We start from the raw sequence: 144179 nt of genomic DNA, 5'->3' as shown, positions 1-144179 counted from the left end.
GAATGAGGAAGGAAATAATACAAGAGTGTTTGTAACTACAGATAGAATTTAAGTTGTGAAATAAGTTGCATGGGTGGAAAATTTAAAGTGCTCTGAAAATTAGTCCTTTTCACTTTAATATTTTTGTCAAGGGTCAGCTTGGATTCTCTATGGGTTATGTGCATACTAATGGGGTACTTTGAATAAACAGAAAGTTTTTCAAGTCTCCAAACAAATAAGAGTATTGAGGATAAAATCACATATTTTACATCTGTAATTTGGGCTAATGGGTTGGGTTAAATAAGAATACAAAGGAAACCAACTCTTCACTAACTTTTAGGCTTACTCTAGACAAACAGCAATGTCTCAGCATTTTGAACTATCTTTTTTGACTATGCCTTGATCCTAAATAGGTCTTTACCCAAGAAATTCAATTTGACCCTCACCCAAAATGCACAAAAACTATTAACCATTTCATACAAGATTTAAGCTTTTCAAAATAACACTGGAAAATCTTAAAATGCCAGTGATAAACTTCTAAATAGGATAAAAAAACTGACATAATTTTCATCTAATTAGTGATATTAAAAACTACAAAACAATTATCTGATAAAAACGCATTTGGCATAATCTATAAATCTACCCTTAAAAGAGTAAAAATTACCATTGACTACTATAAATGAAAACGAAAAAATATTCACACCATTTTAATCTGCTCAATCTAGCCAGAGATCTGACTTCAAATAAATAATGATAAATGTAATAGAAGTAAAAATTGTTGAAATTTTCATATAGACATAAATCCATGTATTCTTTTCAAAAGTATTCTTTGTCACAGAAAGTAATCTCTGAATAAAATAATTTGACTCACAAAGAATGAGAATAGAAAATACTCAAGGGGTGCCTGAGTGGCTTAATCAGTTGAGTGACCAACTCTTGATTTTGGCTCAGGTCATGATCTAACAATTGTGAGATTGAGCCACATGTTGGGCTCCATGCTGAGTGTGGAGCCTATTTAAGATTCTCTCTCTCTCTCTCTCTCTCTCTCTCTCTCTCTCTCTCTCCCCCTCTGCCTTTCCTCAGCTCATGTGAGCACACATTCTCTCTCTCTCTCTCTCTCTCTCTCTCTCTCTATATATATATATATATATATATATATAATTAAAAATAAATAAATAATAAAAAAGAAAATACTGAAAGTGTATTAAATATTTATTCTCTAGTGAATTTCATTTATTTGGCTTTTTTCCTCCTTTCTTTCTTTCTTCTTCTCTCCCTTCCTTCCTTCCTCTCTCTCTTTTTCTTTCTTTCTTTCTTTCTTTCTTTCTTTCTTTCTTTCTTTCTTTCTTTCTTTCTTTCTTTTGTCAGGGGGTGGTTCCACATATAAGTGAGATCATATGAGATTTGATTTTCTCTGTCTGACTTATTTCACTTGATATATTGTTATCAAGGTCCATCCATGTTGTCAAAATGACAAATTTTCATTTTTTATGGCTGAATAATATTCCACTGCATACATATACTACACTTTCTTTATCCATTCATCTATTGATGGACTCTTAGGTTGTTTCCATATCTTAGCTATGTAGGTAATGTTGCAATGAATGGGGGGGGGATACATATTTCTTTTGAAGTTAGTGTTTTCACTTTCTTTGGATAAATACCCAGAAGTGGACTGCTGGATCATGTGGTAGTTCTATTTTTTAGTTTCTTGAGAAAACTTCATAATGTTTTCCACAGTGGCTGCACCAATTTAAACCCCCACCAGTAATGCATGTGGGCTCCCTTTATTCCACATCCTCACCAACTCTTGTTATTTCCAGGCTTTTTGATAATGGACATTCTAACAGCTGTGAGGTAATATCTCATTATGGTTTTATTTTTTCATTTCCTTGATGATGAGTGATGTTGAAGATCTTTTCATGTACCTGTTATCCATCTGTATGTCTTCATGGAAAAATGTCCATCCAGATTATCTGTTCACTTTTTAAAATCAGATTGGTTTTTTTGTTTGTTTTTGCTATTGAGTTGTATGAGTTTTTTTTAAATATATTTTGGATATTCACCTCCTATCAGATATGTGATTTGCAAATATTTTCTCCAATGTAGTAGGTTGCTTTTTCATATTGTTGATGATTTCTTTGCTGTGCAAAAGGTTTTTAGTTTCATGTGGTCTCACTAATTGATTTTTGCTTTTGTTGCTTTTGGTTTTGGTGTCAAATCCAAGTAATCGGAGCCAAGACCAGTGTCACAGAGCTTACTGCCTGCGTTTTCTTTTAGGACTTTATGGTTTCAAGTGAAATATTTAAGCCTTTATTCTGTTTTTTAATTTATTTATTTATTTATTTATTTATTTATTTTTGAGAGACTGGGGGAAGGGCAGATAGTTGGAGAGAGAGAATCCCAAGCAGGCTCTGTGCTGTTAGTGCAGAGCCAGATGCAGGGCATTCCACACCTTTAATCCATTTTAAGTTAATTTTTGTATATGATGTAAGATACTAGTCCAGTTTCATTCTTTTGCATGTGTTCGTTCAGTTTTCCCAGCACCATTTATTGAAGAGACTGTCTTTGTCCCCACTGTATATTCTTGGTTCCTTTGTTGTAACTTAATTGACCATATATTTCTGGGCCCTCTGTTCAGTTCCATTGACCGATATGTCTGTTTTCTATCTCTCAGTTTCACATGGTTTTGATTACTATACTTTTGTAATATAGTTTGAAATCAGGGAGTGTGATACCTCCATATTTGTTCTTCTTTCTCAAGATCGCTTTGATTTTTCTGGGTTTTTTGTGGTTCCATATAAATTTTAGGATTGTGTGTTCTATTTCTGTGAAAAATGCTGCTGGGATTTTGATAGGAATTTCACTGAATCTATAGATTGCTTTGGGTAGCATAGACATTTTAATAATATTGATTTTTCCAATCTATGAGAATGGAATATCTTTTTATTTATGTGTGTTTCTCTATTTCATCACTGACATAATTTTAAGTGTATAACTCTTTCATCCCCTTGGTTAAATTTATTCCTAGGTATTTCAGTCTCTTATATGCAGTTGTAAATGAGATTATTTTCTTATTCTCTTCCTTATATTTTATTATTAATGTATGTAGACAAGATTTTTGTGCATTGAAGTTTCATCCTGTGACTTTGGCGAGTGTAATCAGTGAAGAATAATAAATGAACTTGTTCCTTACTAAATTGGATGCCTTTCATTTCTTTTACTTGCCTAATAACCCTGGGTAGAACTTCCAATACTATGTTGAATAAAAGTGGCAAGTGTGGGGCATGCTTGTCTTGTACCTGATCTTAGAGGAAAGGTTTTCAACTTTTCACTATTGAGTACGGTGTTAGCTATGGGTTATCCTATATGGTCTTTATTATGTGGAAATGCATTTCCTATATACGCATCTTGTTGAGAGTTTTTATCATAAATGGATGTTGAATTCTGTCAAAAGCTCTTTCAGAATTTATTGAGATGATCATGTGATTTTTATCCATCATTTTATTACTATAGTGTGTCACATAGTTTGATTTGTGGGGGTTGAACCATTATTACATCCCTGGAATCAACACCACTTGATCATGGTATATGATTCTTTTTATGTATTGTCAAATTTAGTTTACTAATATTTTGTTGAAGGTTTTCTCATCTATGTTTATCAGGGATATTTGCCTATAATTTTTTCTTTTGGTGTTCTTATCTGGTTTTGTTATCGGGATCATGCTGGCCTTGTAAAATATATTCCTTCCCCTTTTGTTTTTGGGAGAATTTGAGAATTGGTGCTAATTCTTCTTTGAATGCTTGGTAGAATTCACCAATGAAGCTACCTGGTCCTAGACTGTGTGTTTTGCTTATTGAACCAATCTCCTTACTAGTAATCAGTCTGTCTAGATTTTCTATCTCTTCATAATTCAGTCTTGAAAACTTGAATGTTTCTAGAAATTTATTCATTTCTTGTAGGTTGTCCTATTTGTTGGCATGTAATTTTTCATAGTAGTCTTTTGATCTGTTGTATTTCTTTGGTATTGGATGGAATGTCTCTTCTTTTATTTCTGACTTTATTTATTTGAATCTTCTTTATTTTCTTCTTATTAAGTCTAGCTAAAGGTTTGTCATTTTGTTGATCTTTTCTTTTAAATTTTTTTCAATGTTTATTCATTTTTGGGAGAGAGAGACAAAGCGTGAGCAGGGGAGGTGCAGAGAGACAGGGAGATACAGAATCCAAAGCAGGCTCCAGGCTCCGAGCTGTCAGCACAGAGCCAAATGCAGGGCTCAAACTCATGGACAGCAAGATCATGAGCTGAGCTAAAGTTGGCCACTTAACCGACTGAGACACCCAGGCACCCCTGTTTTTCTTTTCAAAGAACTGGCTCTTAATTTCATTGATATTTTTTCTGTTGTCATTTTAGTCTCTATTTCTGCTGTGATCTTTATTATTTCCTTCCTTCTACTACTAATTTTGGGTTTCATTTGTTCTTTTTCTAGTCTGTTCTGGTGTAAAGTCAGGTTGTTTGTCCGAGATTTTCTATTTTGAATGTTTTTCATGTTCACCATTTTACATATAGAAAACCTGACAGGTTAAGTTCTAGTGGAACCTGTAACTGGCTAATATCTGCTCTCTTAAAATGAAGTTATTTTTGCATCAAAATATGTAAAATCTATTTAGAATGACATCCTTCCCTCTAGAAATAGAAGAATAAGATGAGGTTTCTGGATTTTTATTAGCCTTCGTATTTAATGGCTAAGTCTCCTTGAACACCAAGGAAGATACAATGATTATAATAAAAAAAAAAGATTAGATCTATAAATACAAAGAAAAACATGTGAACCCAATTATAATTTCATGAAAAAAATAAAATCATCATATAATAGATTTTAATGAACTGTAGGATTTCTTGTCTTGACAGCCTCAAGTATTATTACTCATTAAATGTATCTCTTAACTCAATGAGCAATGGCAAGAGATGGCTAAGATCAAATTAAACCCTGTTTTCTATGTCTTATAATTAACCTAATGTGTTGAACTGTCATCAGTAACTAAGTTATTCAAACTTACAAATATTATCCTGTAAAAGAAAGACATTAATGAATTCCTCTAGCCTGCTTCTATTCAGAAATACATAATGATAAGAGACATTCTTATGGGCAGTAATAGAAGCAAAAGGAAGGAACAGGCAATTAATCAAAATGTGAAATTTATTGAAAGACAGGACTGGAAGCAGTGTGACACTATTGGTACCCTAATTACTAATTATTTCCAGTATTTGCCTAATGAGTAAAAAGAATTCCAACTTACAAGCAACATGAGTAATCATTAGATTGCACAATGTGTGATACCATTTCTACGTTGGAAACATTTCATTCACAAAACAAAAGAAGGCAAGTTTTTATTTTTTATTTTTTTAACCAAATGGTAACATTTTAAAGCCTTTAAAGCCATCAATACCATATAAGACTTTAATGTCTCTTTCAAATGTCTTTAAAACCTATTATAGGGGTGCCTGTGTGGCTCAGTCAGTTAAGCGTCAGACTTCGGCTCAGGTCGTGATCTCGCGGTCTGTGAGTTCAAACCCTGCGGCGTCGGGCTCTGTGCTGACAGCTCAGAGCCTGGAGCTTGCTTTGGATTCTGTGTCTCCCCCTTTCTGCCCCTCCATCACTCATTCTATCTCTCTCTCTCTCTCTCTGTCTTTCCATAATAAATAGACGTTAAAATAAATAAAACCTATTATTATGCATTAATGCTGCATGTTTATGCTGGTCCTGCACTTGGAGATATAACTGAAAATGAGATTGCACTGTGAAAGTGTTCAACACTTTTAATAGCTCTTTTTCTTTGCACTTTGTTTCAGATTAAAGTTTTACTAAGTTGCTATTAGTTTGTGCTCGTTGTTCTGCCTATGTCAATCCTTTTACTTAATATTTGATCTAAATTTTATTGGTTTCATAACTCAGTATGTACATGAGAGTGAGAGATTATATTATATCCGTTCTGAGTTCAAAATAAAAAGTGACAAATGGACTGTGTCTACTAGCACTGCTACCACCAAGAAATTGTAAATCTAAACGATCTCACAGTGAGCCCTGCAAACACTTTATTCCTCAGTAACCTTTCCTTGCCTGTATGTACAAGAGATAGAAGATGAATGGTATTTGTTTAGTGCCCTTAGGAGAAAATTAAATATTTATTAAAAGTGTGTTTTTTACTTTGATAACAAATCCAATAAACAAGTGCTTTGATTAATGAGTATTAGCATTTCTTATTGTAGGATGTATGGATTACTTACAGCTTGAAGGCAATTTTAGGCACAGCTTTGTGGTACAGAAAGTGACATTTGTTCGGTATTGAAAGTTTTAAGAAAATGTTTCTGGAACAGGTGTAAAAATGTTAGATTCTTGATCCAGCACTGGCATCTTTTGGGTAGGTGACCTTGGATAAGTCATTCAATGGCCTTAAACTCAGTTTCTTTTTTTTTCAAAATTGGGATTAAAATAATACTTAAAATATTAATACTTAATGAATTCTGGCATTGTAGAATGCAAGGAAAAATATCCATACACCACATATCACATGTCATTATTATGTTTCAGATGCAAAATAAACAATGTTGGCTAAATGGTTTTGCTTGGGAACTGTTCTATGGCTTTAGCAGTGTGTATTTTCTCTCTCTTCTTTGATTTTGTATTTTACTTATGTACACATAACAATGTGTTTTGTAAGCATCTTGATTTGTTTTTAAATGTTCAAGTGAAAGACTATATATATCCATTAATATTATCAGAGCTTTGAGGAAGAGAAAGACTTTTATTTTATCTTTAACATCATCATTTCATCCTCAATTTTATAAAAAAAAATCAGGACTTTTAAAGAAATTACAATTTAAATCTTATCTCTAGGGGAGCCTGGGTGGCTCAGTCAGTTAAGCATCTGACTTTGGCTCAGGTCATGATATCACTGTTTTGAGTTTGAGCCCCGCGTCAAGCTCTGTGCTGACAGCTCAGTCTGGAGACTGTTTTGGATTCTGTGTCTCCCTTTCTCTCTGCCCCTCTCCTGGTCATGCTCTGTCTCTGTCTCTCAAAAATAAATAAATGTTAAAAAAAAAATTTAAAAAAAAAGTCTCCACCACTTACTGAAAATAGGACTTTGAGCAAGTTGTCAATTCTTTGCTCCACGTTTTGTATTATAAACAAAGGTAATGCCAATATTTTAGGGTGGATGGAAGGGTGATATGAGAAAATTTACCTTATATAATTCCTTCCAAATTATCCTGAATAAATATGACGGTACTTTCCATTTGCATATTTCAGAAGTTTCTTTTAAGTCCAGATTTTCGATAAGAAGTTGAGAAAAAGGAAGTTTTTATTTTCCTTCAATAAATCACCTAGAAGACTAAAAACTTTCTAATATACTGGCCTGCTTATTTCAAGGAATATGGAGATGAACTGAAAGAGATTAAGATAATAGTAGATGAACAATACTGTTTCATACTTGGAAGGAGGTAAAGATTAAAAAGTAGAGATTTCTGTTCCTGGAAAAACTCTTGCTGACTGTTTAAGAGTCTTTTTGTTAGTATATTTTAAAATTTGGAGTCCAAAGTCTTATGTCAATAAAATATTAGGAGGGTTCAATTTCAGAGTAGATTCATGAAAGAAGTGTTTTCACACATGCTGTTTTCACTGTGGGTTCTTTAGAGAGGCTGCAAGTATATTTTCCACAGTTCAGAGTTTTATTAAATGATATAATTTTGGTCTCAAGATTGCACTCTTTTAGTGAAAATATCCTATGTAGAACTATTTCCATGATGGATGTATAAAACTGGAGGCAGCTCAACTCTACCTGGGATCCTTGGCATACAGTGAATTTTTAATAGAATCTATGCATTTACATCTGCACATCATTTAGCGAAATCTCAAATGCCATGCACAATTATGTTTTCCACAAATTTATTAATATTAATTTTGCTTTGGTAAATTAATTATACATATTTTAATAGGGTTATTCAAGTTAAGGGTTAATTGTTAAAAAATATAAAATGAAGTATAACACCCACTGTATTATATAAAGTGTAATTGAGTTTTGGCTTAAGCTTGAGCTGCCATAGCGAAATACCACTGACTACCTTAAGAGAAATTTATTTTCTCACTATTTTGGAGGCTGGCAAATCTAAGTTTAAGTTGCTGGCCAATTTCGTTCCTGGTGAGAATTCTCTTCCTGGTTTGCAGAGAAGGCTGCTTTCTCACTGTATCCTCACATGGTAGAGGGACAGCTTGGGTGTCTTTTCCTCTTCCTATAGGGCATCAGAGTATCTGATTAGAGCCCCACCCTTATGTCCTCATTAACCCTTTATCACTTTCTCTCCAAATACAGTCCAGTAACATTGGAGCTAGGGCCTCGACATATGGATATGAGGTGAGGGGAGCACAAACATTCAGTCCGTAATGGATATCAAGATTTCTTTGTGACCCTACATACTAGTAAAGTGTGTCAGCTGATATCTATGTACTTTAATTTGAACATTTTGGGTTTTATTCTTATTTCATCAGTTATTTATTTAGTGCTAAATATTCAATCTCCATCCTAGACAGGAGAGGACAGAGATTGAGAAATGCTACCCACATCTCAAGGAACTCCCGATCAACATTGTTCTGTAAGATACAAATATGGACGGTTCTGTGAGAATGCAGATTGGTATATGCATCATACATGGAGCAGAGTGGGATTCAAACCACTGAAGCAGAGGTGAGGAGTGGCCTGGATAGGAGACAGCATTCTCAGAGGTACAGAAAGTGATGGCACAATGAGGAAAATGTTATGACTGCAAAAGAATGATAAAAAGTTGTTACCGATATAATAGGGCAGGGCCATTTGATGAGGAGAGTTATCTGCTGAATTTAAAAAAACAAACTTTATTTGTTTATTTTGGAAGAGAGAGACAGAGAGAGTGAGTGGGGGAGGGGCAGAGAGAGAGGGAGAGACCAAATCCCAAGCAGCCTCTGCACTATCAGTGTGGAGCCCGCACTATCAGTGTGGAGCCCGTCACAGGGCTAGAACTCAGGAATTGTGATATCATGACCTGAGCTATAACCAGGGTCTGATGCTTCACTGACTAGGCCACCAGGGGCCCCTCTGCTAAGTTTCTAAGACCGACGTGGAAAGCCATTTGTCTTGAAATTTAGCACCCAAACAAAAGAATTGTTGTTATTTTGAATGATCATTCATTTAAAAAGCTGTCATTATAATAATTGAAAAACGATGACATATTATAAGGTGTCTAATTTATCAGCCAATAGTAAAATTGCTAATTAAATAATCATCACAATTTTCTGGTGTTAAGGATGTAGTAAGATGGAGGCCATTGTGGGTAAAAGGACAATTTTATTAATTCTGAGAAAACCTGAAATTATTGAGCTGGGTTTCTAGGTGTAAGACACTGTGTTCAATGAATTACGTATATTATCTCATCCCGGGCTTGCCATAACTCTGTGAGACAGATACTGTTATCTCCATTTAACAGATGAGGAATTTAAGCCTCAGTAAGATTCAAGAATTTAACCAAATTCCCTCAGCTAATAAGTGAGATTCCAGTCACATGTATCTGACTTTAAAGTCCACTCACTTTCCATTATTTTACCCTGCTCCTCTTGAGAAAGGAACTTAGATTATATTAACTTGCAATATGTAATTGATTGAGGATTTTCGCTCAGTGGCCCTCAGTGGAGAGATTTAGGCCAGTGTCCCAGTGGAGAGACACCAGCCTGGGACACTAGAAGAGTGTCAGTGTAAAGAGAGTTGGCAAAATGGATAAGGTATTACCTGCAATTCTTCTTTAGTCTTCTAAAGAAACGAACCACAATGAGTCACTAACAAACTTTCAGGTTCTTTCTTGCTTTTATAGTGTGATTTCTGTTTGGGTGAACTCAAAAGAATTAATTTTCTCTCTAACATTATAACTTTCGATCATATTACATGTAAGATATTTTACTTTAAAGCAATGTATTATTATCATTGTGAGTATTATCTTTCCTTTAAAAAAGTACACTAAAATCCAATTTCCTTAAATATTATTAAAATTCACATTGCATACTATTTGTAAAAATTATATACACATTAAAACTTTATTGAAAACATCCTTGAATGTTTTAAAATATCTGCAACCTTATGGGCTCAGTGTTTGGAAGACTGTGGTAGACACACTCGAAGGAGATCCTCAATTAGGCCTCGGGTGAGTCCCAGTGGAACATGTGATTTGCTTTTTAACCAATCAAAATTGCCAGCCACTAAATCTATCACATCTATTATAAACCTTGTGGCAGGATTTAATCTGATCTGTTTTATTGTTTGTTTTTGTTTGTTTGTTTGCCATCTAGAATGTAATTTCCATGAAAGAGGAGATTTGTGTGTTTTGCTCACTTTTATTCTTCTTGCTTTTATAGCAATGCCCGGAATGTTGTTGGAGCTCAATAAATCTTTGCTGAATAAATAATTTATTTACATATCATTTACTTGGTTGGCTTTTCTATCTAAACCTAATGTACTTCTTTTTTCATTTTGTTAAAACTTAACAGACTTCTTTTTTTTTTAACGTTTATTTATTTTTGAGACAGAGAGAGACAGAGCATGAACAGGGGAGGGGCAGAGAGAGAGGGAGACACAGAATCTGAAACAGGCTCTAGGCTCTGAGCTGTCAGCACAGAGCCTGACGTGGGGCTCGAACTCATGAACTGCAAGACCATGACCTGTGCTGAAGTCAGACACTCAACCAACTGAGCCATCTAGGCGCCCCATAAATTTAACAGACTTCTTAATGAATACTCCCTGAGAGCAGGAAAATTATCATCTGTCCTTTGCTCTTCTACGTTAAATATACTGAGTAGTATTTAGCACATAATAAATAATAATTAAAATTTATTCAATAAATACTACTTAATGATAATAATATTTATACATCACTTTACATATTAATATATTGTAACATACAAATTTGCCAATATATTTACATAAAGGGCTATTCATATAATCTGACCATACAAAGTTCATTTCTATCTGATTTGTTTCTCACAGTAACCCGAAAAGGTAAATATTACTATTTTGGGAAAACTATAGACTGTAATAGCTTTAAGCAATGGAAGAATAGACTTGAGGGCAATTGATCTTAGAAAATGAAGACTTTTAAATGAAGAAAGACATAGTTACTTTTGTTTGTAGTCTTGTGCATAACCTGGGCTCATTTGCCATCATCATAGCCTTGAAATGATTCTTGCATCTTATCACGAAGCCTCATTACATACAGGATGTGGCCTTAACTCCATGTACCCAAAGGTACATCTGCTTCTCAGCTAATGACCTACCGTATTCATCTATTTTCTTAGTTCAAGGCCCTGGAATAATCCTTAATTTGACCTTTTCCTTTACCCCTCCCATCCATCTCATCGGTGAGTGCTGGCAGCTCTCCTCTATGTTCACCATCTCCTCTGTTACCATTTAGGACAAACCACCACTAATTGTCAATGGACACTTCTGATATCTGGCTAGTTTCCCTATTCCATACATTCTCATTCACAGTTCAGTCAGCTGCTAACTTCTGTTTTAAACATGTAATTAGGACCGTATTACTTTATTTTTAAATATCAACCAATAGATTCCCATTCTTAAAATGAAATGGTAATCTTTTCCATGTCTTATGCTATGACACTGTGCCTGAGCTGTTTAGCTTTTAGATCTCGAGTTGTATAACTTTTATTCTCATACAATTTGGTGTGTCCATGTTGGCTTTCATTCCATTCCTCTAACATGCCTACCTCTTCCTCCAGTTCTTGGTGCTTGTTCTTTCTCTGGCTCCAGCCCTTTGAGTGGTGACTTCTTTCCCTTCATTCTGGTTTCAAGTCTGATATTTCTTCTTAGCAAGATCTTCATTTACTGTGCTATTTAGTGTTGCCAACTGTTGACCACACCCATCAATCACACTGTATCACTTAATTATACTTACTCTTTTCATGATATTATCACTATCTAAAATCTTATTACCTATTTGTTGACTTGTTTATTGCCAAATCGTCCCGCTGGATTGTCAGTTCCATGAAAAAGATTGCTTTTTGTATTGTTCACTTTGTTATTCTGAGCATTTTGAGCAGTATCTGGCACATATAACAACAAATATTTGTCAAATAAGTGAACATATGAACTTAACCTAATAGATGTACAATACCTTTTTTAAAATGCAATCTGATAATGTCACTACCTGTTTAAAATCCTACAGTGGCTCCCCATCACTGGTAGAACCATCCTTTAGTTTTAGATATGCTGTCTCTCATTATTCTTGAATACGCTTCCTTTGAAGAGAGACTGATTAAATTCCTAACTGAATATTTTCCAGGTCCTCAGTCTGTAGCAGTATAAAACCTGAGGAATTTATAAACCCTTCAGGTATGGCTGACATTTCTGAGTTGTTTTTATTTAAATTTTTTTTCATTGCCACACCCAACTTGTTTTTGGGGAGGGGGTTATTCTCAAATTTTTCTTCTATTACTGCAATTAACTATTTTATAATTTTTTTTAACATTTATTTATCCTTGGGAGACAGAGAGAGGCAGAGCATGAGCAGGGGAGGGGTAGAGAGAGATACAGAATCTGAAGCAGGCTCCAGGCTCTGAGCTATTTGTCAGCACGGAGCCTGACGTGGGCCTCGAACTCACGAACTGCAAGACCATGACCTTACCCGAAGTTAGACACTCAACCGACTGAGCCACCCAGGCGCCCCCGGCAATTAACTATTTTAGAAGTTGCTTTTCTTTATCAGGAATATTTGGTTATTGCAAATAAATTTGAATAAAACCTGGGATCAACATTGTCCAAACTAAACTAACCCTTGTACTCAAAGGGAAACATAATCTAGAAACCAAAACTAATCAAAGGTAACTCAATCCTTATTTTATTTAGTGAGAAATGTGTGTTCTTAAAAACAAGTGTGGAGTCCAACCACAAGCCACTCCAACCTAGGCCACTTTGAAGATTATTTTGAGTTACAAAGCAATTGAAACCTAGCAGAATCAGGAAAAGCTCTTTACTTCCCCCTCCTCAACTGCCTGAAAAGAACTTAGAGAAACAGCTCCAGGAAGAGAGCTATCACCATACATAATAACAATATGGCATAAACTAGAGGTGGTAGACAGAAAGGAACCTAGCAAAACCTGTTTGACCAAAGTCCTCTATGTCCCATTGCTTCTGAGAGGACCAGCAAACATTTGTTTACCAAGTATTTACTTTTTCATCTTTCTGTGAAGTGCATTCCTTCCCTTTGAAGTTCCAGACTCTACCCCCTTTTGAGTTCCGAAAGACATATATACCTCTTTTTGCATGACCGTCTTTAGAATTTCCATGTGAATTCTCCATGTATACAAGATTAAATTTTATTTTCTCCTGTTAATCTGTCTCATGTCAATTTGATTCTAAGCTCAGCTAGAAGCACCTTGAAGGGAATAGGAAATTTTTGCTCCCTAACACAAGCAAATGTGTCTGATTAATACTTACTTTAATACCTTTCACATGGTGGCAGCTACTCTCTCTATAAAGTGCTATGTATGTAAAATACTATGTGCCATGCTTCATTGTATTCTAATCATTTTACATATATGAATAATCCAATTCTTGCAATTCCATGAATTAATTATTTTTATAATTCGTAAAGCTAAACAAACATTTATCTAGTACTTTTTTATTGTTGTCTTTTGGATTAAAAACAAAATAGAAGAAACAATTCATGACTTCAAAGATTTTAAAACTAGCTGGAAATGTTATAAAGCATACATATATCTATGTTCATTTTCTCACCATCCTATTTTGTAACCAAATATTGGATCTGATGTTACAGACTCAAAGGAATATGGTTGCTTGACATCATATGTCTAGGTGGATATTTCTATAATTGGAATAGTGCCAGACATCAAGTCCCTTAAGGCAACAGGTGATAAACCTAACTCGGGCATGGGAGAAGAAACCTGAGTCTGGCAAATAGGCTCCTGTTCAGTTTCTGTCACAGACTTCTCAATTTGACTTAATTTATTAAGGACCCTGGATACTAATATCCAGCATTCTAACTCTTAGGAATTGTGTAGATACAAAATTGGCTTCAGTTACATCAGTGTACTAAGACCCAAACACCCAAGGCTACACCAGATGGTAGGTAGGACTTCTCTGGTTAGAAATGTGATATGTGGAGAAGCAGTGTAGAAGGGTAGATAGAGCAATTGAACTGGTTTAGACATTATAGATAAAGGCATTTGAGGTATCAATGACGTATTAAATCTTTTTAAAGAAATCTTTGTTGGAAATAGTGGGAGTCTGTATGGCTATATTACCTACATCTTTCATTTTAGTGTACATATAAAATGCATTGTTTTGAAATATACTACTGTAAGAAATTGTGTATTTAAGGTAGAAGATGTAGTTTTAAAATATTAAATTTTAATGTTTATAATAATCTCCTAATTATCTTTTAAATATCCTTAAACTTCATGTTAGCAGAAGTTATAAATTTCTATTGAAATTCTTCAGCAAAATAAAGTGTAGATATAGTCACATTGGAGTAGGTGCATTATGTTTTCTTTAAGTACATGAATATTAAATCCTTTTGAAATCTGATTATATGTAAATGTCATGCAATTCTCCTAATTCTATCTTGGCAGCCATCAATATTGATAAGAAGAATAACTACATTAGACTTAAATAATATCTGCATCTGTAGTTACATTACAAGCGAAATATCAAAAGACAAATATAATCTTAATTTGTCTTAAAACTAATTTGCAAAAGCTAAATTGATACAAAGAATTTAACAATCTTACCTCTTTCCTTTTCTATGAAATAAGAATCATTTATTAAGTTAAATTGTTAGTGCATGAGTTAAAAATATTTAGTTTTAGAATGTTCCTGTTTGGGAGTTTATACATTCAAGACAGAGTGAATATAAGGAACATTGTTATGAAATATAAGTCATCTTATATTGACTTATAAGTTAAAAGAAAGTCAGTCCAGCTTCTATAAAAGTCTATGTGGGATGAAGACATACTAGAGTTTTAACAATAATCTTTTTAAATGCATACTAGTTTAGAAAATAACTATTAACGAAGGTATGAGAAGTACATTGAGTAGTTCGTATTGTTGATATTTAAAAGCTATGTGTAGAGGTCCCATAATATCTAAGGCAATAACAATTATTATAGCATAAAAAAAGCACTAATGTGATATAATTAATTATTGTTTTCATTTAAACATATTCTAAACAGTGCATTTAGTTGAATCCAAAAAACCTCATTATAATGGCTATTTTTGGTTTCTTAGGACACACTGATTGCCATCTTCATGATTTTAAATGTGGAGTTCAACAGTTCTAATTAAAAATGCCATGAAGTAAAGTTGAAGAAAACTTTGAATTATAAATGAGTAATATATGTATTATGACAAGATTATAGCCTTCACTGTTTATGAATATGTTTTATATTTGAAAAATACTCAATGTTTAGATTTCATTGCTTAATCAATACATTTTACCATAAATATTATTACATTGTTTTATTATGACTACAGTGAAATTTTGTTTATAAGAAATTTTGTTTATAAGAAATCATATTTAATATTTATTATATACAACAGTTCTTAAAATTATAAAAGTTATTATTATATACTCTAATATAAACATTAGAAACCTAAATATATTATTAGAAATTGCATTTTATTTATTATGTAAGCGTGATACAATAAGAAATGTATTTTTGGTCTTTGTCTTTAGTTCCTGACACAGAGTTTCTAAAATCCTAAAACAGAGTGACAGGAGTGCTGGGAGCATCTTTTGTTATTCATGATCCTTTTTCAACCATACTTGTGTTTATGCTAATAGGGTGATGCTTAGACTTTTAGAGGGCTCCTAGATAGCTTCAAGATGGGCGCTAGTCTGTGGAAAGACCAAGGCATGATTAGAGGGTTGAAACCTTTTAGTCTCATCCCTGGACTCTAGGGAGTGGAGAGGGGCTGAAGCCTGGTAGTCACCAATGGCCAGTGGTTTAACCAACCATGTCTATGTAATGAAATCTCTGTAAAAACCCTAAATGATGAGGATTGGAGAAGTTCTGAGTTGGTGAATACACTGATAGTGGGATGGTTATGGCTTCAAGTGGGCATAAAAGCTCCATGCCCTTACCCCATTCCTTGTGCTGTGCATCTCTTCCATTTGGCTTGCTCTGAGTTTTGTCCTTTACAATAAACTAGTAATAGTAAAGCACTTTCCTGAGATCCAGGGGTCATTCTAACAAACTGTCAAATGGATTTATACCAATCGATCAGAAGTACAGGAGGCATGGGAGTTTCGATTGGCATCTGCAGTGCAAAGGCAGTTTTGTGGGACTGAATCCTCAACCTGTAGAGTCTGCATTAATTTTGGATAGTTAGTGTCAGAGGTCAATTGAATTGCACATATGCACTTGGTGTCCAGAACATTGGAGAATTGTTTGATGTGAGGAAAAACCCACACATGTGATGACAAAAATGCTGTGAACCAAAAACAGTTCATAGCCTCTCACACTATATGCATGTAAATATGATACCTTTATCAAGAATTAGATGTAAAGAACTATTCTTGCTGTTGAAGATATTCTAAAGGAAAAAAGGGCCTTGGCTTAAAAACTATCATGCAATCATGTTTTTAGAAGATGTACCAGAAGGCCAAAATCTAGTCCAAAAAGTCTTCATCCGTATGAGTAAGAAAAGTGTTTAGTTTGTACAGCTTACACTCCAAAAAAAGTCAAGCTATACAGACATAATAATTGCAAAATTACTAAAGTCATATCTCTTCTCTTTGTCAACATACATTGTTTCATACCTAGGTCAATATACGATTTTTAGTTTCCATGTCCAGGATATTTTTTGTAATCTCTTGAGAAAGATGGTATTTTATAAATATTAAAGAAAATCACTATATGTATTATGAAAAAATTAAAAATATAAAAATTTAGTCATTTTAACATTTCTTGAAGGAGAATTTTAATCTTATTTAGCTTAGCTCAGAAGTATTATAATTTGAGAAAGGGCATCTCCCTGTAATCAAATGTTTTAAAAATAAGCTTATGAATGGTATTGATATAATGTGATTATATAATGTTAGAAGTCTTATGAAAATAAAATAAAGTATAAACAATAAAAAAAAGTAAACATCTATTCAAAACCTCAAAAAAGATTTCTTGAGTTTATAATTAAAGCAGTTTTCGAGGCACCTGGGTGGCTTAGTCAGACTTTAGCTCAGGTCATGTTCTCGAAGTTCATGAGTTTGAACCCTGCATCGGGCTCTGTGCTGACAGCTTAGAGTCTTAAGCCTGCTTTGGATTCTGTGTCTCCCTTGCTCTCTGCACCTTCCTCACTCACACTCTATCTTTCAGTCTCTCTCTCTCTCAAAAATAAATAAACATTAAAAATATTTATAATTAAAGCAGTATTTCAAATCAATCGGAAAAAGATGAATTCTTTAATAAGTGGTTTGGAAAATTGGCTGAATTTGAGAAAAAGAGCTAGATTCCCTCTTACATGCTGTACACAAAATTGAATTTTAGAGGAAATAAAGAGAAAAATATAACAATCTAAACTATAAAACTATTCATAAAAAATAAATGCAAATATCTTGAAAATTTTGGAGTAGAAAATGTTTTCTTAAGTAGACACAAATTAGAATTCATAAAGTAAATGACTAATAGGGATAACTAATAATTTTTAGCTTATATTCATCAAAGATGGTATAAGCAATGCTAACAGATAAATTAAAGGCTAGAATAAGTAGAGTTGCTATTATTAACAAACAGTAAATATGCATGATATAAAAATTCCTTATAGTGCTATGCAAAAACCTAGAATTAACCTTGTATGAAAATGTGTAAAAGTGGTATAAATGTGCAATTCTAAAAAAGTCCATAGATTCCGATTAAAATATAAAACAATCCACAATTTCACATATACTTATCAGTGAAAACAGTAGAGATACAGCATCCCACATTTAACTACGGGAAAAGTTAAAAAGAAAAAAAAAGAAAAGAAAAAAGACAAAAAAATTCAGACTGCTCATTTTTTGCCAAGAACTGCATTGGGATTCCAACAAGGTACTCTCCTGGCACTATCAGAGAGAATGCAAAATTGGACTAACCTAAGGAAGTGCATTATTTTCACCTCAGCAATTTTTTTCCTTTCTCTTTTTCTTTTTCTGTTTTATATTTTAGTTAGTTAACATACAGTGCTTTATTGGTTTCAGAAGTAGAATTCAGTGATTCATCCCTTACATAAGACACCCAGCGCTCATCACAAGTGCCCTCCTTAATACTCATCACCCATCAGTTTGTTCTCTATAGTTAAGAGTCTGTTTTGGTTTGTTTCCCTTTCTTTTCTTCCCCCGCTTTTTATCTCACCTCAGCAATTCTACTTCTAAAATCAATCTAACAGAAATACACATATACACAGAGATGTGTGTAAAAGGATGTTTATTGCAGCATTGTCTGTAATAAAGGGAAAAACATTCTGACAATTCAGTTAGAAAAATGGTTAAAGAATATATGGCATATCCATGCTGCTTAAATACAATTAATTAGACCTTTATGTTGACACAGAAAGATGTTTAAGATCTGTTTTTAAATGAAAAAGCAAGTTGTCAAACCATATGCATAGTATGATCCTATTAGCATAAAATATGTATATATAAATGTCCTTCATGAACATGAAAAGGACTGGATGGAACACCAAATTTAATCTCTAGTTATGGAATATAAATGGTAGATGCGGAGGGAGGGTGCTGGCAAGAGAGGACATTCACTTGCTAATACTATTCTTTATCTGATAATTTTTAAAAATGCAGGTTAGTTATACATCATTTATGAGACAAAAATGAAAAGTGCCTGCCCTCAAAAATGTATTTAATGTTCTGTCAAGAACCTTAATAGAAAACTCTCATATTTATCTCTTTCGAATATCAATACCTTGGTATCCAATTTTCCAAAAAGAATGGCTCAGTTTATTTGTCTGAATGACTCTGGGAAGATCTGGGTGAGTGAATTAGATAACTTCAATATTATATCTGATTCATTATTAAATCACTGTTTAAAAACAACCACGTTGTAGAAAATGTGGTGCTACTTTGGAATTAACTCGCTATGCAAATTTGTGTTGAACGTTTCCCTCCAACAAATATCCTCAGTCATCAACATGAGGGAAACATGCTTCTCTATCAAATGTTTTATTTTCTTCCCGTTTGTCATAATGCTTTCTCATGAAATGTTACCTAGTTGGAGCAACATGGTTGACATTTCTTTGCTAATAGGCCAATTTGCACCAGACATTTGTGTGAGTGGAATATCAGAATGACCAGCAAAGTAATATCTAGCAACACTTGATATCAAGATTGCAAAAATGAACTGAAGCTAGAAAAACCTATATTCATGCTAAATAAATATTTTTTTCCGTTAGTCTGTAGCGCCACCCAGTGTTATAGAATTCTCTATGGAACCCTCTACAAAGTAGGCTATTGTGCCAAGGCGGAAAGGGACACAAATGACACTATGTGAGCTCCATAGTTCTTCCCTTTATGGAACTTTGTTGTTTGAAAAAAAAAAATCCAGGAAAATTGTTACAATTTTATTAATTCATTGTGTATTTCAAAGTAAGATATTCCAAAGAGATGATTCCAGAGGCCATTATAGCTTCAGGCATACTTTATACTTCTGTATGCCTAAAATGAAAGCTTTCTTTTGAATTAAATTACAGATGAAAATGAGAATACATTTACAGAAAGAAACAGTGCAAGTTTTAGTTTTCTGTAGTGACTTTTACCATAAGGATCTGATGCTGAAGAGAGATGCTAGTTGGCAATTAGGCAACACAGAGCATAAATATTCATGTTAAGGAAGATCTAAAAAATAAAAAAAAGTAATGAAAAAGACATTTCTTCATTACTTAATTGCTGAAGTGATAAAGAAAATATAACATTTCATCTAAGTCCTCAGAACTTATGTAGATTTCTTCTAAGATAAATTCTAAGATAAATTAAACTCTATACATCTAAGATAAATTACACTCTATATTTCTCTTTTTATTGTTTCTTGAGTGTTCTTCAAGACTCTATTCCACCTTGTCTTACTTCCTTTAAAAATTGTGTCTAAGGCTTCTCTTTTAGAAGGTCAAAGTCACATCAAACTTGGAACTTCTAACAGTCACATCAAACTTGGAACTTCTAAAACTCAATTTTTCTCATTAACATTGCTCTCTTTCCACATTCTATCTCTGGCACTAACAATGTTTTATTTTCCTCTACTTGAAATAGTTCAGTCGGCACTTAGCAGACATAACCTGTTGCTATCATTCTTGCAGGTGTTATCCTCATCACTATGGTCATTATGTTTCACTCCTCTGTCTTGTATTTCTCAGGTCCTGTCTCCTGGTATGTTAACTCCTTTTTGCTGTCTTTCTTGGTTTGACCTTTTCATTCCTATGCCATCATTATGATTTAGACCCTTCTTATCTCATACTGCCATTGCAATTTTCTCCTACCTAATATCTCTGTTGATCACATTTTCTTCTTACAATCTAACTTGCACAGAACAAAATTAATGTATTGAAAAATTTTCTCTTTGACTTTCCAAATAGACTGCAACTCTTTGAATGTAAGAAATATACCTTTCATTATATACTCTCAGTATTTGGCACTATATATTTATTTGACCTATGATATGTTGCCACGAAGTAACTAAACAGTAATCAGAGCGAACTACTGATTCCCAGCAGAACTGTGTTATGTAGAAAGATTCATGCTTTTTACATTGGTTTGTCATTGGAGATCACTCCTGAGATGAAAACACATGTCAAATTTTTTTTTCCCACCAAAGATAGTTTAAAAATTCTTTCACTTACGGCTTCCTGGGTGGTTCAGTTAGGTGTCCGACTCGTGATTTTGGCTCAGGTCATGATCTCACTGTTTGTGAGATCGAGCCCCACATGGGGCTCTGCCCTGATTGCACAGAGTCTGCCTGGAATTCTGTCTGCCTCTCTTTCTGCCTCTCCCTCACTTGTGCTCTCTCTCACTCTCTCTCTCAAAAATAGTTAAATAGACATTAAAAAAAATTCTTTTACCTATCCCAAGCAGAACGGAAACATAGACTCTCTGAGAGAAATACACTTTGTGGAATCTGGTTAGAACAAAAGGAGAGAAGTATTATATAACAATTACCAAGATTAAGAAGGAAAAGAGGGGCACCTGATGACTCAGTCAGTCAATCGCCCAACTTCTGCTCAGGGCATGCTCTCCCAGTTTGTGAGTTCGAGCCCCACGTTGGGCTCTGTGCTGACAGCTCAGAGCCTGGAATCTGCTTCCAATTCTGTGTCTCCCTCTCTTTTCCCTTCCCCCACTCACACTCTGTGTCTCTGTCTCTCTCAAAACTAAATAAACAATAAAAAAGATGAAAATAATAATGACTATCTTAGATTAATGGTGAAAGACTCAAAGACTCAAGACATATGTAAAACATGTGTCTGGGCAACCAGGGATAACAACAGGATCAAATGTAGACAAAATGAAGACAAGTCAGACAAGTCCGAAGCACACTCTTATTTCAGCTAGTTTAGTTCTATCCTCTGTTTCTCGATAAGGAGGAAATAGAAGCTGTTGTTGAAGTATATTTAATCATTGTTACTAATTTTATCTATTTATACAGTGAACTTTACATTTCAATAACTGTGTTTAAACTCTTTCCTTTTTAGTGAATATTTTTATTGTCTTTATATAGTCCTTTACTAAAGATCCTTTATTGCATATAGATATCTGAAAAAAACAGATGTTCCTGGATATTTAGAGTCAAAGCTTTGATGTCTAGATTAGGATGGGGAACATATACTTGTGGGAAACATCAGCAATAGTGAGCTCTCAGGAGTTTTCTGGTGAAGATAACTTTGTTAATACTTCAAGCTTCCTCTTTTCTTCCAAACATGACAAAACTAAAAATTTAAAAATACATATATTTTCACAAATAGTTGCTAATCCCATGAGTATGCTTGTGTTAAGGATTCTAAGTAAGTAGAGACGTTGTATTTCAACTCCTGTGACGTATAATATTGGATGGCAAAACTGGGGCATGGACAAGAACCAGCCACTCAACATGAAAATTGGGCTGGAATAAGACTCCTTATTTATGCAAGAAAAGAGACTAAAAAAGCTGTGATAATTTCTAGGTACTATGGTTTTTTATAAAGCTGCTTGTCTTGAAAACAGGAAGAAAATGAAGAAATCATCCTAGACCCTGTCTACCTGTTAACTCAGCAACTAGATCTAGAATAGCCCTGAGTCATTACAGTATGAGAGTTGGCATAATACTTGGTTCCAGAATAGAATAGGGTCTGGGAATCCAACCCAGGTAGAGGCAAATGTAAAACCACTGGACAAAGATGGAAGAAGAGGTATTGGGGGGAGGGTTTCCCATGTGAGATTTGTTCAAATATTCCAGGTATGTGAGGAATGCTAACATGAAAAACTTGACCAACAAAATGAACAATAAAAAAGTAAAAGCAATTCAATAACATACAAAAATTAGGGACATTTCAAAATGACTTTAAAGTATGTTGAAGATACTAAAAGAGAAAATGGAAAAAAAATAACATCCCTAAAATCATTAAGAAACTATGAAACAAAGAGAGACATACTCCTGTAAGAACTGATGAATATTAAAATAAAATTATAGATTGTATTAATATTGCTTTTCAGCCTTTTGGCTAAGATCAAGTATTGTGAGTATTAAAATATAGTAACTGATAAAAAAAAAAAACACTCCCTGCAACACTACAGTCTTCAAACACAAAGAAAAATATATTGAATAGGAAAATATACTGAGTGGTGCATCTGGAATGCAGCCTAGAATGATAAAGAAATTAAAAATTAGGAAGGCAAATTGGGAGTTACAGAGAATATACTTGTGACTCAACCATACCAAATGTGAGAGGACGGTGTGAGGAAAAGCTTATCTAAAGTGAAAATGCCTAAGAATTTTTCTGAATTGAGAATTACCTTAGCCTTCAGATTGAAAGTACACACAGACTTCTATAAAGGATAAATACAGTTATCCTTGACCACACAGTGATACTGTAGAACATAGTAAGGAAAAAAAAAAAAAAACCTTAAAGCTATCAGAGAGAGAAAAGAAAAATTGACTACTAAGGAATGATAGTCTGAAAACAAACTTCTTGTCAACAAAAATAGATGCCAATGGATTATTAAATTCAAAGAACTGAGAGAAAATAGACACAAACATGGATACAGGCACACAGGATCCTTTTTGGTTGTGTCAACTGCTAGACTTCATATTTGATTTGACTTCCCTTAAATAAAAGAAAACATAAACAAAGAAAATAACATTAAAAAATCCTTACATACAGTAATATATTATTGAGAAAATACAATTGTAAAACTCCAATTATCCAGCTGTTACATCTAGATCCTATTTATACTTTAGAAATTTCTATGACCTTAAATGGCACATTTAGAACCAGTATTATAAATTATTTTCTGCAATTAAAAAAATTAATGGAGTAATCTATTTAAATTATAGTCACATAGGGAAATTAGTCATTAGGACCCAGCTATTTATTGCTTATAACAAAACCACTCCAAATTTAATGTCTTAAAAGAACAGTTTATTTTGCTCACAATTTAAAGCATGGGACTTTGGAAGATGAGTTGTTGGATGCTTTGTATTTGAATGTTGTCTGTCAGGGCTATCAAAGCTGGAAGTTTCACTTTCAAGATAACCTTTTGCTTACATGTCAGATTTCTTGGAGCTCCTTGGACTTGATCTCTCTCTTCCCATGTAATTTCATTTTCTAGAACTTCTACAAGTGTCTTGGGCTTTTATAGCTCTATTAAAGAAACCAGTTGTCACATTCAACTTCCGGCTTGGTGTCTTCCGTGGTTCTATCAGTTCATTAAAAACATGATCTATTTTCCATGTTTCATTAACCTTTCCACTAGTAGGTAGTACTATCTTTCCAAATTTCTCTTGTGGGGGTTCCTCTTGCTGCCTTGTTATGGCAGCACCCTGCTTTTAGTTACTAAGCTCCTTATGAGTAATTAATAACAAACCATACTGAAGTATAACTTTGTAAAAATAATTTCATTTGCCTAAATTTTTATGGCAGAGATTTAAGTGGCTTATTTTTGATCTACGTGGTGTTGGTTAAGATGGCTGAGGATTGGAGTTTCTTTTTTTTTTTTTTTTTTTTTTTTTTTTTTTTTAAATTTTTTTTTCAACGTTTTTTATTTATTTTTGGGACAGAGAGAGACAGAGCATGAACGGGGGAGGGTCAGAGATAGAGGGAGACACAGAATCGGAAGCAGGCTCCAGGCTCCGAGCCATCAGCCCAGAGCCTGACGCGGGGCTCGAACTCACGGACCGCGAGATCGTGACCTGGCTGAAGTCGGACGCCCAACCGACTGCGCCACCCAGGCGCCCCTGGAGTTTCAATTTCAAGATGGCTTTTTAACCTTGATGATTCAGATTTCCCCATTTCTTTTCTTTATCTCTGTTTCTGTCTCTGCACTACCCCTCTTCCCCCTTTCTCCACATGATAGCTCCCCCTCCATGAGCCTAAACTTGATATTTTTCACAGCATGGTGGTGCCAGGGTAGCTGCACTTCATGAAACTGAGTAGATTCCAAGTGGCAAACTATAGAAGATTTCAAGCTAGTTAATGTTGACCCATGTTTTGTCACAGTGTTCCTTCTGTTGTATTCTATTGGTCGATGCCATTACAAGTCGACCAGGTTAAAAGGGATTGAGAGATACACTGTCTTTTAATGAGACAGTGATGAATTTATATTACAGATAAGTATGTCTGATAGGAGATAATGTTGGGATCTTCCTTGGAAAATACAATCTGTCACAATTATCATCCTTTAATATAACTCAAACATAAAAATAATGAAACATTCATGCAGACAATTGTCTTAGTCTATTAGGGCTACCTTAAGAAAATACCACACACTGGTTGGCTTATAACCAACAGAAATTTATTTCTGATAGTTCTGGAGTCTGGAAGTCTGAGATTAGGTGCCAGCATGACTGAATTCTGATGGAGATTTTCTTTAGGGTGGCAGAGTGCCAACTTTTCAATGTATCCTCACATGGTAGAGATCAGAGAGGGGAAGGAAAATCTCTCATAACTCTTATAGGAACACTAATGCCATTCATGAGGGCTCCTTCCTCATGAGCTAATTACTTCCCAAAAGCTCCCCCCTCCTAATACCACCATCTTGGATATTAGGTTCTCAACATATGAATTTTGAGGATACAAAAACATTCAGGCCATAACAACAATTGAAGTTAACACCTTACCTTGCTAATATGCATATCCTAAGAAAATTAGAATTTTTTGAACAAACTTTGTGAAAATTGGCAGGTATTTGACAGACTTTAATCAAAATGTAACTCCAGCTGAAATATTATGAAGTCATATTTTAGTATATCAATATATAGTAGAATATCTATGCATGGTAAATGCAGGATTTTAGGAAAGACGTGTCTTGTTATAAAAATAATATCTTAAATAACAAAAAATAATTAAATTTTATTTGTCCTTTTAGCTTTTTCCATTAACTAAAGCACTATAATTTTCTTGAATTGTATGATTCAATTGAATTTAAAAAGAATCGGATATGAGGCAACGTGGATAGTTTAAAAACAAAACTGATAATCCACATCACATTATTATTAAAATAATACTTCTGTGAATGAGATTTTACATTATATTGGAAAAACAATTCATTAGGTTTACCCAATGTAAAAGGATAGTAGAATGCTTTCATATTTGGAAGATACTATTTATGGGCTGAATGTTGATCAACATTAAGATCTGGCATTAATGGTAGATACAAGATTTCTTTTCCTACCTTTGGAGTTTTCTATGTGTTTGACCTCTTCCTTTCAGTTTTATAATACGTGACTATTAGTTCAGCATTGTTGTTTGGTTTCACTTTATCAATGATCATATCCATAATATATCATCAGATTGTGAAGTCACAGCAGCCAATTAATTTTACAGGGCTGCTTTCTTATGTGCCCATTAAAACTCTGTTTTATTTTCAGTGTTTCATCAATGCAGTTATTTAATTATAGTTCCATTTAAGATTTATACATTTTATTTATTATATGCCATTATTGGAAAAATCCACCTCATGAAATGTAATAGAGTAAGCAATCATTAGAAATCCTTTAAAATCACAGTTGAAATGGTTCTAATAAAATGGTTAAAAACAAGGTATATTCAATTTAATTTTCTAGGCACTGCTGTGTTTCAGGTAACTCACCAAGGGAATGTGGTGATTTAATTGTCTGGATAGCGCAGCAAGAGATCCTGTGAAGTTAGATTGAAGTTGGCTCTGTAGTATCTTGCTACTGTTTCACAAAAATATACACTTTCTTTGGATACTCAGCATGATATTCAGCAAGCATAGATGTGAGAGGCTAACAAAGAAGAAATGCTGTTATTTATTATTAACTACTTTCCTGGGGTCCCTTGACACTTGGAGTTAACATACTTCCATAGGAATATTTAACTGTCAACGGTTCATTCCAGGTAAAACCCAATCAGACAATGTACATGTCAAGAAAAACAGCATTAAAAGCTTGAGCTATTATCAATTTAAATCCTTTTTTTAACGGCTAAACAAAGGCTTTGTGAATAATTCCTATGTTCCTTGAAAATATATCAGAATTTATCTCCCCAAATCTGTACAATCAATTCTCAAATTTCTATAGGCACATTATCCATATTATCAAAATATCTTTAATAAAATAAATGTTCTTTTTAACATTTATTTTATTCGTTATTATTATTATTACTGTTATTGAGAGAGAGAAAGAGAGAGAAAAAGAATGAGAGAGAGCAAGAAGGGGCAGGGGGCAGAGAGAAAGGGAAAAAGAGAATGCCAAGCAGGCTCCCTGTCAGTGTGGGGCTCGATCCCACTGATGAGGAAGCATGGGTCAAGCTGAGGGCAAAGTACAGCCTAACAGCAGTCACCCCCTCCCTGCATCATAGGATATGTCTGATATTCCTCAGACACTCCTGGCTACCCAAGAACAAAGGAAAGGAATTTAAGTGCTTGCCATGGTGATGTGGGAAATTAAGGCAAAGGAAAAATTAAATTCCCTTACTTCCTACAGCCCATTGACAAGTCCTTGAAACTCAGAGTGACTTCCCTCTATCAGCTCAGCTGCCTCCATGAGGACAATTTGCTAGGGGCAAAAGAGAATCTTAGCTTAACATTATCCCCACCTTGAGGATCCTGTGTCTACTTTAACGTATAAAAATTCTTTTGGAAACCTCCTTAATCTCAACTCCCACAAGATATATGCCGGCAATTATATTCCAAGCTTATGGCCCCCTGATATAAATCTGAAGGGTCTCATGACTGAGGTTTTTCTAAACATTAATAAATGCCATTTCCCTAGCAACAGCTAGCCCTTCGAGGTCCTGGAAACCTTGCTTCTGAAATTCCTTAGAGACTTATTCTATCTCTAACCCACTGCCAACCTGAGGGTATGTAATCAGTTACCCACCACAACCCCAGTACAGCTCTTCCTGCCCGTGGGTCCCGTCCTAGTGCTTTAATAAAATCACCTTTTTGCACCAAAGACAACTTCCAGAATTATTTCTTGGCCATCAGCTCTGGACCACCCCACCACCCCACCACCCCACCACCCCACCATCACCCCAAAACATCACCAGGAACTGTGAGATCATGATCTGAGCCAAAATCAAGAGCTAGACACCTAATGCTTAAACCATGGAGTCGCCCTCGTACCCCATCAAACAAATGCTCCTGATTGCAACTTAAATGTTTGCTTTGTTACACTTATTCAGTCTTCATTTACAAATACTTTGAAAAGACTCTAAGACCAAGTAGAAGGGGATACACTTACTTAAGTCTGTGATCCACACAAGATGTGTAATCAGTGTTCTATGGATATGTGCTTAAGAAAACATTGTGTAGTCCTCACATGCTGATTCTGTACTCATTTTTTTTTTTTTTTTCTGGAAGGGGGAGTCTGTAATGAGATATAGAGTTTTAATTTTCATTCTCATTACTGAAAAGGAAATATATATTTATGTTGGCTGTTGCATTAGTCTTTTTCTTATGATATAACAAATTACCACAGACTTAGTGGATCAAAACAACACACTAATTATCATGAGTCAGGAGTCCAGGCAAAGCTTAGCTGTGTTAAAAAGAAACCAGAGCTGGATAGTAGTTAAAGCAGTAAAGACCTATTCTACTCAGGACTATTATAATGAGGGAAAAGATAACTTAGTATAGAACTGGATTCTAAATGCAGCACGAACAAGTGGGGATTTATACCCAAGAGTAGTTGGGGGTCAAGGAATGGAAAATTACTAACAGGAACCATCAAGGGTAAGGAGAAATTCTGGCTAAATCAGCTCGACAGGATTCTTGCTGCAGGCAGGCTAGGATGATCAGACACAAACTGGAGTGGGGGTGGGGGTGTGGGGTGGGGGGTGGTTTAAGAAATTTGATCAGATATCCAAGATGATCAGATATCAAGAGTGAAGAATCTTGCTAAATTGACTCAGCAGGATTTTTGCTGAAATTGGGCAATGCAAAAATGGACAAGGAAGTTTCAATGGTCAATGCCTAGTTGAGAAGAATCTGACTAAAGTTTGGTCAAGGAGAATATCTTGTCAGCAGGATCCTCTGCTTATAGTCTTATTTTGAGTCTGCAACAAAGGCTTCAGCCAGACTACATTTTCATCAGAGTTTCCACTAGGAAAAAAAAATCACTTCCAAACCCCCTCAGATAGCTAGTAGAATTTATGTCCTTGTGACTGTGGTACTCATGGCAGCTGACTTCTTTGAGGCCAGCAGGAGAGTGAGTCTCTGATTTTAAAGAAGGCACTAGACCCTCTTTCAAGGGCTTTAACCTGGTTAAGTCAGGATCAATCAGGATAATCTGCCTTTTGAGAAACTCATAATCAAGTGGTTTAAGACCTTAATTGTATCAGCAAAATTCCTTCATCTTTGCCACATTCTGTTGGCTTGAAGCAAGTCAGGCTCTGATCCCACTCAAGAGGAAGGGATTATACAAGGCTCTGAGTCACTGGAGGTCACTCTATGCTGTGTCCATTATAGCTATTTTAGGAGAAACTGTATCATAGGCAAAATGAGTCTTGACTCTGAATATTCATGAGTCATGTTCTTCTATGAAAAACCTGTAAGTGTTACTTATCAAAAATTTTAAGGACAAGGTAAAGAAATGGTCATGATGGGCAGTATGACACATGTTTATCTTTGTTTACAATTAAACATTTAACAAATGTATATATGTATAATTGATGAGTAAAGGGCATTAACTATATTTTCACCTGATTTTTTTTAACAACAAGAATGTTAATGGTAACTTTCTACATCAGGACATAGATTTCAAAATCACAGCATCAATCACAACACAATCAATAAAAATCAAGAATTTTAGTTCCATGACCTCACATATTATTTTAGAATATGGCAAACCAGAAGCAGCCTAGCTTTTCTTTTCTCCCACTACTTCCCACCACCCACATTTGCCACAGTCCAGCTGAACTCTTTTTCATCTGTGTCCCTTGTTTGGTGATTTCTATATTTTTACTGACAGCATTGCAACCACATAGAATGCTATATTCTTCTGTCCATTTATTCAAACCCTACCTCTCCTTCAAGGACAACCTTTAAAGCAACTTACCACAGGACACCATTTTTTGCAGAAACTCCAGCCAATAGAAATGTCTCCCTTTTCTGAACTCTCATAGTTCTCTTTTAGGATATCACTTTAATGCACTTATAACTCTACTTTTAATAGAGGTGTTTGTGTTTGCGTGAAAAAGTGTAACATGTTTCATAGCATTTCTGAGACTTATTAAGCACTCAGTGAATTATAAATTACACCCCCCACACACACACACACACATTTTTTTCCTTCCATACTTCTTTTTTAATGTTTATTTATTTACTTTGAGAGAGAGAGAGAGTGCACACTTGTGAGTAAGGGAGGCACAGAAGGAGAGGGAGAGAGAGAATCCCAAGCAGGTTCTACACTCAGCACAGAGCCTGACATGGGGCTCAATCTCATGACTGGGAGATCACAACCTGAGCCAATATCAAGAGTCCAGGGCTTAACCAACTGAGCCACCCAGGAGCCCCTCCTTCCATACTTATAAGTCAATGTTTTCTATTTTATGACATCAATCACATTGCCTTATATAACCATAAGTAAGGCATAAAAAATGATTGTGTTTTTTTGCATTTAATAGTAATGCACCATATTTTAAATTAGGACATTTTATTAATATGTAAATGTATTATAAAATAAATTTCAAAAGGTGAACATGGGCACATGATATTACTAGCTGTTCTTCAAAATAGTGGAGTAAAAGGTAAAATGTAATTTTGGATGTTAATCATAGAATAAGTCAATAATATTTTCTTCTGGTTTACACTGATTTATCATTGCTCCTTCATAGCCTCTGACGACATTCAAATTTAATTATTTTAAATTTTCAAAACTTTAACTTGGGGTTTTTGGAATTATTTTATTGAAGTTACCTTGTTCTATTGTCTTCCTAACAGTGTGTATATATTGAGAGTATGATGGCTCCCATCAAGGAATTTTGTAAAACGTGTCTTCATATTAGATTTTGCTCAACAATTTTGTACATTTATTTTACCTTTTATTAAACTTTTCCTTTATACTTTTAATGAGAGGATTGCCTTTTGGTATTTTAGGCTGTTATAATCTGGTACGTTTTTCATCATTATCTCCTGGATATTTGCTATCTTCCTAAGCCCAAAATTCAATAGGTAAAAAACACATATATATGGCAATCCTCTGTATGTATGTGTTTAAAATCTATTTTGACCTTTCTCACTTTCATATCAGCCAATAGCTATTCCAGGCACAGCTATCCATATATTCACTTTCCAAGTGGCAAAGTTTACTTTCCTTATCTTCCATTAGACCTTTCCCAAGCCATATGATGTTAACCTCGATAGCACTTTAAAATTGCCACTTTTAGACCATTTCTCTCTGCTGATATTTTTTGTCCATTTAACTTTTATATTACTCTTCCCAAAAGCACAGATTTCAGATTTCTGTCTCTAAGTTGCCACCTAAGGGAATTTTCTAGTATTGTTTCCATCATTGCTGTTCTTACATATCACTCCAAAAGGAGGAAAGTGACAGATGTTGATTATTTTTTCCTGCCAAGTCTGTATTTACTCTCTGATTTGACTAGTTTTTTTCTAACACTAATATTTTTATCCAAATGTGCCTTTGAACAAAACAATTATTTATCCCTTTATAAATTCACTTTTCCTGGTTCACAATTTATTCTGTTCCTCTTAACCTTTAACTCTTATACATTATATAATTCTCATGTCTCCCAGTCTTTTGTCATAATTTAATTTATACTTTTGCAGATCTCTATACATCATTCCAGTCTTTTTCTTCAGTGTTTCTTTGACTATCTTTGCCTCTTATTCCCAGTCTCCTCTTATCTGTGTATTTTCTCTTGCTCATATCAAACCTGGAATAGACAAGCCAACTATAAAATATCAAGATGTCAGTTTCCTTCATCAGGCATCATCTGCCAAGTTTCCTTCTATCTAAAAAATTACTAACAATTTTTCTTTGCATATTTGGCATTCATTTTGTGTTCAAAATACAGGCTTCTCTGGGAGAAGACCAGTCGGTTGGAATCCTCACTGTAGTAAACCCGAGATGCCATATTTCTGTGGTATAATAACATAATTATGCCATGGTAAATATTTTTTTCTCAAAAGACCAGGGGTTTATTTACAATAAAACTTTGTTTTGGGGGTCACCTCAGTGGCTCAGTTGGTTAAATGTCCAACTTTGGCTCAGGTCATGATTTCACTGTTCCTGTGTTCAAGCCCCACGTCAGGTTCACTGTACCAGTGCAGAGCCTGCTTTGGATCTTCTGTCTCCCTCTCTTTCTGCTGCTCCCCTGCTTGTGTTCTCTCTCTCTCTCTCTCTCTCAAAAATAAATAAATAAGCATTAAAAAAAAAAACCCTTGTGGTTTAATGAAAGTCTGGATTCAGAATACTAATGATTAAAGCCACACTCTAAAATTAAGGTATTGATTACAAAGTAATGTCATGTTAAAACACTCTTTAAAAACACATTGTTGGGGCGCCTGGGTGGCGCAGTCGGTTAAGCGTCCAACTTCAGCCAGGTCACGATCTCGCGGTCCGTGAGTTCGAGCCTCGCGTCAGGCTCTGGGCTGATGGCTCGGAGCCTGGAGCCTGTTTCCGATTCTGTGTCTCCCTCTCTCTCTGCCCCTCCCCCGTTCATGCTCTGTCTCTCTCTGTCCCAAAAATAAATTTAAAAAAAAGTTGAAAAAAAAATAAAAACACATTGTCATAGAAGTTGTAAGACTTGGAAAAAAAGGCAGGATCATCACCAAATTTATGTTCATCATAGGCAAAATCCTTTGAAGTCATGAGAAAGTATGTAATGTAAGTATTCAATTAATTTATGTGCTAAATTATATAAATCCCCTTCTCTCATGAACCTAACATTTCTACACAGATGATGAAAAACAACAAACAAACAAACAAACAAGTGACCACATAAATATGTAAAAACCATAGTGAGCTAACTGGTCATAATAAACATGGAGAAATAAAAAGAAAGGGAGGGGTTGTGAGGTTTTAGCAATGGAGATCAAGGTAAATGGTACTTTACAATTTTAAATAGGTTGTTCACTGAGAACATGAAGCTTTAGCAAAGACCTAGAGCAAGTGAGGGAGAATCCATGAGGATATGTTTATAAATCATGTCCCAGACAGAGGAATAAATAAGTAGTAAAGCCCTAAAATGGGATTAGGTGTTCAACAAACTACAAGGATGTTGTAGACTCTGGGTTTGGAGTTCTCTCTTGTCCAGTGAGAAAGTGGGATACAGGATTAAAAATTCAAGAGATGCTAATGTCCAGGAGGAGACAAGAGCCTAGAGTAAGTGTCCTTGCTTTGTTTTTATTAGGATCAGAAGGCTTACAAACATGGTGATGGATGTGCACAAAGAAACAGTGAAATTGTGAACATTAACTCATGGGCATGAGGGAAAGGGGGTTTTGAAGATACACGGTGTTAGGGGTTTGGGTCAATACAAAACAAAATCCTGGTGCTGGACAGGAGGTTGTTTACAGTAGATGTGAGGCCCCACCTGTGTTTACCTAAACTGGTCTGGGGACAAGAAAGACACAGCATGATACCTCAGGGTCAACAAGGCACCTTTTGTTTGCTAATTAGCTCCACTCTGGGCAACATCACCGGCTGTGATCTATAGCACTATTTACCTATTTACCAAATTTGGTCCTTCCTTCCTGTGAAAGCATCCTTCTGCTGTTATACTAAGTTGGAGAGCATTTCCGCCCTGAATACCTAATCTTGTTTACTTCATCTTAGATGTTTTCACCCTGAGATTCCCTATTTCTATACCTGTGTCCTATACTGGGGGCCTTTGCCCTGTTTACCTAATCTTGTTTATCCAAACTTGGGTGTGTATATCCTATGACTTTGTATTTCTTTATGCCTCGTTAACCCATCAGTGAAAGCTCAGGGAATTCCTAAGCTTATTCCCCACACAAGGAGGCCAATGTGTGGACAGCAGAATGATCAAGGCAAAGTGAGTAGGAGATGAGATTAGGTAGATAATGCCGGCCAGATAAATTAAGTGTTTGTATGTTTTTATAAGGGCTTTGGGCTTAACTGTAAGTGAAACTTGAAGTCATTGCAGGCTTTCAGTCAGAAAAAGACATAATTGAACTCCATTTGTTTCAAAATTTTGTTGTGGAAGGCAATACACTACAGAAAACTATTCAAAACATGAATAATAAAAAGTACATGACATGTAATTGCTATATTGTACTGCAAAAACCTATGTAAACAGAATTTTGCTAGGTTCCCCAGATGCACTGACTGCCTTTTGAATGAAAATCTCCCTTCCTGCACTTTGAATAATCATTATCTTGACTTTTATGGTAATCATCTCCTTGCTCTATAGGTATACCAAACAGGTGTGTGTCTCTAAGCATTGTAATGAACTTGTTTGAAATTTGTGTGCATGGAATTCAGCACTCTCCATATTGTTTTCTGCCAATTTCTTTTTTTTTTTTAATTTTTTTTAACGTTTATTTATTTTTGAGACAGAGAGAGACAGAGCATGAACGGGGGAGGGGCAGAGAGAGAGGGAGACACAGAATCAGAAGCAGGCTCCAGGCTCTGAGCCATCAGCCCAGAGCTCAACGCGGGGCTCGAACTCACGGACCGCGAGATCGTGACCTGAGCCGAAGTCGGACGCTCAACCGACTGAGCCACCCAGGCGCCCCTCTGCCAATTTCTTTAACTCAACATTAAAAAAAAAAAAAAAAAAAAAATCTCATGTAGAAATACATAGATGTAATTAGTTCATTTGCATTGTTCTATAAATCAGATTTTGTAATTATTTTTCTACTTTTTTTATTTTTAAGGCTTCCAGTTTGGGAATATTATGAACAATGCTGCTATCAGCAATTATGTACATGTATCTTGGATTACATAGCACATATTTTTACTAGCTAATACTTAGGGGTAGAGTTGAGAGTCCACAGAGTATGTAGTTTTACCTTTATGGATATTGACAAACTTTCACAAAGTGATTTTCAATTACATCGTCATCAGTATTAAGAGACAATTGCTCCACTTCAGAAATATTTGGTATTATTGGTCTTTATTTTTTCTTAAGTTTGCAGCAAACTTTATTGAATATGACCTCTGTTGGTTAATTTACTTTTGTTTGTTTATTACGAAGTTTTGCATTTTTAAGAGCAGTTTTAGGTTCACAGCAAAATTAAGGGGAAGATACAGAGATTTCCCATATATCTCCTGCCCCCATACATGCATAACCTGCCGCATTAGCAATATCTCCCACCACCATGGTGTATTTCTTACAATGGATGAGTTACTTTGAAACATCATTATCACCTTAAATCCATAGTTTACATTATGTTTTACTCCTGTTGGTGTACATGCTATGGATTGGGACAAATGCATAATGACATTTATTCATCATTATAGTGTCACACAGAGTATTTTCACTGCCCTAAGGTCGACTTTGTGAAAATCCATCACGCTTGTAAGCCTTCTGATCCTAATAAAAACAGAGCAAGGACCCTTATCAGTACTCTTTTCTCCTCCTGGACATTAGCCTCTCTCACACTTTAATCCTGCATCCCGCTCTCTTGCTGGACAGGAGAGAACTACAGGCCCAGAGTCGACAACATGGAACATCTTTGCATACGCTTATTTGCCATCTGTATATCTTTGGCCCATTTTTAATCAAGTGCTTTTTTTTTTAATTATCATTGAGTTTTAAGAGATCTTTATATATTTTGGATAATAGCCATTTATCTGACATGTCTTCTGCAAAATTTTCTTCCAATGTGCCTTGTCTTCTCATTTTCTTAACATTGTTTTTTATGGAATAGAAGTTTTTAATTTCAATGGAGTGTAACTTGCCAATTATTTCTTTTATGGATTGTGCCATTAGTATTGAATCTAAAAGGTCGTTTGGGTTTTTTCTAAGAGGGTTATTTTCTAGGAGTGTAGTAATTTTGTATTTTACTTTAGGTCTGTGATCCACTTTGCACTATTTTTGTGAATAAAATGAGGTTTGTGTTTCGATTCAAATTTTTGCATATGGTTTCATTTTTGTTTGTTAAAATAAACCTTGCATACTTGGGATAAATCTCACTTAGTAGTGGTGCCTGTGTGTGTGTATGTGTGTGTGGTGTATTACACAGTGTTGCTAATATTTTGTTGAGGATTTTCACGTCTATGTTCATGAGAAATATTGGTTTGCTTCTTTTCTTGTGATGTCTGTGCCTGGTTTTTGTAACATGGTGACCCTGGCCTCATAGAATAAGTTAGAAAGTATTCCCTTTGTTTCTATCCTCAGAAAAAGACTGTAGATAATTGGTGCAATTTTTCCTTAAATGTTTGGTAAGACATTCATCAGCAATCAATGGGCCTTCTGCTTTATTTTTTGGAAGTTTTAAAATTATTGATTTAATTTATTTAACAGATATATGTTTATTCAGTTTGTCTATTTCTTCTTGTGTTAGTTTTGACATATTGTGTTTGTCAAAGAATTTGTCTAAGTTAACAAATTTGTGGGATGGAATTGTGCATAGTTTATTATTATTATTATTATTTTAATATTTATGATCTATAGTTATAGCACTTTTTTCATTTGAGATTTTAATCATTTGTATCCTATCTTTTTTCTTAGCCTGTCTAGGCTTATTGATTTTGTTGATCTTTCAAAAAAAAAACAAAAACGAAAACAGAAACAAAACAAAAACAGCTTTCCCTTTCATTTTTTTTCTATTAGATTCCTCCTTTGAATTTGATTTCTACTTTAGTTCTTTTTTCTCTCTCTTTTTTTTTTTTTCTGCTTACTTTGGAGTTACTGGTTTTTTCTTAGTTTTCTAAGATGGAAACTTATATTATTGATTTTAGATTATTTTTGTTTTCTAATAATGAATCCAATGCTATAAATTTCCCTCTAAGCACTATTTTCATTTCATCCCACAAATTAGAAGTTGTATGTTTTTTATTTCAAAACATTTTTAAATTTCTATTGAGATTGCTTCTTTGGCTGCTGTATTATTTTATTTATTTATTTATTTATTTATTTATATTTTTTCTTAATTAAAAAAAAATAATTCCATTATAGCTGACATACAGTGTTATATATAGTTCCAGGTGTAAAATAGAGTGATTTAACAAATATATACATACTCAGTGCTTAAGTGCTTATCATGATAAGTGTACTTTTTCATCCCCATCACCTATTTCACCCACCTCTCCAACAACCTCCCTTCTAATAACTGTAAGTTTATTTTCTATGGTTAAGAATATGTTTATTGGTTTCTCTCTTTTTTTCTTTTGCTCTTTGTTCTATTTATTAAATTCCACATATGAGTGACATCATATGGTATTTGTCTTTGACTGACCTATTTCACTTACTTCATTTTACTCTATAGCTCCATCCATGTTGTTGCAAAAGGCAAGTTTCCATTCTTTTTATGGCTGAATAGTATTCCATTGTATGTATATAACACATCTTCTTTATCCATTCGTCTGTTGATGTACACTTGGGCTGCTTCCATAATTTGGCTATTGTCAATAATGCTGCAATAAACATAGGCATGCAAGTATTACTTTGAATTAGTGTTTTCATATTTGTTTGGTAAATGCCCAGTAGTGCAATTGCTGGATCATAAGGTGATTCTGTTTTTAACTTTCTGAGGAACTTCCACACTGTTTTCCATAGTAGATGCACCAGTCTGCATTCCCGCCAACAGTACAATAGGGTTCCTTTAGCTCCACATCTTCCTCAACACCTGTTGTTTCCTGTCTTACTAATTTTAGCCACTCTGGCAGGTGTGAGGTGATATCTCATTGTAATTTGGATTTGCATTTTCCTAATAAGTAATGGTGAGCATCTTTTCATGTGGCTGTTGGCGATCTGTGTCTTTTTTGGAGAAATATATCTGTTCCTGTCTTCTGCCCATTTTTAATTGGATTATTTGTTTTGGGGGTATTGGGCTTTATAAGTTCTTTATATATTTAGGATACTAACCCTTTATTGGATATGTCATTTGCAAACATCTCCTGTTCAATAGGTTGCCTTTTAGTTTTGTTGATTGCTTTCTTTGCTGTGCAGAAGCTTTTTATTTTGATGTAGTCCCAGTAGTTTATTTTTGCTTTCATTTATCTTGCCTCAGGAGACATTATCTAGAAGATTGTTGCTATGGCTGATGTCAAAGAGGTTATTGTCTTTGCTTTCTTCAATGGCTTTTATTGTTTTAAGTCTCACATTTATGTCTTTAATCCACTTTGAGTGTATTTTTGCGTATAGTGTAAGAAAGTGGTTCAGTTCCATTATTTGCATGTAGCTGTCCATTTTCCCAACAACATTTGTTGAAGAGACTGTCTTTTCCCCATCATATATTCTTTCCTCTTTTGTCAAAGATTAATTGATTATGTAACTGTGAGTTTATTTTGGGTTTTCTCTTCTGTTCTATTGAGCTATGTGTCTATTTTTGTGCCAATACCATGCTGTTTTGATAACTACAGTTTTATAATATAACTTGGAGCCTGGAATTCTGATGCGTCCAGTTTTGTTTTTGTTTTTCAAGATTGTTATGGCTATTTGAGGTCTTTTGTTGTGCCATACACATTTTAGGATTCTTTGTTCTGGTTCTGTGAAAAATGCTGCTGTTATTTTGATTGGGATTGCATTAAATGTATAGATTGCTTTGGGTAGTATAGACATTTTAACAATATTTGTGCATCCACTCTGTGAACATGGAATGTCTTTCCATTTCTTTGTGTCATCTTCCAATTCTTTTATCAATGTTATTTTATAATTTTCAGAGTAAACATCTTTCACCTCTTTGGTTAAGTTTATTCCTAGCTATTTTAATATTTTTGGTGCACTTGTAAATGGGATTATTTTCTTAATTCTCTTTCTGATGTTTCATTATTAGTGTACTGAAATGCAACAGCTTCTTGTACATTGATTTTTATATCCTTTGACTTTGCTGAATTCATTGATCAGTTTTAAGTTGTTTTTTTTTGGTGCAGTTTGGGGTTTTCTATATATAGTATGATGTCATCTTGACTGCTGTATTACTTAGAAGAGTGTTGTTTAATATTTAAATATTTTAGGATTTTTCAGTTATCTTTCTGTTATTGATATAATCCCATTTGAGATCTGAGAGCAGACATTGTGTGATTTTTGTTTTTTAAAGTTATCTAAGGTGCATTTTAGGTTATTACTGATCTTACGTCTGCTGAGTCTGTCCATTTCTGAGAGAAGGTTGTTGAAATCTCCAGTGACAGTGGACTCATCTATTTCTCCTTGCAATTCTACCATTTTTGCCTTACATAGTTTGACATTCTTTTAGGCACATACACATCAAATATTCTTATGTCGTTTTGGAGGATTCATTTCTTTATTATTATGTAATTTCCTTCTTTATTGGTGATAACTTATCTTGCTTTGAAGTCTGCTCTATCTGAAGAGCAACTCCTACTCTCTTTTTATTAGTGTTAGCATAGTATATTTTTTGTCATCCGTTTACTGTTGATCTGTATGTGCCCATATATTTAAAGTGTGTTTCTTGTAGACAACATATAGTTTAGTCTTATTTTTGTTTATCCACTTGACAAACACGGTATTTAGATTGTTACATTCAAAGTGATTATTGATATATTTACCATAACAATTGCTCTTCTGTATTTGTCGTCCTTGTTTTTTGTTCCTTTTTTTGTTTCCCATGCTTTTATCATGGTTTTAATTGAGCATTTTATATAATTCAATTTTCTCTCCTTTCTTAGCATATCAGTTTACTTCCCTTTTTACTATTTTTTTTATTGCTTTAGAGTTTTCAGTATACCTATAGAACTAATCCAAGTTCACTTTCAAATAACACTGTACCAATTCACAGGTAGTGTGAGTGATTTATAATAAAACAATCCTAATTCTTCCCTCCTATTTCTAGTTTCATTGCTGTCATTCATTTTACTTATATATTACATAACCAAATACACATACATAAGATACAGACATAAGTATACATAAGTCAAGCACATTATTAGTATTATTTTGAGTAAACCATTATCTGTTAGTTGAATAAAGAATAAGAAAAATAAAACTTTTTGCTTTGCCTTTGTTTATTCCTTCCTTGATACTCTTCTTTACTGAATGTAGATCCAAGTTTCTGAACTAAATCATTCCCTTCCATCTAACTGAAAATGAATTCCCTCAATTTTTGTTTGTCTGAGAAAGTCTTTTTTTTTTTCTCTTTTACTTTTCAAGAATAATTTCTCTGGTAGAATTTCTGGACTGGTAGGGTCTGGTTTACTTGTTTTTTGTTTTGTTTTGCTTTCTTCTCAACACTTTAGATATTTCACTCCATTCTTTTCTTACATGATTTCTGAGATGTCAGATGAATTCTTACTTTTATTCCTCTTAGATAATGGTGGCTTTTTTCACTTCCTTTTGGCTTCTTTTAGGATTTTTTTCATTATCTTTGATTTTCTGTAGTTTGAAGATGATGTGCTTATGTATGGTCTTTTTGGTGGGGAGCATTTGTCTACTTAGCTATCTCTGAGTTTCCTGAATCTGTGATTTGGCGTCTGACATTAGTTTGAAAGAAATGTTCGGAAATAATTATATCAATTATTTCTTCTTCCTCTCTTTCTTCTCCATCTGGTATTCCCATTATGTGTATGTTATGCCTTTTGTACGTGTCCCACAGTTTTTCAATTTTCTATTCTGTGCTCTTCAGTCTTTGTTTTGTTTTTTGTTTTTCACAGTTACTATTGATATATCCTTTAGCTCAGAGATTCTTTCCTCAGTTATGTCCAGTCTACTAATAAGCCCGTCAAAGGCCTATTTCATTTCTGTTACAATGTTTTGTTTTGTTTTTGTCTCTAGCACTTCTTTTAGTTCTTTCTTGGATTTTCATCTCTCTGCTTATAGTGCCCATCTATTCTTGTACGCTATTCTTTCCATTAGAGTCCTTAGCATATTAATCATACTTGTTTTAAATTCTAGGCCTGATAATTCCAACATCCCTGCCATATCTGCTTATGATGATTGTTCTGTGCCTTTAAATTGTGTGTGTGTGGTGTTTAATTTTATTTCTATTTATTTATTTATATTTTACCTTTTGTATGCCCTTGTAATTTTTTTTTCCTGATAACTGGGCATAATGTATTGGGTGAAAGTAACTTTTATAAATATGTCTTTAGTAATGTGGTAGCGATGAGTAGGGGAAAAGAATCATTCTATAGTCTTATAATTGGGTCTCAGTCTTTAGTGAGACTATTCCTCTGGACTGTGAACTTCACAGGAGTTTCTCAAATTTTTTTCTCTGCACTCAGGTGAGATAGATGGTTAGAGGGGGCTGAAGTTGTTATTCCTGTTTCTCCATGTGGAAGACTGGGGCCAACTGGAATTGATATCTCCTCTCTCCCAAGTCAGTTATGCTCTGATAATATCTACCCCCATGTTAGGCTCTGGTTAGCTAGTTTTATCTGAGGGCAGGCTTTGTTAGGGACAGAGTGCTCTGGTATATTTAAAAATGGTTCCTCTTTCCCTTTTTCTTTGGGATCAAGAGGGAGTTTTTCTCCAATATTTACTGAGGATAAAAGCTCCTGAGGGTAAAAATTATAAAAGTGTGCCCTCCTCCTCCCATGACTGGGTCCTCCTGGAGTTTTTAACTCTAAGAATTATCCATGCCAAGCCTTTAGCAATTAGTCAATTATAATTCAAGTTTTCCTAGCTAGGTACTGGTTCCAAAGGTAGATTCTACTCATGAGGCTTTGCTCTTGTCATGACTCCCTGTAATCATCTGTGTGTCTGTGCAATCTCAGGTGTAACAGTTTGCCCTGTGCCCTCCATTTTCTTACAGATTTAAGAAAACTTTTTGATAGTTCATTCTGTTTAGCTCTTACTAGTTAGGACGTGGTAGTGACTTCTAAGCTCCTTCCATGAAGAATTTGGAAACATTTTCTTCCCCTCCTCCTCCTTCTATAGATGTAGTGCCTAAACCCACCCAACTGTATTCTTTTTGTGTGTGTGTATTTATTTATTTATTTATTTTTATAATTTAACTTTATTTTTTATTTATTTTTTTTTTTTTTGAAATTTACATCCAAATTAGTATATAGTGAAGCAATGATTTCAGGAGTAGATTCCTTAATGCCCCTTACCCATTTAGCCCATCCCCCCTCCCACAACCCCTCCAGCAACCTTCAGTTTGTTCTCCATATTTATGAGTCTCTTTTGTTTTATCCCCCTCCCTGTTTTTATATTATTTTTGTTTCCCTTCCCTTATGTTCATCTGTTTTGTCTCTTAAATGACCCAGCAATTGCACTACTAGGCATTTATCCAAGGGATACAGGTGTGCTGTTTCGAAGGGACACATGCACCCCCATGTTTATAGCAGCACTATCAGCAATAGCCAAAATATGGAAAGACCCCAAATGTCCATCGATGGATGAATGGATAAAGAAAACGTGGTATATATATATACAAGGGAGTATTACTCGGCAATCAAAAAGAATGAAATCTTGCCATTTGCAACTACGTGGATGGAACTGGAGGGTATTACGCTAAGTGAAATTAGTCAGAGAAAGACAAAAATCATATGACTTCCAACTGTATTCTTTTATAGTTCTATAGGTCACACATATGATACTGGTCTCATCGGGCTCAATTCAAAGTGTTGATGAGACTGTTTTCCTTTCTGGAATTTCTAGAAGAGAATCTATTTTCTGGCTTATTTAGCTTGATGGCAGAATTTAGTTTTTTTTGTGGTTGTAGGACTGAGAGTTCTTAGCTTCCAGATGCTGCCTGCAATCTTTGGTTCTATCTTTAAAGGTAGCAATGTTGGGTTGAGTCCCTCTCAGACTGAATCACTTCTACCTCTTTCTTCTTATCATCACATTTCTTTAACATTTTGCCTTTTTTCCCCTCTCTTTATGAGACAGTGATTAGATTGGGCCCACCCAGATAATTCAGGATAACCTCCTTATTATATTAGGTCAACACAGATAATACAGGATAATTTTCCTATTTTAAGATTCTTAACCTTAAACACAACTGCAAAATACCTTTTACCAAATAAAGTAATATATTCACAGTCCCTGGTAATTAAAACGTGGTGATCTTTAGGGGAACATTATTCTGCCTATTTATTTCCTAAATTATTATAGTAAGACTGGAAATCTAGTAGAGTTAATTCTTCTATTTTTCATTATTAGAAAGTTCTTTCCTGTTCTTAAATTGTAAAGTAAGTTTGTTTAGTTCTATAAAAAATTATGCTGGTCTTTTGTTTGGGATTACATTAAATCTATAGGTCAATTTTAGAAGAATTGGTATTTTACCCTGTTGAGACATAATCATAAACATATTTTTTTATCTTTTCCAGGCTTTTTTAAATTTTTTCTTTAGTTACTCTGAACAAAGTTTCTAGTTGCCTTTAGAGATTGTGTTTTGTTTAATTTATTCCTAAGGATTTCATATATTTTTATTCCATTGTACAATATTTTTTTCAATAAATTAGTTTTAACTCTGATTTCATACTGAAGATCTGTAAACTGTCATTAAAGGTTACTGTCATTCCAGTTGAAAAACTCTTTGTTCTTAGTGCATTTATATATACAGCTTTACCTAACCTATTTGGGGACTTTACTGTCTTTTTCATTAGGTTAATAGCTCAATGATATTGCTTTACATGAGTATTTAACCAAATTATGTCTCTAGTTTCCTGAAATCAGGAATACAATATGTTCAAGGTGATTTCAGTGACAGGTTTATGTACTAAGAATATCATTCTAGGTCCATAATTTAATGAGTAGATTATGAGGAAGAGGGCCCATCATGAAAAATGTGACATCTTCACCACTATTACTACCCCGATGTAAGTAATTCATTTTAAATTTTATGTACTTATGTATGTATGTATGTATGTATGTAGGTAGGTAGGTATTTATTTAGGCTAGGTACAGTGTAATTTATCGTTCGTACATACAAGATAGGGCTCTCCAAACCCCTCCCCTTCTTTAGGGAGACTGGGATGGAAACTATAGAGATCAGGATATTTTCAGTGTATTGAATGAGTTGGGGCAAGGATTCCACAGCAGCTGAGGGTCTCTCTCTTCTTCTTGCTCTCAGTGAGGCTGGTGGTCTAGGGGTTTCTTACTCTTTGGAGGCCATGTTGACAATAAGGTTCACCATCCGGTTGCTGTAACCAAATGCATTGTCGTGACAGGAAATGAGCTTGACAGCATGGCCATTGAGAGCAATGCCAGCCCCAGTGTCAAAGGTGGAAGAGGGGGTGTCACTGTTAAACTCTCAAAGAGAACCTGGTCTTCAGTGTAGCCCAGGATGCTCTTGAGGAGGCCCTCCAATACCTGCTTCACCACTTTCTTGATGTCATCGGATTTAGCAGCTTTCTCCAGACAGCAGGTCAGATCCACAACTGAGATATTGGGGGTGGGTACAGGGAAGGCCATGCCATTGAGCTTCCCATTCAGCTCAGGAATGACCTTGCCTACAGCCTTGATGACACCAGCAGAACCAGGGACTGTGTTCTGGGCAGCCTCTCAACCATCACGCCACAGCATCCCAAAGGGGCCATCCGTGGTCTTCTAGGTGGCAGTAATGGCATGGACTGTGGTCATGAGTCCATCCACAATGCCAAATTTGTCATGTATGTCCTTGGCCAGAGGGGCCAAGCAGTTGGTGGTGCAGGAGAGATTCTTCACAATCTTGAGGGAACTGTCAGAATTCTCATGGTTCATGCCCATTACAAACAGTGCATCAGCCAAAGAGGCAGAGATGATGGCCCTCTTGACCCCACCCTCAAGTGAGCCCCAGCCTCTTCTATAGTGGTGAAGACCCCAGTAGACTCCACATCATACTCAGCACCAGTATCACCTCATTAAACATTGGCTCAATCTTGCTTCTGGAAGATGCTAATGGGTTTTCCATTGATGACAAATTCCCCCTTTCCAGCCTTGACTATGCTGTTGTATTTGCCACTGGTGAAATCATACTGGAATATGTAATCATGTAGTTCAGATCAAGAAAGGGTCATTGATGGTGACAATGTCTAACTTGCCAGAGTTAAAAGCAGCCTTGGTGACCAGGATCTCAATATGGCCAAATCCATATACTCTGACCTTTACCATCTTGTCTCAGGGATATGACTGGCACTGCACCAGAAGATGCTGCTGTCTGTCAAACAGGGAGGAGCAGAGAGAGACTCATTTCAAATTTTAATTAATACTCCAGTCTCTAAGCATTACATTTCTGTCTAAAATAACTAACATCTTTCTAAATAATGAGGCTGTTCAAGTGGTTTCAAATTTTCATGACAAATACAGTAAAATCTATTTTCTTAAGTTAGTCATTTAAGATTAAGAAAATATATAGCTTTAGGGGTTCCTGAGTGGTTCAGTCGGGTAAGTGTTTGACTTTTGCTCAGGTCATGATCTCATGGCTCCTGAGTTGGGCTTTGAGCTGTCAGCACCTGCTTTGGATTCTCTGTTTCCCTCTCTCTCTCTGCACCTTCCACCCTCCCCTGCATGCTCATGCACACACAAGCTTGCTCTCGCTCTCTCTTCCTCTCTCAAAAATAAACTTTAAAACAATTTTTCAAAAAGGAAAATATATGACTTTAAACATTTCTCACAGTTCTCTTTCACCAACTTTTTCTTATCCATGGATCTTCTCAAGACACTAAACTTCCATTCAAAACAATCTTCTATGAAATCCTCTAATAATCAAGCAACTTCTTGCCTATATGCCTTTTCTATGTTATTTACTCTAGCTAGAATCCTTTGGTCATTCAGCAAAATCTCAAAGAATCCTCAATGTCTCATTAAGTGCATCCTCCTTTACTCACCTTTACAGTCAGAATGAAGCAATTCTGTTTTGTACTCCCTCTCAACCTAATTTTGGCTTTAGTTTGTTAAAACTGTAAACTTCTTAAGGATGAAGATTGTTTCTTACTCAACTTTTCATTCTCTGAGAACAGCAGGTATGCCTTGTGTGTAGTAGGAATTCACTTTTCTTTTTTTTAAAACAAATCAAGCTTTATGTGTATAACATACATTGATTTATAAATTTGGTTATGTTTAGCTGAACGCAAGAAATTAAAATGTCTAAATGGTTGTTTTAGATTTCAGTGATCATAGTTATCATATATAAACTAGACATAGATCAACTTCTATGTTATGCTCAATAAAACAATCTGTGCCTTTTATTCTCATGTCTTTGAACTTGAATTCTGTCAGATTTCAGAGAATAAAGAGATTTAGATCTGTCGGTTCTGGGACCTCTATGAAACATTTGTTTCTCTGAGAAATATGTCTGTGGTTTAGCTGAAGCTAATCTCTCCAGGCCTAAAAAGTACACTGAGCCAGTTTGAAAGGGTCAGGGATAAGAAGTGTAGCCATCCTAAATCCAATATTTGATGAAGAGTCCTAAATAGAGATGCCCCCCATCAGTTTTAAGTGTTCCTGTTCCCCTGCATTATGTAAATGCAAAGCACATCCCAGTGTGGTATCTTTTCAAAGTGAAGAGAATGCATATCTGAGATACATCACTACGCTAAAAAGAAATAAAATAAATTCCATGGAATCCAAGGAGAGTACAGGTCTTATATCCTACAGATGAGTTGGAAAGGTAGATAAACATGAATTTCTGCATCTGAATATCTGAAGCCTTTTATAACATTATATCTTGCTCTCAACACCCAGTTCTTTTTTTGAAAATACTTCTAATATTTTATTTAACAAAAATGTACTCTGAACAACTATATTGATAAGAGAGATTGGCATGTTAAATAGTATTTCCAAATATAATTTCGTAGAGAGAAATAAGTTGCAAAAGGCAATTCAGTGAACTGGTAAAATGTTTGGAAATACCTAGTAATGTTGCGTAAGCGGCTATTGTTAATTCTAATGGAATTAGTTTCCAATGTAATTCTACTTTGGAATCCAATTCCAAAGTAGATTAATATACTTTATTTTTCTCTTCTTTTGGAAATGTTATCATTCTGGTGTTTGCTGTTTATAAATGTTGGAATAGGGGCATTTTTTTCTGTTTCTTCTATTTTGGGCAATATTCATGGAAACTATGTCTTTACCTCTTTAGTTTGGAATCAGGAATTATCTAATTTATTATGTTTATTAGAAAGCAATTGCTTTTGAATTCACATCACATATCAGGCACTATTCTAAATTTTTTGACACATTAGTGAACAACAAAAACAAAAAAACCCAGCAAAGTAAATTTCATTACTTGTAATCTATAGTCTAGGAAGGAAATATAGATAAAAATCAATAAATATAATAAATAGGTATATTGTATGTTAAAAGGAGATTATTGCTATAAAAAAAGAAAAATAATAGACCAACTTAAGAGGGATAATAGATGCCAAGGGTGGTAAAGTATAATACCCACCCTTAATGTCCAATAATTATGAAAGTGAGTTTTTTAATTCAGGGTAAGCACTGATAAGGTAAACTTTGAGCAAAATATTGAAGAATGTGATTGATTTGTTCATGTTGGTTTATGGGAAAAACCTGATAAAGGGGATTTCATGGCATCACACAACTTGCTATTTAAAAAACTATATATTTGAAGGGAAGTGTGTTGCTTATGACAGAACAAGACTCCAAAGTGAAGCTCCTGTATTTTCTATCTTGAGAGTATATTAAGTACCAGGAGATTTGCTTGGATTCTACTTTCCAATCTCATAAGGTAAATATTACTATTCAAGGTAGATATTACTATTCTTTCTTAAAGATGAGAAAATTAGTTTTAGAGAAATTTAAAACAGTTTAATCACTCATTACTACTAAGTATTGGGACTAGGATTCCAATAAATTCATGTGTGTGTGTGTGTGTGTGTGTGTGTGAGTTCATTTAAACATTAACAGTCTTTTTGTTATGCAAACTTTTATTTATATAAAATCCCATGAATATAGCTTGTTTTTCTGACCGCTGGTTGTAGGTAAGTTTTTGCATGAAAAGTTCACATTCTGTTTTTAGTAGTTTTAAAATTCATTAATGGGAAGCTAGCCAATGGAATTTTACTCATATCATCTTGTATAATTAGAGTTCAGAGTCATTGTTATTTATTTCCGTACCTATATGAATTAAAATATGCCACAGCTTTGAAACAAAATCTTATATTTGCATCTCTGTGTATTTTAACTTGGTAAGACTGAAAACGTTAATACATTTGATCATGTTAGTCATTTTGGTAATTTACTTGAAACCAATTACCATGTTATGTTTTCCAGTTGCCTATAGTTATAGAAAATCTGAGGTGTTTCCAATTTGTACAGTTAATTGATCACCTATAATACATTGGGATATAGGTCCCTTCAGTTTGGCCCATGCAAGCCATTCCCATCCTCTCAGTTTATTTTTATACACTATATAAATGGTGTATTTTACATGGTTGTGCTTTGATTCTACTTCAAGTTCTTTGTATTTTAACTTTCCCAGAGAGTAGTTGGTCCCCACTACAATAGATAGCTAATGGTATCTTTTAAGTAAATTTTATTTTAACCAGGTAAACTCCCAGAAATATGCAATCATATTTCTATCTTTGATAAAATTACATTTTACCATATAAAAAGCTAACTATAATATGTTTAGTATATATTTGTTTAGGCAGCAAAAATTTTCAGTTGTATCATATTCTTTTTATGTATAGTGGAACACAGATTCATCTAAGTTGGATCTTTTGGGGGCCTGGGGTAGAGGGAATGAAAGGAAATTTAAGCTGTCTTAATTAATATCATGAAGGATCCAATAACTCATGCTTTTTCAATTTTTTACTGGGTATCTTAGATAGTGACAACAGTAGGTGACTACTTTATCAGATTATATGTTAAATGTTGCAAATTTAAATATTTGTTTATGGTAAAGGAAAATTCACTCTCTGTTTTTTATTTGTCATCCATCAGCCCCAACTAATTCTAATTCTACCAAAAGAAGTATTGATACATATTTTCTATGTATCTAATTATATTTCTCTTTAACAAGTATATTCCAATAACAAAGAATCCTTAAAGCATTGATTCCTCTCCATTGTGTTCTATTTGGTGTTTTAAATAACAGCTTCAGATGAAGATATGGTTAGCTTAAAATTTACAAGTACTTTTGGCACTTGGGGAAACTGCCGCAAATCCTTCCCTTTCTTTTTTGTAATTTAAATTTGAGTTAGTTAATATATAGTGCAATATTGGTTTCAGGAGTAGAATTCAATGATTTATCACTTATATACAACATCCAGTGCTTATCACAAGTGCCCGCCCTAATATCTATCACCCATCTAGCCCATCTCCCACCCACCATCCTCCATCAACCCTCAGTTTGTTTTCTGTTAAGAGTTTCTTGTGGTTTGTTTCACTCTCTTCTCTTACCCCACCCTTTGCCATATGCTCATCATTTTTTTTTCTTAAATTCCACATATGAGTGAAATCATATGGAATTTGTTTTTCTCTGATTCACTTCTTTCACTTAGCATAATACATTCTGGCTCTATCCACATCATTGTAAGTGGAAGGATTTCATTCTTTTTGATGGCTGAGTAATATTCCATTGTATGTATACATATATATCCATTTTCTTTATCCATTCATCAGTCAATGGACATCTGGGCTCTCTCCGTAGTTTGGCTATTGTTGATAATGCTGCTATAAACATCAGGGTGCACGTACCCTTTTGAATCTGTATTTTTGTATCCTTTGGGTAAATACCGAGTAGTGCAATTGCTGGGTCATAGGGTAGTTCTATTTCTAGTTTTTTGAGGAGGCTCCATACTGTTCTCCAGAGTGGCTATACCAGTTTGTATTCCCACTAGCAGTGCACAAGGGTTTCCCTTTCTCCTCATCCTCGTTAACACCTGTTGTTTCCTGTGTTGTTAATTATGGCCATTCTGTCAGGTGTGAGGTGGTATCTCACCAAGGTTTTTACTTGTATTTTCCTGATATTGGGTGATGTTGAGCATCTTTCATGTGTCTGTTAGCCATCTGGATGTCTTTGGGAAAATGTCTATTCATGTCTTCTGCCCATGTCTTAACTGGGCTGTTTGGTTTTTGGGTGTTGAGTTTGCTATCAAAGTACCACCAGCATCCTTTGAGGAGCTAGAACAAACAATCCTAAAATTTTTATGGAACCAGAAAACACCCCTAATAGCCAAAAAAAATCCTGAAAAAGAAAAACAAAACTGGAGGCATCATGATTCCAGATGTCAAGCTATATTACAAAGCTGTAGTCATCAGGATAGTATGGTACTGGCACAAAAACAAATATATAGATCAATGGAACAGAATAGAAAGACCAGAAATTGACCCACAACTATATGGTCAACTAATCTTCAACAAAGCAGGAAAGATTATCCAATGGCAAAAAGTCTCTTCTACAAATGGTATTGGGAAAACTGGATGGCAGCATGCAGAAGAATGGAACTAGACCAGTTTCGTACACTATACACAAAAATAAATTCAAAATGGATGAAAGACTTTACTGTGAGATGGAAAAAGCCATCAAAATCCTAAAGGAGAACACAGGCAGCAACCTCTTTGACCTCAGATGGAGCAACTTGTTACTAGACATGTCACAGAAGGTCAGGGAAACAAAAGCAAACATGAACTATTGAGAATTTATCAAGGTAAAAAGCTTCTCCACAGTGAAGGAAACAATCAACAAAAGTCAAAGGCAGCCTGTGGAATGGAAGAAGATAAAGGGTTTGTATCCGAAATATATAAAGAACTTGTCAAACTCTTCTTACATTTCTGACTTAACAAAACAAAACAAAACAAAACAAAACAAAACAAAACAAAACAAAAGCAAAAAAAAAGCCAAAACTCTAGACTTGTTGATTTTCAGATTGCAATTACTTCTATTAAAGCCATTCTTTCAGGGGCGCCTGGGTGGCTCAGTCGGTTAAGCGACCGACTTCGGCTCAGGTCATGATCTCGCGGTCCGTGAGTTCAAGCCCGCGTCGGGCTCTGTGCTGACAGCTCAGAGCCTGGAGCCTGCTTCAGATTCTGTGTCTCCCTCTCTCTCTGCCCCTGCCCCATTAATGCTCTGTCTCTGTCTCAAAAATAAATACACTTTAAAATAAAAAATAAAAAAAAAAGCCATTCTTTCAGTAATCATTCTCTTCCTAGTTCAGACTTTTGATAGGGGTTTGTGATTCACTTCCCCTATGCCTTTCATACTAAGAGTGACCAGATGTCATGAAATGCGTTTCCTTCACATCCTCCCAATGAAACTTGCATTCTATCATAGATTTATGTTTGGTTGAATGGTACCTTCATCCACCACTGTCTCTATAAAAAATCTGGAAGCATTTACTATGTCTAATATATAATTGGTTATATATTATATAAATTCCCCCTTTTGTGTTTTCCGTATCTATTTAATTTTCTCCCCTCTCTTCTATATTTCTAAAATAGACTCTGAACTCTCTCTCTTAAAATCCCTCCAATTTCTCTATATTACTGCTGATATGAAATTTCAAAAACCAAGTCTTATTTTGTTATGGCCCTGCTTAAATTTCATTTGTATTATACTACCTGTAAACTAAACTAACTAACTAACTAACTAACTAAATAAATAAATAAAATACTTTGCATTGGCATTTAGGTCTTTCCATGGTCTATGATCTAGCTATGTATCAAGTCTCATCCTGTCACTATGAGACACATCCTATATAGTGATATTTTCTTAAATATGTTGCGTTGTAATTCTTTCTTGAAATATAATTTCCCTTCTATTAGACCTTAAAGTTACTGAAGAGTTGAATTTTATTCCACTTATCTTTGGATCCAGGTGTTTCATTCAGGGCCTGACACATTCTTGTTTTGACATTGTGAATATTCTTCTTCTTTTAAATATTATATATTTTGACTTAAGAAGTATTTCTAAAGGTCGCTGTAGTTGAACAGATTATTGGATAAAGGAAAATGAGCCATGATACGAGAATCAGAGGGGCTGGATCATTAATGCAGCCCTACTGTCTACATGACTGTGTATACCCCAGGTTCATTATGCATAGATAAGAATAATCCTACATTGCCTACTTTCAGGTTGTGAGGATCACAAATAATGACATTTGTAAAGATACTTTATGCCTGGTAAAGTTACATAAAAATAAGATGTATTACTGCTATTAAAACTAGGGGAAAACACTGAAATCTATTTTACCTTCTCAGTAAACACAGTAATACAAATGACAATAAGGTTGTTTAAACAAGAGTGTTACTGAAATATATTCCTTCTCTGAAAGAAGCTTTCTGCCTTATGATACTTCTGATTCCTTTTTTTATGTTCTCATGGAGATGTCTGTGTGTGTGTGTGTGTGTGTGTGTGTGTGTGTGATAACTTACTATGACAGGGCACAGGTATGAGTTTCTCCTGTATACTACCCAAGGATTTGATAAAACTATGCTCATTTGATTTATGATTTACATACATAGAACCAAAATTTAATCATTTTTAGGACTCCCTTATTATTTCTACCATAGAAATACATCATATAAAATAGTAAATTAAAATTCTATGAAGTGAAAATTTCAAGATCAGGGTGCTGATTCATTTAAAAAAAAAACTCAATGACAAACAAATCAGGGGAAAAGGACTAAAACGATTTTTTTGTGAATTATGTAAGTTTCTAAAAAGCAAAGATTCAAAAAGTTCTTGCCTCTCAGATACTTTTTTTTTTTTTTTAAGGGGAAGCAGGTGGGGAGGACAGGTTGAGACGTTGATGGATGTCTCATTAATCCAGAAATTAAACCAGAAAGCAGGTTTCTGAGTCCTGAATATATCTTGCCAATTATCAACAGTAGCTTTGCCTTCACCCTCAGTCCATTGCTTTAGTGTGGAAACAGACCCAACAAGTGATGTTGGTGTTGCCTGGGGACACTGACATGACCCAGGAAGTGTTGTCTGTGAGAAAGTGACAGTGGTACTACCTGTAGCAGTAATGATTAATTGCTGTGAGGTCTGAGTGAAAGCATTAATCAGAATGTTAAACCTTTGAGATCAATTTTGGGGGCAGAAGAAGACACTGTTACAATAACCACTTCCTATTTTCTCCCATTCTGCTTTCATTTTATGATTCGATCCCATAAATTCATCTTGTATGTGCTAATATAAAGCAACAGTAGTTCTTCATCTAATATTTTACAAATAATCCTTTTTCCTTACTAATTTTCAAAACAATGTCCTTAGTATTTACACATGTATAGAATTAAAATGATTACAATTTGAGGCGCCTGGGTGGCGCAGTCGGTTAAGCGTCCGACTTCAGCCAGGTCACGATCTCGCGGTCCGTGAGTTCGAGCCCCGCGTCAGGCTCTGGGCTGATGGCTCGGAGCCTGGAGCCTGTTTCCGATTCTGTGTCTCCCTCTCTCTCTGCCCCTCCCCCGTTCATGCTCTGTCTCTCTCTGTCCCAAAAATAAATAAAAAACGTTGAAAAAAAAATTAAAAAAAAAAATAAAATGATTACAATTTGATTTAGTGACATTGTGTTCATTTTAGTCACAATTTTACTATTTTTTTAAGAGTGATATAGAGCTGGTCAGTTTTATATCCCTTTCAAATCTCCTTATTCTTTCCCTTTTTGAGCCTCAGTTCATAAATTAAACAGAAAACAAAACAAAAACAGGTAAAAGAGGCCCCAGCGCCGCACTGGGAAACCGTGTAAACGGTGGCGAGGCAGGGCGGGGCGCGCCCCCTGTGTGCAGAGCGGACTCTGGGCACGCTCTCGGCTTGGGTCCTGCAGGTGCTGGTGTCGTTAGTGTCCCACCCCAGTGAAGAGCTGCCGGGCCTGGGTGTTCATGGGGGAACCTGGGAGAGACGGTATAAAATCCAGTCTTCGGATGCAGAGACTCAGGAGCTGCTGAACACAACACTCGAGGATCCAGGCGCCGTGGACTTGGAGAAAGTGGCCAATGTGACTGTGAACCATTCTCAGCAGGACTGCGTGTTCAGTAAAGAAGAGGAACCCATGTGCTATGCCATCATTCAGGCCAAGAGCAAGCAAGCAGGCCTACCGGTGGGGACTCAACTGGCTGCATTAGGAGTACCAGGCTCAGGAGCAGCTGTGAGCCGCCGTGGGTCAGCTGTGTCACCTTCATCTGCAAATCTCCCTTGGTCATTCCCTGAGCACCTTCCTTTCCGGATTCAGAGATTGGGGAAGACACCAAACTCTGCCCCCAGCGTTTCATCAGCTTCTCCTGCATAACTTCCCACCTGGGCCAGGCAGAGAAAGGTAGCTTCTAACAACCTCTGCACTGTGTAACCGCTGGTGCAATAGCCATCTTGGTGCCTCAGTTTTCCCCATCTTTAAAATGGGCCATAGCTACTGGTGGGATACTTTGGCATCTCAAGGAGCAGAACACAAATCACCTCTGAAACTGCTTTTTGTGCACTTTGTCCAAGGACCAGTTCAGAATCAAACCTATTTCCAGTGGGTTTTAATAAATAGTAGTATCACATCACCAGCGATACCAGTTCAGGGTGCGAATTTTCTAATAAACCTTTTCTACTATTAAAAATATGTAAGAAAACAAAGGAATTACTTAGTGAAAGATTGTTGAAGTCAAATCCATGTCTGAAAATATTATTGTCGAATTTAATTACAAGTTGCTTTTGGAAAAGGAATCAATATTGGTATTTTTATTCTCTTCCACTTACTATTCTGACTCACCTTTAGCAATATCAAAAATATTAACCTGTTAATGAGCACTTGTTACCTGAGTCTGCACTAGAAGCTTTATAGGCAATTTCATATTTAATTTCACAACTATGCTGTAGATGATAGCATTGAGGCCCAGAATGACTAATTTTCCCTTATTCACACAGTTCATCTAACTAATGGAACAGGAAATTTCATTAAGATCTGTCTGACTCTAAAATCAGTGCTCTTTTTGTATTACTAAACAGAGCCTCTCCAGTATTAGCTTCTAAAAATCATTTTCCATATTAGTACTCTATTTTTTACTTTGTGAGATTTTTCAAACGACTTTCCTCTTTCATTTTTCTCCAAAGATACTTAGTGCAGGGAATGTTAGGGCACATTAGGCGACCAGACAAAAGAAAGAGGTCTGGGATCTGAGACTCACATTTCAATCATGACTCAACAGATTTTAGACAGTGAAGCCGCTTGCACAACCCCAGCACTCTGGGCCTTCATTTTCATACATATAAATTGAAGACAATAAACCAGATCTTTCCTGAGGATTCAATGAGATAATATGTAAAATATTAACAGCATGTAACACGGTGCTTCACAAACTGGCCTACTTAATAAGTTTATTATTATGTGACATTTGATATAACATTTGGATTTTTTTACTTAAATATAATTTTTTGGAGAGGAGCTACTAAATATAAGACATGTATATCCTAGAAATCAACAATCATTTTACCACAAACAATATAGAAACTCTTATACATGTGCATGAGAAAACATCTACAAAAATTTTAGTTTTAACATAGTTTGTAATGGAAAAATATTGGAATCAACCAAAATGTCCATCAACTGGACATTGAATAAATAATTGTGAGGTGATCAGCATCAACATAGACAAATCTTGCAAAACATGAGTGAAAAAAAGTAAATTGCCAAAGGATACTTAGGTCCGATACAATTTATATAAAGTTTAAAAAGTATGAAATACAATGCTAAATGTTGTTTACAGATACATACCTCAATAGTTTAGATATTAAAACATTTGTATGAATGATGTACACCAAAATATATGTGTATGATTTTGTAAGGGCCTTTCAAATCACTGACATTTTTTTTCCTCCTTGATAACATTTTTTTATTCAGAGATATCTGAAAGTGGTTGTAACATAAGAGAGCCTCTGGGAAAAAAAAAGAAACTTGTTCCCAGTATTGAGACATTAATGACAGGACCAGTGAGTAGAGGTCCCTGGATAGAAAAGCATGACGGTGAATAACTTCTGTCCTTATTAAATGCAGTAATTTCCAGAAAGAAAGCCATTACTTTACAGATTATACATGCAAGCCCTTTAAATTTTGATAACTTATGTGTATTTTAGTTTAGCTAAGAGGCACACGTTTTTTGCTGATTTTAACACGTCAGTTAATTTGGTATTGCACGGACACAGTTTTATGAACCATAGAGAGATTTTTCTGAATAATATCACATTGTCTATTTTTACTTCTAAAAATGTATTAAGATTACAGTGATACAATGTTTGAATGGTCACTAGTGGGACACAGCCAGTCATGTGTTGGTAATTGTTTAACAACCAGTTCTTTGGAATAGACATATACACACACATACACCTCCTGACACAGAAAACCACAGGGCCTTATTTTTATTTTTCTGGTTTAGTAGTCTTTCTGCTTTTTCTTTTCTCCACTCAAATTCACAGTTTACAAAGCCACAACATTTCATTCTCAAATGCAATTTAAAATCACTCAATGATTTTCAAGGATTTTCTACCACTTAACAAAGCACTTTACGTAACATTCAAGGGTGGCCATGATGTGCCCTCTGACTATTTCCCAGACACATCTTCAGTCATGCTGTGACTTGCATTTTATGTTTCTGAGGCCCATATTAATTTGGTTTCCCGCAGGTACAACAAGGCAACATTTTTTTAGCATTTGCTTTCCTTTTTTTTCAAATTCTTATTTAAATTTCAGTTGGTTAGCATACAATATAATATTAGTTTCAGGTGTACGATATAGTGCTTCATACATTACTGCCTTTTATTTCTGGAATATTCTCTTCTGAATCTGAATAAACAATCCTTGCTCTCTCTGAATCTAAATAAACAATCCTTGCTCACCTACAAAAATTCAGCCTAACTGTCACTTCCTTTGGGAAGTTTTTTTTTCTGACCCACTTCGTCTGGAATAGCTGTCCTCTCCTGTTCACGTACTCTGCACACTTTTGTGATCATTGCATTTATCTCCTCCCCTAGGATGGATGTTCCTTGAAATTACATCATGAGACTTATTGTCAGAATTAAACCCTGTAACTAAATAGGTCACGCGTTCAATTGATATTTATTTAAAAGATAAGTAAATGAAAAAGTCAAATATACCAAAGAAAAGTTTTCTGATATTTCCCACTGGAGCAGAAGGTCTATATACATTATAAGTGTTTGGAAATTTTGAGGAAAATGGGAATAATATGGTCACCGTTTTCATTTTGTATACTTTAATATTCTCTTAAGAAGTAAGAGAAACTAAAGTAGTTGCCTCAACCATAAATTACTTTGGTAAATTTCAACACATATGCACTTAAAAGCAACTTTAGAAAACTTCTTACACATTGAGTAATATTTCTAGGGATATGCTTTTTTCAGACAAGCACATTCAGTGTTGAGAGGTGAAGACTTTGTTACAACCATGATTTTAGAACTCAGATCTTTTATCCTGAGCAGTAAATCCACTAAGGATTCATTTTATGCTCACCAATGATTCAAGAAACTGACACACAACTGCCCATGTTGAACAAATCACTTTTTTTTTCTGGTCAATTAAACATTTTGATAACTTTTGACTAGGAGAACTCCATTCCATTGTTGAGGCCAAACATTCCATTCCTATTCATATGTTTTTGCTTTTCAAAATATTAGTTCCTGACGTTAGACATAATAAGTCAATAGGCAATAGTAATAGTCAATAACAGGTACCATTAAAAAATTACGAGACACTTGAGGACAGAATTGTTTTAAAGATTATTTTTCCAATGGGTTTCTTAAACGATTCTCCAAATTTAATACTCATGTCAGTGAAGTATTTTGTAACAACCCGATTTAAAATCTGCAGCAGTGCTTTCGATGTCTGCTGTAAATCTAATGTACTTTCAATCAACAGATAACATGGGATTTTAATAAAGAAATATTTATTATAATCAAAAAATTGTATATCAGAAAAAATACCCTAAAGCTAGTCTATTTCTTTGTGTTATCTGGAATTGTATGCCATAATTCTGACATGTGGGGTTATCACATCAAATAAAAGCATAAAGCATTTTCAGTTCTCCAGTTTAATTGGAAAAATCTTATTTCAAAAAGGAGATGTGGCTGAATGCTTATTAAATAGCTTTAAACATACATTATTTTCTAAGATTTTGTAAGTAGATCTCTGGAATGTCAAGTTCAGGGTTTGTTTATTTTACATGCTTGGATAACTAGTAAAATTAGGCACTGAACTTATCAGTGCTTAATAATTATGGTACAGGATGCTTCCCTCATTGTGTGTATAAATACTATACTTGAGCATATCTTTCTGTAATTAAAGATTATTAGGCATTTTCCCTTTATGATCTTATTATAAAAGTATTTGTAGTTTCTTATGTTAGTGTAATTTATCTAGGAAAATAATAATCACAATTTTAAGTTATAAAAACAATATTAACATTATACAAAATAATTTTTATATAGAAAATAATTTATTAAAAATAACATGGAAAGACAATTTAATATTGTTCCTGATGCCGGACTGGAAGAAAGCTTAAAAATTGCCAAGTTATTCCTTACTTACTGCCGATCAGGGGTATTAGAATATAAACATGAGCAAGGCATGATCCTCTTCTTAAAATCGTAAAGACATACTCCCATATTCATATAAAACGAATGACGGTATGCCCTGTGTTGATGAAACACACACACAGCCACATGCATACAGGTACACATAGAATAGTTCCAATTCAGGGGAATGAAAATGAGGAAGAGTCATGGATGTGGTGGATTTAAGGAAGTTGGGTTTGTGGAAGCAGTAAAGATAGTAAGAGAGAGGCAGAAGGAATTAAAACAGCACAGGCCCTAAGGTTGGAAAACACACACCATATCCAGTTAAAAGTCTCTCAATGACCAATGCATAGAAGCCATTTTTCTGGGGAAGATCATGTGGAAAGGACAATTTAGATATGAAAATAGTAAGCCATGATTGTCATGGTGAGTCATCTGCACATTATCTGTAGCCGAGGGGAGGACATAAAGCTTTTTGAGCACTGACTTAATGAGATTTACTCTCTCTCTCTGGTAATGGCATCCAGGCTGAATTTGAACAGCAATCAAATAGGTATATACTGTTGGCGGAATATTGTTGTCTATTCAGTGCCAAGCATATATATTAGTGTATTTATTATATGTTTTGTATAAAGTACAGGAAGAAATATTAGAATGTATTCATTTAACTTTTTACCTAAATCATGAGACGATTTAGTTTTTACAATTTAATACATTGGAATTCTCACTCATTTCATAGAGTGTGTGTTCTCAGGGAGGCAGAGGCTTTGTTACTTGGCTTTCACTGGCATAAGCTTTCGGCTTATTCAATACACTCAATAACCTCAATATGGTTAGTGTTATAATAAAACATATTTGAATTATAAAATTTTATTATATTTTCTATCAAGATAAGTTATCATAACAACCTTATACAGCCCAACATTTTACTAGTTACCTCCATGTAATCTCTAAAAGATAAGTTGTCAAAGTTAAAGATGAATTGTGTGTTTTTCTTTTACAAAAAACCAAAAAAACAAAAAAAAATATTACTCTGAATTTGTTGACATTTTGTTGAATGACAAATGACTGTCAATAATAAGCTATTGATGAGCTGTTATAAAATTGAAACTACAAAAGTTTCGGTCTTTCAACATAAAAGTGACCTTTTTACAATGAATGAGAAAGTTAATGCTCTTCAAAAGAAACTTGTGCTATGGACAGTGTCATTTTGAAAACAGGTGTTTGGAGTTGTGCCACTTAGGTGATTTTTATTGTCATTATATTAGCAATAATTTTAACATTTTTTATACAATGCACGTAAAAATAAAAAAAAAAATGTTGAAAAAGAAATGTCGGGGCACCTGGGTGGCTCAGTCGGTTGAGCGTCCGACTTCGGCTCAGGTCATGATCTCACTGTTTGTGAGTTTGAGCCCCGTGTCAGGCTCTGTGCTGACAGCTCAGAGCCTGGAGTCTGCTTCAGTTTCTGTGTCTCCCTCTCTCTCTTCCCCTCACCCACTCATACACTGTCTCTCTCTCTCTCTGTCAAATATAAAGATTTTAAAAAAAAGAAAAAAATACAAATGTCTTGGGGTGCCTGGGTGGATCAGTCGGATAAATGTCTGACTCTTGATCTTGGCTGGGGTCATGGTCTCACGATTCCATGAGGTGGAGCCCCACATCAGGCTATGCACTATGAATGTGGAACCTGTTTGGGATTCTCTCTCTCTCTCTCTCTCTCTCCCTCCCCTGCTTGTGCTCTCTCTCTCTCTCTCTCTCAAAATAAATAAATAAACTTAAAAAAAAACTAAAAAAATAAAAGAAAATATAAATGTCTTATCTCTTTAAAAATCTAAATGAAAAGACTCAGGAGAGATTTACTAACAATTAAAAAAAAACATTCCATGAGTTCTCAAATATTTATTAGCAGGATTTCAATAAAAATCTGTGAACATTTGGTTGTTGGAGTTAAATATGCTGACTGGCATACAGTCATCACAGCCACTAATGGCCTTCTTCCTTTTAGATCTATGCATCTTTCATGGTATATTTTTCACGTATGACAGTTATTAAAATGTAGTTGTAGAACATATTTATATTAAAGAAGGTTTATCAATTGCTAAACCACAAATTTCTAAATAAAAATGATCAAAAATAGAGATGCATTATCACATTTCTTTTTTTCACATTTCTTTCATTAAAATATTAGTGATACCAGACTTTAATGATGCCTAACACCTTATTTAATAATTAAAATTGAAATATCTTATATACTCTTTAAAAATCTCTGTCTGAGGGGCGTCTGGGTGGCTCAGTCAGTTGAGTGGCCGACTTCGGCTCAGGTCACGATCTCGCGGTCCGTGAGTTCGAGCCCCGCGTCGGGCTCTGTGCTGACCGCTCAGAGCCTGGAGCCTGTTTCAGATTCTGTGTCTCCCTCTCTCTCACCCTCCCCTGTTCACGCTCTGTCTCTCTCTGTCTCAACAATAAATAAACGTTAAAAAAATTTTTTTTTAAAAATCTCTGTCTGAAATACTTGCATTTTCTTTGGGCTTTGAAGTGTATGTGAAAAATCCTAATCCGTCAGCGCCTTCTTGCTTGACTCCTCTCAACGGCTGTAGAGCCCTGGACACACGGCACAGTTTGAAAAGGATTGATCTAAGTGACAATCGAAGAATTGTTTTCAATTGAGTAATGGCATATGTGACATGTTCCATCAATTATATCTCATCTTCCATTCTTAGAACTGCTTTTTGTATTCTTTTCTATTGTAACAATTCACTCTTTCTCTCCCCAGCACCATCCTAACAGCACAGAGTCCCATTTATGAGCCTCTACCTACTAACAAAACGTAAATTTTGATACTCACTAGTATTCCTAAATTTGAGTTTGATCAAAACTGTCAAATTCTTAAAACAGAAACCCACATATAGGTTATGGGGACAAATTCAGGCATGCCACGTTTTATTTCTTGACCTCCCTTCATATGAAAGGTATTTCTGGAAATTCTCTAGCACATAGGTCTCCTTGATGTAGGAAACAGTGAATGCCACACAAATGCTAATTGGCCTGGAACCAGAAGCCTGATCCACCCCCGGACTTTATAGTTATCCATCCAGGGGAGGTAGTGAAAATAACCCATGTCCCAGAAAGTTTTGTTCTATCAGAAGACATTCATTTCAACAATCATTCCTCCTCCTGTGCTTGATGTTGGTGCTGATGGGTGATGGTTGATAGGGAGTAATTTTTAACCTTCCAGAGACAGGCTATTTTAAGGCAGACCTAGAAAAAAAGTCAGTAGTTTGTCTGACCACCTGGGATAATGCTTGTACTCTGTGATTCTCTATCCTTATGATTTAATTCTCTGTGCATATTTAACAAGTTATAATGGTATTTTAAAAATCATTACTCTATTTAAAATCTTGAGATAAAATTCCCTGGCATGTGTTCAAGTCACAATTATTGTTATTTAAACTGCAATAAGTACTGTTAATTTTCTTATATTTAAAATAACTATTATTCTACTTAATAGGAGATGTTAATTCAGACTACAAATAATACAAACAGGAAACACATGTAGAGGGTGAAAATATCCTTAAATTACTGATAATATTGTTGCAGTATCATTACCTACATTCCTTTTAAAGTAAGTGAACGCAATTTTTTTTATAATAACTAGTGTCTGATGCATCCTTTCGAGAAATATACTTCTACCATCTAATGGAGCTGGTAATCAAACTACGTGGCCCCATCTCTCCAGCCACAGGGGTGGTTATGTGGCTCAGGCTGGCTAACCAGACACCCTTTTATTCCAAGCTACAATGTTGTTATAGGTATTATCTTATGACAAAGTCTGTCCATTCAAGCTATTCCATAGTGAAAGAGTAGGTGAAAGAAAGAGAGAGAATATGCTTGGAACACTATGTCTAGCTTGCTTAAAACTGACTGGATGTTTCAGTTAAATTAGCCAATATATTTACTGTCTCTTTTTAGTCTTCTTTATCATTCTAATGATTTATTATATGCTGTTCCACTTTTTTATTTAGAGTTTTATTTTTTCCTTAACCTCTATTGTGTTTCATTTTGATTGAAAGATGTCTGACCATTTAATCAAGTACACAAACACATACATAAAAGTTGTGACAGATTCAAAAATGGCCAGGAATTCTTTGACATCCCTTCCTCTGAAAGGTGGAGTCTGTCTCCCATCCCCTTGAATCCAAGTTTTCAGCATGACAGAACTGATGCTTACCAGTTTGGGACCTAACCCTTAAAAGACTTGTCAGTTTCTGGGGTGCCTGAGTGACTAAGTCGGTTAAGCATCTGACTTTGGCTCAGGTCAAGATCTCGAGGTTCATGAGTTTGAACCCCACATTGGACTCTGTGCTGACAGCTCAGAGTCTGGAGCCTGCTTTGGATTTTGTGTCTCCCTCTCTCTCTGCCCCTCCCCTGCTCGCACTTGCTCTCTCTCTCTCTCTCTCTCTCTCTCAAAAATAAATAAACATTAAAAAAAAAACTTTTAAAAGAGGCTTGTCAGTTTCATTTAGCGTCTTTCCTTCCTTCCTTCCTTCCTTCCTTCCTTCCTTCCTTCCTTCCTTCCTTCCTTCCTCCCTCCCTCCCTCCCTCCCTCCCTCTTTCTTTCTCTTTCTTTCTTTCTTTCTTTCTTTCTTTCTTTCTTTCTTTCTTTTTCTTTCTTTCTTTCTTTCTTTCTCTTTCCTAAACTCTCATTTAAGAAGTCAGACCACTCAGTGTGCAGGCTAAACCAAAGCTCAAGGTAACCACATGGAGAGACCATGAGGGTGTGGGAGAGAGACAGACAGAGACAGAAAGAGAGAATCTCCAGTAGCCCCATCCATTCATATTATCCCTGCCGAGGCCTCAGATAGTGTAGAGGTGAGATAAACCTGTGGACCCTGCTCATATTTTTGGCTTACATAGCATTGAAATAAAACAATGATAAATTGTTGTTTTAAGCCACTTCATGTGAAGTGGTTTGACAAAAATGGGAAGGGGGATTGGTGAAATGATTAAAAATGACATTTTTTATTATTTTCATAATTTCCAGTTTTTCCAATCCTTTGAAAACATTATTTCTGCAAAACAAAGAGAAAAACAAGCTGGAATATGTTAATAATAAATCCCTATTAGCTTCTGGTTAACTTTATTATTGTTCTTCAGTACTATAATTGAGAACACACCCCCATTATTGGCTGCATCTGGTATAAACCATTTTTTATCATCCCGACTTTTTTATTCCACTGTCAGGGAATACCCAGACTCTATACACATCTCTCTTTCCTCTTCATATATTTTCAAAATGGTGCTATCTTTGTGAACATTTTATACACCGTTTAAAACTTTTGCAATATAACATGATGGTTTCCTTGCCAAAAAAAAAAAATTCATATAAATGATATGTATTTGCCTAGTATTTCATTTTTTTCTTAAAATCTGCTATTTTTAATATATACTTTTTATAATTTTGATTATTATTACTTCCCTTATGATTCTAAGGTGGTTGCTGTAGTTTGAGACATCATATCCATGTTCAATGCAAGAAGAAGAAAAAGCAGAAGGAAGAGAAGAAAGAAACATTTCCATTTGTCAACTTTTTTTAATGTTTATTTTTGAGAGAAAGAGAAAAGCAGAGTGCAAGCAGGGGAGAGCAGAGAGAGAGGGAGACACAGAATCTGAAGCAGGCTCCAGGCTCTGAGTTATCAGCTTAAAGCCCGACATGGGACTTGAACCCACCAACCATGAGATCATGACCTGAGCCAAAGTCAGACGCTTGACCCGCTGAGCCATCCACATGCCCCTGTCACTCTCCACTCTTAATCCAACTTAAAGGATATATTTGAGGAGATATATTGAAAGACAGGTAGGTAGGTAGATAGATAGACAGATGATAGAGATATAGAGAGATAGATGATAGAAAATAAAATTCAGGGTACTCATGCAATTTAGATTTCTGGGAGATGGAAGACGAGGACTTTATGCAATTTTAATTTTTTCTTATAATTCTGCAAAATTTAAAGTTCTGTTAAATATGAAGTTATATTTGATGAATTAATCATACACATTGACTTAACTTTATTTTGTTTAATGCAAATTGAAGGTAAATGCTCATAGGCAAATAAACATGGTGGATTTTTCAGAAGGAATTTTGGATTTTTAAATTGAGCAGAAAGGAAAAGTGCTGACTTGAAACTTCTCTTAGAGCCTAGATACAGAATAAGCAACTTCTCTTTGGGTTAAAATGCAAAAACTTAAAAAAAAAAAAAAAGACACCCAAATAACAATATCTATAAGTTCCCAAAGATGTAGCATACGGCAACTCAATATTATTTCAATTACTCAGTACCCATATTAGAGCATACTTTTTGTTTATTTACCTTGAGTCTTTGAAATTGATGCACATAATGCAATTATCACACTCTTACTTCATTCCTGAAAACTTGGATGCTTTCAGTGTGGCACTTTAAGCTCTGAAGGGCAATATGCTATATACTATTACTTAATGTTTCTGGCTCTCATCCCATATGCTTATCTCAGTTCAGAAATTGCCTACATTTGAGCTAGAAATAATATTTTTTCTTCAGTTGTTAAAAAAAGAGCTAAGCTTCAAATACTGAGATTACATTTCTCATCATCCTAAACTTTAACAGGCTTTCTGTCCCAAATATAAAGTATAGAAAAAAAAAAGCTATATGTGGTACTATGAACTTTGTTGTATTGGGATAAATGTTTGCCTGGACTGTGGCTATAGCAGCTACTGTTTCATCAAAACTGAAAAAGAGGAAACAAGTCCCCTGCCCCCTTTAACTTCTCTTCCATGAGGACTTCTGGCCAGTCCATGCTTCACTATACTGCCTCAATATTGGCTCTCATCTGGATGAAATCATTTCATTCACATCACGTGTCAATGAGAAACTGCTAATAATTCATGACTCATTTGCTGATTTTAAGCATAAAACAAGATATTGGCAAGTAATGCACTTAACACACAGCTATGGAGAAATGAATTAAAGGTTGAAATTTAGCTAATTAAGCAGTCAGTGTGTGGATTAATTTTGATCATATATCCATATACTTAACATTATTTAGATTCTACCTCTCTCAACTCTCTTCAATCCCAAAATTTTGGAATTGATTTCTGGCCAGCTTATTAATTTAAATATGCATTTATTTGTTTCTTACCTCATGGAAAATATTCTACACCTCATTTCATAGAGATTTGGGGCTGACATAGATCTAACACAAAATATGAGACCAACATATTAGTGAATTAATATTGATTACAGTTCATGAGGTTTTTTTTTTTTTTTTTTTTTTTTTTTTTGGTCTGGGGCATATTTCTAATAATTTTTTGTTGTTTCACTTGCCAAGAATTCTGTCACTGCACTAGCTCAGATAGTTGGGAAGTATTAATTGTCAATTCATATTAATATTTTTTAGGATATTTGGTAAGAGTAGGAAATTAATAATATACCTTATAAAAAGGATGAATATTTTGTGGATAAGACTGATAAAAACAGAAGACTTACTTCACTGACTTGCATGGAATAAGGAAAATTTTAAGTTTTCCTGCATAACTCTGTTATGCTATTTGACTCACATCATTGAAGAGGTTAATCTCCACCCCCTAACCCTGTTTAAAGAGAAACATTGATCTGAGCTAGAGGTACACTATAGTGTGTATGGCTTCTAATTATAATTTTATATTCTGGCCATAATAATTTTCTTAGAGGTTTTAAATATGTTCTTAGATATTAGAGAGTTTTTCTTTTTAATTGTGGGAGCTATTTAACCAATAATCTCAACTATCATCTAGAGGCGGTATGGTAGAATGGGTTAAAAGTAAGACTTTTGAATTAGACTGTATGGATTTAAGATTGCTTTCATGATTTATTGCCTGGTTGACCTTCAGCAAATTTCCTAGTTGTGTGCCTCAGTTTCCTCATCTGTAAAATGGAGATGATAATGGTACTTATCTCAAGGTGAAATGTAGACGTCGTATGATTTAATCCTGATAAAGTACTTACAAACATGTCTGACCATGTTAATGATGATATGGTTATTGTTATGATTACACATATGATCATCTTTCTCCCCTTTACTCAATCCTGTTCTGGTTTACCTTTTCTGTTAGTAGTGTCAGTAACAACACAGAAAATATAAGTTATTTCTTACTTTATTTCATCTTTTATTTTCAACCAAGTAATTGGCTACTGTTGACTTTCCCTTTTTGATATTTCCATCATTCGTGTGTAATTTATATTTCCATCATCATTGATATAGTTCAGAACTTTATTGGTTTTCACTAATACAATTATATGAGCCTCTTAATTGAACTTCTGCCTGCCTTTCTTCATTCAGCAGTTTTTAAGTGCCTTCTCTAAACTTTCCAATCCAAATTGCGTACCACTGTCAAAGTAATTATGCCAAAGTGTGGCTGTAATCATAAGAAAATCCTGTTTAAAGCAAAAACGATTTCTTATTAGACACAGAATAAAATATAAATTACTTGGAGAGCATGAAAGCCCCTCCAGGAGCTTACCTCAATGTAATTTCTAGATTCATTTCTTACTATTCCCCTTTGTAGAGGATATATTCCCAGCCAAACAAAATTAATCAGTATTTCCAGAACACGGGAGTGTACTTATAACATGTTACTAGGTTTTTGGAATAAGTTTTGAAGATTCCATTTATAAGAATTTAAACACAAACTGCAAAATAAATAGAACAAAGAAGGAAATTAAAATATTATTATGTAAGTAATTGTAAAAAAACTAATGATGAGACTTCCAGGAGATGCCTTCAAGTATTTGAAAGGCTATTTCATAAATGAGGATTAAATATAGGATTAAAAATAGGTCTTTTAAGATCTCAATAAATAGACATAGATGATGCAACATACAAGGAAATCAATCTCACTTCAGTTGGAGGAAAAGCTTTTTAATAGTAGAAATCTGCAGAAAGACTACACCTCATGGAGTAATTTACTTTTCTTTAACTGAAGTGGTTTCTTTTTTTTTTCAGTTTTTTTGTTCACATGATATGGTTTAAGGAAAAGAGAGATTTGAGTCAACTTGCCTGGATAATTTGCATAAAGTGTGCTTAAAATAGGGTCTATGTAGTCCATTAGAAGAAATTTTAGGCAATGTTATATGTGTCTGTATATGTGGACATTTTTTTCTTTAATTTATTTAATGTTTATTTATTTTTGAGAGAGACAGAGAGACAGAGTAGGAGGGAGGGGAGTAGAGAGAATCCGAAGCAAGCTCCAGGGTCTGAGCTGTGAGCACAGAGCCCGATATGGGGCTCAAACCCACCAACTGTGAGATCATGACCTGAGCTGAAGTCATGCACTTAACCAACTGAGCCACCTAGGTGCCCCTATATGCACATTCTTTTGTATAGAGAGGGGGATGGTGGCTTTCAGTACTCTCAAAGGGCTCACCAAGTACATCCACACATTTCCATATCTGTCTTGTTATCTGGACAAAAATGATTATGGCAAAATATTAATAATTGGTGAATTTTCTTTTTTAAAACAAATTTTTTTAACGTTTACTTATTTTTGAGACAGAGAGAGACAGAGCATGAACAGGGGAGGGGCAGAGAGAGAGGGAGACACAGAATCTGAAACAGGCTCCAAGCTCTGAGCAGTTAGCACAGAGCCCGACGTGGGGCTCGAAATCACGGACCGTGAGATCATGACCTGAGCTGAAGTCGGATGCTTAACCAACCGAGCCACCCAGGTGCCCCAACAATTGGTGAATTTTCATGCTAATACTATTTGTTGAATTATTGCTTCCTTCTAAATTATTTTAGAAAGGTTGAAAATTGAGAGCAAATGGATGAAATTAATTTTCATTTTTTATTTTTTAAGTGTTTATTTATTTATTTATTTTTTAATATATGAAATTTATTGTCATATTGGTTTCCATACAATACCCAGTGCTCATCCCAAAAGGTGCCCTCCTCAATACCCATCACCCACCCTCCCACCCCCCATCAACCTTCAGTTTGTTCTCAGTTTTTAACAGTCTCTTATGCTTTGGCTCTCTCCCACTCTAACCTCTTTTTTTTTTTTTTTCCTTCCCCTCCCCCATGGGTGTGGTTTATATACACAATGGAATACTACGTGGCAATGAGAAAGAATGAAATATGGCCTTTTGTAGCAACGTGGATGGAACTGGAGAGTGTGATGCTAAGTGAAATAAGCCATACAGAGAAAGACAGATACCATATGGTTTCACTCTTAAGTGTTTATTTAAATTCCAGTTAGTTAACATAGAGTAATATTAGTTTCAGGTGTACAATATGGATTCAACACTTCCATACATCACCTAGTGTTCATCATGGCAAGTACACTCCTTAACCCCCATCACCTATTTAACACCCCCCCACACACCCCCTACCTTCCTCTAATAACCCTCAGTTTGTTGTCTATAGTTAAGAATCTGTTCTCTCTCTTTCCTTTTTTCCATTTGCTTGTCTGTTTTGTTTATTAAATTCCACATATGAATGACATCATATGGTATTTGTCTTTCTCTGACTGACTTATTTTGCTTCACATAATACCCTCTAGCTCCATTCACATCATTGCAAATGTCAAGATCTCATTCTTTTTATGGCTGTGCAATATTCCACATGTGTGTGTGTGTGTGTGTGTGTGTATGTGTATACACACACTACATCTTTTATCCACTCATCCTTCAATGAAAACTTGGACTGTTTGCATAATTTGACTATTATAGATAATGCTGCTATAAATATTGGGGTGCATGTATCACTTTGATTAGTATTTTTGTATTCTTTAGGTAAATACCTAGTAGTGTGATTGCTGAATCATAGGGCAGTTCTATTTTTAACTTTTTGGGGAACCTCCATAGTGTTTTCCACAATAGATCCACTAGTTTGCATTCTACCAACAGTGCAAGAGGGTTTCCCTTTATCTACATCCTTTCCAACGCTTGTTGTTTTTTGTGTTTTTTATTTTAGCCATCTGATAGGTGTGAGGTGATATCTCATTTAGTTTTGATTTGCATTTCCCTGATGATCAGTGATGTTGAGGATCTTTTCATGTGGCTATTGGCCATCTGTATGTCTTCTTTGGAGAAATGTCTGTTCATGTCTTCTGCCCATTTTTTTACATTGGATTATTTGTTTTTTTGGGTGTTCACTTTTACAAGCTCTTTATATATTTTGGACACTAACCCTTTACCACATATGGCATTTGCAAATATCTTCTCCCATTCACTAGGTTGCCTTTTAGTTTTGTTGATTGTTTTCTTTGCTGTGCAGAAGCTTTTTATTTTGATGTAGTCCAAATAGTTTATTCTTGCTTTTGTTTCCCTTGCCTCTGGAGACCCACCTGAAAAAAGTTGCTACAGCCAATATCTGAGAAATTACTGCCTGTACTTTCTTCAAGGATTATTATGGTTTTAGGTCTTTAATACACTTTCAGTTTGATGAAAGAATGATCTAGTTTCATGCTTTTGCATGTGGCTGCCCAGTTGTCCCAATACCATTTGTTGAGGAGACTTTTTCCCACTGTATAATCTTTCTCCTTGGTCAAAGATTAATTGACCATATAACTTCATTTCTGGGTTTTCTATTCTGTTCCATTGATCTGTGTGTCTATTTTGTGCTGGTACCATACTGTTTTGATTACTATAGCATTGTAATTTAACCTGAAGTCTGGGATTGTGAAGCCTCCAGCTTTGCTTTTCTTCTTCAACATTGTTACATTTATTCAGGGTCTTTTGTGGTTCTATACAAATTTTAGAATTGTTTGTTCTAACTGTGAATAATGCCAATGGTATTTTGATAAAGATTATATTAAATGTGTAGATTGCTTTGGTAGTAGAGACATTTTAACAATATTTGTTCTTCCAATCCATAAGCATGGAATGCCTTTCCATTTTTTTGTGTGTCATCTTCCATTTCTTTCATCACTGTTTTATAGTTTTCAGAGCACAAGTCTTTCACTTCTTTGGTTAGGTTTATTCCTAAGGATCTTATTATTTTGGAAGCAGTTGTAACTGGGATTGATTCCTTAATTTCTCTTTCATCTGCTTCATTATTGGTGTATAGAAGTGCGAGAAATTTCTGTATGTTGATTTTGTATCCTGTGACTACTGAATTAGTTTATCGGTTCTAGCATTTTTTTTTTGTGTGTGTGTGGAGTCTTTTGGGTTTTCCATATATAGTATCATGTTTTCTACAAATAGTGAAAGGTTTACTTCTTCCTTGCCTATTTGGATGCCTTTTACTTCTTTGTGTTGTCTAATTCCTGTGGCTAGAACTTCCAGTACTATGTCAAATAAAATTGGTAAGAGTGGATATCCATGTCTTATTCCACACTATAGAGGAAAACCTCTGTATTTCCTCATTGAAGATGATATTAGCTGTGGGTTTTTTATAGATGGCTTTTATTATGTTGAGGTATGTTCCCTCTAAACCTACTTTGTTGAGGGTTTTAATAATGAATGGGTGTTGTACTTTGCCCAATGCTTTTTCTGCATCTATTGAAATGACCATATGGTTCTTATTCTTTCTTTTATTAATGTGATGTATCATGTTGATTGATTTGTGAATATTGAACAACACTTGCAACTCAGGAATAAATTCAGGTTGATCGTGGTGATTGATTTTTTAATGTATTGTTGGATTTGGTTTGCTAATACTTTGTTGAGGATTTTTGCATCTGTGTTCATCAGAGTTATTGGCTTATAGTTTTCTTTTTTAATGGTGTATTTATCTCTTTTTGGTATCACCATAATGCTGGACTCATAGATTGCATTTGGAAGTTTTCCTTCCTCTTGCATTTTTTTGGAATAGTTTGAAAGAATAGGTATTATCTTCTTTAAAAGTTTGGTAAATCTCACCTGTAAAGCCATCTGGCCCTGGAGTTTTGTTTTTTGGGGGGAGTTTTTTGATTATTGATTCAATTTCTTTGATGGGTATCAGTCTTCTCAAATTTACTATTTTTTTCCTGTTTCAGTTTTGGTAGGTTATATATTTCTAGAAATTTATCCATTTCTTCTAGTTTGTTCAACTTGTTGACATATAATTTTTCATAATATTCTCTTATAGCTGTTTGCATTTCTGTGGTGTTGGTTGTTATTTATCCTCTATCATTTGTGATTATAATTATTTTGGTCCTTTCTCTTTTCTTTTTGATAAATATGACTAGAGGTTGATCAATTTTATTAATTTATTCAAAGAACCATCTCCTAGTTTCATAGGTGTGTTCTATTGAGTTTTTTTTTTTTAGTTTGTATATAACTAATTTTTGATGTAATATTTATCATTTTATTGCTTCTACTGGGTTTAGGCTTCATTTTTTTTCTTTTTCTTGTTCCTTTATGTGTAAAGTTAGGTTGTTTATTTAAGATTTTTTTTTTTTGCTCTTGAGGAAAGCCTTTATTGCTATATGTGTCCCTCTTAGAGTCACTTTTGCTGCATGCCAAAGGTTTGGGACCATTGCATTATCATTTTAATTTATTTCCATGTAATTTTTATTTCTTCTTTTATTTCCTGGTTTACCCATTCATTGTTCAGTAGAATGTTATTTAACCTCTGTGCATTTGTGGTCTTTCTGGATTTTTTGTTTGTTTTGTTTTCGTTTTGTTTTTGTTTTTGTCTTTGTGGTTGACTTCTAGTTTCATAGCATTGTGGTAAGAAAAGGTGAATTGTATGAATTTGATCTTCTTGAATTTGTTGAGGTCTGTTTTGTGGCCTAATATGTGATCTATTTGGGAGAATGTTCCAGGTGCACTTGAAACGTATTTGCTGTTTTTGGATGGAATGTTCTCAATATATCTGTTAAGTCCATCTTGTCCAGTGTGTCATTCAAAGCCATTGTTTTCTTCTTGATTTTCTGTTTAGATGATCTGTCCATTGATGAAAATGGAGTGTTAAAGTTCCCTACTATTATTATGTTATTATTGATTAGTCCCTTTATGTTTGTTATTAATTGTTTTATGTATTTGGGTGCTTTCATATTCAGTGCATAAATATTTACAGTTGTTAGATCTTGTTTGATTGTCCTCTTTATTATTATATTGTGCACTTCTTTGTCTCTTATTACAGTTTGTGTTTTAAAGTCTATTTTTCTCCAGTGTAAGTATTGCTACTCTGGCTTTCTTTTAACATCCTTGTGCATGATAAATGTTTCTTCTTCTCTCAATTTCAATCTGTATATGTCTTTTTTTTTTGTTTTTTATTTTATTTGAGACAGAGAGTGTGTGAGAGAGAGAGAGAGCAAGTGTAGGAGAGTGCAGAGGAAGAGAAAGAGAATCTTAAGCAGACTCCATGCTCAGTGTGAAGCCCAACACAGGACTTGATCCCACAACCCTGGGATCATGACTTGAACTGAAATCAAGAGTTAGATGCTCAATTGACTGAGCCACCCAAGCCCCTCTGTAGATGCCTTTTGGTCTAAAATGAGTCTCTTATTGTCAGCATTTAGATTGGTCTTTTTTTGTTTTGTTTCATTTTGTTTTGTTTTTATCAATTCTGTCACCTTATGGCTTTTGATTAGAGTGTTTAGTCCATTTATATTCAAAGTAATTATTGATAGATGTGTATTTATTACCATTTTATTGCTTATTTTGTCATTATTTCTGGAGTTTGCTCTGATCATTTCTTGTTTCTCATGTTTTGCTGACTTTCTTTAGTGATATATTTGGATTTCATTCTCTATTCTTTGCATATTCATTAGTAGTTTTTGGTTTATGGTTACCGTTAAGTTTGTATATAACCTCTTCTGCATGTAGCAGTCTATATTAAGTTGATAGTCATTTAAGTTTAAACCCCTTGTTTTCTCCTCTCATCCCCATCTTTTAGGTATATGTTATTATCTTTTTCATCCTTTGTGTGTGTGTGAGTTCCTTGACAGATTTTTAACAGAAATATTTATTTTTACTGCTGTTGTGTTTCCTACCTCTATACAGTCACTTTTGGTTTCTTTCTACTCAAAGAGTCCCCTTTTATTTTTCTTGCGGGGCTGTTTTAGTGGTCACAAACTCCTTTAGTTTTTGTTTGTCTGGGAAACTCTTTATCTCTCCTTCTGTTCTGAATGATATATATATCTTGGTTTGGCCTGTTTTTGTTCTTTTGTTCATTTTCATGAGAGTTCTTTGTGCCTCCTGACACTGGATGTCTTTTCTTCTCCATATTAGGGAAGTTTTCAGCTATTATTTCTTCACATAAACCTTCTGCCCCTGTCTCTGTCTGTTTTCTTCTGGGACTTGTATAATGTGAACGTTACTATGGTTTTTTGTTTGTTTGTTTTTTGGTGGAGTTACTGAGTTCTCTATCTATTCTCATTTTGCATGATTCTTCTTTCTCTCTTTTGGTCAGTCATTGCTTTCCATTACTTTGCATTCTAGGTCATTAATTCATTCCTCTGCTTCTTCCAGCCTGCTATTCATTTCCTCACGCCTGTTTATTATACCCTTAATCTCTGACTGATCCTTTTTTAACTCTTTTATCTCTGTGGTAAGGGTTCACTGATGTGTTCTATTTGTTTCTCAAGCTCAGTGAGTATCTTTATGATCATTGCTTTAAATTTTCCCTCAGACATATTAGTTGTGTCCATTTCACTTAGATCTCTGGCCGTGGACTTACCTTGTTCTTCCATTTGGGTTAAATTCCTCCACCTTCACAATGTCTCCGCCTTCTTCTCTATGTTAAAAAAGCCAGTTATATATCCTGCCCCTAAAAGTATGGCACTATGAAGAAGAGGTCATATAGTGCCCAGGGCCTGGTGCTTCAGGGAGTATCTCCCATTTGTGCTGTGTGCAATCTGCTGTTATGTTCCGGCTGCTCCATCATTCAGGCCATTCATCTCTGCAGAGGCTCTCTTTGCCTGTCGTGGGCAGTGTTTGGTCCCTGGCCTGAATGTGGCACATTTTAACTAGGTGTGCTCTGGTCTGCTTGTGAAATGAGACCTTCGCCACTTCTACGAGAGCAAGACCCTGCAAAACTCTCTGGTTGGGAGACATGGTATGGGCAGGGGTTTGTGTTGGTCTTCTGGGGCAGGAGTCTGCCACAATTAGACTGAAGTAAGTGTAACTGAGAAAGTTAGTTCCACCAGAGTGTGTGTGGGTGAGGCTTAGTGTAAGCAATTTAGACAGCCATGGTTGGCAGTGTGCTGGTTCTTGCAAATGGATCTGTTTATGTTGAAGGGCAGGGGAGGGAAATGGCCCTGGTCAGCTTTTTTGTCCCTGGAGAGGTATCTCCCTGAACGCTGCCTCTCAAGGATCTGCTCTGAGAAGAGCAAATAATCTCCACACTGTGTGCCCCAGGATCTCTTCACATGGCTGTTTCCACATGGTATGCCCCCAGGTTGTTTGCCTGCCTTCTCTCCAAGAGCAACACAGAGTCCTCAGGGCCCTACCCCAGCCAAACCTACTGACCTTTAAAATTATAGGCTTTAATCCCCGCTTTTTTTCAAGAACTCAGGAAATTCAACCTCTTTCACAAACCAATGGCTGTGGGGAAATGTTTTCCTTATGTGTTCCCGTGTGTGCTCTTCTCTCTCTTGCTCTTCTCCATGACCATGGCTCGCTCCCTCCCCTCTGCAGCAGCCAGGATTCATTTCTCCCTAAATCACATCCTGGCACTTCCTACCTTTTTTGATGTGGCCTCTTCCTACCTTTAGTTGTGGAGTTTATTCTGCTGGTCTTCATGTTGATTTCTGGGGTGTTTAGGATTATTGGATAGCTATCTAGTTATATTCATGGGATGAGGTGATCCTAGGGTTCTCCCACACCCAACTGAATTTTTAAATATTATTAAATTACAGAGGTGTATTCATTTTTTTATTTAGGATTTTATATGGGAGAAAAGTAATCCCTTCACTCTTACAATCTTTTTACCATAGAAAGAAATAAAAGTGATTTGCTTGTGGCCATGATCGAGTAACTGGTACTAGATATGTCCTTCTGATGTAGCTATAAAACTAGGCAAAAAAATGAGTTAATTGCTTTAGATATTAGTACATAAGAAGTAATAAATTGTATTTTTTGTGGAGACAGCTAGGTGCTTGCGTCTACTCTCTTCCCAGAGGAAGCGCATTTAGAGTACATGAAGACAAAATAAAACCTAAGTATAGCATGATAGTATTTTGAGGTGAGGAGGCAGAGATGGAGGCTAAAATGGCTGGAATCTGTGGAACAGCATATTGTAGAGAAGGAACTGTGAAGCAGAAGATTCAGATGCTGTGTGAGGTACACTGCATGATTTTTGCAAATGTTTGCAACATGTATACTTAGAATGTCTAAGATGTAGGAGAAAGCAGTTATTACGAAGCTGAGAGGTAAGTGAAGACACCCAAGTTTGCACAGTGTTGAGATATGTTGCCCTTCTTACAACCCAGAGTAGAGAGTTAATAATTATCATGTATCCCAGACATTTAGTTGAGATTCCAGAAGGGCCACATTTTAGGAGAAAGAATCATGCACCTAGGTCACACAATTCAGACTCTACCCAATGTGTTACACGATGGTCAGCATGTAATCACGAATTATCATACATGTAAAGAAGCAAGAAAATAAGGCCCATAATCAAAATCTCACTGTGACCTACCTGTTAGAATTGGCACCCAAAGACGTTAAAGATCCATTATAAATATATCCTAGGAATAAAAGGAATAAAATGGCATAATGAGGTAATGAATAGGGATTACATATAGCTACACCTTGATTAAGGTATATTCTACTAGATGTTTTCACTATGAAATTATACACCAGTACATTTAAATGAATGAGCTACTACTATGATTAGTAGCTAATTTCTCTTAAAGAAAGCAAACTTTACACTTTGAAAAAAAATTACCTTATTTCTTATAACTGAATGTAGATATTCACTCTATTTTTGGTTATTAATTCAATAATTATCAACTAAGCCACAAAATAATGTTGAGGGCTTTGCTTGGAGCTGGTGATACAGTAATAAACAAAGCTAACTATGCCGCCTTTATGGAACTCACACTCCAGTGAATAAAGATAGACAATAGCAAGTTAACAACAACAAAAATATATGCAACATTTCACCATAAGAGCTGTGACAGAGTGGCACAGGGTGCCAATGATGACAGAAAATTTGACCCAGCAAGGATGGTGGGTTATGAGGATCTCAAATTTGAATTGAGACTTTAAAGATGTTAAGAATTAACCAAGCATTAAAAGGATAAAAGAACAACCTCCACGGAGAGACCAGTAAAAGTGGGGGTGAATCTGATTCATACGAGGAATTCTAGACAGGTTGTATAGAGAGAAGCAAAAGTGTGATGGGGTGACACTTAAATTTGAAGAGGTAGACAGTAGTTAACTAGTACAGGTCTTTGGAAGCCATATTAAGGGATCACAAGATAGGGGGGAAGGTGGGTCAAGCATTTTTAAACAAAGGTCCAAAGGATGGGTTTCACATGAAAATATCTGCATGTTAGCAAATCACAAACACTGCCTTGAGAACTGTTTGGAAGAGAGTAAACGTGGATATACACAAATAGAGTGTTTCAGTAAATCTACTTGAGCAACATTACTGAGAATTGCTGTAAGATAGTCTAACGTAGTAGTGGGGTAGATGGAGTAATTTGGAGGAATCACACAGATTATTCAAGAGGCATTTGACAATGCTCACTAATGGACTGGGTGTTTGTGTTGACCTCTGAGTTCAAGTGAGGGTGATTGAAGGGTCAGGTGTGGCTCTCAGATTCCTGTTGCTTCATCATATGGATGACAAATCCCCTTATTGACTTGAAGATTGTTGAGAGACGGCCAGTAGATTTCTTTTTTGTTTGTGTGTTTGGGTATGGTGGTATAAGAAAATACCATGAGTCTTCTATTTATATTGAGTTGGCCTTGATAATATGTAATTCACGATGTCAATTAAATAGTTGAATTTGGGGTTTTGAACTCTGTGGAACATACTGGGCTGGAGACAGAAATGTATGACTTACCTGGATATGAGGGTCATTGAAACCATTCAAAAGATGATTTCTCCTAGGAAAAGTGTAGATAATAAAATACAAAAAGAAGTTTAAAAATTTATGAAATTCAACTTTTGATATCTACATTGAGGGGATGTGCTAACTTGGGTAGCTTAGGAAAGTAACCAGGAGAGTAAATAGGAACACCAAATGAATATTGGATCACAGAAAGCAAGGGAATTCCCCTCGTATGCTTCTTCTTTTTGGTCACAAATATAACCACTATTAGCCTCTGAGCTTCGCTTTTCAGGGATTGAAAATCTTCCTTTGGGGCACCTGGGTGGCTCAGTCGGTTGAGCATCCTACTTCAGCTCAGGTCATGATCTCACTGTTTGTGAGTTTGAGCCCGTGTCAGGCTCTATGCTGACAGCTCAGAGCCTGGAGCCTGCTTTGGATTCTGTGTCTCCTTCTGTCTCTGCCCCTAACCCACTCGCATTCTGTCTCTGTCTCTCTCAAAAATAAACTTAAAAAAAATTTTTTTTAAGAAAATCCTTTAGTTTTAGTTAAAAACAAAAAATTTAGCTTTCAGACCCACACTACACACTGCCTTACTTGTAGGTATGTGACATAATCCTGTATTCTTTCAAAAAATTCCCATTACCATCTAAGATACTATGAATACGGCTTCTATCGTTTCAATAATGTAATTCTGAAAAATCTATGTGTAATTTTGAGTGGTACTGATGTTGTTAAAATCATGTTCAGTTCATGACATCTCAAAATGGGAAACCAATGGTATTTGGTTTAAGCAAAATACCTGAGGTCATAATCACTTTATTTAGAAATGAATTTACCAACTAATATATATATATAAATTGACATATATATAAATTGACAGAAATGTATGATTTACAGTGAACATGGAATCCAAGATTCATTACCTATGTTTGTTCTTTTTTTTTTTTTTTTTTAATTTATTTTTGGGACAGAGAGAGACAGAGCATGAACGGGGGAGGGGCAGAGAGAGAGGGAGACACAGAATCGGAAACAGGCTCCAGGCTCCGAGCCATCAGCCCAGAGCCTGACGCGGGGCTCAAACTCACGGACCGCGAGATCGTGACCTGGCTGAAGTCGGACGCTTAACCGACTGCGCCACCCAGGCGCCCCTTGTTCTCTTTTTTTTAATGTTTATTCATTTTGAGAGATAGAGAAACAGAGCATGGGGGGGGGAGGGGCAGAGAGAAAGGGAGACACAGTATCTGAAGTAGGCTCCAGGCTCTGAGCTGTCAGCACAGAGCCCAATGCAGGGGTCGAACTCATGAGCTGTGAGATCATGACCTGAGCTGAAGTAGGACGCTTAGCCCACTGAGCCACCCAGGTGCTTCACCTATGTTTGTTCTTAAGGTGGTTTATCATTTCAATTTTGATAAGATATGAATGAACCACTTATTAAGAGCTGTGAGGAGGAAAATTGATATAAGCTGAGACTCCACATTTTTTAACTATAATTTTAAAACAAAATAACACGTATTCTGAAAAACCTGGACAGATTATGTAGAAATGTGTAAGAATTTATATCTTATTCATAATGATAATTATATTTCTCATACATTTTTTCTATTTATTTATTTATTTATTTATTTATTTATTTATATATTTATTTTTTCAATATGAAATTTGTTGTCAAATTGGTTTCCATACAAAACCCAGTGCTCATCCCAAAAGGTACCCTCAATACCCATCACCCACCCTCCCCTCCCTCCCACCACCCATCAACCCTCAGTTTGTTCTCAGTTTTTAAGAGTCTCTTATGTTTTGGCTCCCTCCCTCTCTAACTTCTTTTTTTTTTTCCTTCCCCTCCCCCATGGTCTTCTGTTAAGTTTCTCAGGATCGATATAAGACTGAAAACATATGGTATCTGTCTTTCTCTGTATGACTTATTTCACTTAGCATCACACTCTCCAGTTCCATCCACATTGCTACAAAGGGCCATATTTCATTCTTTCTCATTGCCACGTAGTATTCCATTGTATATATAAACCACAATTTCTTTATCCATTCATCAGTTGATGGACAGTTAGGCTTTTTCCATAATTTGGCTATTGTTGAGAGTGCTGCTATAAACATTGGGGTACAAGTGCCCCTATGCATCAGTACTCCTGTATCCCTTGGATAAATTCCTAGCAGTGCTACTGCTGGGTCATAGGGTAGGTCTATTTTTAATTTTTTGAGGAACCTCCACACTGTTTTCCAGAGTGGCTGCACCAGTTTGCATTCCCACCAACAGTGCAAGAGGGTTCCCGTTTCTCCACATCCTCTCCAGCATCTACAGTCTCCTGATTTGTTCGTTTTGGCCACTCTGACTGGCATGAGGTGGTATCTGAGTGTGGTTTTGATTTGTATTTCCCTGATGAGGAGCGACGTTGAGCATATTTTCCTGTGCCTGTTAGCCATCTGGATGTCTTTAGAGAAGTGTCTATTCATGTTTTCTGCCGATTTCTTCACTGGGTTATTTGTTTTTCGGGTGTGGAGTTTGGTGAGTTCTTTATAGATTTTGGATACAAGCTCTTTGTCCAATATGTCATTTGCAAATATCTTTTCCCATTCCGTTGGTTGCCTTTTAGTTTTGTTGATTGTTTTCTTTGCAGTGCAGAAGGTTTTTATCTTCATGAGGTCCCAATAGTTCATTTTTGCTTTTAATTCCCTTGCCTTTGGGGATGTGTCAAGTAAGAAATTGCTGTGACTGAGGTCAGGGAGGTTTTTTCCTGCTTTCTCCTCTAGGTTTTTAATAGTTTCCTGCCTCAGATTCAGTTCCTTTATCCATTTTGAGTTTATTTTTGTGAATGGTGTAAGAAAGTGGTCTAGTTTCATTCTTATTCATGGTGTTGTCCAGTTCTCCCAGCACCATTTGCTAAAGAGACTGTCTTTTTTCCATTGGATATTCTTTCCTGCTTTGCAAAGATGAGTTGGCCATACTTTTGTGGGTCTAATTCTGGAGTCTCTATTCTATTCCATTGGTCTCTGTGTCTGTTTTTGTGCCAATACCATGCTATCTTGATGACTTTGTAGTAGAGGCTAAAGTCTGGGATTGTGATGCCTCCTGCTTTGGTCTTCATCTTCAAAATTACTTTGGCTTTTCGGGGTCTTTTGTGGTTCCATACAAATTTTAGGATTGCTTGTTCTAGCTTCGAGAAGAATGCTGGTGCAATTTTCATTGGGATTGCATTGAATGTGTATATAGCTTTGGGTAGTATTGACATTTTAACAATATTTATCTTCCAATCCATGAGCACAGAATGTTTTTCTATTTATTTATATTTTTTTCAATTTCCTTCATAAGCTTTCTATAGTTTTCAGCATACAGATCTTTTACATCTTTGGTTAGATTTATTCCTAGGTATTTTATGATTCTTGGTGCAATTGTGAATGGGATCAGTTTCTTTATTTGTATTTCTGTTGCTTCATTGTTAGTGTTCATGCAACTGATTTCTGTACATTGATTTTGTAACCTGCGACTTTGTTGAATTCACGTATCTGTTCTAGCAGACTTTTGGTGGAGTCTATCGGGTTTTCCATGTATAATATCATGTCATCTGCAAAAAGTGTAAGCTTGACTTCATCTTTGCCAATCTTGATGCCTTTGATTTCCTTTTGTTGTCTGATTGCTGATGCTAGAACTTCCAACAGTTTGTGAAACAACAGCGGTGAGAGTGGGCATCCCTGTCGTGTTCCTGATCTCAGAGGGAAAGCTCTCAGTTTTTCCCCATTGAGGATGATATTAGCTGTGGGCTTTTCATAAGTGGCTTTTATGATCTTTAAGTATGTTCCTTCTATGCTGACTTTCTTGAGGGTTTATATTAAGAAAGGATGCTGAATTTTGTCAAATGCTTTTTCTGCATCGATTGACAGGATCATATGGTTCTTTCTTTTCTTTTATTAATGTGATGTGTCACATTGATTGATTTGCAAATGTTGAACCAGCCCTGCAGCCCAGTAATGAATCCCACTTGATCATAGTGAATAATTCTTTTTATATGCTGTTGAATTCGATTTGCTAGTATTTTATTGAGAATTTTTGCATCCATATTCATCAGGGATATTGGCCTGTAGTTCTCTCTCTTTTTTTTTTTTTTTTTTGCTGGGTGTCTGTCAGGTATGGGAATCAAAGTAATGCTGGCTTCATAGAATGAGTTTGGAAGTTATCCTTCCCTTTCTATTTTTTGGAATAGCTTGAGAAGGTTAGGTATTATCTCTGCTTTAAACATCTGGTAGAATTCCCCAGGGAAGCCATCTGGTCCTGGACTCTTATTTATTGGGAGATTTTTGATAACTGATTCAATTTCTTTGCTGGTTATGGGTCTGTTCAAGTTTTCTATTTCTTCCTGTTTGAGTTTTGGAAGTGGGTGGTACTTAGGAATTTGTCCATTTCTTCCAGGTTGTCCAGTTTGTTGGCATATAATTTTTCATAGTATTCCCTGATAATTGCTTGTATTTCTGAGGGATTGGTTGTAATAATTCCATTTTCATTCATGATTTTATCTATTTGGGTCATCTCCCTTTTCTTTTTGAGAAGCCTGGCTAGAGGTTTATCACTTTTGTTTATTTTTTCAAAAAAAAACCTCTTGGTTTCATTGATCTGCTCTATAGTTTTTTTTAGATTCTATATTGTTTATTTCTGCTCTGATCTTTATTATTTCTCTTCTTCTACTGGGTTTGGGTTGGCTTTGCTCTTCTGCTTCTATTTCCTTTAGGTGTGCCATTAGATTTTGTATTTGGGATTTTTCTTGTTTCTTGGGATAGACCTGGATTGCAATGTATTTTCCTCTCAGGACTGCCTTCACTGCATCCCAAAGTGTTTGGATGGTTGTATTTTCATTTTCATTTGTTTCCATATATTTTTTTAATTTCTTCTCTATTTGCCTGGTTGGTCCGTTCATTCTTTAGTAGGGTGTTCTTTAACCTCCATGCTTTTGGAGGTTTTCCAGACTTTTTCCTGTGGTTGATTTCAAGTTTCATAGCATTGTGGTCTGAAAGTGTGCATTGTATGATCTCAATTCTTTTATACTTATGAAGGGCTGTTTTGTGACCCAGTATGTGATATATTTTGGGGAATGTTCCATGTGCACTCGAGAAGAAAGTATGTTCTGTTGCTTTGGGATGCAGAGTTCTAAACATATCTGTCAAGTCCATCAGATCCAATGTATCATTCAGGGCCCTTGTTTCTTTATTGATCCTTTGTCTAGATGATCTATCCATTGTTCTAAGTGGGGTATTAAAGTCTCCCTCAATTACCACATTCTTATCAATGAGGTTGCTTATGTTTGTGAGTAATTGTTTTCTATATTTGGGGGCTCCTGTATTTGGTGCATAGACATTTATAATTGTTAGCTCTTCCTGTTGGACAGACGCTGTAATTATTGTATAATGCCCTTCTTCATCTCTTGTTACATCCTTTAATTTAAAGTCTAGTTTGTCTGATATAAGTATGGCTACTCCAGCTTTCTTTTGGCTTCCAGTAGCATGATAGATAGTTCTCCATCTCTTCACTTTCAATCTGAAGGTTTCCTCAGGTCTAAAATGAGCTTTTGTAGACAGCAAATAGATGGGTCTTGTTTTTTTATCCATTCTGATACCCTATGTCTTTTGGTTGGAGCATTTACTCCATTTACATTCAATGTTGTTATTGAAAGATAGGGGTTTAGAGTCATTGTGATGTCTGTAGATTTCATGCTTGTAGTGATGTCTCTGGTACTTTGTAGTCCTTGCAACATTTCACTCACAGAATCCCTCTTAGGATCTCTTGTAGGGCTGGTTTAGTGGTGATGAATTCCTTCAGTGTTTGTTTGTTTGGGAAAACCTTTATATCTCCTTCTATTCTGAATGACAGACTTGCTGGATAAAGGATTCTTGGCTGCATATTTTTTCTGTTCATCACATTGAAGATTTCCTGTCATTTCTTCTGGTCTGCCAAGTTTCAGTAGATAGGTCTGCCACTAGTCTTATGGGTCTCCCTTTGTAAGTTATACCCTGTTTATCCCTAGCTGCTTTCAGAATTTTCTCTTTATCCTTGTATTTTGCCAGTTTCACCATGATATGTTGTGCAGAAGATGGAGTCAAGTTATGTCTGAAGGGAGTTCTCTGTGCCTCTTGGATTTCAATGCCTTTTTCCTTCCCCAGATCAGGGAAGTTCTCAGCTATGATTTGTTCAAGTCCACCTTCAGCCCCTTTCTCTCTCTCTTCCTCTTCTGGAATTCCTATTATATGGACATTGTTCTGTTTGATTGCATCAGTTAGTTCTCTAATTCTCCCCTCATACTCCTGGATTTGATCTCTCTTTTACTCAGCTTCCTCTTTTTCCATAATTTTATCTTTTGATTCACCTATTCTCTCCTCTGCCTCTTCAATCCAGGCTGTGGTCACCTCCATATTATTTTGCACTTCATTTATAGCAGTTTTTACCTCTTCATGACTATTTTTTCTTAGTCCCTTGATCTCTGTAGTAATAGATTCTCTGCTGTCCTCTATGCTTTTTTTCAAGCCCAGTGATTAGTTTTATGACTATTATTCTAAATTCTTGTTCCATTATATTGCTTAAATCAGTTTTGATCAATTCTTTAGCTGTCGCTACTTCCTGGAGTTTCTTTTGAGGAGAGTTCTTCCATTTTGTCAACTTGGGTAGTCCCTTCAGTGGCTCCCAACTGCAGGGCACTTCCCCTGTGCTGTCTAGAGTAACTTGTGTTGGTGGGCGGGGCCGCAGTCAGACCTGATGTCTGCCCCCAGCCCACCTCTGTGTACCTTATCTTCCCCTCTCCCAGGGGCAGGACTCACTGTGGAGTGGTGTGGCCCCTGTCTGGGCTACTTGCATACTGCCAGGCTTGTGGTGCTGCTTCGATGGGATCTGGCATATTAGCCAGGGTGGATCAGCAAGATGCACAGGGGCGGGAGGGGCAAGCTTAGCTCACTTTGCCATAGGTGGTCCCCTGCAGGAGGGGCCATCTAGCACAGGGAGGGAGGCAGACCCGTGGGAGGGATGGATCCACAGAAGCACAGCGTTGGGTGTTTGCACAGTGCAAGCAAGTTCAGTGACAGGAACTGGTTCTCTTTGGGATTTCGGCTGGGGTGAGGGAGATGGCGCTGGCCAGCGCCTTTGTTCCCTGCCAAGCTGAGCTCTGTCTTCCAGGGCTCAACACCTCTCCCTCCCGGTGTCTTGTCACCCTTCTGCTCTCCAAGCAGAGCTGTTGGCTTGTAACATTCCAGATGTTAAGTCCCGCTGGCTGTCAGAACTCACACAGTCCAAACCCTCTGCTTTTGCAAGCCAGACTTGGGGGCTCCGCCTTGCTGGGTGGGCTGCCCCTCCACTGCCCCGGCTCCCTCCCACCAGTCCGTGTAGTGTGCACTGCCTCTCCGCCCTTCCTGCCCTCTTCTGTGGGCCTCTCATCTGTGCTTTGCCCTGGAGAGTCCATTCTGCTAGTCTTCTGGCAGTTTTCTGGGTTATTTAGGCAGATGTGGGTGGAATCTAAGTGATCACCAGGATGAGGTGAGCCCAGCATCCTCCTACGCCGCCATCTTCTGTGATGGTCCAGTTTTTTCTTATTAACTGTGGATATTTAGAGGAGAGTCATGCTGGAATGGAGATGTCTACATAAAGAAGTAAATATAAGTCCATTGTTTGTAAAATGTGTAAGAAGTTGGGGCTCCTGGGTGGCTCAGTTGGTTAAGCATCTGAATTTGGCTCAGGTCATGATCTCATGGTTCATGAGTTCAAGCCCCACATCGGGCTTTGTGCTGACAGCTGAGAGCCTGAAACCTGCTTTGGATTATGTGTCTCCCTCTCTCTCTTCCCCTCCCCTACTTGTACTCTGTCTCTCTCTCTCTTTCTCTCTCTCTCGATTATATTGAAAAAGTAAAAAAGTAAAAAAAAAAAAAAGTAAATAAAATGTGTAAGAAGAATTAATTAAGGAAGTGAAAAGTAATTAAGGGCTTGAATAATTAAAATAGAATACATTTTAATAAGAAAATGACAAAAATAAGAAGTGATAAAACTTAGTAAATTAACAAAACCCTGCCTTAATTTTGTGTAAGTATAAAATGTATGCTTTTTCCCCCCTCACTATCTAAATGAATTGAAATCTGGAAGCCACAGAAAGAACACTGAAGCTATTCATCTCTCTTAAAATATTTATTTACCATCATTTCTGTAAGTATATTCAGTGACATTCGGTTCTCCTTGCCACAATGTTATTTTATCTATTTGATTACTTCGTAAAAAGGAACACATGACAAATTTTGTAGCTCCTTCAGGACTACTTTGAGTTATTTTTAAAAACCTCTCTACAGCATCAATACTAACATTCAACAATATCATTCGTAATATGGTTAGAGAATCAAGTGGGATCAATAAAAAATATAAATGACCTGAGTATTGAGAAAAGTTGATAATAATGCGCCATCTGTTTATTTCGTTATTCTTATCTTGACACACTAAAATTTTAATAAAGGAAAGTAGATTTTTCACATAATTACATTATAAAATTGGTGTTACTGTTTGAGTAGGCAGAGGTTCATTTCAAGAATAGCCATCTGTTAACATTTGACAAAACATTTCAGCAAGTTTAAGGGAAAGGTTGTGTATATTTAGGAGTCGAGTTTATAGGCTGTTTCTCTTGAGCTGCTACTTTGCTAAATAACTAAAATATTTTGAATAAGATTTGACACAAAGTTAAACACATACCATAGTATAAACCTAAGTATTTGAGTTTTTTATGAAATATTTTAATAAACATTTTAGTCTTATGCATTATAGCAAACAGTTGTTAATGACAGGCCACACCAAAATCATCTTATGATTTTTCATTCTCACTCTGTTTAATTTTTTTTCTAGGTCTCATTTTCAAACTTGCTTTCTTTCTCTGTCATGCTTGCAAACAAAAGACAAAACAGATATGTATTCCAACTTGCCTACCCTTGTGATTTCTATGAGCTGGTAGTATCATTAGGTAGAGTAGAAATGTAAATTCAAAGTTCTATGGTATTCTGTTTCTGAAACGTTCTGTAACCTGTGAAACTCTTTTTTTTTTTGGAGATGACATTGAATCTTCCCAGTGAAGTATGGGTGGTGCCCTCTGACCTTTGTCCACTCAGCTGGTCCCTTTACCTGTTAAGAAATAGGATACTCTAAAGAAATTACAAGGAGAGCATTTCAAAGCCAAGAGTTTTAATAATGAGTTGTCCTGACTCGTTGTGTGCTGGACTTGTGTTGCCACTGAGTGTTTCAAAGCAATGTCAATCGTTGAGTGAGCATATGTGTATTTGTCAGGAGCCTATCACACTTTCAGGCTTTGTGTGTGCTTCAACTGACCCCTGAACTACCATGGTTTGAGGAGTCTTTTAAAACTGATCTAATTTGTTGGGAGTAATGCTGCTTCTACAAACATATGATATAATTAATATAATTTACTAGAAATATATTTTATGTAAAAATATTTCACTATAGCCTGTGTGTAAGGGGAAGTGTACCATAGAAATATGATCAGTTTATTCAGATATGTTCATTCAGGGCGCTGGGTGGCTCAGTCGATTAAGCATTAGACTTTGGCTCACAGTTCATGGGTTTGAGCCCTGCGTCAGGCTCTGTTCTGACAGCTCAGAGCCTGGAGCCTGCTTCCTATTCTGTGTCTCCCTCTCTCTGCCCCTCCCCCGTTAGCACTGTCTCTCTCTATCAAAAATGAATAAACATAAAAAAATATGTCCATTCAGATATTCCAAATGGAAGTCTTCTATTATGTGATGAAAAAGAAATTCCTCCAGAAGTGAATCTGACATGTTTAAGAGAAAGAGAAAAAAATTACATAAAAAATCACTTTATATAATGCTAATTTCATAGCCATATAAATTTACTTAGAAGTCTTTTCCATATCAAAAACTTTTACAACAAATTGAAATGCCCATCTCACTTTAAGTGAATTTTATGTTAAAACATTTGGCAATAGAACAGATGAAAAGGAGATGATTTGTATTGGAAAATGGGTGAAACTAATGGTTTCAGGGTTTCCTAAACAACAAATTCACCTATGACTTTTATAATGTACATATACATTATTTAATAATACAATATTTAGATAGAAAAAACAAAATTTGTTCTTAAAATGAGCTCTTTAAGCTACTTTTCTTAGTAAGCTTAAATAGCTTTACTATCATACCTCTTGTCTTCTCATTTGGTCACTGTTTACAAAAATAAGATACCTTGATCTTCCTCTATATTAAATCATAATAAAATAATTATGATTTTTCATAAAAATCCAAGTATTAAAATATAAAGAGCACTTTAAAAGGAAGTATAATGAGAATAGAATATCTGAAGCTTACTTTCTCAGACTGCATATATCAACATCCTGATCTATATTTGATATATGTGTTCCTTTGTTTACAGGCATGTTTTCTTAGAGTCTGGTAAATGGACTCTTCCAAAAAATCCCTGCTGACTCTGAAATTCTACCTCACATAGTTTATAATTTACTTAATTACTGGTTTCATCTATATCAAAGACAGAGATGAGACTAATTACCTGCATATTTCATTCATTCATTTATTCATTCATTTGTTCATCTAATAATTTCTAGACTTTACTTCTAGTGCCGTGGTATAAGAAATCCACAGATAAATAATCTGCCCTCAAGGAGCTTACGTTCTGGTAGCGACAGAAAGAAATGGTATGCATAATTAATAGGTTAATAATTCATTATGTTGGAAAGTGATGTGTGCTTACGTAGGAAGATAAAGCAGCAATGAGAATAAGGAGGAAGGGATAAGACTTAAGTTTACACTATTAGATAAGACAACTAGTTCAGAGCCCATTGAGAAAGTGATTGTATTGAGTCAAAAGTTTGAAAGGGGGAGGAAACAAGTCTGTGGATATCTGGGGAAAGAGGTTGAGGCACTGTGTATCTTGTATTCAAGAAAATAAAAAGGTGGGGTGTGGGTGGCTGGATGACCTTAAGCAATGGTTAGAGTAGTAGGAGATGTCACAGAGGTAAAGGAGTCCAGCTGAACAGTTTTTACTTTGAGAAAAATGAATTGCTAAGGAATGTTTTGATTCAAGGAATGCTTTGATACCATTTAAAATTTGAGAGTACTGTTCTAGTTGCTGGGTTGACATAGATCAGAGACACCAGTCAGAAGACTCTTGGAATAATCCAGGAGAGAGATAATCGGGACATGCCCAAGGTTATAATAGTAGAAATAGTGAGAAATGATTAGAATTTAGATGCATTTTGAAAATAAAACCAATAAGATTTGTTCATAGATTGGATATGGAGAGTGGGAGAAAGAAGAGACAAAGACAACTCTGTTCTTTGAGGCTGAGAAACCAGAAGAATCGGGCTGCCATTAACTGGGATAGGGAAGGTCCAGGTGGAGCAGGATTGGGGAAGAGAGAACATGCCTAGTAGGTTTCCATGTGGGTAAGTTAGTATTCACATATGCTGGAATGGGGTTCAAGATGTGGTTTTACCAGAGAAGATATATTTGGAGGTGAATAGAATAAAATTGGAATTCATAGTTATAATATCCATATTTTATTTTGCTCTGAGAGAAAATTTCATAAAATTATGACTTAAAGACTTTGATGCATATATCTAAATTTGAAGGATAAAATTCAGAAACCACAAGATAGAAACTAAATAATATTGATACTCATTTATTATAAGAACTTATTTTTTACATTTATTTACTTTTGAGAGACAGAGAGAGACAGAGCATGAACAGGAGAGGGGTAGAGAGAGAAGGAGACAAAGAATCCAAAGCAGGCTCCAGGTTGTAAGCAAGCTGTCAGCACAGAGCCCGACATGGGGCTCGAACCCACAAATCATGAGATCATAACCTGACCAAAGTTGGAAGCTCAACCAACTGAGCCACCCAGGCACCCCTATTGTAAGAACTTCTACTTCCAAAATTTATTCTAGCTTAAAAATAACCCATTATTTGCATAACATCTTTAATATATAAACTACTGTTATTGCACTATATTATCAAAATGGATAATTTGTTCCCTTGAAAGATTATGCTTTTAGAAACAAAATGAAAAGATCAATTTATCTTAACCTAAATTAAGGGCAATTAAAAAACAATCTCTGTAGGGTATCAGTGTTGAAAAATCCTCTTAAAATCAGTGTTAGCAATCCTCTTAAACTATTTTCTTATTTCTTTCTTTACATATTACTAATTTTCAGAATTAATGGGGTATATATATTTTAATAAATTAAAATATTGATTTATATTAAAAATACAGATAAATTCTATCAGCATTGAGATGGAATATAGAACAATTCTTGGAATATATGCTCAATAAGTGTTCTCAATTACTATTATTATTGACATTATTAGTGGGGTCAATGTTAGTGTTTAATATTAATAGTATTCACTTCTTTCCAAACTACTAAATATTAAGTATATTCAATATTAACAACTTTTAGAAGGCCACCACAATTTAAGCACATATCATGTGTCTAGTACCTTATCAAATGATTTGTATACAGCAACTTATATAATCCACAAAACAAGTATACGACCTTAGTAATTCATTACCACTCTGTAAATGTCAATACGGAAACCTAGGCATGTTAGGTAATTTGTACAAAGCTGAATAGCAATAAATAAATAAATAAATAAATAAATAACAAGAATATGGATTGAAATCCAAAGCTCATGCTAATTGCACTGCCATGTTATCTTTTATACTTATTTTTAGCACAGCTTTTTTACATATTTTTGTAGACACTTAAGGATTTATTGTGTAAGTCATACTATTGTTTTAATATTTATGTCTTATCTACACACACACACACACACACACACACACACAATGTAAATCTCCTTGAAGGTATTGTATCTTTCAAATGTATTATGCTTTGATTGTATATCTAAAAGAACCCTGGGTATAATGTTTACTTTAAATAAATATTTGTTCACTTTAAATGGGAAAAAAGGCCACTGTTCAAAGGTACAGAAATACTAAGGTAAACCTTACACATACGTATGTAGTTATACACACATGCACATATATGTGTATGTGGATACATGTACGTTATGTATAAACGTATAGGTAATGTGTGTGTATATTTTTGTATGTATAAATTTTATAGTATTTGGAGTATTATGTGGATGAGAAAAGTTACATGATTTTTAGAACTGGATACAGGGAATGACCATTTAATAAGGTTGAATCTATCATTTTCAATATGTTTCAATCACAAATAAGCTTGGGACATTATAGTCTATATATTGTACACTCTCTTCCGGATTTTGGAAATAGAGTATAGGATACTACAATTCAAAATATGTACTAGATGTTTAATTCTCTATCTTTTTTTTTCAGGTTAATCTTTCTTATATTAATGCCAATTAGGGCGCCTGAGTGGCTCAGTCAGTTAGGTGTCTGACTTAGGCTCAGGTCATGACCTCACAGCTTGTGAGTTTGAGTCCCGTGTCTGTGCTGACAGCTGAGAGCTCAGAGCCTGGAGCCTGCTTTGGATTCTGTGTCCCCCTATCTCTCTGCCCCTCCACCTCTCTCTCTCTCTCTCTCTCTCTCTCTCAAAAATACACATTAAAAAATTTTAAAAACACAATCAGAACTGTTCCTAAGGTGATAAAGAAGAAACAAAGAGTACAAGTTATTTCTTCTGATCACCAGCACTATTATAGAGTTCAAATAGAACATCTGGGATTAGTTTCAGGAATGGGCCACACAGAATAGCATCAGGATGATGAATTCTGTGTGTTTACACAGATTAGTACATTTAGTTATACTATTTCTCACTTCATTTCTGGAGAATGGCAAATGCCAGGAAAACTATCTATCACCATGTTAAATTAGTAATCCTTTTTAAGGATGATAGCCAATGTAGTGAGAATTAGTTTTATATAAACATGTTCCAGTTAATATTTGTTACAATATGTCACAAAGGTGTGAAGGAAATAAGGAAACCACTTCTAAACAAAAATTGAAATTTTGGGGAATATATGATCCCACAAAAATTTATCATTTGGAACTAAAGAAGAAGAGAAAATGTGAGGATCTCAATATTTAGTGGTGCAGATTCTGTTTTCCACTGTTTCTTCCCTGTTTAATAATTTGATTCCTACTGATCATCAGACTTGGACCGGCAGTCTTCTCATATGCTATAGACCAGAGATGGTTCTGTGTATGACAAATTCAATTACAACATGGACTCATTCAAGAATTGCTAGATGTATTTCTACTACCAAGGTAGAACACATCTTACCACTAATAATATTGTAACATTTTTAGATTTATTTAGAATAACACTTTATATTTGGACATCTCATTCACGGAATTAATATATAGAGAAATTGAATGTTTGCACTCTCTGATAATTGTCAGCCCATTTTCCTATGACACTACTTTTTTGAAGTATAATATTTTCTTATTAGCTATGTCTAAACAGAGTTGGATGCCTTTATATCTCAGTTTCTTTCTGTGCTATATATAACTAATTTTTATGCAGAGAACTGAGCAGTGATTATTATGGGAAAACAATGTACTAAGCATCAGTGGGTGTTCATGGCTAATCCTGGAATGGGTCTGGAGGTTAAAACTACTTACAGAAAATTAAGGAATTACTAGATGTTTCAGTGTTTTATGGTTTCTTTCTTTTTCTTTTCTTTATTTTCTTGTCATCACTGGCAGGACAGATAAAAAGATGGCGTCAACATTTATTAACAAGTAAATATAATTTTGATATAATTTTTTATTTCAAATATCCTTACTTTAAATTTTGCTTGTTGTGATTATTATAGACTTCCTAATTAATATTTTATCCCCAATATAGGAAACTATCTCAGGGAACAATGACTCCACAGCACCAACTAGATAATAAAATATAAAACAGTAAAACTAAAAAGTTTAATTCAAATACCATGGCATGGGAAAGATCATGAGAAATATCCTCTCAAGTAGGAAGAGGAACCACCTCATTTAAACACTTATAGTTTTCCTCATTTCAATGATCTATATTAATTTCTTGGCTTTCTAGGACGCTTATTCTTAGACAGGAAAGATTGTACATTTCTAGATTCTATTTGTCTTATAACTCTTCAGCATCTTTTCCATTCAGATCTATATAGAAAGTAGAAAATAATAAAATAGCAAAAATGAGAATTTATAAATATTTCAATAATACTTAATGACTAGTGTGTAAAGACAATGCTTTCTTCCTAAGTTGCTCTATCTAGAGATAGTCATAGTTAAACCATATCTAAATGCTTAATTTTCTAGTGCCACTAAATTTGGAAAGGTTAGACTATGAATTGTAAATCAGATGCTTCTTTATGTGTTTGATGGTATCTAATGTATTCTATCTTTAAAATTTTCTTTAGCATTTATTCATTTTTGAGAGACAGAGCGTGAGTGGGGGACGGACAGAGAGAGAGGGAGACACAGCATGCAAAGCAGGCTCCAGGATCCGAGCTGTCAGCACAGAGCCCCACGTGGTGCTTGAACCCATGAACCGCGAGATCATGACCTGAGCCAAAGTCAGCCACTTAACCAACCAAGCCACCCAAGCGCCTCTCTATTGTGTTCTATCTTAAGTTTATTCTGTGTGGTCCAATTTATAACTTCCTAAACTTTTGGAAATTAAAATAAAAAGATTTCATATAATGCATTTATGAAATTATTTCTAGTAGCCTTTCAGTTATAAAATCAGCTTTCTTTGGAAGTACTGAATCTCTACTCTTACAGATGTTCAAAGAAACTTTGGTAGGATTTTTTCTTAAAGAGCAATAATAGTACAAAGATCAAATGAGTAATTAGAATAGATTTCCTTTAAAATCAGGCAACACTTACATCTTTTTCACCGACTGGTTGAATAAAACTGTTCTTTTCAGAGTGAAATTCAATTTTCGCTAGTAAACTGACAATTAAATTTTACAAATGCTTATTTTTATTATTCTAAATTATTTTTAAGTTTGCTATGATAAATCATCTTCATATTTTATCTATCTCATTAGTTCAGTGAAGAGAATAACTATATGATATTAAGTTCATTTTTTTTCACACATTATAGTTGTAATGGCATTGTATGGTCAGCCCCAAAGTCCTAATTAAAAAAAAAAAATCTTTACTTCCATGGGGTAAAGAGAATTTGAAGACCAAGTGGTTTGTGTTTAATACAGTTCACAGGAATACTTGTGTGCTCCTGATTTAATTTAATCATTTTCCCTCAATGACCATGAAGAGCCATGTTAAACTGAAGTGTCATTAAAGTGAAGTGCTCTGGTATTTAGAATACACGATGGTGGTGTGGGGAGTGTTAATTGCATAGAGTAAAGACAGGGACTATAACATCTAAATGCAATGCTCTTTTCTTGTAAAGTCAATGATAAAAACCTAGAGATATAATCCTCCAAAGTGGTCCAAAAATCAACTTATAGGCTAAGTAGGGTAATTTATTTTGATTGCACTTGCAGGGAGAATGTGAATTTCAAAGTGAGCGTAATTTTCCAAGGCAGTATTAATGGATTGTTCCCTTCTGCCCAATATGATAGATGTGTTGTAATAATCAGCAAAATAGCAAAGGGATAAGGAAACAAAAGCACTTGCAAACAATCATTTTATTATAAGAACGAATTTAATATGCATAGAATACTATTTTGCAAATAAAAAACATTTATACTAAGAATGTAATTAATATTATAAATAAAAATAATTTGAATATATTTGATTATATGCTTTCCCAAATGGGCAATGCTATAAAATGTGGGCTTATAAATTTAGGGAATTCTAGTTCTCTTGAGAAGGCATTTTAAGTGTTACTATGCAGATGTTCGGCAAAATTGTGGGTACTAGGATTATCTACACCAGTATCAGAAAATAATACACTTTGTTAAAGGATTTAGCAGTGACAGAAAGCATGATGATCGGTTATTATCTTTGACAAGCTCAACAATATTCTATATTGTTTTCAAAATGATGATTTAACATTAACAAGAGGTAAGAATTTTCTAAGATGTTTTCATAGCAATAACATACAGTCTATAAACTGTATGTATGATCATGGGCTATCTGTGTTGACAAATGCACATTTCAGAATTCTGCATACTCTAATGAGAGTAAGAAATCATATTCAGGACTCTGCATGCTGTAACCAGAATATGAAACCATACTGAGATTTCAAGGATTTGGAAGGATCCAGCAAAATCAAAAAATTGAACTAATGTGTGAATTTCCTATAAAGGGAGGAGAGTGGCAAAGAGAGAACAACAATTAATAGAAGAATTCTCTAAATATAAAAATGCAAAATGGGACATACTAGTATATTTATGTATTTAGGAAAATGATTAGCATCAAGAATGACTATGATTCTCATAACAACCGAAATCATAATTAAATATTGAAAGAAAAAGATGATCATTTGGGAATTCTTTCTAAGTAATGCAGCTATTCAATCTCAGTCAATTTGGATATATCTTCCTCAAATAAACTGACTCTCTCAAAATATAGGAATCAGGGCCAAGTCTCAATGGAGCTTGGCAGAAATTCACAGAAACAAATAACATCTAAATGAGTTTATGTCATGGAGAGGATTTTGTAAGTTCTGTAAGTGAAACAAACTTGGCTTAAGAAAAATCAGACCTACATGTAATGTTCTAAGACATTCAGATAGATTTTATGAGATTAGGTTTCAGCTCGATATACACAAAGCCAGAAAGTATTTTGAACTCTATTATGTCTCTTTTTCTCTTTGTATTCTTCCTTATGACACATTGCCTTATTTACACTTTCTTGGCCTATGCCAAATTATTTTTAGGAGGCTCCTTCTGGTAGGCTTTTCTATCCAGAGATGAGATAATGCACAAAATGTTTATTTCTGTAATATTAAATAGGAAAAGAAATGAGGAAAAGAAATAAACAGGTCTCAGTCCCTGTGGGCAATGTCTTCTAAGAAAATCATGTGGAAGAATGTCCTATGAAGGAAATTGTTCCCACACATATGACTTCAGAAACTGGCAATAAAGTTCCATTGACAAAATAATTTAAACTAAATTAAATTAACCTCCAGAGAAAATAGAGAAATGAAGAAATAAATTCTTCAAAATAAAGAAATGAAATCTTTTTAAGGAACAGTTTTATAAAATATCTGTCTTTTTTTAGTGTTACTTCACAATGTTTTTGAATTTTATGAATGGAAAACTAGTATCACTATGCTGTTCAACTTTAGTTTAAATAGGACACCATTTAAAACCATGTGTATAGTTATTATGGAATTTTATTTCATAAAATTGAAGTCCTGTGGGGTTTTATTTTTCTGAGGATTCGTATGACCCTAAACACAACCCGTAGAAAAACTAGTCATGGGCTCTTGCTTAGAACTTAGTGCTAGCTCTAAACAAAACTATGCAGTTGATCAAGTTTATCTTTGTACGAGTACTTTTTACTTTTGCAATTTTTTGCTTTGTTTATTTATTTTTGAGAGAGAGAGATGAAGCACGAACAGGGGATGTGCAGAGAGACAGGGAGACACAGAATCTGAAGGAGGCTCCAGGCTCCGAGCTGTCAGCACAGAGCCTTTCACAAGGTTTGAACCCAGGAACCATGAGATCATGACCCAAGCTAAAGTCTGGGGTTTAACCGACTGAGCCACCCAGGCACCCCTATTCTATCAATTCTTGAATCTATCATTAAATTAACATTACTTTAGAGAGTGATATTCCTTTTACTTGACTTGTCAATGTGTTTTCCAGTCTTTAGTATTAAGACGAAAAAACAAAACAAAACAAAACAAAACAAAACAAAACAAAAAAACAGCCAGCATCAAAATAGACATTCTCTTGCTCTCTCTTGTTCTTGTGCTCTCTCTCCTTCTCCCTTTCTCCTGAGTACCAAACTTTCATTAAGAACTTTGTTCTGTAATATTTGTTGTCCGCTTGCCTGGTGTTTTTCTAATGGTTTCATTCATTGACTAGATAGCAATTTGAAGTGTGGGGGTATTATTTGTTCTTTGTAAGTTCCACATAGTATGAAACGCAACAGGTGAATTAGTTATTGTTTACTGTACAACAAATGACCACAAATTGATCAGCTTAAAAAACACATTTATTATCTCACAGTTTCTGTGTGTCAGGATCTAGGCACAATTTACCTGGATCCTCTGCTTCTGTGTCTCTCATGAAGTTGCAGTCAAGGTATCAGCCAGGGTTGGAGTCTGATCTGAAAGCCTGACTAGGAAAAGATCACTGCTAAGCTCATTTGGTTGCTGACAGGATTTTGTTCCTTTCCTGTCATTAGCCTGAGTGCCTCAGTTTCTTGTTGGTTGTCCTCCAGGCGCTCAGAAAAAGAGTTTCCTAGCTAAACCAAAGTTACAATCTCTTATAATCTAATCACAAAGATGACATTCTCTCCAGGTTGAATTATTCTATTGCTTAGAAATCAGTTACTCAGGGAGGAGAAGCTTATACAAATCTGTGAATGAGGGAAGGGGATAACATTGGGAACCACCCCTAGAAGTTACTTATCACAGTATTTGCTAAATTTAACATCAATTATTTACAATTTGTTTTGCCCCAAAGTCCTTTTGTGCTGCCTTAAAGTATATTTGATTTGATTTGATTTTGATTTTTTAAAAATTTTTTTTACATTTATTTATTTTTGAGAAACAGAGTGAGACAAAGCGTGAGCGGGGGAGGGGCAGAGAGAGAAGGAGGCACAGAATCTGAAGCAGGCTCCAGGCTCTGGGCAAGCGGTCAGCACAGAGCCTGATGCGGGGCTTGAACCCACAAACTATGAGATCATGACCTGAGCCGAAGTTGGAGGCTCAACCGACTGAGCCACCCAGGTGCCCCTAGATTTTAGACATTTCTCTGATTTAGTCCCTGTTTAGGTTCCATTGTGTAATGGTTAGCACTCTGGACTCTGATTTAGTCCCTGTTTGAGAAACTCAAATCACGTGAAAAAAAGATGTTGGAACTTAAGAGGTAGGAGTACATTCTTCAACTTGGCAGGCATTAGTCTAATCAATAATTCAGTTCTGCTTTGTCTCATTCATTTTTCTTTACCATTTGACAAATAATTTAAAGATATTTTACAGTAAATAATTTACATGTAATAAATAATTTCATTTTTAGTGAAAAATTATGATTTCCAAATATTTTCCTTTTATTTACTTTCCTTGGACATAGTTCTTCAGTTATTCTTTTTAATTTTTTTAATGTTTTGTTTATTCTTGAGAGAGGAGAGACAGAGCATGAGCGAGGGGAGTGCAGAGAGAGAGAGGGGGGGACACAGAATCCAAAGCAGACTCCAGGCTCTGAGCTGTCAATACAGAGCCCAACATGGGGCTCGAACTCTCGAGCTGTGAGATCATGACCTGAGCCGAAGTCAGACGCTCAACGGACTGAACCACCCAGGTGCCCCAGTTCTTCATTTCTTGATTCACTATGAGACATGTTACAAACCTCTTCAATTTTTAAGACCCCTGTACAATGCAGTTTTCCTTATCAGTTATCCACGACAAGCTTGGGGCAAAAAAACAAGAGCAAAAAGTAAAACAACAACAAAACCTGCAAAAACACCAGAATTGATCGCTAATCCCAGTCATATTCCCCAGAAACAGACCATGAGCTCAAGGTTCCTGTGTAACTAATTTAGGAAAAAAAGTGCTCCCAGGAGAAAAGAGTGAGGAAGTAAAGAATTCAAGCAAAGTGCAATCACGTGCAAACCCCCAGCTGAGACCAACTTTATGGATTAGCTGTGTGTAAATTATTCTTCAGAAATGGATCCAACTGGAAGCAAAGACGCTAGGGCTTCAATGCTTCTGGACCAGTCAATTATTGGTCAAGGGCAGCCTCGGGAAACTTGGCTTTCAGGCACTGAGGGTGCCTGCCGATGGAGCAAATTCGTTACCACAGCCTGAGGACAGCGTCCCAAAGAAAGTCACAGGTAGGCACCCTCGAATTTAAAAACAAAACAAAACAAAGATGCTGGGGGAGAGCCACATAGCTGTAGTCAACAGGATCAGAGGGATGCAGATGCGGCACCCACAGCTGGACAGTAACCAATCATGACAGGTTGAGTTACACCTGCCAGTCACATTTTCTCTAATTTATTTAATTCTCCTCTGTTGTATCCTGCCAGTCATTTCCTTTATGTTTTAATCTAACCATACCTCTCTTTATTCCACCAATGTTACTTCCTCCTTTCAAATCTTCACTTTAACTAGAATTGTTCTTCTGGAAATACTCCTTCCCCAAAAGAAAGGAGTTTTTTTTTTTTTTCTTTTCACCTCTCCTCCCCTACCACCTCTCCTTCAACTTCACAAATAACACCAACGTCCAAAGAAAAAGTGACAGATATATATTCTTGTCTCAACTCACTTTTTTCAAAAAATATTTATTTATTTTGAGAGAGAGAGAGGGGGAGAGCATGAGTGGGGGAGGGGCTGAGAGAGAGGGAGAGAGAGAATCTTAAGCAGGCTCCAGCCCAATGTGGAGCCCGACATGGGGCCCAATCTTACCACCATGAGATCATGACCGTGAGATCATGATCTGTGAGGTATATTTAAAGGATGTGATTATTGTTCTAACACTTTGGATTTTAGATGGCTTATCGAATCGTTCTACTCTTTTCTCAGTGTCCTGAGTCCATAGCTTTTAGAACACAACCTTAGAATTTTTTAGAAACTTAATATGCCTAAGTGAAAACTAAAGACTCATTACACCTTAGTTACCCCATGTCTTTTGTTTGCAAGGATCACACGTGAAGAGGGAAAATTTATTTCCAAAAAGGGACATGTAGATTTTGTATAGGTCAAATATCAAAAATCATAGACTAAACAGGCCTTAGTCGGGCATTCAATAAAGGTGGCTTCATGCAGTTTAATGGCAATTACAGATGTTCCCGGATCTTCTCTGGGCATCTGCACCATTAGTGTGACGTACCTACTCCTTGAGTATCCAACTCTTAAACAAAAAAAGGAATCAAGCATATTGGATACATTCTAAGTGTCATGTTGTGTTTTAGGTGCTCTTTCTCTGTTCACATATTTATCCATCTTTCCCTCCCAGCACAAATTTCCTCAGATTCTATTATATATATAATTTCTCAACCTCATAACTTCTGCATTGCAAATTTTCTAGTAAAAGGAAGATGAATCCCATGGGCATGTTCTACACCCTAGAAAGAAGTTTAGTATTAAAAAAAGCTAAGGGAAATGATGATTACTATTTGTAATGTTCACCCTCATCTATTTCTCCTCTTTTGGGAGACATAGAGACAGTGTAAAATTCTCTTTGAATTCAGGTAAGTCATGTGATCTTTGGCCAAGGGTTCGTCAACAGGATTTTGATAAATATAGATTAAAAAAAAAATCCCTCCCTGGGCACCTGGGTGGCTCAAGGGTCAGTTAAGCGGTCTGACTCCTGGTTTCCACTCAGGTCATGATTTCATGTGTTGAGTTCAAGCCCCGCCTTAGGCTCCATGTACTGATCATGTGGAGCTTGCTTGGGATTCTCCCTCTCTCCCTCATTCTCTGCCTGTCCTCGCTTGTGCTCTGTCTCTCTCAAAACAGATAAAAAAAAAATCCCTCCCTTGACCAACCATCATTTTCCAACAGATTTTTCTCACAAATTTACATATATGTAAATAAATATAAGTATATATAGATATAACATAATATATAGATAGATATATAAGTTATATAGATATACATTTAAATATATATGTCCATATATCTCCACTCACTATTGTAACTCTTGTTACAGGTGAATTGTTTCGTTCAGTGTGTATGTGTACTTACTGTATTGTTAAAGAAAGACTTAGAGGGGCGCCTGGGTGGCTCAGTCGGTTAAGTGTCTGACTTTGGCTCAGGTCATGATCTCGCAGTCCGTGAGTTTGAGCCGCGCATTGGGCTCTGTGCTGACAGCTCAGAGCCTGGAGCCTGTTTCAGATTCTGTGTCTCCCTCTCTCTCTGACCCTCCCCCATTCATGCTCTGTCTCTCCCTGTCTCAAAAATAAATAAACGTTAAAAAAAATAAAAAAAAAGAAAGATTTAGAGTAGTGACTTGTGTTGAATCAGATGACATGATACAGAAGCAGGAAAATCTATGTAAATTGTTGGTTTTATCTGCTACAAGAATTTTATTATTTTATCCTCCTATTCATATTTTATAAGGACTAAATAATTGTAAAATTATAGCCTATTCTTTTTTTTTTTTTTTTTTTTTTTTGCTAATAGCTTTAAAATAGTATGTTTTCTCTCCCTGTTCTTGTTTTCCTGGTCACACACACACACACACACACACACCACATCCAATCCGATAGATATTTTCTTTTTTTGAAGCATCATTAGTAACCATTTGCCAACACACAGCCACCTGACATCACAGTTTAGGTACTCATTGCCTTTCACTGGAGGATTAAAATAATCTTTCATATCCCTTTCCAGCTTTCCACTTTATCATTGCTTTTCTCCCTTTGTGAGCTTTACAATCTAATAATAAAGACATGCTTATATTTCACCTACATCAGCCCGTGGTGTTGGGTGACTTCATGACTTTGTTTTTTATATTTCTTTAGGTTAAAATGCTTTTTCTTCCTTTTCTCACCGAAGTGAGAAATTCATCCACCATGATTTGAGGTGTTTCGTGTGCATATTAGATGTTCCATTATCTATTGCTTGGTTTCATATTATTTTTGCTCTGTTTTAATTTATGTATATCTGTCCATCCAGCTGTTCAGTGAGCTGTTATTCTCTTCTGCACATAGTTATTCAGGTCTAATATGTGCCAGGCACTGCTTTAGGTAATAGGATGGGATCAGGAAACAAGAAAAGGCAGACATTTCTGATTTCACAGAGACTTGTGATGAGGCATCATCATCTCGACTAGTGATGAGGTATGCAAAGCCTTTGATTCATTGAGATCATTTTTAGCCCAAGCCACAAGCTGACTATAACAAAGTCCCATAGCCTGAGTGACGTATACAACAGACATTTACCTCTCACAGCCCTGGCCACCTTCGTGGCAAAGAAAGGAAACTCTGGTGCCGTTCTTTTCTTATAAAGGCACTAATCCCATCATAGGGGCTTTGCTTTATGACCTCATCGAAACCTAGTTACTTCCCGAAGACCATAGATGCTAATAATGCCACATTGTTGGCAGGGGATTCCACGTAAGAATTTGGGTGTAGGGGGGCGCCTGGGTGGCTCAGTCGGTTAAGGGTCCGACTTCAGCTCAGGTCACGATCTCACGGTCTGTGAGTCCGTGAGTTCGAGCCCCGCGTCGGGCTCTGGGCTGATGGCTCAGAGCCTGGAGCCTGCTTCCGATTCTGTGTCTCCCTCTCTCTCTGCCCCTCCCCTGTTCATGCTCTATCTCTCTCTGTCTCAAAAATAAATAAACGTTAAAAAAAATTTAAAAAAAAAAGAATTTGGGTGTAGGGAGAAGGAAGATATAAAACATTCAGTCCACAGCAGCATTTAAACTTTAGTCATAACAAGGATGATTCAAAACTGAATAATTTGTCACTAAACTCAGCTTTTTTGAATGATTTTATGCATTCATGTGCTTTAGGATAAAATTTCTCTGTATATTCTGCATTGCCTTTGCTTAGCCTGGGATCCATGTGTTTATGATCTATCACCTATGTGTGAACTGACTATTACAAGAGGAAGAATAAAATGTGTGTTTTTGTACTTTTAAGGTTACAGTTAATGAAGTTCTTATGGGTTTACATTTTTAAAAACTCCGTTTATGGATCTAATGTTGCTATTTTGTTAAAAAATAAACAGTGGTTTGTGTCAATTCTAGAAAAATAACCACTTTAGAAATCGTAAATTAGAAATATATATTGTCAATTCAGAGAATTGAAATCCAAAAATTAATTCAGTAGTATGTTCTAAGACATGACAGAGTGGTGAACTTTATCATATCCTTTGATTACGACTCAAGGCAAATGAAAAAAAGTTCTCTTTCTATTCAATAGCAAGTTTCTGTAGGCTTTTCATCTTGAAGATAAATTCTCACTTCCTTTACATAATATTTAGAATGTTTCCCTTTATAGTAAACCATAGGTGATCATTGCTTAAAGATGTTTCACAGAAGTGAGATATCATCAGTATTTCAAATATAGCTACAGCTGTGTTTTTGTTAATAAGTCATGAGTTTATTATTACCTAATGTGTGTGTGTGTGTATGTGTGTATCTATTTTGTTTCCTTCACTTATACTTGTGCAGAAACTTTCATCATGTTCTAGATGAAGAAAAATCAAGATAAATGAAATTTTGAAAGCCTATTTAGCATCTCTTGTTTCATCTCGAAACAGACTATATATACAATTATAATTTAATAATGAGTTTTACTAAAGAGGATGACTGGTTTCTATGAATGATGAGATCACAATTGCTTTTCATAAATGACTTTGGCCAGAACTCATATGAATTGACATAAATTATGCTACAACTCAGAAGATTTAATTTGACATGAGAGAGAGAGAGAGAGAGAGAGAGAGAGAGAGAGAGAGAGAGATTGGGCAAAATCTAGCATACAATTCAAGAAAAAGTAAATATTTATATAAATTATAAGATCCTGAGATTTAAAATTGTTGGTTACAGACAAAAGACTGATATAAATATTTATAGTGTTTTGATAGAGAAACCTTGATCTTAAAAAAATCCTATTTTAAATATTTATCTTTCTGGACCATTTATCAGAACTAGTCACTAATTTTACATACACGCGCATGTTTATGCATATACATTTGCTATGTAAGGCTTTTAAATATTTTAATTTTTTATTTACTTTTTATTTATTTCATTTATTTTTTCAATCTATGAAATTTATTGTCAAATTGGTTTCCATACAACACCCAGTGCTCATCCCAAAAGGTGCCCTCCTCAATACCCATCACCCACCCTCCCCTCCCTCCCACCCCCCATCAATCCTCAGTTTGTTCTCAGTTTTTAACAGTCTCTTATGCTTTGGCTCTCTCCCACTCTAACCTCTTTTTTTTTTTTCCTTCCCCTCCCCCATGGGTTTCTGTTAAGTTTCTCAGGATCCACATAAGAGTGAAACCATATGGTATCCGTCTTTCTCTGTATGGCTTATTTCACTTAGCATCACACTCTCCAGTTCCATCCACGTTGCTACAAAGGGCCATATTTCGTTCTTTCTCATTGCCCTGTAGTATTACATTGTTTATATAAACCACAATTTCTTTATCCATTCATCAGTTGATGGACATTTAGGCTCTTCCCATAATTTGGCTATTGTTGAGAGTGCTGCTATAAACATTGGGGTACAAGTGCCCCTATGCATCAGTACTCCTGTATCCCTTGGGTAAATTCCTAGCAGTGCTATTGCTGGGTCATAGGGTAGGTCTATTTTTAATTTTCTGAGGAACCTCCACACTGTTTTCCAGAGCGGCTGCACCACTTTGCATTCCCACCAACAGTGCAAGAGGGTTCCCATTTCTCCACATCCTCTCCAGCATCTATAGTCTCCTGATTTCTTCATTTTGGCCACTCTGACTGGTGTGAGGTGATACCTGAGTGTGGTTTTGATTTGTATTTCCCTGATGAGGAGCGACGTTGAACATCTTTTCATGTGCCTGTCGGCCATCCGGATGTCTTCTTTAGAGAAGTGTCTATTCATGTTTTCTGCCCATTTCTTCACTGGGTTATTTGTTTTTCGGGTGTGGAGTTTGGTGAGCTCTTTATAGATTTTGGATACTAGCCCTTTGTCCGATATGTCATTTGCAAATATCTTTTCCCTTTCTGTTGGTTGCCTTTTAGTTTTGTTGGTTGTTTCCTTTGCTGTACAGAAGCTTTTTATCTTCATAAGGTCCCAGTAATTCATTTTTGCTTTTAATTTCCTTGCCTTTGGGGATGTGCCGAGTAAGAGATTGCTACGGCTGAGGTCAGAGAGGTCTTTTCCTGCTTTCTCCTCTAGGGTTTTGATGGTTTCCTGTCTCACATTCAGGCCCTTTATCCATTTTGAGTTTATTTTTGTGAATGGTGTGGGAAATGGTCTAGTTTCAACCTTCTGCATGTTGCTGTCCAGTTCTCCCAGCACCATTGGTTAAAGAGACTGTCTTTTTTCCATTGGATGTTCTTTCTTGCTTTGTCAAAGATGAGTTGGCCATACGTTTGTGGGTCTAGTTCTGGGGTTTCTATTCTATTCCATTGGTCTATGTGTCTGTTTTTGTGCCAATACCATGCTGTCTTGATGATGACAGCTTTGTAGTAGAGGCTAAAGTCTGGGATTGTGATGCCTCCTGCTTTGGTCTTCATCTTCAAAATTACTTTGGCTATTCTGGGCCTTTTGTGGTTCCATATGAATTTTAGGATGGCTTGTTCTAGTTTCGAGAAGAATGCTGGTGCAATTTTGATTGGGATTGCATTGAATGTGTAGATAGCTTTGGGTAGTATTGACATTTTGACAATATTTATTCTTCCAATCCATGAGCAGGGAATGTCTTTCCATTTCTTTATATCTTCTTCAATTACCTTCATAAGCTTTCTATAATTTTCAGCATACAGATCTTTTACATCTTTGGTTAGATTTATTCCTAGGTATTTTATGCTTCTTGGTGCAATTGTGAATGGGATCAGTTTCTTTATTTGTCTTTCTGTTGCTTCATTGTTAGTGTATAAGAATGCAACTGATTTCTGTACATTGATTTTGTATTCTGCAACTTTGCTGAATTCATGTATCAGTTCTAGCAGACTTTTGGTGGAGTCTATCGGATTTTCCATGTATAGTATCATGTCATCTGCAAAAAGTGTAAGCTTGACTTCATCTTTGCCAATCTTGATACCTTTGATTTCCTTTTGTTGTCTGATTGCTGATGCTAGAACTTCCAACACTATGTTAAACAACAGTGGTGAGAGTGGGCATCCCTGTCGTGTTCCTGATCTCAGGGAAAAAGCTCTCAGTTTTTCCCCATTGAGGATGATGTTAGCTGTGGGCTTTTCATAAATGGCTTTTATGATCTTTAAGTATGTTCCTTCTATCATGACTTTCTCAAAGGTTTTTATTAAGAAAGGGTGCTGAATTTTGTCAAAGGCCTTTTCTGCATCGATTGACAGGATCATATGGTTCTTATCTTTTATTAATGTGATGTATCACTTTGATTGATTCGCGAAAGTTGAACCAACCCTGCATCCCAGGAATGAATCCCACTTGATCATGGTGAATAATTCTTTTTATATGCTGTTGAATTCGATTTGCTAGTATCTTATTGAGAATTGTTGCATCCATATTCATCAGGGATATTGGCCTGTAGTTCTCTTTTTTTACTGGGTCTCTGTCAGGTTTGGGAATCAAAGTAATACTGGCTTCATAGAATGAGTCTGGAAGTTTTCCTTCCCTTTCTATTTCTTGGAATAGCTTGTGAAGGATAGGTATTATCTCTGCTTTAAACGTCTGGTAGAACTCCCCTGGGAAGTCATCTGGTCCTGGACTCTTATTTGTTGGGAGATTTTTGATGACTGATTCAATTTCTTCGCTGGTTATGGATCTGTTCAAGCTTTCTATTTCCTCCTGATTGAGTTTTGGAAGAGTGTGGTTGTTTAGGAATTTGTCCATTTCTTCCAGGTTGTCCAGTTTGTTGGCATGTAATTTTTCATAGTATTCCCTGATAATTGTTTGTATCTCTGAGGGATTGGTTGTAATAATTCCATTTTCATTCATGATTTTATCTATTTGGGCCATCTCCCTTTTCTTTTTGAGAACCCTGGCTAGAGGTTTGTCAATTTTGTTTATTTTTTCAAAAAACCAACTCTTGGTTTCGTTGATCTGCTCTACAGTTTTTTTAGATTCTATATTGTTTATTTCTGCTCTGATCTTTATGATTTCTCTTCTTCTGCTGGGTTTAGGCTGCTTTTGCTGTTCTGCTTCTATTTCCTTTAGGTGTGCTGTTAGATTTTGTATTTGGGATTTTTCTTGTTTCTTGAGATAGGCCTGGATTGCAATGTATTTTCCTCTCAGGACTGCCTTCGCTGCGTCCCAAAGCGTTTGGATTGTTGTAATTTCATTTTCGTTTGTTTCCATATATTTTTTAATTTCTTCTCTAATTGCCTGGTTGACCCACTCATTCGTTAGTAGGGTGTTCTTTAACCTCCATGCTTTTGGAGGTTTTCCAGACTTTTTCCTGTGGTTGATTTCAAGCTTCATAGCACTGTGGTCTGAAAGTATGCATGGTACAATTTCAATTCTTGTAAACTTATGAAGGGCTGTTTTGTGACCCAGTATATGATCTATCTTGGAGAATGTTCCATGTGCACTCGAGAAGAAAGTATATTCTGTTGCTTTGGGATGCAGAGTTCTAAATATATCTGTCAAGTCCATCTGATCCAATGTATCATTCAGGGCCCTTGTTTCTTTATTGACCGTGTGTGTAGATGATCTATCCATTTCTGTAAGTGGGGTGTTAAAGTCCCCTGCAATGACCACATTCTTATCAATAAGGTTGCTTATGTTTATGAGTAATTGTTTTATATATTTGGGGGCTCCCGTATTCGGCACATAGACATTTATAATTGTTAGCTTTTCCTGGTGGATAGACCCTGTAATTATTATATAATGCCCTTCTTCATCTCTTGTTACAGCCTTTAAATTAAAGTCTAGTTTGTCTGATATAAGTATGACTACTCCAGCTTTCTTTGGCTTCCAGTAGCATGATAAATAGTTCTCCATCCCCTCACTCTCAATCTAAAGGTGTCCTCAGGTTTAAAATGAGTCTCTTGTAGACAGCAAATAGATGGGTCTTGTTTTTTTATCCATTCTGATACCTTATGTCTTTTGGTTGGCACATTTAGTCCATTTACATTCAGTGTTATTATAGAAAGATACGGGTTTAGAGTCATTGTGATGTCTGTACGTTTTATGCTTGTAGCGATGTCTCTGGTACTTTGTCTCACAGGGTCCCCCTTAGGATCTCTTGTAGGGCTGGTATAGTGGTGACGAATTCCTTCAGTTTTTGTTTGTTTTTGAAGACCTTTATCTCCCCTTCTATTCTAAATGACAGACTTGCTGGATAAAGGATTCTAGGCTGCATATTTTTTTCTGTTCATCACATTGAAGATCTCCTGCCATTCCTTTCTGGCCTGCCAAGTTTCAAAAGAGAGATCAGTCACGAGTCTTCTAGGTCTCCCTTTATATGTGAGGGCACGTTTACCCCTTGCTGCTTTCAGAATTTTCTCTTTATCCTTGTATTTTGCCAGTTTCACTATGATATGTCGTGCAGAAGATCGATTCAAGTTACGTCTGAAGGGAGTTCTCTGTGCCTCTTGGATTTCAATGCCTTTTTCCTTCCCCAGGTCAGGGAAGTTCTCAGCTATTATTTCTTCAAGTACCCCTTCAGCACCTTTCCCTCTCTCTTCCTCCTCTGGGATGCCAATTATGCGTATATTATTTATTTTTAGTGCATCACTTAGTTCTCTAATTTTCCCCTCATACTCCTGGATTTTTTTATCTCTCTTTTTCTCACCTTCCTCTTTTTCCATAATTTTATCTTCTAGTTCACCTATTCTCTCCTCTGCCTCTTCAATCCGAGCCGTCGTCGTTTCCATTTTATTCTGCATATCTTTTATAGCATTTTTCAGCTCCTCCTGACTATTCCTTAGTCCCTTGATCTCTGTAGCAAGAGATTCTCTGCTGTCTCTATACTGTTTTCAAGCCCAGCGATTAATTTTATGACTACTATTCTAAATTCACTTTCTGTTATATTATTTAAATCCTTTTTGATCAGTTCATTAACTATTGTTATTTCCTGGAGATTCTTCTGAGGGGAATTCTTCTGTTTGGTCATTTTGGATAGTCCCTGGAGTGGTGCGGGCCTGCAGGTGCACTTCCCCTGTGCTGTGGTGTATAACTGGAGTTGGTGGTCGGGGCCGCAGTCAGACCTGATGTCTGCCCCCAGCCCACCGCTGGGGCCACAGTCAGACTGGTGTGTGCCTTCTCTTCCCCTCTCCTAGGCGCGGGATTCACTGTGGGGTGGCGTGGCCCGTCTGGGCTACTTGCACACTGCCAGGCTTGTGGTGCTGGGGATCTGGCATATTAGCTGGGGTGGGTAGGCAAAGTGCACGGGGGCAGGAGGGGCAGGCTTAGCTCGCTTCTCCTTCGGTGATCCACTTCAGGAGGGGCCCTGTGGCAGCGGGAGGGAGTCAGACCCGCTGCTGGAGGGGTGGCTCCACAGAAGCACAGCGTTGGGTGTTTGCACGGAGCAACCAAGTTCCCTGGCAGGAACCAGTTCCTTTTGGGATTTTGGCTGGGGGATGGGCAAGGGAGATGACGCTGGCTAGGACCTTTGTTCCCCGCCAAACTGAGCTTTGTCATCCCAGGGCTCAGCAACTCTCCCTCCCTTTGTCTTCCAGCCTTTCTGCTTTCTGAGCAGAGCTGTTAACTTATGACCTCCCAGAGGCTAAGTCGCGCATGCTGTCAGAACACAGTCCGTCCGGCCCCTCTGCTTTTGCCAGCCAGACTCGGGGGCTCTGCTTGGCCAGCGAGCCGCCCCTCCGCCCCGGCTCCCTCCCGCCAGTCCATGGAGCGCGCACCGCCTCGCCGCCCTTCCTACCCTCTTCCGTGGGCCTCTTGTCTTCGCTTGGCTCTGGAGACTCCGTTCTGCTAATCCTCTGGCAGTTTTCTGGGTTATTTAGGCAGGTGTAGGTGGAATCTAAGTGATCAGCAGGACGCTTGGTGAGCCCAGCGTCCTCCTACACCACCATCTTCCCTGTTCCTAAATATTTTAATTTTTAAAATGTAATGTTATAAAGTGCATTAAAATTTAAAATAAAGTAATTTTTCAGGTTGAGCATTATTGAATGAGTGGAATAGGTAATAACACCAAATTTGTGATAAGATTTATCAACAGTTTTCACTTTATGAAACTCCTATTTATTACACTAAAGAGGATAAAACAATGCTCGTTCCTCAGTCATTTAAAATTGAGTGGATTTTTCGGCCATTTTAACACCACCATTTTTGTATTATTGCCTGGATCATTATGTGCCATCAAAATCAATTTCCAGTCATGTGATGGTCACATTAACCATATTTTGGTATTGCAGAATAAATAAATATAAACTGCTAAACATTATTTATTTTAGCATTAATTTTCTTCTACTTGAGTTTTCATGATAAAGTAAAATAGGATGGTTTGTCTCTCCTTAACATTTAATAAACCTAATTCAGATAAAGTTAAGCAATCCCATATGGGTCAAGAGCTTGTTATATTGGAAAAATCATTTTTGTTATTGTTAAATTTCTAATTAAAACAGGGGCTCCTGGGTAGCTCAGTTGTTTAAGCGTCCGAGTTTTGAGACTCTTGATTTTGGCTCAGGTCATAATTTCACAATTGTCAGATGGAGCCTGGTGTCGAGTTCTGTGCTGATACATGGCATAACCCTGCATGGGATTCTCTCTTCTCTGCCCCACCCCCACTCACACATGCTCTCTTTCTCTCTCTCAAAATAAATAAACAAATAAATATTTTTTTTTTTCTAATTAATCCAGAACAGTTGAAATCTTGACTGGTAAGCACTCTTCTAACCTATTCACAAAGATGTTCTTTGGTTTTTTGTAATACATTCGTATTCTTGTAATTTAGTGTCATTTATTTTGTCTAGTGCTATGAATCTGTTTAAAGAAAAAGCATTATTTTACGAATATAAACATGTCACATTAAATGAATTTAGTATATTTGTTTTATTGAAGTGTAGTTGACACATAATGTTACGTTAGTAACATTATGTAATGTTATGTAACATTATGTCAAACAGTGATTCAACAAGTCTATTTGCTGTGCTATGCACACTGCAAGTGTAGCTACCATCTGCTACCATACAAGGCCACTATAATACCGTTGACTATATTCCCTCTGCTGTACCTTTCATCCCCATGATCTTCATTCCATAATTGAAGTCTATACTTCCCACTCCCTTCCATCCATTTTGCACCCACACCTTGGCAACCATCAGTTTGTTCTCTGTATTCATGGGTCTGTTCTTGCTTTTTGGTTGTTGATTTGTTTTGGTTTTTATGTTCCACATATAAGTGAAATTATGCAATATTTATTATTCTCTGTCTGACTTATTTAACTTAGCATAAGGTCCTAAGTCTGTCCATGTTGTGTCCTAAACAGCAAGATGTCACTCATCCCTTTCTTATGACAGATTAATATTCCATAATATATGTATATATATTTTATGTGTATTATATGTATATATGTATATTATATATATATATATATATATATATATATAATCACCTCTTCTTTATTCATTCATCTATTGATGGATGTTGTGTTGCTTCCATATCTTGGATATTGTAAATAATGCTGCAATAAACATGGGGGCTCATATATCTTTTCAAATTAGTGGGTTTTTTTCCTTTGGGTAATACCCAGTAATGGAATTACTGGATCATATGTTATTTCTACTTTTAATTCTTTGAGGAACCTCCATATTTTTTTCTTTTTAAAACAATTTTTTTAAGTTTATTTATTTATTTTGAGAGAGAGAGAGGGGCAGAGAGTGAGGGGGAGAGAGAATCCCGAGCAGCCTCCACAAAATCAGCTCAGAGCCTGATGCAGGGCTCAAACCCATGAACCGTGAGATCATGACCTGAGCTGAAATCAAGATTCAGATACTTAATCAACTGAGCCACCAGCTGCCCTGAAGCCTCCATATTTTTTTCCACAGTGGCTGAAACAATTTACATTCCCACATCAAAAGAATTTTAAAAATATCTCCCGGTCAGAATACTTTGGAAAATTATACACATTCAGAATTTGAAAAATGTGCTAGAAAATTTTTAGAAATTGTCTTTTCTATGCCCAATGAAGAGACCTGGAAAGTAGTGGCTAGGGATGCATGATCCAGAGTCAGCTGGTTAGGTGGAAATCTTGGTTCTACCCCTAATATGTGAACCTAGTCAAATATTAATCTAAACCTCAATTTCCTCTGCAACCATTCCACAGATTTTTAACAAAAAATTTTTTTAGAGTTTATTTATTTTTAAGAAAGGGAGCATGAGCAGGGGAGGGGCAGAAAGAGAGGGAGACAAAGAATCTGAAACAGGCTCCAGGCTCTGAGTTGTCAGCAGAGAGCCTGACATGGGGCTTGAACTTGGGAATGGCAAGATCGTGGCCAAGGCCAAAGTCGGACACCCAACCAACTGAGCCACCCAGGCACCCCATTCCTCAGATTTTTTTTAACGTTTATTTATTTATTTTGAGACGGTTGGGAGGGGCAGAGAGAGGGAGAGATAAAATTCCAAGTAGGCTTTGTGCTGTCAGTGCAGAGCCCAATATGGAACTCAAACCCATGAACCGTGATATTGTGACCTGAGCTGAAACCGAGAGTCTGTCACTTAACTGACAAAGCCATCCAAGTACCCCACCATTTCACAGAATTCTTATCAGGACTCAATAGTTGATACAAACAAAAGATACAAATACACCCTTGGCTGATAAATCTATAGATCCGGGCTAGTTCAGCATTACTATGCATCTAGCCAAGAATGTCTGCTAAGAGCATTTCAGAAAAAAAGATTTCTTCCTCTTAGCAAATATTAGTATATCTACATGAAAACTTAGTTGACAATGAGAATATAGCAGTTATGAAAACCTGGTTTCAAGTTCCACTTGACATTTACCACTTGTGTGACCTTGGATGGGAAAATCCTCTTACCCCTTTCAACTTCAATTTCCTGAACTGTGAAAGGACATAACAGTGACAATTATGATTATCTTTTAATGTTTGGTGTTCATCAAATAATATTTTAATTTCTATTTTAAAATATTTCTTTAGGTTTTATTGAGATGTAATTGGGATATGGTATTATATTAGTTTCAGGTGTACAGAATGATGATTCAACCTTGAAAGTTCTCATCACAAGGAAAAAATTATAACTGTGTGGTAACAGATATTAACTAGACTTACTGTGGTCATCATTCTGCAAGAAAACACCATTTTAATATATATATATATATATATATATATATATATATATATTCACAATAATACAGACTTCAAAAAATAAACATCTTAGAGTTGGTGTCTTTAAGATAGTGTCTGTCTATGTAGTTCATTGTTTTTGAGTTTGATATTAAGTCTGATAATGACTTTCATATTTTAGTGTTAAAATTTGAATATGTAATTGAGGTCTTTCCTTGCAAAAAAGCTTTAATCTTTTTGTTATTTTGTTCTTATATTCAATAATTAATAAAGCTGAACTTGAGCTTTCTATTAAAGGCTACATTTTCATTTAGAAATAACTTAATACATTAGTTTGCTTAAAAAATTACCATATTTTCAATTATTTAACACACTTGTAGGTATATCAGTTCCTATTAAGAATGTTTTGTAGCTAAGAATGTTTGTTATTATACATAACTCTGTAATTCAAAACTTGACCCAAATTGTTTATTAAATATACATAGTTACCATGAAAAAAATCCTACCTAAAAATTTCATTTTAGCTAACTCTATTTTATTATGTTTCATACTAAGATGAAAAGATGAGGTCAGTGTCTCCCTTGCCTACCTTTGCCATTTTAAATCATCATTCTGCTACACAAAAGAACATCTGATTATTCGAGACATATATTATCCAGTTCTGCCATTTCTTTCTCTACCCTTTGTAATCATCTATGGACCCTATGTCATTCTTTCTGATTTATTAACAGTTTTGAAACTGGCCTCACAGTCTTCTTAACCTTAGTTTCTGCCAGTTTTGGGGGTGACTTCAATATTTATAAGATAATGTAGACAATATTGTGTCTTTGAGTTTCATGTCTGAAATAATTAGTATGTGCTGGCTCTTTCAGGTAGATCTTTAAATCAGCATAATTCTAACTTTCTTTCAACTTTAAGCCACAGTACCAGAGTATGGATTTGAGAATAACTATATTCTACCAATAATCTTTCTGTATCAGTGTATACCAGCAGAGAGAGCTCAGAAATAACTCTTATTATTCTAAAATAAATATTACGCTTTATTTCCTTTTGCTGGTATCTCATGAGGTAGAACCAGAGAAAAATGTCAGTTTGAAATTCAGGAATTCTTATTTGTCTGAAAAGTGGAAGTGGAGGACGAAGAAGCAGTTGTAGCCTTGGTATGAAATATTATCTTTTCGAGTTCCGGAAGATGGCGGCGTAGGAGGACGCTGGGCTCACCGCGCGTCCTGCTGATCACTTAGATTCCACCTACACCTGCCTAAAGAACCCAGAACACCGCCAGAGGATTAGCAGAACGGAGTCTCCGGAGCCAAGCGCAGACGAGAGGCCCACGGAAGAGGGTAGGAAGGGCGGCGAGGCGGTGCGCGCTCCACGGACCGGCGGGAGGGAGCCGGGGCGGAGGGGCGGCTCGCCGGCCAAGCAGAGCCCCCGAGTCGGGCTGGCAAAAGCGGAGGGGCCGGACGGACTGTGTTCCGACAGCAAGCGCGACTTAGCGTCTGGGAGGTCAGAAGTTAACAGCTCTGCTCAGAAAGCGGGAAGGCTGGAGGACAAAGGGAGGGAGAGCTGCTGAGCCCCCGGACGGCAGAGCTCAGCTTGGCGGGGAACAAAGGCGCTCGCCAGCGCCATCTCCCCCGCCCATCCCCCAGCCAAAATCCCAAAGAGAACCAGTTCCTGCCAGGGAACTTGCTCGCTCCGCGCAAACACCCAACTCTGTGCTTCTGCGGAGCCAAACCTCCGGCAGCGGATCTCCCTCCCGCTGCCACAGGGCCCCTCCTGAAGTGGATCACCTAAGGAGAAGCGAGCTAAGCCTGCCCCTCCCACCCCCGTGCACCTTGCCTACCCACCCCAGCTAATACGCCAGATCCCCAGCACCACAAGCCTGGCAGTGTGCAAGTAGACCAGACGGGCCACACCACCCCACAGTGAATCCCGCCCCTAGGAGAGGGGAAGAGAAGGCACACACCAGTCTGACTGTGGCCCCAGTGGTGGGCTGGGGGCAGACATCAGGTCGGACTGCGGCCCCGCCCACCAACTCCAGTTATACACCACAGCACGGGGGAAGTGCCCTGCGGGTCCTCACCACTCCAGGGACTGTCCAAAATGACCAAACGGAAGAATTCCCCTCAGAAGAATCTCCAGGAAATAACAACAGCTAATGAACTGATCAAAAAGGATTTAAATATTATAACAGAAAGTGAATTTAGAATAATAGTCATAAAATTAATCGCTGGGCTTGAAAACAGTATAAAGGACAGCAGAGAATCTCTTGCTACAGAGATCAAGGGACTAAGGAACAGTCACGAGGAGCTGAAAAACGCTTTAAACGAAATGCAAAACAAAATGGAAACCACGACAGCTCGGATTGAAGAGGCAGAGGAGAGAATAGGTGAACTAGAAGATAAAGTTATGGAGAAAGAGGAAGCTGAAAGAAAGAGAGATAAAAAACTCCAGGAGTATGAGGGGAAAATTAGAGAACTAAGTGATACACTAAAAAGAAATAATATACGCATAATTGGTATCCCAGAGGAGGAAGAGAGAGGGAAAGGTGCTGAAGGGGTACTTGAAGAAATTATAGCTGAGAACTTCCCTGAACTGGGGAAGGAAAAAGGCACTGAAATCCAAGAGGCACAGAGAACTCCCTTCAGACGTAACTTGAATCGATCTTCTGCACGACATATCATAGTGAAACTGGCAAAATACAAGGATAAAGAGAAAATTCTGAAAGCAGCAAGGGATAAACGTGCCCTCACATATAAAGGGAGACCTATAAGACTCGTGTCTGATCTCTCCTTTGAAACTTGGCAGGCCAGAAAGGCTTGGCACGATATCTTCAGTGTGCTAAACAGAAAAAATATGCAGCCGAGAATCCTTTATCCAGCAAGTCTGTCATTTAGAATAGAAGGAGAGATAAAGGTCTTCCCAAACAAACAAAAACTGAAGGAATTTGTCACCACGAAACCAGCCCTACAAGAGATCCTAAGGGGGATCCTGTGAGACAAAGTACCAGAGACATCACTACAAGCATAAAACATACAGACATCACAATGACTCTAAACCCGTATCTTTCTATAATAACACTGAATGTAAATGGATTAAATGCGCCAACCAAAAGACATAGGGTATCAGAATGGATAAAAAAACAAGACCCATCTATTTGCTGTCTACAAGAGACTCATTTGAGATCTGAGGACACCTTTAGATTGAGAGTGAGGGGATGGAGAACTATTTATCATGCTACTGGAAGCCAAAAGAAAGCTGGAGTAGCCATACTTATATCAGACAAACTAGACTTTAAATTAAAGGCTGTAACAAGAGATGAAGAAGGGCATTATATAATAATTACAGGGTCTATCCATCAGGAAGAGCTAACAATTATAAATGTCTATGCGCCAAATACCGGAGCCCCAGATATATAAAACAATTACTCATAAACATAAGCAACCTTATTGATAAGAATGTGGTCATTGCAGGGGACTTTAACACCCCACTTACAGAAATGGATAGATCATCTAGACACACAGTCAATAAAGAAACAAGGGCCCTGAATGATACATTGGATCAGATGGACTTGACAGATATATTTAGAACTCTGCATCCCAAAGCAACAGAATATACTTTCTTCTCGAGTGCACATGGAACATTCTCCAAGATAGATCATATACTGGTCACAAAACAGCCCTTCATAAGTTTACAAGAATTGAAATTATACCATGCATACTTTCAGACCACAATGCTATGAAGCTTGAAATCAACCACAGGAAAAAGTCTGGAAAACCTCCAAAAGCATGGAGGTTAAAGAACACCCTACTAACGAATGAGTGGGTCAACCAGGCAATTAGAGAAGAAATTAAAAAATATATGGAAACAAACGAAAATGAAAATACAACAATCCAAACGCTTTGGGACGCAGCGAAGGCAGTCCTGAGAGGAAAATACATTGCAATCCAGGCCTATCTCAAGAAACAAGAAAAATCCCAAATACAAAATCTAACAGCACACCTAAAGGAAATAGAAGCAGAACAGCAAAGGCAGCCTAAACCCAGCAGAAGAAGAGAAATCATAAAGATCAGAGCAGAAATAAACAATATAGAATCTAAAAAAACTGTAGAGCAGATCAACGAAACCAAGAGTTGGTTTTTTGAAAAAATAAACAAAATTGACAAACCTCTAGCCAGGCTTCTCAAAAAGAAAAGGGAGATGACCCAAATAGATAAAATCATGAATGAAAATGGAATTATTACAACCAATCCCTCAGAGATACAAACAATTATCAGGGAATACTATGAAAAATTATATGCCAACAAATTGGACAACCTGGAAGAAATGGACAAATTCCTAAACACCCACACGCTTCCAAAACTCAATCGGGAGGAAATAGAAAGCTTGAACAGACCCATAACCAGCGAAGAAATTGAATCGGTTATCAAAAATCTCCCAACAAATAAGAGTCCAGGACCAGATGGCTTCCCAGGGGAGTTCTACCAGACGTTTAAAGCAGAGATAATACCTATCCTTCTCAAGCTATTCCAAGAAATAGAAAGGGAAGGAAAACTTCCAGACTCATTCTATGAAGCCAGTATTACTTTGATTCCTAAACCAGACAGAGACCCAGTAAAAAAAGAGAACTACAGGCCAATATCCCTGATGAATATGGATGCAAAAATTCTCAATAAGATACTAGCAAATCGAATTCAACAGCATATAAAAAGAATTATTCACCATGATCAAGTGGGATTCATTCCTGGGATGCAGGGCTGGTTCAACATTCGCAAATCGATCAACGTGATACATCACATTAACAAAAAAAAAGAGAAGAACCATATGATCCTGTCAATCGATGCAGAAAAGGCCTTTGACAAAATCCAGCACCCTTTCTTAATAAAAACCCTTGAAAAAGTCGGGATAGAAGGAACATACTTAAAGATCATAAAAGCCATTTATGAAAAGCCCACAGCTCACATCATCCTCAATGGGGAAAAACTGAGAGCTTTTTCCCTGAGATCAGGAACACGACAGGGATGCCCACTCTCACCGCTGCTGTTTAATATAGTGCTGGAAGTTCTAGCATCAGCAATCAGACAACAAAAGGAAATCAAAGGCATCAAAATTGGCAAAGATGAAGTCAAGCTTTTGCTTTTTGCAGATGACATGATATTATACATGGAAAATCCGATAGACTCCACCAAAAGTCTGCTAGAACTGATCCATGAATTCAGCAAAGTTGCCGGATACAAAATCAATGTACAGAAATCAGTTGCATTCTTATACACGAACAATGAAGCAACAGAAAGACAAATAAAGAAACTGATCCCATTCACAATTGCACCAAGAAGCATAAAATACCTAGGAATAAATCTAACCAAAGATGTAAAAGATCTGTATGCTGAAAACTATAGAAAGCTTATGAAGGTAATTGAAGAAGATATAAAGAAATGGAAAGACATTCCCTGCTCATGGATTGGAAGAATAAATATTGTCAAAATGTCAATACTACCCAAAGCTATCTACACATTCAATGCAATCCCAATCAAAATTGCACCAGCATTCTTCTCGAAACTAGAACAAGCAATCCTAAAATTCATATGGAACCACAAAAGGCCCCGAATAGCCAAAGTAATTTTGAAGAAGAAGACCAAAGCAGGAGGCATCACAATCCCAGACTTTAGCCTCTACTACAAAGCTGTCATCATCAAGACAGCATGGTATTGGCATAAAAACAGACACATAGACCAATGGAATCGAATAGAAACCCCAGAACTAGACCCACAAACGTATGGCCAACTCATTTTTGACAAAGCAGGAAAGAACATCCAATGGAAAAAAGACAGTCTCTTTAACAAATGGTGCTGGGAGAACTGGACAGCAACATGCAGAAGGTTGAAACTAGACCACTTTCTCACACCATTCACAAAAATAAGCTCAAAATGAATAAAGGACCTGAATGTGAGACAGGAAACCATCAAAACCTTAGAGGAGAAAGCAGGAAAAGACCTCTCTGACCTCAGCCGTAGCAATCTCTTACTCGGCACATCCCCAAAGGCAAGGGAATTAAAAGCAAAAGTGAATTACTGGGACCTTATGAAGATAAAAAGCTTCTGCACAGCAAAGGAAACAACCAACAAAACTAAAAGGCAACCAACGGAATGGGAAAAGATATTTGCAAATGACACATCGGACAAAGGGCTAGTATCCAAAATCTATAAAGAGCTCATCAAACTCCACACCCGAAAAACAAATAACCCAGTGAAGAAATGGGCACAAAACATGAATAGACACTTCTCTAAAGAAGACATCCGGATGGCCAACAGGCACATGAAAAGATGTTCAACGTCGCTCCTCATCAGGGAAATACAAATCAAAACCACACTCAGATACCACCTCACGCCAGTCAGAGTGGCCAAAATGAAGAAATCAGGAGACTATAGATGCTGGAGAGGATGTGGAGAAACGGGAACCCTCTTGCACTGTTGGTGGGAATGCAAATTGGTGCAGCCGCTCTGGAAAGCAGTGTGGAGGTTCCTCAGAAAATTAAAAATAGACCTACCCTATGACCCAGCAATAGCACTGCTAGGAATTTATCCAAGGGATACAGGAGTACTGATGCATAGGGGCACTTGTACCCCAATGTTTATAGCAGCACTCTCAACAATCGCCAAATTATGGGAAGAGCCTAAATGTCCATCAACTGATGAATGGATAAAGAAATTGTGGTTTATATACACAATGGAATACTACGTGGCAATGAGAAAGAATGAAATATGGCCTTTTGTAGCAACGTGGATGGAACTGGAGAGTGTGATGCTAAGTGAAATAAGCCATACAGAGAAAGACAGATACCATATGGTTTCACTCTTATGTGGATCCTGAGAAACGTAACAGAAACCCATGGGGGAGGGGAAGGGAAAAAAAAAAAAGGTTAGAGTGGGAGAGAGCCAAAGCATAAGAGACTGTTAAAAACTGAGAACAAACTGAGGGTTGATGGAGGGTGGGAGGGAATGGAGGGTGGGTGATGGGTATTGAGGAGGGCACCTTTTGGGATGAGCACTGGGTGTTGTATGGAAACCAATTTGACAGTAAATTTCATATATTAAAAAAAAAATAAATTAATTAATTAATTAAAAAAAAAACTGAGAACAAACTGACGGTTGATGGGGGGTGGGAGAGAGGGGAGTGTGGGTGAGGGGTATTGAGGAGGGCATCTGTTGGGATGAGCACTGGGTGTTGTATGGAAACCAATTTGACAATAAATTTCATATTAAAAAAAAAAAAGAAATATTATCTTTTCTACAGCTTTCATGAAAGGAGAGTGGTTTTGGCTAGATATATAGTCTGTCTTAGGGATCAGTATCATTCCTGAAGACCCATTCTGCTTCATGTATTAAATGCATTTTTACTGAGCTTCTCTTATTTTCCAGGCCTTGTATGAGTTGTGAATGAAAGAGAAAAGACCCTTGCTCTAAAATAACATACATATAAGTTGGCCCAAGGAAAATCTAAACAAACCAATAATGAATATGGTAACTTTATAGAGGGATCACAAAATAAAACAGGAGTATTGGAGAAAGTAAAAGGAGGGATATTTTGGATAGGAATGGTTAAGGAAAAAAAAAAACTTTTGAGAGATTAAAGATTAGAAAATTCCATACACTCGATGTCCAAAAAAAAAAAAAAAATCCATATATTTGAGGATGTGGGAAGAGAATTCTAGGTAGAGGACAATTTAAGTCAATACAGTATTAAATCGATTGTAAGAGAAATAAGAGAAATGGCTAATGTGACTGGATATTAGTAAATGATGAGAGTCATGTGAAGGCTGGTCGTTCACACAGCAGGTAACAGAGGTTTGGATCAGGGTGGCAGACGAAGAGTTAATGAGAAGAGTTCAGGGAAGGTTACAGAAACTGAGCAGCTTGAATGATGGTGCCACCAGAATTGTAAACGCTAGAGAAAGAAGTTTGGGTGCATAATCAAGACATCCGCTTTGCAGTGTTAGGGACTGAATTGTGCTCACTGCAAATCTGTATGTTGAAGTCCTAACCCCCAGTAACACAGAATATGACTAAGTTGTTATGGTGGCTGTTATCGTGGAGCCTTAGTCCGATATGACTGAGTCCTTATACACAGAGAGAACTGCATGTGAACAGAGAAAAGGCCATGGGAGGACATGGTAAGAAGGCACCGGAAGCAAGCCAAGGAGAGAGGCCTCATGAGAAACCAACCCTGCCTGCACCTTGATCTTGGACATTAGTCTCTAGAACTATGAGAAAATAAATTTCTGTGGTTTCAGCCCCCCCAGTTTCTGGTAGTTTGTAATGGCATTCATAGGAGACCAATATCAATAGTTTGTATTTGAGATGGACAGTAGACAATGAGTAATGACACAAAGCAAACTATTGGAGTGAGTCGATGCTAGAGGGAGAAACTCAAACTTTTATCAGCATTTTAATAAATAACTGAAATTATTTAGAGAATGTCTACTAATCTTGGTGTAGTTCTTGTGGATGGGATGGTAAATTATATTAGTCAATTTGCAACTAAGATAAATAATGTATGAAAAACATTTTTTTCCCATTATTTCTGCAATGCCATTGATAGGGTACCATCAACATTATTCTAGAGTTTGAGAATTGATATAAAGGGAAATAGTACAGTTTCAGAACTTGGCTTCAATAAGACACAAATGGAAAGCTATCAACTACTAGCTATCAGTCTAGGAATGCTAATTGTTTATAAAATTTAGTAAAATAAAACACAAACAAATTAGGAATTTCTTTTTAGGGAGTTGGTAGTCAAGAATGACTTTCCACTTAAGAATCAAGGCAATGGACTTGAAGCAACACTAGAAAAGAGTATCCTGAATGGGTTTCTCAGATGTCTGCTAGCCATGATGAAAAGAGATGGAAGGTGTGGTTTGTAAAATTGAATGGCAATGCAGAGACTTTCAAACCTGTGCAGGTCTCAGAAAATATTGTAGTCCAATAATTTTCAAATAAGCCAGTGGCCCTCTTGCTATGAGAGAAAATTGGTTGGTTGGGTAAAGGTGAGTGCTACTATCTGTTTGGGAAGACATTATTATTTCCAAAATAAGAGAGTGAGATGTTTTTTAAGTATCTCCTTCAACTTCTGAAGTTGAGATAGTCCTAATATGCTGAGGACATAATTTTTTTTCATTTAATATGTACAGATGATAGAGATAGAGATAGAGATAGAGATAGAGATAGAGAGAGGTTGAGAGAAAGTTTCCTTTAAGGCAATAATTTATGTCTACTTAGCATCTCCTACTCTCATCCCCCCTACTGCCAACAGAGCTTCAATTTTCTTTAGCTGATGTTTCAGGGGGAGACTGATCCTCCTAACTCACCTCAGAGGGGGCCTGATTGGTCTAATGGGAAGTTAATCACCCTTCTTTGGATTTGGTTCACAACTTGGCATGTGACCCATATATAGCCAATAATACATGAGAAAGTCTGCTAAGTGTCCTCTGGAAAATAATTTGCTGTATGAAGAAAAGTCCTTTTTTTCCAGGATTCATTCAAATCTAGATATGATGCCTGGAATTTCACTAAGTACAGAGAATAAAATAAAATTGATAATGACATGGCAAGTAAATGAAAATAATCTGTGTCTTTGATGACATCATAGAGCCAACTAAATCTGAAACTTGCCCTACCTCAGCACTCTCTGTTATATACAAATATACTTATTTTATAAACCATTTTCAGTTAAGGTTTCTATTACTTATGATGAAACCATCCTATTTGATACACGGGAGAGATTTACATTGTTGACTGACAACTAAAAGAACTTGAAGGAATGCTACTTTTCTAACAAATATTTTAACATGATAAAACTAAATGCTTCATCTTTGCTCATGGACCTGAAGCCATCTCTTCCATGTAAATCAAATAGAGCTTCAGCAAATTTTGATGTATTGGTTGAACCTCTGGACACTATTCAATACCATAAGACATAGGATTGAGTTGGGAAGAAAACTCTCTTCCCAAGAGAGTCAATAACACTTTTCTAAGGGAAAGAAACTAGTGAGAGTATCACAGAGAAAGACTTGGAATGGAGTTTATCTATGGGATGGAGACAAGAACTTGACCCTGAGGGCAGATGGACGAGGTTAGGAGCAAAGGAAACCTTGCTCTGGAAATTCCCAATGAGTGCAAGCGTGCATTGAGGATCCTCTCCTAAAAATGTTCAAAGAGAAGTTCAGGTTAGTAAGAAATTTCATCTTTGTTGTTTCTCAAGCGTTAGTATTTTGTTCTGAGTTGTTCATATTTTGGCTATGCAATCTGGTGTGTTATTTTGTGGAGGCTAAAGAGACAAGATGCCCAGGGGAAGGGCATCTCCCACATCTTAAAACTCTTCCAGAGTCCTACAGAGATGAGATTTGTCCCACAAGAACTAAGGCTCAGCTTGCCAGGTTGGTTAATGATATCAGGGGAAAGAGACTCAAATCCTAGAAAAAAATTCCAGAAGGAACATGTAAAAGAAAAGAAATAAAAAGACTCCATAAACTTCTTGTCTGTATAGCAATCAGAAAGTAATTCCTAGCAGACAGTAATACTTGTCAGAATATTTAGAAACATGACAAAGTTCTAGTCTCAGTGTTCATTTATGCTATGCAAGATAAATTGTCTGTTCTTATGTTAGTTCTAGCTTTGAACTGGAGAGAAATGAATACAAGAAGAAGCAATGTGTGATATTCAATAAAATGTTTTTTTTCCCTCCTTTTTTTCCCCCACTCCCTGCCCTTGGTGTTAAATTGTGAAACTCAATAATTGTTTTATGTGGTTATCATTCTTCTTGAAGAAACTATGTTATCTTAGACCAATGACTAATGTGTATACCAAGTCTGTTTTGTGAAATTAGGGAATATTAGATAATAAGAATATGTTTCAGGAGTATAATCAAAAGCATAAAAGGAAATTTCATAGGAACGCAAAATAGCCTTTTAACAAAAGAATCTGAGGAGAAGACTAGTATTCTTTTGACCCACTTAAAACAGAGATAACTCTCACTGGAAAATGACAAAAGGTAAAATCATAGCATTTGAGAAGCAGCAGTAACAAAAAAGATGATATTAATTTTTAAAAGAAATCTTTAGATAAAAATAGAAATTAGGTTAGGGAGGAGGAAACGATTTGGTAATTGGATAAAATTAAAGTTATAATGTAGTTTCAATAAGCATTCTCATATTGTAACTTATTTAAAATAAGTGGCAAGTAGCTATCTTTTCAGAGTGAAACAAGTCTAGATAACCGATTCCCTATCTTTCTGACTTGAAAGATGGCTTAAAAAGTGGATACATTAAAAGCAGGTTCATTATCTCCAGAATTAGGCAGGATGTAGATACCTGACATGTCTTGTCAAACTTTTCCTTTTACGGATGAAGAAACATAGGCTCAGGAAACCTAAAACATTTGCAAACTAAACATGGGACTCCCAACTCCTGGGTACTTTACATGGATTCCCCTGTTTTCAATGCCAGCTCATCTTTGAACTACCCAATCTAAAAGAGGATTTTCCTTTACCTGTAAATACCTTTCCTTGGTAGGGCACCTGGGTGGCTCAGTCCATTAAGCATCCGACTCTAGATATTGAATCTGGTCATGATCTCACTGTTCATGAGGTAGAGCCCTGTGTCGAGCTCTGCACTGACAGCGTGGAGCCTGCTTAGAATTCTCTGTCTCCCTCTCTCTGCCTCTCTCTTTCTCTCTCTCTCTCAAAAATAAACAAATAAACATTGAAAGAAGACTTTAAAATCATTTTGGTTAAGGTTTCCCATATAAAAATACCGAGACAAATGTTAGACTGGCATCGGCTTGTGCCACCACATAGAGAGACAGCATGGGCATGAATATAATAATCTATAGCATGCTAAATGGAATGTACACTTCAGTTCTCTTGGGACCTTTCAGTTTGTCGGCATAATTCCCATTTATTAACTTAAAGGCTAGGAACTTATTGAAATATACCTTTACTGTTTTCCCAGGGGTCCTTCACGGAGCAGCAGTATATATCAAATCATTTTCTTTGGAGACACTTTATTGGTTTCGTACAGTTACCATAACAAATTACTACAAACTGGGTGTCTTAAAACAACAGAAAATTATTCTCTCACAGCTCTGGAAGTTCAGAGTCCAAAATCAAGATTCAACAGGGTTGGTTCCTCCTTGGGCGCTCAGAGCCAGTATCTGCTCCAAGGCTCCTAGCTTCTGTTAGTTGTTTGCAACCTTGGTGTTCCTTTACTTGTAGATGCACTCACTCCACTCTCTGCCTCTGTTTCACACAACATTCTCTTCTCTGTGTGCTTATGTCTCTTCTCTTCTAAGGATGCCAGTTCAATTGGGTTAGAATGCATGCTAATCAAGTATGACCTCATCTTAACTTGATTACATCCACTAAAACCCTGTTTCCAAATGATCACATTCATAAACACGGGTTTAGTCTCAATATCTCTTTTTGAGGAACACAATTCACCCTTTAACAGATACCGGTATATTTATTCTGGCTCCTGTTAGAAGTTTCAGAATGAAATATTTCTTCCTTATATTATTCAAGGTTTCATACAATATCTATGAAAAGTGCACATTAAAGTTGTATTAGCTACTGCCTATATTCATCCACTGAATGCTGATCACCAGTAACTTGATTGCTTGATTAACCAAAATCAGCTGATATTCTGGTGAGTATAATATCACAAAGGGATACAATGGGCAGGTCTTCCTGGGGAGAGAAGAGAAGGGAGATATAAAAATAAAAATGAAGCATCTAGGGGGCGCCCAGGTGGTTCAGTCCGTTGAGTGTCTGACTTCGGCTCAGGTCATGATCTCCCAGTTTGGGAGTTCGAGTCCCATGTCAGGCTCTGTGCTGACAGCTCAGAGCCTGGATCCTGCTTCCGATTCTGTGTCTCCCTCTCTCTCTGCCCCTCCCCCGTCCATGCTTTGTCTCTCTCTGTCTCAAAAATAAATAAACGTTAAAAAAAATTTTTTTTAAATGAAGCATCTAGGACAACTCTCAATTTCATAATTTGGATATTATTGCATGTGCAGAACCTTAGAAACACAGTTTCTCGTCTCCACAGGGCATTTTAGAAAAAGATATTTATTAAAGAAGGAGGAGAAGAAGAAGAGCTAAAAAAAGAAAAGGATGTTTATTTACTTCACATTTTATTTTATTTTTTTACTGCTTATTTATTTATTTGAGACAGAAAGGGTGGGGGGGGGTGCGGAGAGAATCCCAAGCAGCCTCCATGCTTAGCACACAGCCTGACTCAGGGCTGGAACTCACGACTGTGAGATCACAACCTGAGCCGGTATCAGGAGTCCCAGGCTTAACCAACTGTGCCACCCAGGATCCCCTCTCATATTTTAAAACTGATACTAGATCTGTTACATACATGCAATCAGCTGTGTGATAGGAAATATAAACAGTATGTTACACTAGAAACTAAATTTCTTAAATCTAACTTTAAGTATTATCATCTTGAGGAACTATGAGTGAAGAAAGTCTGTCAAGTGGAATGCTGCAAAACACAACTGCAAAGGAAATTACAATATTTTTATGTGGCTTGAATTATTAAACCTATACAGAAGGCATATTTATACAATAGAATCCATGATTCAAAGATGTTTTAAAATAATAAATACTGATAAATCTTCAAATCTGAATTTTAAAGTTCAGCTTTCAAACATTTATTTTAGGAACTATTTTTAAAGTCATAGTAAAGAGATTGCTGCCTTCACAGTAGTCATAAAATCATAGAGACTTAAGAATGTAAGGTGATATTTAAGTAGAGAAAATTAGCATTCTTGAGATGTCTTAAATCTGACATCTAGAAATCTGCATTCAAATAGAAGATTAACATGGCCCAGCTAAGCCTATGTGCTGTGGACTGGATGGGAATGCTGATAAATAAAGTGTATTTTGAGGCAAGATAATTTTTTTTGTCCTTTCAGCTTGTCAGAGATTAATGACTATAGGCTTTTGTTTAGAATCTTTTATTCTAACTTCTTTCATGGGGAACTCTTGACTAGAATTGCTTATGTTTATATAAATGAATCTGGATCTCTTATTTCACAAAAAAATACAGTAGATTAAGAAGAATATCTGATTTTCTTCACTTACTTAGAATTATGGTAATGAAAAAATATATAGATACCTATGTACAGTTAGGTTATTAATTTGTGTTGCATAAGTACCCATTTATGTTTGAAATTATATAAATCTGGATATATTCTGTTATATCACATTTTGTATGGTGGAAAAACTGCAGGCTTTTTTTGTCATGATAGGTTTAGTTCTGCCATACAATGTTTACTTGGAAATAGCAATTTGGATGTTTTCTTGTTAATGGCTGAACTTACGGTTTTAAAGCCTTTTTTTAAAGCGTTGTAGTACCTACTGGTTTCCATAGCTTATTATTTTTATTGGTATTGTATTATACTTCTCCATTTTTAGTTTTCCTACTACCACTCATTTTAAAATTATTGTTATATTTTCTAATTTATTCATGTCTTCCATATTTGAATTTTATTATTTTTATTCCCTCTATAGTATCAAATACACATTTTAAAATCTATCTTACTAATATTAGATCTCAGAGTCTGGGTACTAATGCCAAAAAAATTTCCAAAATGATTTAGGTAGAGGCTTATGATTGTAAAGAAACAAATATTATTATCATTATTATTATTATTATTATTATTTACTTTAAGTTATCCTGCTTTGTTAGGTTTTATTTATTTATATCTAAACATTTTGCAGTTTCATCTGATATTCTATATATAGAAAGTTTACTTTCTCTCAAAGTATTTAATTTATTGAAAACAGAAAACAACTGCATTTCTGTCTTGCACTAAATAAATGCAGACATTACTAGCATTTTCATAGGTAGCTACAGAAATACTAAACACTTCCAAATGCTGAAGTAGAAAAGAACGCATTTGCAAATTTTCTATTACATCATATGATGAGGAAACTGGGGTTTGGGGGTGGGGAGACTCTGGAAAACATGCTTAATATTTCTGGGAAATAGTCTTGCATTTCATCTAGAAAATGTTCTTTCCTACAGTGATTTTAGATGTGACAAATAAGCTAGTTCATTTTGGAGAATGGAACTGTTTTAATCTACAAGCACAAATGGAGGTTTTATATCTTAAAAAGTTCATGTGCCCATGCAAGGCCCCTTCTTCTAACACACACAAATGTATGTGTGTACACACAGTCATACACCAGCAGGTTTTGTCTCACCTTTTTGGGTATGTTTTGCTTCACCTTTGGATAGCGAAGTGTACCTACGACAGTCGTATGTTTAGTCCATCGATGTTACGTGAGAAAAAATGAAATGGTCACAAATAAGTCACAAGTGAGACATAGCAAGGAATACACACATGGGATAATACAATATTATTCCAAGAAGAGTTTGTACTCCTGAGCTTCAGAGGGCATTGGTGATGTCAATGTTGGGCATCAGTCGTATCTGACAACGTTTGGTGACCTGATAGGGAAGATCTGTCGCAGTTAATTAAGATAAGGAACCCGAGAGCTTCCTGGAGAAAATTTTACTAATAAATTTATACATGGTCAAGAACAATATTATTCCCTTATGGAAAGGTGATGTGGGGTGATTGAGAATGCAGCATTCTGGATGTCCCACTAGAATTTTTCATCCAATTCAGAATCCCGTCGGCTTTCTGTCCAGCACATCTGAGACTTACAGAGGGGTTGTTCAAAAGGTATATGTGAAACTACAATAGTTTTCTTTTTCCCAAAAGCTCTGTGTTTTGGTATGGATGTAATTGCAACAAAATATAATAGAATACAATTGCTTGACTTCTAAAAGAAACATAACATACCTTTACACCTTCTACATTTTTTTTATTTTTTATTTTTTTAAATATGAATTTATTGTCAAATTGGTTTCCATACAACACCCAGTGCTCATCCCAAAAGGTACCCTCCTCAATACCCATCACCCACCCTCCATTCCCTCCCACCCCCCATCAACCCTCAGTGTGTTCTCAGTTTTTAAGAGTCTCTTATGTTTTGGCTCCCTCCCTCTCTAACCTCTTTTTTCTTTTTTTTTCCTTCCCCTCCCCCACGGACTTCTGTTAAGTTTCTCAGGATCCACATAAGAGTGAAAACATGTGGTATCTGTCTTTCTCTGTATGACTTAGTTCACTTAGCATAACACTCTCCAGTTCCATCCACGTTGCTACAAAAGGCCATATTTCATTCTTTCTCATTGCCACGTAGTACTCCATTGTGTATATAAACCACAATGTGGAGGTCCCTCAAAAAATTAAAAATAGATCTACCCTATGACCCAGCGATAGCACTGCTAGGAATTTACCCAAGGGATACACCTTCTACATTTTAATGCTTCGTGGGCTTAACTACTCTACAGCATTACATTTCCAACAGGAGATTCAGGGTGACAGTGGTCCCAGTGAAGTGCCAGGGCCTGATCGAATGCAAAACCACCACCACCACCACCACAACAACAACAAAAAAACCACTACCAGTAGAAGCAGAAGTGTGCCTAAGAGGAACAAGAATTTATATAGGCATGTTATCTGTAGTACATTACAGTGCCCCCAAAGGACGAGTGTTAATAAACAAAGAGGAAAAATTGTAGATGCCTCGTGGTAACGAAACCTGAAAATTTTCATTAATGGGCTCATGTGAGACATCTTCAAGAAACATGGGAAGGACATTTCTGGAAGCTAGTATTCATTGTACATAGGAGCAAGAGTCAGAGAAAAGTGGGAAGAGAAATATATAGTTAAATGGCAAGTGATTGATAGGTTATAGATGATAGATGGATACTTAGACAAAGACAGATAAACTCAGTTTGGATATTATGGTAAGGCTAGTGGGAAAGGAAAGGAAAGCAATCTATATTGTCTAGCTTATATACTATTCTGTAACACTGAGTAATTGTATTTTATTTTATTTTATTTTATTTTATTTATTTTTTTTATTATTTTTTTAATATATGAAATTTACTGTCAAATTGGTTTCCATACAACACCCAGTGCTCATCCCAAAAGGTGCCCTCCTGAGTAATTTTAAAATAAGCTTAGAAGTTTTATGACGTCTATGGAATATGTGGTTGTTGCTGATTTTCTTATGTCCATTTATATGCATATGTAAAAATATGTACTATAAAATGTAAAAGAATTGACCAAACTCTCTTCTGTGTCCATTTCCACTTTGTGAAATCAATATAAGCATCTTAAACCTCAAAGAGCTACACAATCTTTTCGAGGTTGAGATGTCAATAATGTTGAGGAAATATTAATCCCACAGCTAGACATGCTTTGGTTCTCATGCACCAAGCTTTTCCTAGAGGATGCTGTCACATAGTCAGTATACCTGTGCATGCCTATGAAGGTGAGGTAAGGAGGAGGCTCAGGAGGAAGAAGCAGATCTATCCAGGCCGTGAGTTGGTCATATAATTTTAACTTGATTATAATCTTGTTGGAATAGTTTTGCCTAAAATCTGGGATTAAAAAGAAAGATCTCTGCTAATATCCAAAACACACTGAAGAACTTTGCCTCAAATTATCCCACCAGAAAGTGTCAGAGCACAGGTTTGAAAGTAGGACCTTGTTCTGTTTCCATGTTTTAGATATTGAGTTTATATGTGAATGCTTTTATCTATACTACAAATATGATTAAACAGATAAGATAAACAGAAACCTAATTAAAGTCCTCCAACAAATTATTTGTCTCTAGATAAAACTAAATGTGTAAAACATAGACCTCAGCTAACTTTCTAGAGGTATGTGAAGGTATGCCATACAGCTTTCTGAATATATTTATTGATCACCTCCAGGTATTTGAACATCCTGTGTCATTTGACTGAAATTACTTTCTTACTTTGACCTTGAAAAGTATTTTTCAGAACTGTGCTCAAAATATATGCTCATTTGGAAGATGTACTTGGAATCTTTAGTCATACTTAAGTGCTTCCTCTTATGTGTTCCTGAGGCACCTTCTTTATTCTACCTATATTACAGCTTACATTAGTTTGATAGAAGTTTGGCAATTTTTTTTCTTCATTTGAAAGAAAATATTATTGAAAAATAGAAGATGACACACTATCGGCATAGTATATTAAATTAAGTCAACACAAATGATGTTTAGTAGAGCTAAGTCTAAAGAAAATAACTTTTACCTGCAGTAAAGCATTGGTGAATTAAATGAGTAAATGTAAAATATTTAAGTCTATAAGATATAAAATCTTGTAGTTATGCTATCATTTCCAGCTTTAGCTGATTTATTCTTTTTTAATTAATCAACCCTATTGATTTGGATAAGAAGTCATCCATTGTGTTTAGTAAACGTTTATATAATTAAAATTAAGCAATTGAAGTGCTTGGGGTCAGTGCATGGATGGGAAGAAGTGTAGGTATTTAAACAGATTCATTATAGAACATTGGGGATATGGCCATAATATATTATATTTTGATAGTAAGGTGAAAGTATAAAAATAAATGTCTTGAGACTGTCTAGATTCAAACAGGGTTAATTCCAGTGGGGCTGAAATATTCTACAAACTCTTTATCTACCTTCATTCTGAAAAAATACTAGTAAAACAATGTTGTTGTTAATTGATTCCCCAGATACCTTGAAATTAGGAAGGAGATCCTCACTGATAATTATTCCACTATGTCTTTTATTATAAATGAATTTTGGTATTCTGGTTAAGGTATAACTTTCTATAAATTTGTTTCAAATTCGTATGAAATATAAATCCTATGAAATGTGTTTTAAAGCTATGGTCATTTATTCATAACCTGATACATTTGATTGCTAGACAATAAAACCTTAGTATCTCTCATTAAGAAGAAAACAGGGGCTCCTGGGTGGCTCAGTCTGTTAAGCATCCAACTTCGGCTCAGGTCATGATCTCAAGGTTTGTGAGTTTGAGCCCCGCATCGGGCTCTGTACTGACAGCTCAGAGCCTGGAGCCTGCTTCAGTTTCTATGTCTCCCCTTCTTTCTGCCTCTCCCCTGCTCACGCTCTGTGTCTCTCTGTCTTTCAATAATATATACATGTTAAAAAATGTAAAAAAAAAAAAAAAAAGAAAAAGGAAGAAGAAGAAAACATCTTGTGATGCCTGGAATGAACAGCTGGATACTCACTTTCTGTTTTCAGTCCATAATCACAAAAACACTAATCATATACTAGACATGAAAGTGATTAATGTAATTATGTATCAGTTATGCACATGCATGGCTGTGAAATACATTAATGCACATTTCTTTGATATACTCATGATTCTATACAGATGAAACTCCTTGTGCTGGGAAACAGGCAAGACCATAGTCTAACATCTTTAAGTTTCACTTTATCAAAAGGCGTTTTATAGGTAGTGGAGAATTTAACACATGCAATAAAACTGAACAGGGAAGAATTCCTTTCAAGGGCAAACCTCTCTTACACATTTTATGGTTGAAATTGGAGACCGCCTATGAATTTAAGCTTTGATTTGAAATCCGATATCGGAGAATGATTCTGGGCATATTTGAAAGTCTAATTCCTTGTATATATTCAGTGATTCTTCTAATGCTGTTCAAAACTCTCTGGGCTAATGTTAACCTTGATAATGTCCTTAAAAGTTGGTTATTGCATCATTTTCTGATAACATATACATTTGACACCAAAGTACACAACCAAGAACAGAATATATATATTTTAAAATATATAACTATAAAGATTTTATGTGTGTGAGTATAGAGTATAATTTTTACAACTGGTACAAAGTGACTACTTAAGGTTTGACGTTAGACTTGGCTTGAGAGTGAGGTTTTATCTTGTTTAATTTCTTCATAAATAGAGAACATACTTCATTCACTAAGAATTTCACTAAGCAACACTGTTGTGTGTATTGAACTAAACCTCTTGAGGTTCACTCTTTCACGGAAATTTGAAACTTTGAAACTATCTTGGAAAAATACCTTACTAAAAATACATTTCAGATCATGGAACTTATTACTTACTTAAAAATGGAAGACTATTTTATCCTTCAAAGTAAATGCACCTATTAATTTATAATATTTATTCTTTTTATCCCTTGATTTTTAGAATCTCATAATAAAATATAGAGCTCTGTTCTTTATCTAACTCTTCCCTCACTACGGACCCCAAGTTAGACCACAGTTTCTAGAATCAATAAATTTATGTGTTTGGCATAGTAAAACTAAATTATTTTGACTTAATGGAGGAGAAAAATAGAAACAACTTTCAAGTTCAATTTTCTTAGATTAGTAGTCAATTAGATAACTAGTTTTCATTAGAATTGAGGTTAAATAATTAGCTTCTATGAAATTTTTTCACAAAGCCAATTTAATTTCTAAAACCAGGCCATTTATAAATGATATGAACAATGTTATTGTTTTTAGATATTGAAAAAGCAACCACGATGATAGTATTAGCCAACATTTATAATCATTAGGTACCAGACACTCTTCTAAGACACTTACATGTATCAATTCATTTAATTCACTACAATACCATAACCAGGATGATAGTATTATTCCCACTTCAGAGGTGATGAAGTTGTCACATGGCCTAGAATCTTGTCCAACATCTAGTGTGTAGAAGAATCAGTAATGAAATGAAAGCAGTCCAGTGCCACAGCTGACTATGATTTCTTTGAGGGTTAACAAGGAAAAGTTTCAATATAGACAAACACAGAATGAACTTCTTAAAGATACACTAACTTCTAAATTCTTCACATTTCTATAATGGGCTATTTTTGTATAATTTGCCCAAAGCAATTTTTCCTTTCTTCCCAAGGGAGCACATGTAAATATTTCCAACTTCTATTTCAATAAAGTCAATGCCCCCCTTTTTTTTTGAAGTAGATAGGTAATAAATCATAAATTATAAATAATGTTTCAGTTTCTTTCATCTTCTTTTCAGCTAAAAATTCTTGCCCTACATTTTTCCATCATAGATACAACTCTTGAATTTTTAGGTTGTCTGTAGCTCACTGAGTAAAAATGTGTGTGACTGGCACTTAGAGCTAACTAAAGTACTTCTGGATAAAGCAGAATATAATAGTTTGAGATAAGATTGAAAGATAAATTTCAAGAGTATGAAAGAAAGAAGAGGGAAAGGATAGCATAATGGGGAACAAATGATACAAATTAAAAAATAAAAAGCATAAAGGAAGAAATCTGTGTTCTTTCTGGACATCATTTTGGCCAAGAATCATATTATCATAGCATAAGGGAAGCAGGATATATTATATCCATAAATGGGTGAAAATGTCCATAATCTGTGAGATTGTGTTCTTTTTGGAAATTTAGAGTCAAATGGATAAAAACAAGGCAAAATGTCTCTGATAAGTTGACATATACAGGGTGATTAATTCAGTTGCTTGGAAGACATGTAAGTGAAAATGGTATGAAAATATTTTGATAAATCTTACTAAAGTACTCTTAGAAATCACAAACGACCTTCCAAAATACTGTGCTTAAAATGTCACTTCTATCCAAGACTCAATTGACTTGCAAAGGGTCATAAATATTGTTTTGGCTACATGCGAATGTATAAATGCCACATCTTTTCTTTCCTGATAATTCCTTCTTCTTCAAAGTTCTCCTAAGTTTGTTAAAAATAGCATATTAGTTCTTATAAGTAACTTACATTCTTATAACTTATAGTGCTATTTCCTGCTTTATATGTCTACCCTACATCTATCTATTTTAAAGGACAAATTCAAATTCAGATTTCCTTGTGAATCATGCCACATCCATAGTTTACTCACAAACTCTTGTTTAGTTTATTATTTACTTAAATCAAGTTACAAAATCTTCATGTCCATTCCACATATTTTTCCCCATGGTTTTTGGCATCCAGAACATGATAGACACTAAACAAAAGTGTGTTAACTTAAATCTCAACAATTCTGCCTACAGTAAAAACTACCAAAAAGGCTTATGATAATCTCGTTGTAAACTTGCATTTTTGTCTTTGAAGGGTAGTTATAAATTAAGAAAAAATAAGTTTATTTCTCAGATTAATTTGAAAGGGAAATGGAATATTTTCTTTTTTTTTGAAATGGAATATTTTGAATGTAAAATTAGTAGTGACTGATAAACACTCTTCTAATTTCCAATTAATATACCAAAGAGTTCCATTGAAACATTAAAAAATTAGCAACATTGTACAGAGAAATTAAAGAAATATCAACATGGTGCCTGAGTGGCCCAGTCGATTAAGTGCCCAACTCTTGATCTCGGATTAGGTCATGATCTCACAGTTGGTGAGTTCAAGCCCCACATCAGGCTCTGCGTTGATGGCACAGAGCCTGCTTGGAATTCTGTCTCTCCTTCTTTCTGCCCCATCTCTCTCTCTCTCTCAAAATAAACTTTAAATAAACTTTAAAAAATATCGACATGAATGATGAGATTTTGATTGAGAGAAATTGAAATAAAAAACACATTCATGGATTATTCTCTGACAAAATAAAATTTAAGAGTAACTACAAATTACATTTCAAAATCACTGCTGTTGATTATTAAATTCTGTTAGGGATACCCCTCCTCCAATATATCAACTGTTAATACCTCTACCAGTAAGGAAAATCCCCTACATTTTACAGAGCTAGAGTTAGGAAAGATTAATATAACTTGGTAGGAAAATCTAGGATTTTAACTCTTCCATGAACTATTCATTGATTAAAATCTTTTTTTTTTTTTTTTGCGATAGCTTACGCAAATCCAACTCTCCAACTTCAAAATATTTTTTTTTTACTGTTTATTTATTTTGGGGAGATAGAGAGACAGAGTGGGGGAGGGTCATAAAGAGAGGGAGGCACAGAATCTGAAGCAGGCTCCAGGCTCTGAGCTATCAGCACAGAGCCCGACGTGGGACTCGAACCAATGAAGGGCAGGATCATGACCTGGGCCTTAGGCAGACACTCAACTGACTGAGCCACCCAGGTGCCCCTCAACTCTCCAACTTCAGATTCTACAACACTTTCATGTATTCCTAGACACCCCTTTCTGGTTCTTGATATAACAAGGTCATTATAAATCCTGATCTCGACTGCCATGTTGACCTATAATATTGATCTTCTGATTTCTCCATAGACTGTTCCATTAGCAAGGATGGTACAGGGTTACCATTACTGTATAATGCTCATGGGGAATTACATAGCCATATGTTTACCCACTAGAGACGGTGGCCACCATATATCTCTCATTCCACTGTTAATCATCTTGAACTGGATTCTCTTCACTACCACTGGATAGTATCTCTGCAAGTTTCCAGAGCTTTTAAAATAAATGTGGAATATAAGAACAGTTTCCAATTTAGGTATTAGTTCCCAGAGCTTTTATTTTTTTTAATTATTTTTTAAAGTTTTATTTAAATTTTTTTTTAAGTTTATGTATTTACTTTTGAAAGACAGAGAGAGTGAAGAAGCGGCAAAGAGAGAGAGGGAGAGATAGAATCCCAAGCAGGCTCTGCACTGTCAGCGTGGAGTCTGATGTGGGGCTTGAACTCACAAACTGTGAGATCATGTCCTAAGCCAAAACCAAGAGTCGGATGCTTAACTGACTGAGACACCCAGGCACCCCAGAGCTCTTAAAATCAATGTGGAATATAAGATCAGTCTCCAATTTAGGTATTAAAATTTTTACTTCAATCTAAATATAAAGTTTAGTCTCACAATATAAAGATTTCCCCCTTATGCTAGCTTGATACTGGTATTTTACAGCAGGAATGGGGTAAGAAAATGTCTGTTGCTTGCTTCTTCTCAATGGAGACTCTAATCTGGCATGTTACTCTGTGTGTGAAAGGTAAGCAAATATTGGTTATTTATCATAGGAATACTTAAATGCTGGCTACAGAATATATGAGAGTGGGAAAGAAAAGCTTTAGAAAAAGTATTGTTGCCTCCCAAAGAAATCAAATTAGTTCATCTTCTACAATGAAATACCTGAGATAGATGGTTTGTCCATATGTATAAATTTACTAGTCTAATCTGATGTACAATGTCAAGTAAAACTATACACGCTGTACACTTTAAACTTCTGCAGTGTTACATGTCTATAATGCTGGGGAGAAAACAGTATGTCCCAGAAGACATGGTTCTGGGACATATTTATTTTGGGTTCCAACTCTACTTGATGGCCAAAGAACTTCTAAGCCTAGTAGAAAAGTAAGAGACCATGGAATAGGCTAAATAACTTAGAATAACACATGGGACTCAGACAACTATAGTGGAAAAACAGATGTGATCTCACAGAAATGAAGAAGGCAATATTGATAAGGCTCATGGAATAGGGAGGGTGCATCTGAAAAAAGTGGAGAAGCATAGCAGCAACAGGGAAGGATTCTGTTCTATCAGCTGCAGATACTCTAAAAATGTTCCCATTTTTGAACGGAAATTTCAGACAGACACTGTAGGCAATAGGAGGTCAAGTAATGTTGTATAATGATTCCTAAAATGTGCTTTTGATCTTTGGGGACCTGCAAGTTTGCAAGGCCTGAAGAAACACAGGTTTTAAGAATAATTTCTGTATGCTACCTCTCCCAATCTTTTGTTATCTTCTTCAGTCTTTCATCTTGTTTTAAATACACAAAAACAATCAAAAACACCCTGTTCAGTATCAAAATAATTACAAAACAGAAAAGCAAGTTTAGGGGATAATTTTACTAATTTACTTTTCAGCACATTTTGAATATATTATAGTCATGACATATATGAGATTGTATATGCTTTTCTACTTAGTTTTATATAATAAGAAGTTATCTGTATTAATAAATACATTTTCTGATATTCATGGACATAAACTATCCTTTTTTTGAGTTATTCTTCTGAATGTTTTACTTTGTTGTGCGCTTATTATTTGTTTTTTTTTCCCCTAGTTTTTGTATAATTTATTTATAATGTCTGTATGATAAGACTACGAAGGCAACATACTTCTCAGACTATTTCTGTGAGGTAATTTCTTAGAAGTAGAATTTCTGAGTCAGGAAAATGAACTTTTAGAGTTGGGTTAAACTTGGGAAATTTTTTTTTTAGTCAAAGCTCTGCCAACCTATTCTTACGTTTGGATGATAAAAGACTAGATTTTTTTTTTTTTTTTTTGCTTTAAACCCATATAAGCCAGCCTTTTATGTATAGGTTCTTATGATTTTTAACAACTTTATTTACTATGAAGGAAATGAAGGCTTTGAAAGTGGTTTGAATTTGCCTGTATTTGTCAGTCATTTGAATTCTTCCTTATTGAAGTATATATGTACATTTCTGCCCATTTGTATACTTAAGAATATTCTTTTGTTATACAATAAATAATTTCTTTTAAAAATACAATCTCATTTGGACACTACCCCCTTTTTAGAGGCATGTGCTAATAATCGGAACATTTGTAATAATATTAAAAATTATGAACATTAATATATAACCATGAAAAATTTATATTTTTAAATGTTTTTTGGCATAAGTGCTCTACAATTTACATAATGCTGAAAACTTTTCTATCATTCGCAAATACATTTTGAAGATCTATGCGTGTTGACTGATGTAGTTTTAGTTTTTAACTTTCAAATGTATTTATTATATGACTATGCCACATTTTATACTCTCCCCTATTTCGCCATCTAAAAACAATGCTAAAATGAATTTTAACATATATGTTCACATTAAGATTCCTATTGCTATATATAAAATATCTTTTTAAATATAAGTTTGTATTGCTATATATAAAATATCTTTTTAAAATAAGTTTGTCAATAATTAATTTTTTAATTTTCTCTAAAAGTTTTGGGTGAAATCATCTGTTTTTGATATACAGTAAAAAACAATTCAGACTTTTATATTGCCTCTTATCAGAATCTTTCCTGTTGGTAAGTAAATATAAGAAGTCAAATTATTTATCTTGGGGGAGCTGATATGATGTGGACACAATCTCTGATGATCTGTCTGATACATCCAAAAAAAGATATTTATGTTAATTTGTCTGGACAACTTCCCCTCAAATTACTGATTGGGTAGACATTACCAATATTTGCCTCCTGACTCTCAGACTTCTTGGTTTGTTTTTTTTTTCTACTTTCTCTCCTTTTATTGATATAGAGCTTCCTTTTATTTATTCCAATAACTAATTTACAAACCCAGGTCCTGATCTAATCTGTGACTTATATGTCTTTTTATGAAGGAGAAACAAACTGGTGGCACAACAACTTTTTCTGGTCACAGGTATCCATTTTGTTATGGTTGCTTTTCATTTGTTCTGCTCCTCATAGTTGTCTTCCTTTAAGTGACAACACCTGGGTGTCTCAGTTGGTTAAGCATCTGACTTTGGCTCAGGACATGGTCTCATGGCTCCTGAGTTTGAGTCCTATGTTGGGCTCTGTGCTGAGAGCATAGAGCCTGGAGCCTGCTTAGGATTCTGTGTCTCCCTCTGTCTCCACCTCTTCCCTGCTCTCGCTCAGCCTCTCTTTCGAAAATAAACATTATTATTATTATTATTATTATTATTATTATTTTAGTTAAAACATCAATGCCTTTAGTGAGGACTTGTACTCTATTCTCTCTCAAAGTCCCCTTGACTCCCTCATGTTTTATGTTTGAGTCAATTAATTCATGTTACCTGCTTGTTTTCTATATGTAGGTGAATATTTAGCCCTTTTGATAAGTTGAATTTTCTTCTCTATGAATTATTCCATTATCAGCTCATCTTTTATTTCCCCTTTTCCATAGTAACCAAGACTAAAAATATAACTACTGCCCAGTGAGCTCAGATGAAAAAGTTATCTTATCGCAGCTTCCTGCCAAGCTTTAACCAGAACTCATTCCAAAATTGTTTCTCTCCTTTGACTGTTATTGTTGATTGTAGTTTCATATGAATCATTAGTTTTAAGTTATCTATGATTTTAATTCTGCTCCCATTACCATTATTTTATTTCACTATAGTTACACGTATCTCCTACTTTGGGCATCAAAAACAATGTGCTTCAGCATTTCTTTCTCTGTTATTTTAAATTTATTAATAATTTCAGAATATTAAATTTCCTAAGAAGTCAGTAGTGTTTTTGTAACTAAAAATCTGTTCAGAGTATATTTCTTCAACCTTGTCTTATTCTCATTTATAGCAACAGTTCTATTGTTGGAATGCTACATCATCTCTATATTGGAAATGCCCACAGCATTGTCCTGTGACCCTATCTTTCACAAAAGTGTGAAAGTTAAATCTTTCTTTCCCCAAAATGGAAAACTAGACTACTACACTTAATGTCACTTTAAATTTTTTACACCTGGGTGACGCCTGGGTCACTCGGTTGAGTGTCCGACTTCAGCTCAGGTCACGATCTCATGCTTCATGGTTTCCAACCCCGTGTTGTGTTTGTGCTAACGGCACCCAGTTTGCTTTGGATTCTCTATCTCTTTCTCCCTCTGCCTCTCCCCCACTCGTGCTCTCTCCCTCAAAAATAAAGAAACATTAATTTTTTGTTTCAATTTTTACAACTGAAAAATTAGAAAAGACTGAAAGGCTTAGTAACTTATCAAACTTCTCAGACTGTAAATAGCATCTCTAAATTTTTGCATTTTGTGCTATCATCTAAGTACTGATGCACTAGGCATGGGACATTCTGAAGTACTCTTTCTGGTATAACCACAGTATATACAGAGATAGTAAGGATAAAAAAAGTAGTACTAGAGGGGAATTTTGAAATTTTCCTATAAATGGTGGAGATTTTTCTTTGAGATCAAATATAAAGAGTCTGAATAATTTAAATGTACAGAACAAGAAAATCAAAGTCAGAGTCTTTTGATCAATGCAGGAGACCTGAACTTTTAACTCCAGTGGGCTTAAATAATAGGTTATGGGGCGTTTACAACCTTTTTTATGTTTTTAACATTATAAGAATGACAAAGACTATCTTAATTATGAATTTAATTATTAATTTACAAGATTTAATATTTTTGAACTGACAAATCTTACAAATAAATGACATAAACAGACTGCCTAATTTTTCTCTAGGAAATATGTATGCTTACTTTTCCTTCTTTTCCCAAAACCTATTACCTTTTCTCCTGTCCAGCTTTTCTCAGTTGTCCAGAAAAATACATAATGATATTATAATCCAGAGTATTCTTGCTTAAAATCAGTTTTCTCAAAATTTTCTGAGACTCTGATATCCCTGCCATTATTATTTTATTGTTAAATCATCTTGTTCAATCTCTGCCTTTTGTGTTTATAGTATAAAATACAGTATTTTAAAGAAAACAAATCTAGAAAAAACATAGCTCTATTAAAATGACAACAAATCTCAACACATAGCTCCTAAGACTCAATGAATTTCACATGAAGTGAATCTTTCCACAATAACACAGTGTTCCTCCCTCCTCTTGAGGCCCCTGGGGTTTGTTACAAGGGGCTTTGTTGTCTATTATATCAGTGTAATTGCCATATTGTAGCATCTCAGATTTATTCCTGTGGAACACTTGTCAGTGAAGGCTGCCTTCATTTTCTGTTTTTTTGTACCACTCAAAATTCAACACTAAGCCCAGAACAGAACAGGCATTTTCTTCCACTGATAATAGATGATACATAAAGAAGAACATTGTAATCCCTGTTCTTTTTTTTTTTTTTTTTTTTTTTATGACTTGAATGCTATCTTTGGAGAATAAACTCCAGTGGGACAGTAAAAATCTATAACAGACAAAAAGGGAAAAAAAGGAGGCTTACATATATCATAGGATGCACAACGTCTGCATCCCTGTTTTGGGGCAGATAGCGGTGCTATATCAATAATATTTTTGTACTTCATTTGTGTATTTGATTCTTTCTTACTCCTGACCTGCTTTGGAATCATTTATTCTGTACCCCATGGTGGTGTGCTCGAGTGTTTGTTAGTACTTGACATTTTCTCTACAAGCCAGTTCAGCCACCACTACAGATAAGACTGAACACTGTCTCCGTCTTTATATGTGTCTATAGTGTATTGCTTTTGTCTATTTGCTGCTGGTACTTTGTAGGAAGAAGCCTGAGTTACTTCCTTCTCTCAGCTATAGATGGAAGTAATTCCTTCATAAAAACTGTAACCAAATAATTCTATCATTTCATCCCTTTCGGGTCATCATCCTGAAAGCACTTTTAGTCCTCTCTCTTCCCCATATTTTTAAAAATATTATTTTTATGGAGATAGAATTCACTACCTAAAATTAACTCTTTTTAAGGTGTACAATTCAGGGGTTTTATTATTATTATCCTAAAGTATTCATAAGGTTCATTCTATACTTTGCTGTCTTTTTTTTTATTATTATTACGTTTCTTTATTTTTGAGAGGCAGAGAAAGACAGGGTGCGAGTGGGGCAGGGGCAGAGAGAGAGGGAGACACAGAATCCGAAGCAGGCTCCAGGCTCTGAGCTGTCAGCACAGAGCCCGATGCGGGGCCCGAACTCACAAACCGTGAGATCATGACCTGAGCTGAAGTCAGACACTCAACTGACTGAGCCACACAGGCGCCCCTATACTTTGCTGTTTTTATATCAACTCTTTTTCCATTGTTACTCTCTTTAACAAACATGTCATTCTGCCTTTTGAAACCCACATTCTTCGTTATAAAACTCTCCTGCAACTTGAACATTTTCCCATATACTTTGCCTCTATCTCATTGCACTAACTGAAATCTGACTGTCTGCTAAGAGTATAACTCCTGTTACAGCTTCCTCATTATCTTGTATCCCACCTACATTAGTGCTAGGAGACGGGGATTACATCCAATCACTCCTGAATGTAGTTTTGGGATCATTACTGTTCTACCCTCATGTTAAAAGCATCTGTTCCTTTGAGCATTATGCCATCTGGCTGTGCCTCTTCCTCCAACTACTCAATTTTAGTCACTATTATTTTACCAAGTATATTATAACTCCCTCTCATTTACTGAAGAGTGCAGTACCTAGCATGAATGAGTCCTCTCTGCTCTAAATTCAGCCATTATTCTGGTTGACTACCACATTCAAATGGACTATATATCCAGCAGTACACAATATAATACACATTCTTGTTTCCCAGTGTTATACAAGCCCTCGGTGCTGTCCCCTAAATGTTTTGTTTTCAGAATTTTCTTTCTTTTTTACAGAACTTTTTTTATTGTGAACTTTTATTACTCTTTTCAAGCACATAGTCAACCACGTCTTCACTTATTCTTGGTAGAGTTCTTGTTTCAGCACTTCAGAAAGAAAAGAGAAATAATCAAATGAAAAAGTCTTAACTTCTTAGTGCCATATTTAGAATAAGGCTTTGTCTTAAGGCTTTGTCTCCTTTCCCACCTTCCTAATGATCCATTTTGTTATCCCAACTCTCTCATATATTTTTAATTTTCCAGTCTGTATTGACTTGTCACTACATGTTTTCAAATAATCATGTGTATGAAATATTTACAAACACAAATTAAAAAAACAGTCGAACCTAAAGAACTTGCCTCAAATCCATATATGACTTCACAGACTATTCTACTTGTTTTTTCCCCCTTGATGGCCAAATCTCTTTGTGAATGTTGTGTACTTTTACTCTACTTCCAAAATTCACAGTCCTTCCTCAAAGTATGGAAATCTCAACTTTCTTTCTTTTTTTAAAAAAAATTTAATATTTATTTATTTTTGAGAGAGAGAGAGAGAGAGAGAGAGAGAGGTGGAGTGTGAGTGGACAAGGGGTAGAGAGAGACACACAGAATCTGAAGCAGACTCCAGGCTATCAACACAGCCCAATGTGGGGCTCGAACTCACAAACTGCAAGATCATGACCTGAGCCAAAGTCGGACACTCAACCCACTGAGCCACCCAGGTGCCCCTCAAATGTATTTCTACCATATAATTTAGTCATACCATCCAATAAGGCATTATGCTTAGTTGGAATAGCTATAAGAGAAATATCATGGACTAGATGGCTTGAACAATGAACATTTTTTACAGTTCTGGAGGCTGGGAGTCAGGTTCTTGGTAAGTGCCCTTTTTCTGGTTTCCAGATGATTGTCTTCTCATATCCTTACATGATGAGTTCAAGAGAGAGGGAGAGAGAAGCTCTCTGTGCCTGTTCTTAGAAGGACATTAAAGTCATAGTGAGGGCTCTATCCTCATGACCTAATCACTCCTCAAGTGCCCATCTCCAGATACCATCACAGTAGGTGTTAAGGTTTCAATATGTGAAATGCAGAGGAGGGAGCCAAGGGGAGGGGCACAAACAATCGGTCCACAGCATGCTTTATCTCACAATATGTACTCATTACTAAATTCAATAAAATGTTAAAAATGTTAAAGTTTTTGTTTCCTATATCTTTGAATAGCATCTGAATGATCAAATCTCTCCCTTTACTTGAAGCAGTCTTCCATGTCATGTTTTTAGTCTGTTTTCTATAGCATGGCATTTCAAGGATTAATTAAATGTGTTTTTTTTCTGGCCATGTATCAAATATTTATGGGTTTTATGTATACCAGCTAGGGCTCTCTTGCAAGATAGAGAAAACCCAAATTAAATGGACTTAATCACTAGAATGAATGTATTGGGTCCCATAACTAAAGAGATAAGAAGTAGGGCTGTTTACGGTGAGGCTTTACAAAGTGCTCAAATAATGCCATCAAGCACCCTGATTATTTCTTTCTTGTGTGCCTTCCTCCTTCACACTTTTCCATCATGATGTTAGCTTCCTTTTTAGGCTCCGCCTAGGGCACTCTTACTCTGGTTTCCTCAGAAAATCAGTTGGAGTCATATATTGCTATGGCAGTCATACACCTCTCATAGTCACATTACCCCATCCAAGGGAAGAATATCTACTCCTGCTCATTTTGGAAGAGTTCTATTTTCCAGAAGCTTCACACATAGTTTCTCACATCTCTCTTTGACTATGAAGGGTAATGGTAAGGCAAAGCGATACTTTGATTGATGTACTCAGAAAAAGCCTATCTGGGTCTATCTGGGTCTTTGGATAGAACTAAACCCAGTAAATCCATGTTGGAGAGTGAAGCATTTTTTTCAGAAAGCAATTATTAACTTTTATCTATCAAAAGG

The 144179-nt window shown here is 35.8% G+C and overlaps 1 pseudogene; it reads right to left on the bottom strand.

Moving 5' to 3' along the window:
* Positions 1 to 43874: 43874 nt before the first annotated feature.
* On the bottom strand, positions 43875 to 44869 carry LOC131507526 (glyceraldehyde-3-phosphate dehydrogenase-like; annotated as a pseudogene).
* Between the last annotated feature and the right edge of the window lie 99310 nt (positions 44870 to 144179).

The sequence above is a fragment of the Neofelis nebulosa genome, chromosome 3 (assembly GCF_028018385.1).
Source record: "Neofelis nebulosa isolate mNeoNeb1 chromosome 3, mNeoNeb1.pri, whole genome shotgun sequence".
Taxonomy (NCBI): Eukaryota; Metazoa; Chordata; class Mammalia; order Carnivora; family Felidae; genus Neofelis; species Neofelis nebulosa.
Note: the sequence above shows the minus strand (reverse complement) of the source record. Positions and strands in the feature narration are given on the sequence as shown.